Genomic DNA, 121,896 nt, shown 5'->3' with positions numbered 1-121,896 from the left:
CCATCAGTCATTGCTAAATGTTGCTGTGCTTTGGCGCCACTAATCAGTTACGCCTGAGTTCAACGAGGTGCCGGTTGGAATAGGCTTTCATTTTAACTCTGCTGTGCATCTGTTTTGCCATCCTGTGTTTCAGTGTTCTATGTGGTGATGCAGCATGTTGATGATCGTTTGAGATGAAGCAATGCTCTAGAATGGGTACCATTTTTGTTTGATGATAAGGGAGGGGTGATGTGTGGTGGATCACAAGTTGGATCTACCTGTGAAGCAACACTTTAAACAAAAGTTCCCAGAGCTACTCACCTGGACAAATTCCCGCCGCACGAGAGAGAGGGCTTCAGTTTCCCAGATCAGAAGGACTGTGTACAAGGTGCCTCCTCTCCCCTGTGGAAGAATGGTTGGAAGGACCTTCATCAGGCTTCTCTGCTTCCAGAGGTTCACTGTGATCCTGCTGTCCTGCTCTTTGATGCCAGTGTCTGTCTCCCACAGAGTGATGCCTGGATGTGAACTGCAGAGATCTGAAGCTAGTGGATTCTCAAGAGATGGAGATATCCTGATCGGTGGAATCTTTCCGGTGCACGATGACACAGTTCAACAAGACATCACTTTCAGAGAGCAACCTCTGCCAGTAGAATGTCAGACGTAAGCGCAACTTACTATATAATAACTATGGGGCATATTATCAAGTACGGCGATAAAGTTATCGCCGCTTTAGCGGCAGGAAACTGCCACTAAAGCGGCGATAATTGGCTTGATAATATGCCCTTGAGAATTCCAATAGAAGCCCAGGTTCTGGTGTGAACATGGGCTTCTAAGGGAACTCACAAGGGCATATTATGAAGCCCATTCTCGCTGCTTTAGCGGCAATTTCCTGCTGCTAATGCAGGGATGATTTTAACGCCGTTTTTTGATAATATGCCCCCTATGAGTCTTGTACGCTTAACAGGATGACAAGCATATAGGCCTTAAAGCAACATAAATAGGTGAAATAAAGCACTGCACCCTTTTATCAGTATTGTATCATGACAGTGGCATAGCATAAGCCCACGCATCCCCCATGGTGCGGGGGGCTGAACTCCAGGGACCCCCTCAGCATTAGCGGAAAGGTGGTGGGCTGGGAAGGAGGGCCTCCTCAGTGTACCTTGCAGGGTGCCCCCTCAAGTTTTGTTACGCCACTGTATCATGAATGCGAACTGAAGCACTGGACCATCTAAGTAAAGCAGTCGGGTGAGCACTAAGGTCCACATGCATGGATGCATAGGCACTCAGCATGGGGTTGGCGGATCAGAGCTTTAGGTGCACTGCTGGATTCAGGGCTTGTCCTCCAGTAGGCAGGGGAAGAGCTGGGCTACACCGCAGGTCCGGGTGGAGGTAAAAAGACTGACACCTATTGTGACCACTCCACTGGCTAGCAAGAGTTTCTGCATCTCTGCACTTAAATGCACCAATCTGCACCAAATGTGGCTCAAAACAGACAACACAACACAGGTATGCTACTTAGGTGGCCGCAATAGTAAGCAAACACAAGATTACAGTCACTGCCAACACAGCACAGACAGGACACATCGTTGAATACCGCCAGCCACTCACCCCGCCTGCATCAGAACACAGAGCCGGATCTCTGATCACACATCCAGCTCTGCCTGTATATCCAACTAACTACCTACGAGAGCAACTAACATCATATTCCTCTGCTAACTAATATATATCTGCTGTACAATTGGCATAGGTACTTAAAGAGACCTTTATACTTACACTTACACTTTGGCCCTGATAAAGAATCAGGTTTGTGAATGCTTTATTGTGTGATTATTTAAAATGTTCACAATAATAAAAGAGGACTTACAGTATACAACATAATAAGTACCATTAAAAACTGAAACCTGGTTAAAAATGTGCACTCACATTCACAGAGTGCAGAAAGAAAAGAATGTGTAAAATTAGCTCTAAGGCGCCAGTTTTAAAACAGCATGTTGAATTTGACTTCCTGGCCGATTGCACCTAGTGTAGAGCAGAGGAGTGATTTGCCGGATTAAACCTGAAACATGGATATTATGACCACATTCAAATTCAAGCCAAAGTGTAACATGCCTAAGGTGTAAAAGTACAACCAAGTGCTTAAACAACACCTTTTCTGCAGCCACCTTTTCAGTGTCACTTTTATACATGTCTGGGATGTTAAAGAGCAAAGATACTTTTAAAGTGCAGATGTTATGGCTACATGTTGAGTTCCACCCACATTCAGTTTCATATTTTCTATTGTGGCATTGAAAAATGATAAGGTCCAAGATTAGATCTAAAGTGCAAGCTTGGGATACGGTATTTCAAGTTCAGTCCAGACTGGGGGGTGACTTGACATGGCTAATCCCAACCAGAGCGTTCTAGTGGTAGATGCTGTAGTCTCTGGCAGACATCAAGTGTTGCCTGCCATTAGCCGTTCCCCCAATCAGGAGTAATATTTTGCCATTCTTGCCAGTTCCATTGTGACGTCACATGTATAAGCATTGGTGACCGCATCCCTATAGGTTCTTGGGGGCAGATTTACAAGCCCCTTGCGCGTCTTTGACGCTGCCGTTGCGTCACTTTTGTGACGCAGCGGCGGCGCAAAAGATGCGATATGGTGCGGGGTATTTACAATGTGACGCATCTGGGAGATGCGTCACGTTGTAAAGCCCTGTGCCAGAAGGAGGCGTTCCTGCGCAGGGAGGGGCGTTCCGGCGCAGGAACGCCTTCTAAAAGTGGCTGAGTGAAATCTACAAGATTTCACTCAGTCACTTTGGGGCCCATGCTGCGTCAAAACACTGCACCTGCTTGAAGCAGGCGTAAGGATTGACGCAGCATTAACAAGGTAGGGCCCCACAGAGCATTGCTGAAGCTGCGTCGTGCTTGCGATGAAACCCCAGCAATGCGTCACTTTTACGGCACAGATGCGTCATGCATCTGTGCCGTATTTGCCCGGCGCATCCATGGTGGCGGAGGAATAGCGCACAATAAGTGGTGCATCCCTGCTGATATGCAGGGATGCGCCACTTATTGTAAATATGCCCCTTAGTTCATACTTTAGGACTAGTTCATTCAGCAGGATGCGTCTATCAGCTGTGAACGCTGGGCAGCAGCATAATGAATACCGCAGGCACTCATTTCATATAGACACATTTAGTAGTGTTGCTGCCCCCTACATTTGGACTTCCAATGCATCCGAAATTCCCATAATGGTAGGGCCAACAGTCTCATATATAGTATATTATTTTAAGGAAATCACGCCCAAAGGGTAAGTCTGAAGAGCTGCGGTCTCGTGTGATTGAAGCAAGCCTGGAGCCTCTATGGTGTGTGAAACTTCCTGCAGCTCAAGTGATTTGGACAGCAACCTCCCATGGGATTTTAGGATGCTTTTGAACTGCTGGTAGGTTACTGCCATTTGATTGGAGAGTCCATAGTACAGGGGGCTTAGGCCCACATGCATCAACAATGCCATTTGCGATTCCTTATTAGCGAAAAATAAGGATTCACTAATAAGGAATAGCAAAAGGCTATGCATGAAGAAATCTCTAAAAAAATTGCGATTTCTTAATATTCCTTAATTGCGACTCGCAAATTGCGAGCCGCAATTAAAGAATACCTCCCCATTCATTCCTATGGGCCTGGAGGCCCATAGAAATGAATAGGAAGACATTCTCAATTTGCGAATCGCAATTAGCGAATCGCAAATTGAGAATGCAATTTCAAGCGTGCAGGGGTGTCCAAAGGACACCCTGTTGCACCCCTGAAATTGATCTGTGCACATATGTTGCGCACACACATGCCCTTAGGGCATGTGTGTGCGCAACATAAAACTTTGAAAAATGCACAAAGGTGCATTTTTCAAAGTTTTTGCAAATTACCATGAAGTTGAACTTCATGGTAATTTGCTACTCCTATTAGCGAAATCGCTAATTTTTTTACTTTGATGCATTGCATTTAAGGAATCTCAATTTGGGATTCCTTTAATGCAATCACAATTTTAAGGAATCTCAATTTAGAGATTCCTTAAATTGCGAGCAGATTCTGAGAATCTGCCCGTTTGCGACCGGTTTTTAGCTTGATGCATGTGGCTGCTAACACCTTGGCTAAATAACTTGACCAGGGACTTCACTCTGCTTTGAAAATGTTCTGAGGTATGCTTTTCATTGACCCTTCTAAATAAGAGGAGACCTGATAGCAATAATTTAGACTAACCATTTTGCACTCAATTTCTCGGTGTACCAGGCTGAACTCCAGTCGCAGCAAAGTACATACAGCTAGATTCATCAAAGTCCCGTTTTGCGAGTCTGTAATAGCGATTCATAAGGAATCGCTATTAAGGACTTGCAAAACGGGATTCATGTAGGAATTGCAAAAAATATTGCGATTCCTACATCTTCCTTATTTACGATTAGCAGGCCCACAGGAATGAATGGGGAGTTATTTCTTATTTGCGATTAGCAATTTGCTAATCGCAAATAAGGATGCGATTTCACGGGTGCAGGGGTGTCCAAAGGACACCCTGTAGCACCCCTGAAATGAAAATGTACACATGTGTTGCGCACACACATGTCCAAAGGACATGTGTGTGTGTAACATACAACTTAGAAAAATGCACTGAAGTGCATTTTTCTAAGTTTTCGCTATTTACCACGATGTTACAATTCGTGGTAAATAGCGGGCAGTAATTGCGAATTCGCAAAAAAAAAATGGTTAATGAATTGCATTTAAGGAATCTCAAATAGAGATTCCTTAAATGCAAATCCTCGCAAATATGCGATTTCGCTATTAGCGATTTTTGCATTTGGGATGATGAATCCCAATTGCAAAAATTGCGCTCCCAAAGGGCCAGATTCTCAGAATCTGGCCCTTTGCAAGCGCAATTTCCCCTGATGAATCTACCTGATAGTGCATGCTTTGGCTGAGCAAACGCATTTTCTATAGGCTGCAGATTGGCAGTGTTCAAGGAGGGTTGCAATCATCCCAGGAAAGACAAAATGCCCTTAATTTATGGCTGGGAGCAATTTGGCCCAAATAGCTGTACGGATTTCGTCTGTGGTAGGACTGTGTAGGTTTCGATGACGTTTTACTAATACAAATGTTGTTTTGGCAGCCTTTTCCTTTATTGCCATGGAATGTAAGAATGGTTTATTTGTGTCAGATAGACAAACACCAAGATATTATAATGTCTTGATGTTGTTTTGTTGAATTCTTTTCACGCTAGCCAAAGATCAGAACCTTGGTTTTCGTGGCATTTACTGTTAGTCAATTCGTGATGTTGTAACAGGAAAGTTTACATCCCAACATGAGTGTGTTCGAGAATAACAATATTGTCCGTGTATTGTATGATTGGACGTTTTAGTGATCTCATTTTTTAGGAGCACAATCTCTGTTTGGCTAATGCCAGCCCTAGATCGGCAGTGTAAAGATTTACCACCACATGCATCATCCCGGCCGTTTGCGAATTCCAAATTGCGAAAAATAGCGAATCGCAATTTGGAATTCGCAAAACGGGATGCATGAATATTTTCTCATAATATTAGCGATTCGGTAGAAATCGCATTTTTTTACCGAATCGCAAATATTATTCGAATTCTAATTTGCTAATTCGCATTTCCCATTGATTCCTATGGGCCAAAAGGCCCATAGGAATCAATGGGAATTGCGAATTTGCAAATTAGAATTCGCATAATGTTCATGCATTCCATGGGTGCAGGGGGGGGTCTAAAGGACCCCCCCTGCACCTCTGAAATGTATTTGTAAGTGGATGTTTCACACACACATGTCCTAAGGACATGTGTGTCTGTAACATGACAGTTTTAAAAATGCATTTTTTAACGTTTTTGAAGATTTTCGCAAATTAACACGAGGGTCAACCTCGTGTTAATTTGCACTTCCTATTTCATGATTCACATTTTTTTTAAATTTGATGCATTGCATTAAAGGAATCGCACAAATGCGATTCCTTAAATGCATTCGCATTTTTTAGAAATGCAGAAAAATGCGAATTATGAAAAAAAGTTTGATGCATCCCAAAAATGGTTTTTGCATTCGCAAACGGCCGATTTTTCAGATTCGCACCGTTTGCGAATGCAAAAACCAATGATGCATGTGCCCGTAAGTCACAGGCACTATGACGCAACCCTGTTTCAAGCCTTTTTTATTACTTTTGGTGAGGCACGGGTTTGTGTCAGTCCAATTTGCACCCAGGTGTCCATGTATAGGGTGATTATTGTGTTAAGAAGGTTGTTTGCTAGCCGCCACTCAGCTAGCTTTGCCCATAAGATGTTGCGGTTAATGCAGTCAAATGCCGCTCTGTAATCTACAAAGCATGCATATAATGGACATGACTCTTTTTGTTGCAGCTTTAGTTGCCAGCAATGACGCTGTCCATAGTGGATGCTTTGGGTCGGAATCCTGCCTGATAGTATGGAAGGATCGTATTTTCCATTACCCAGTCCTCCAGCTCACAGAGTAGGCCCTTTGCGAAGGCTTTTCCCTCAATACCGCCCCCAGCCTCACACTGCAAATACATTTCCCAGTAAGTCTCCCAACAGACACACATTCCTAAACTCTACTGGCAATACACCTCCACAAAGATACTCAGGCTATATCTAGGAAAGACATATCACAATCGCTGGGAAATTCATGGCAGAGCTCCCAACAGTGTTCCCATACCACACACATGTCCTAATATTCTCTGTATACATGCCACCCACATAGGAAACATGTCTGCAGTGACTTTAAAGTTCAGTGACAAACGCATATGTTACTGTGCCACTGGCCTAGTGTGCAGCTATGTAGGGCGGTACTAATATGCATTTTTTGAACGTCGCCAGACTGGGGAATTAAAGGCAGCTGGCAACAAAGCTTAAACCAGCCCTTCATTTTCTTACAAACTCTCGCACTATATTTCTCTCCCTCCCTCTCTCTCCATATTGTATTTGTCTCATTCTTGCTCCTCTCCCTTCTCCACTGATCTCCAATCCTCTCTCCCTTTCTTTCTCTCTCTTACCTCAAGCCCCATGCGCCTCTGCAAATAATCTAGTGGAGCTGATGAAAGTGACAGAGGCACCAGCAGAGGCCCTGGGCTTTCAAAACCAGCTTCCTTGGAGTCCAACCCACCGGAATAAAGCCCGATCATGGCACATAAAGCCACTGAAGCTCTGTTGCTCTCCACCTCTGAAAGAATAGAGCTGTATGATGATGGGCTGGACATCTGTGTTTTTGTTGGCATGTAAGGTGTCTAAAATCCAAAAATATAACTCTGAATCCTTTTGAGTTAAAGCACAACAAGAGAAACTGAGGTCTCATAAGCTGTCAAGAATTGCACACTGATTCGCAGTACAAACTGCATGCCTTTTTTCACTTCAAGACGAGGGTCTGTATTTCAAAAATATAATACCAAGTCAATCAATCTTGCTGCTAGGAGAGAAAAACGGAGAGCCAATGTCCTCTGAGTTGTAGCAAACAGCACACAGACACGTGCACCCTCCCACACATTTGCACACATACTCGTGCATACATGCACTCTCACAGTCTCTCTTTTCTGCTTTCACTGGTGACTGCGAGAAGCATAAGACCGTGGCAGATTCCTCACAATCCCACCCCACACTCATGCAGACTCTTTGTAGTGCACTCTTTCACCTTTACCTGCCATGAAAGGTGCGAAGGTGATTGGTCAGTGCTGCCCCCCCCCCCCCATTGAAGAGCTCTGAAAGTTCTACTGAATAACCCCCATGGTTAGAGATCTTCCCTGCCCCCCAGAGCCAACATTCTCTCCACAACTGGTTACACCATCAAAAAGGTGGTTAACAATGGTAGTGCACCCCACTTGGCCTCCTAAATCAACACTTCAGAAGAGGGCACCTTAATATCCACAGCAACATCATCAACAGTTCTAGAGACCATGAAAATCAAGAACAATAAAAACAAATGCCATGCTTTTTCATGCTAATCTTTGTGGAACTTCATGCCTGCTGAAGTCTTCTAAGTGACATTCACTATCTGTTTCATGAAACACTTGAGACTCTCCTTTGAAGCAACAGCATATTGATGCTTGGATCGCTGCATTTTTTACATGAACTACCATATGCTCCCTTCCTCTTGTACACTCACACGCTAACACCAGCCCCTGGTTAATTACTAATTTGCTCCACCACCTCTACCTTCCCACCCATATTAGCCGAGCGCCATTTCCCCAATGTATTGTATTGTTGCTTCTGTGAAGCAACCTAGTGTTAGTAGCTAGGCTCATACTATGAAAACCACACACACATCTATCCCAGTCAAAAGCCACAGGAGCAATGTGTTTAGTAATAATCCAGGTGCTTATTAAACTTGGGTTGTAAAAGACTGTAGACAGGTTTTTCCAAAAGCTAAAGTAACTAGTCAATATACAGGTGAGGAGGTAAACCCCTCAATGTTGAAGACATCTATAATTTTAAAATACATGTAATGTTGCAAGGCCAAACTATAGATTTTGCTTAATGATTCCCAGAAGCTCCCTGTATTTCCTTTTACATATTGGCATTAACAACCAGTGCTGCATTTCTACAGCTGAGGAATTTTGATCTGATCATTTTCTGATTATGATACACATCATGCCAATTCCTACCTGTTGAGTGACAACTACACAGCACACATTTCCTACTATCAGGGGCACTTGAATCTAACATCTGAGGTCTCTCTCTACATTCCAGATTTGGGATCCAGAATTATCAATGGGTCCAGGCTATGGTCTTTGCCATTGAAGAGATTAACGACAACTCTGAACTTTTACCCAACATTACTCTGGGGTTCCAAATTTATGACTCCTGTACAGTCCTTCAACGGGCGCTCAAGGGAGCCTTGTGGATTCTTTCAGGACTAGGGGAGCCAGCTCCAAACTACTGGTGCCGGACAGGTCTGCCACCAGCTGCTGTCATAGGAGATGCCGGTTCAACACGTTCAATTGCTCTTGCAAGGATTCTTGGTCTGTACAGATATCCTCAGGTAAGACAGTCTTAAGACACTCTTTAATATAATCACTGATGAGTATGATTTGTTTAGGCATGATGACATACTGGATCTTAGGGCTATGGCAACAAGTCATGGTCCTTGGAGCCCTAGTCTGTTAAAACAGTCACTCAGTGGTCAGCTTTTTATTAAGGCCTTTGCCTCTACCTATCAAGTGATGGCGTGCAGCAGGAGACCCAGATAGAGATTGAGAGAGAGGACGATAGCACTACTACTGCAAAGAGAGGAAAAACATTACCTGCTTGGGAGAAAACGCAGTTCTGCAAGTCTGATAGCCGCGCTGTGTGAAATATTAGCTAATTTGCCCCCTGAAGAAAGGAGACAGAGCCATAAGATTACAATGCAGAGTTAGGTGGTAGACTAGTGGTCGAGTTCACCAATTCAGATATTTTTTGTTTGGAGAATGAACAACAAATATAAACGCAATGATGAAGATGTTTATTCAAAAGAAATGAAGTGAAATTTCTATTTCTATTTCGATTCATTCATATTTCTACCTACCAAACCCACACATTTCTGAAAAGTAGACAGGCCAGGGAGGTCCAGGTATGGCTTGCGTGGATCCCCCAACGTTTCCCTAGCACATTGCTAAAAAAAAGGTCCGTGCCTAGTAGGCTTTCTGCCACCCTGGGGGAGAATCTGGAGGAGGGGGGTTGCTCCGATATGCTCCGATAGTGCACACTGCGTGACAATTCATCCACCTAAGAGTGTAAAAGACAGGAAAAACTGCCCTGTCTGGAGAAAAATCAGTGCGTCCAATCAGGTAGATTAGTTGTCCAGAGCTGATGTTTTGCAGCCCCAGATCATGTGGAAGGTCCACTAGAAAGGGAATGTTAAATCGTCTGTTTTCAGGAGTTTCCTGAAAAGTATGTTGCTGGGTTGAGATTTGTGTATTACACTGCCACTTGGTAACATGTTTGTGCTTTTTCTGTTGCAAAAGATCAGCTATTTTTCAACAAGTTCCCTCTTGAGTGATCGAAACCAGTTCCCATCCTTTTTCCGCACGATCCCCAGTGATGACTTCCAATCCAGAGGACTGGCCGAGTTAGTGATGCACTTTGGATGGACATGGGTGGGCATTCTGGCTGCGGATGATGACTACGGACAACGGGGAATCCAACTGGTACAGCAAGAGATAGTCAAGGCGGGGGCTTGTGTGGCCTTCTCCGAGACTGTCCTCCCGAGCCGTGCTGCCAAAAATGCCTTTCATATCACTCAAGTTATCAAAAACTCAACAGCCAGGGCTATTGTTGTTTTCTCTTCTAGTGCCTATCTTGCTCCTCTTCTGGATGAGATGGTGAGGCAGAATGTGACTGGGAACATCTGGATTGCAAGTGAAGCCTGGTCAACATCATCTCTGCTTTCCATCGAGAAATACTCAGAAATCCTTGTCGGTACAATTGGTTTTGCAATCCACAATGGAGAAATGGTAGCCTTCCAAAGATATTTTACACGACTTCACCCTTCAAGAGCCCCAGAGGATATTTTTATCAGAAGATTCTGGGAAGAAATGTTTGGCTGCCAATGGCTCAGCCATGAAATATCCCTAAAGACCAAAGGTAATGAAACCAACGCATGCACTGGAGATGAAAAACTCAACAGTCCCCCCTTTGGTCTCCTGATGGACTTTAGAATCACCTATAATGTCTACAGTGCAGTTTATGCCACTGCATTAGCTTTACAAGATCTGAGGCCATGCATACACAGTGAAGGGTCTTTGCTTCAAGAGACATGCACAAATATGTCAGACTTCCACCCATGGCAGGTTTGTATTAGGTTAATTAATATAAAATAGATTTTAGTTTGTAAGACAAATGACCTTGTCTTGGCTTATATGGTACGAATATAGTTTAATTGTTTGCTGTTTTTCTACGACACAAAACATTGCCCCATCACCATAAATGTTTTATATTTGGATGTACTGATGCAATTTAGGTAAAAAAGTAATGCCTTAAGGTATGTTTTTGAAATGCATGAATAGTATGTGCACGGCAAATGGAACTGTATACCAACTGGAATAAAAATAAAAATATTGTGCGGCTCGAAGATTGCTGCCATGTAGCTGCCATTTTTAAAGCATATAAAGTAACTTCCCACGATGGCCGTACAGCATGTTAGCTGCTCCCCAAGTTTACAAACTCAGCAAAGTCAGTTCTAGCAGCGAATACGTTTTGCCAAATGATAGTGCTAGTGCTACCCTTTGCTTGTTCCTAGTTCTCATTAGGACAGGCCTTTGGATTTCCTAAGAGGCTTATCGTTCATGAAGGTGTTGACTATAAACATGACATCCTGCTCCTCAGTGATTCCCTGATCCCCCATTTCCTTTGTTGGCTGGGAAGTGACTGAAACAGTCTGGATTGCACATTTTAGCACTATTGGAGAAGATCACAACACTTTTACTCCTATCAATGATTTAGAAATCAAAGATGATCATACAGTCACTGTTGATATTTCCAACATTTACTCTGCCCTGAAGAAGAGTCGTGCGGGCAAGCCTGCAGACCCTGATGGGTTACCTGTCAACATTTACAAAGAAAACAGTAATCTCTGGTCCCCTCTGTTAACAAATGTTTGAAAGTCAATTGGGCATGGGGAATACCTTCGGCATGGCTTGAAACCATATTAATCTCCATATTTAAGAAGGATACTCAATCGGACCCAAAATACTATTCTCCGATTGCACCGCTTAACTGTTCTGTCAAATATCTTGGCAGAGTCTCATTAGAATAATTCAATAAAAGCATCCTAGATACAGAGAGTTGATACTTTCTCCTATTTAAGGATCTTATTTGATCAAATGGTTAAAGAACAACAATTGAACGAAAATGCTGGGGTAGTCTTTAGATTCGCCTTGAAATTAGGACATAGATTGATCAGAGAATGGTCGCAGACCATGACCCCCCCCCCCCAACTATACTGTCAAATCTCTATTGAAATGTCAACTAAGTTTGATGATGACACAGAAAAATGTTAGGGCCTGATTTTGACCTTGATAGTCGTATCGCCAGGCCGCAGCATCGGCGGTTGGGAGAATGCTGCCAAGCCGGCTGCATCCAGATCACTGGATTTTGACTTTATGGTCTGGTTGGTGGTGGGCCAGCAGAGGTACAACATTTTCCTGGCAGTTTGCCTGCCATGAATAGGTTGGCGGAAAGGAAAGTCATGATCAGCAGTGTGGTGCCGGCGTTGGACCTTCCCCCACTGCCGCACTAGTGGGATCTAGATCCTGGCGGTGGTGGTGGTCCTAATTGTGCAGTTCGACTGCAAAGGACATGGCGGTCTGACTGCCATGAATATGGAGGTCTTGGGACCGCTGTACTCATAATCTGACCCTTGGTATTGACATGATTAAACCAACAATCATTGCCCCAACTTACTTTTAATAACTTATGGTCTACAGCTCCATCTGCTTTCTATTTTAAATTCCTAACATTGTTTTCTGTTGACACGATTCTACCTTACCATAATTCATTTTGTGGTAGCTTACCCAGAATTGTGTAAATGGTTTAAGATTTTCTAAATTTTTAATTAGGTCCGTGTGAAGGCATTACACTATAAAACACAATGCACTTCATCTTTTTTTGTAATTTTTTTTTTTTAAACAAGGGCGTATCTTTAAACACTTTTGACGTAACTTTAAATAATTTTAGACCTGCTTTTATGTAGATCCAGAAACTAGAGTCTCCGAGCATCTGACTTTCATTGGTTGAATCTCTAAATAAGGCACTTAAAATCAGATAATCGGTATTTAATTAAGTTTTAGAAATATTTTCTTGAACTGCTGAACTGTTGTTGTTATTGTTATGCGCATATTGTATTTAATTAATATAACGTATGATTTATGGTTTTTCTATAAACCAAATAAAGAAAGATTTGGCTTGACTACAAACAGTTTTGTTTAATACTTTATGATTTTTTTTAATTTTCGCCAAAGTATATCCAGGGCTGTAGTTATCATATTAAATCATCCTGCATTACTTTGGAGAAAGTTGCACTTTACCCTTATATACCACGACTGAAGTTAGAATAGTAGATTTCCCTTTCAGGCTTCAAACCTACTGCCTCAAATGCGTGGCTGAAGGCAAGAAACACAAACACACTTAATCACGCAACATTGAGGCAGAGTGAATTTAATTCTTACGTTATATGAATTGTTCAGCATTGGTGTCTCAGGAACCTGCATGAGGCATTCTGGAACAAAATAGCACATTATACAGTATACACGTCATGTGTAGTAGAATACGCTAAAGTAATAAAAAAAGAGAAAAACAATAGAAATGTGCAAGCACTGTAATAACTATGTATAAGGAAAAACTGCTACTAGTGATCCTAGAAAAGACAGGTTTTCAAATAACTGGGGCGATATAACTAACACAAAAAAGGTCGTTATGGAAAATCTGCCCAATTGATCCGAGTTAACAGTCCTACTACCACTGTGCTGACAGCCACGCCCACAAAAAAATATATGCCAAACTGATTATGCCTATGATAATGATATTCACCTGAAGATTGTGATACATCCAAAACAATCAAAAGTCCCTCCCTTCCCTGTGATGTTTTTGACCATTAATTGAGGCTGTGTCTGTGTTGTGAAGCTCATTGTACTATCATTGTAAACTGATGTCTTGTTCAGTCAGCGCTATCATTCAGGAAGTAATTTCAGGGTTTTTTCTATTGCTATGGATGCTGAGTCATCATATTTCACATCACTTCCGGGTCATGGGCTTTGCAGGCCTAATAGGAAGCTGAAAGTCTCAAGTGGCTTTGCCTACCTCAAGGCAGTCGAACATTTCATTGGACCAAGACTCCCATGGAATAATAATAAACATGTCCCACCTCTATGTCACACGTTGTTTTTTAAATCGAATCCCACAGCAAGCAAAATATTAGTGTTTCACCTACACTCCATGTTTCGTATGTTTCAATAATCTGTACATATTTGAATACTCTTCCCAAGGAGGGCCACCATTTGGTAATGTTGTAACAAATATATGGCAAGCATATGTGGAGAATCATAGAGTTCTGGTTACCTGAAGTTATTTCTTCCTCTCCATTCCCGCAGCTCCTCCAGTACATCAAGAAGGTGCACTTACGAAAAGACGACCCGGAGACCTTCTTTGATAAATATGGCAACCCCCCAGCACAATATGACATTGTAAACTGGCAGGGGGGTCCTGATGGAACCATCAGGCTTGTGAAGGTGGGCAGCTACGAATCCAGTGTCTTTCCTGGCAAAACATTGGCCATCGATCCCAGTGGTGTCCAGTGGGCTACAGGCACCAGAGAGGTAGGAAAAGGCAAGCTTTTAAAGTGCAGGGACTGGGGGGATGTGAGACAAGTCTTTTTTCCATTTTAAAAGGTGATGCCCATAATTTGTTATGGTGTGTATGTCACATAATAATTGAGAGCACTTTATGAATAAACTGGATCTAAAAAGTGATAGGTTTTATTCAGTATCATGGATCCTGTGTCAAAGGACACTAGTGCAGTCTATCAGATGGCAATGGGGAAACGGGCAAATATTAGCAGAGGCTTCATGCACAGAACTCTTGTTTGCCCAACCACATTGAGATGTGGGGAATCACTGTTTCCAAAGGCAGGAGCACAGGTGACTCCACCGTCAGAAACACCATGATCACCAGAATCCCACCAATATTAGTGGTATTGGAAGCTCTGTCCTACTGAAGGCAGTCCTACCAACTTAATCTTTACCACTCTTGGTATGGACATTCAAATGTTCTTTTTATGTTTCTAGCGCCTAACATGGATGGCAATCCAGTGGTATACCTTTCCACTGAAACTGGTCCCACCTTATCGGTAAAAGTATTTTCAGGAAAATAACTACTGCTAAACAGACTGAAAAACTTTGAGTATGGCAGACCAGCCATTACTGGGCTGGCAGAGGTGACCCAGCTATCTGACAGCTGTCCAACCCAAATTGTTTTAGAGGCCTAACTGTAACACTTAAAAAGCCCAAACTACTTCTGCCTACAAATAGCTATAAATAGTCTGCTGAACTTCAAAAACAGACTTCCATTCAGTGGATCATTCGTTTTTCTACAAAGCAACATACTAGAACCAGTTATTGACTTAAGGATTCTAGCATCCTCTGTAGGACATGTAGACACTCCAAGTAGTCCATCATTAATTGTACTGAGTGTGGATACCCTAACAGCTTCTACCTACCCATCAAGTCCTGCATCCTTCCTCCTGCAGGCAGACATAAACATGCAGATGCAATAATAACAATACTTCAAAGTCTTGACACCTTTCAGTGTTCACTGCTCTACTGATGCCCGCCACTACACACTATACACCCTAAGTGGCACCTAACCCTGAAATCACGGGCAATTGCTGATGATGACCATAAAGGTGGAACGACAAGGTGCTGTGGAGCGTTAGGAATTAACTTCTTTGGGTTTAAATGAGAGCTAAAGTGCAATAGAGCAGTACTCTTACTCTCTCTCCAGCTTAAGGAACTTGGGGCTAGATGTAGGTAAATGTTATTTACTGATTCCTAAATACCGAATTTTACCGATTCGGTATTTATGAATCGGTAAATAAGATGTAGGTAAAAATTCGGTAATTTTTACCGAATCGGTAGGATTCGTTATTTACCGATTCGGTAATTACCGAATCGGTATTTGCCATTGATTCCTATGGGCCTTTAAGCCCATAGGAATCAATAGCAAATACCGATTCGGTAATTACCGAATCGGTAAAAATACCGAATTGCCAAGGGGGACAGGGTGTCACTTTGACACCCTGTTACACCTCTGTTTCTGGCTTGTGTGCCATGTGGCACACATACATGCCCTAAGGGCATATATGTGTGTCACATGGCACAGGTGTACATGCACATATGTGCATGTACACAGGAATTCGTTATTTACCACCCAATGGTATTAGGTGGTAAATAACGAATTCTAAAGGCCCTGTAGAACTGTTTAGAGTGCTACCTACATAAGAAATTACAGATTCGGTAATTTTACCGATCGGTAATTTTACAGAATCTGTAAAATTACCGATTCGGTAAATTTACCAAATCTGTATGTTTTTGCTACCGCTGAATACCAATGTCCAAATACCGGTCGGGAACGGCCGAAAATCTGTATTTTCGGCCGTTTCTGACCGGTATTTGGACACCTACATCTGGCCCTAAAACAAAATGTAGAAGGCATGAAAAACTGTAGAGGAAATACTACAGGAGTGAAGAAAAAGTTAATTATAATGAATTCTTCAAAGAATATAAAAAAATTATTATTATTGTGAAAACGATCTATTTCTCAGAAACAATTGATTCAGCAAATAATTCCACAAGAGAACTCTTTAAAGCAGTTGAGATTCTTTTTAGTCTATTCTCAAACCCAACTATGGCCCCTTGCCAACTGTTCTGTGATCATCTTGCGTATTTCTTCAAAAATAAGGTGAGGGAAATCCATGGTAAATTAAATATCAATGGCAGATCTTTAGTCTCGTTCGTTGAGGAAAAAGAAGCTGTACTCATTGGCCAAAGTAAATCTAGGGATCCCTCTGACCTCGGCCCTCTTATACTGACTCATGAGATCGCTGGGATGATTCGGCCTCCCCTCACTTTGCTATTCAACTCTATTTTGGAGTATGGACTCTTTCCTATGGAGAGGAAAAAGGCTTCCATTCTCCCACTGTTGAAGAAACCGGCACTGGATCCAAAAGAGGTAAAGAAATATTGCCCTGTTTCTCGGCTACCTTTCCCAGCTAAGATCTTTGAAAAACACATGAATATTTGTGAAGGAGAAGAAAATCCTAGTTTCTGTGGAATTTGATTTCAGGCCAAACCATATCACTGAGCCTGCTTTGACTGTGGCTACTGAGGAGCTGAGGAGCTGAGAAATGTCCTGGATAACTGATGGATGGCTGTGTTTATCCTGTTGGATCTATCGGCAGCCTTTGACATAATTAATCATGAGGTCTTGTTAGATTGCGTGGCAGAAATTGGAATTGGAGGATCAGCCCTGAAGCCGTTTGACTCCTTTCTTTGACACAGGGAACAAACGGTTGCCTCTGGGAACTTGGTTTGTCAGCCCTTCACTCTGCCATGTGGAGCCCCTCAGGGCTCATCACTGAGAACCATGGGCCTTATTTATGAAGGTCTTGCGCCGCCGGTGCGTCACTTTTAAAATGGGAAAAAGTGGCGCACCGGTGGCGCAAGGCCTTCATAAATAAGACCCCATGATGTTTAATATTTATGTGACCCCCCTGACAAAACGAATTCCATCTTTTGGCTTCACTCCAGTAGCATATGCTGAAGACACACTAATTCTTGTGTCTTTCACAAACGATGTTGATGAGATGTCACACCACTTCAGTGGATGGATGGTAGCTAATGCTCAATAGATGGATGATAAGAGCCTTATGCTCAATTCACATAAAACTGAAGATCTCCTTTTTGGCAAGAATTTGGTCTCTTGGGATCGATTCTCTTGGCCCAGAAGCTTGGCTCACCTTCTACTCCAACATCCTATGTCAAGAATCTGGGAGTAATTTTCGATTCCAGTCTGTCTTTTAATGCACAGATAAATAAACTCACCCCTTCTTGTTTTTTTCCTGTTGGGTAAGATTAGGAAGATTTTTCCTTTCATCCCTTTTGAACTCCAAAAATAAGTGGCTGCAGCCTTAGTGTTATAGAGGCTGGATTATTGTAATGTCTTATGCAAAGCCATTGACTAGTGCTAGTTGAAAAACTTCAAGTCCTACAGAATGCAGCGGCAAGACGTTTAAAAAGAATTCCTAAGTTCAGGCCAGTGTCTAGAACATTGCATGAACCTCACTTGCTTCCTCTATAGAAAAGAATTAGGTTCAAGGCCTTATGTCTGGCTCATGAAACCATGTTTGGGGATGCCCCAGCGTACTTGGAAAAAATAATCTTTCCTGGGATAGTCCTAATAGGAAGTTATGTTCAATTAATTCCAGGACAATCAATGACTGTAAAATCAGAACAAACAATTGTAGAGGTAGGAGTTTTTTCCACTCCACAGAACAACTGTGGAATAACCTGCCTGAACATCTGAGAGGCCAGTCTAAGTATTTTTACCTTGAGGATATAGCTTAAAACCTGATTAATCTCTTACCCAATGTGATAAGATGTAAGCAGAAGGTTCCAGGTTTCAGGATCGTTCACTTGTTAGAGTAGTTGACATCAACGCCAAGACACTATTGGCATTTGAGCGCTTTTTAAAACAAATCAATACTCGTATTTTATTGTTTACATATTGGGTCTTCTTACAAGGTGCAAACTCTCTGTAAACTGAAAGAACAAAAGGGCATATTGTCAAGGACGGCGTTAAAATTATTGCTGGTTTAGTGGCAGAAAACTGCAGCTAAAGCGGCGATAATGGGTTTGATAATATGCCCTTGAGAATTCCAATAGAAGTTCATGTTCTGGTGTGAACATGGGCTTCTATTGGAATTCTCAAGGGCATATTATCAAGCCCATTATCCCGGCTTTAGCGGCAGTTTTCTGCCACTAAACCAGCGATAATTTTAACGCGGTCCTTGATAATATGCCCCTAAAAACTTGGCCCATTCCTTTCTTACACTAATTTTACTTACACTACTAATGGATACATTAAAAACAAGCAGTGTTGATGGGACAATATTCAGAGTCGAGGTGGTGCCATCAATGTAACATCCCTGAAGTGATAGAGACAGTGAGAAACCCATGTGTCACACAAAGAACAAGTGCACCAAATGAGCCACATCCATTGAGCATGAGCGTAGTAAAGGTGTAGTATGTATTTGATTATTAGATGGTGCATTTTGGAGCATATTGTTGGAAATATATTACTAAAACATGGTGTAGAACCACATAGTTTTATCCCCCAGAGTTCTATACAGTGCAAACTTTACCCGAAGGTATCGGGTAGCAGAACGCTTTACATGAGCACCAGTTGTGTTACACAAGGAGACATTCCTTTTTGCTAGGCACTGGGCAATTAAGTGATTTACCCAGAATCACAGGATGTTGTGCGTCGTTGCCTAGACTCGAACCCGGTTCCCCACCCTAGCCATTAGGCCACATCCTCTCTCCACTACCATTTACAGAAAGCTAGTTTTACATTGAAATGGCCTCAAAATTCACAGTTCCATGCATTTTTACTGATAAAATTATATAGTGTGCATGTAATGTGTGGAATCAGGGTTTTAGAAAATATATATTCATTTGCACATCATGAAGTTAAGTGTCTTAATTTTGATCCTATTAAAATATTTGTTTTCCACAACACTTCAGAATTTCAAGAAATTACCTTAATTTGATGTTTCCTAACTGCTGGCATATAAATACGGTTGTGTATTAGAAAAAAACTCACATTCTATCTCCTTTCTTCACACTCCCTGCACCTCCAGCAAGATTGCCAGATAGCTTACTTTACAAAATCCTGTAATTTTGCAGTTAGCGAAAGAAAAGTAAACTTCAATATCCATGTTAAAAGAGCAAAAAAGCAATTTCTTGGAAGCCATATCCTGATGGCCATCACCTTTTATTTGACTCACATCAACTGTGACAAGAAAAAAATAAATATTTAAAGTCATATTTATTGTTTATTCACCTTTTAAACTCAGGCATGGTTGTTTTGGTGAGTGCTGCAGCACACCACACAGCCTAACTTCCAGTGCCTATGTGTTATTCACTGCTTTGTATTGTGAAAGCAAGAGTTCCATTACCTCCTACTGGACACTGTTCTCCACAATTAGGCCCCTCTATTTGAATGATATGATTGCGATAACACTATGCCTCATCTTTAGCATTGCCACTAGTTCAACAGCCCTGAGCCCTGAGTTTAAGTTTCTTTACCTCTTCAAATGGTTAGGAGGTCTACCATAGAGGAATTTCTGCAACCCTATCAATACCCTGAATTCTCATCTCTCCTTTATATTTGGCAAGCAAAGGGATTTCCAGATCGGTTGCATATGTTCCATTTCTTGGAATGGCCAGTTATCAATCAATCAATCAATAAATCAATCAATCAATCAGTCAGTCAGTCAGTTTGTGTAGAGAGCAGCTTATCAAATGTGTGGATATCCAGGAGCTGTGATACTGGGATTAGTCAAAGCACAGGGTCTTGAGTTTTTCCCTGAAGCCCAACTGCAAGGGTGATGTTTGGAGATGGAAGGGGAGGGCATTTCAGGACTTGACAGAGAGGTGGGAGAAAGAGCATCCTCTGATGTTGCTATGGTGAATACCAAGGGCCTTTGCCAGGGTGAGAAAGGCAGAGCAAACTTTCTGGATGTTTGTGGAAGTTCAGGCTGTGGATCATGTATGCTGGTCCTCGGTCATGGAGGGCTTTGAAGGCATGTGTCAGTAGTTTGAATTGGCTTCTTTTTCTGGATGGGGAGCCAGTGGATGTTTCTCATGTGCTAGTTTATGTGGGTCCTTTTGGGCAGGTTAAGTATCAGATTGGCCCCTGTTTTCCATATCTTCTGGAGCCTTCTCATGAGTTTGACGGTGGTAACTAAATACAGTGTTTTGCTGTAGTCCAGACGGCTGATGATTTGGGCTTGTGTTGTTGTGGTCCTGGTGGGGAGCATTTTAAGATTCTTCACAGCATGCTGTTAGTGTGGAAGGAGGCCAAAGAGATGGTGTTGTTCTGTCATTTCATGTTGAGTTTGCTGTCCGGGAAGATGCAAAGGTTGCTGGTGTGGTCTTTTGATATGGGAGTGGGTCCGAATTTGGAAGGCCACCAGGTGTCGTTCCAATGGAAGGTATGGTTGCCAAAAATCAGCACTATGATCTTGTTCATGTTGAGCTTCAGGCATCCAGGATGCACCGTTCTTCATGCAGTTGAGGAAGTTGACCTTTGTTGAGGTGGAGTCTGCTGAGAGTGAGAGGACAACCTGAGTGTTCTCAGCATCCGATATGATGTTGATGCTGTGGGTTCTGATGATGTCGGCTAGCGGCATCATGTAGATGCTGAAGAGGATGGGGCTGAGGGATGAACCTTGAGGGATGCCGCAGGTGGTGCTCTTGGGTTGCGAGGTGAAGGGTGGGAGATGGATCTGCCATCCATCTGAGCGCATCCTCTTTGATTTCAATCTATTGCAGTCTCATGATGAGTGTGTGGTGGAAAACGGTGTTGAAGGCTGTGGAGATGTTGAAAAGGATCAGGGTGGCTGGTTCTCTTCTTTCATGTGGGGTGCAGATGTTGTTTGTGGTGGCAACCCGGGTGGTTTTGGGGCTGTTAATGGCTCTGAAACCTGACTCGGAGGGGCCTAGCAGGTTGTTACTCCAGGTGTTCGGTGAACAAAAGGTTGATGGCCTTCTACAGAACTTAGGCAGGAAATGAGAGCACCAAGATGGGGTGGTAGGTCTGTAGATCGCTGGGGTCTGCGGAGGGGTTCTTGAGGAGGGGTTTTGACCTTAGTGTATTTCCAAGAGTTGGGAACGGTGACTGTGGTGATAGATGTGTTGAGAATGGTGGTGAGTTGGGAGCTGAATTTGTTGCTTCCAAGGTTGAAGATGAGGTGGAGGCAGGGGCCAGTAGATGCTCCTGAGTAAAATGAGTTCCTTAGGGCTGTGGAGTCAGGTGAGTCAAGCTCTTCCCATGCGGTGAAGTGGTGGTTGAGCAGTTTCTGCAGAGGCTGAGGAGGTTGATGGGATGGGAGCTTAAATTCATGTTACTGTATTTCATTGGCCACGCAAATGTGAAAAGAGCTTCAAAAAAATGGAGCAAGTCATTGAGAGTGCCACAAAAATTGCCTACTTTGATCCCAAACTACATATATAGGTTGTAGTTGATGCTAGCCCTTTTGGGTTAGTGTTGTGTAGTTCCTATATATCCTATACAGTGTCTGTGCATTTGGATAACATAAACTGTGGGTGTGGGTGCAGACTGGTTCCGAGCACCCCCACCGGATAGGTTAGCCTGTTTGCATTAGCTATCTCAAAGTGCCACTAGAATCTCCTCTTATCGGGGAGAGAATAGTTTCTGGCAACCTCAAAACATGACAACCCTGATCCCTCAGGATTGTGGAAACAATATACTACTTTTCCCTCAATCACTTGTGCTCACTTAGTTTGTCTCAGAGATACACAAAATAAACAGTCGGGCGTTGTTATTCTAGTGTAAAATAGATGTGCTGTAACAACCATTAGACAGTAGCAGAGATATATAATTAGCAGTACTTCAAAAGTAAAGGGATGGTATAGTTCTACCATTTTGCAGTAATCATGAATATATATACAAGTACATAAAACACATGATAGGAAAGTGCTTACTCCTACGATGTCTCCCTAACTAGATGTACCTAAATGTGCCTAGCATCTGTGTAGGTGATATGCCAAAATTCCCTCTAGGGTCTAGTCAACCCCATTACAAGAGAAGGCAGAGACTATGGGACCCTGTCCTGGTCTCGAGTTGGACACCCATGAGGGATGTTAGACCACTGCGAGCTGGAGTGTCTGCATGCAAGAACCTCAGCGTCTCTGGTCAGTGTGTCATCCGGGAAGTCACGGTCTCCTCTGTCTTACTAAACAAGACATGATGTATATATACCCACATGGCTCCCCAGGGGTCTTACCATGCTGTGTTACTGTGTCGGTCTAAAGGATGACGTTGGGCTTGAACTTTATACATAGATATTATACAGGAGATGATTGTCCTGCTATCAGTCCTGCTGTGCTTCCAAGAAGCCTCATGCATAATGTATGAGTTTCAAGCTAAGGAAAAACCCGCGTTCTGAATGCAGTGTTGTATCTATGTAATAGGTCAGTCCGTATGAACGATTATGTATGTAATGTAGGGAAGGATATAGGTGAAAGGTTGCAGTGTTACCTGCCCCTATATAGGGTACCTATATGGAATATAACATTAGGTGCAACCTTGCATAGCACAACGGACAGCCAAATGCCTGGAAACATATCATTTGTCACCCCGAGTGGGACGAGTATGCTCAGACGTGAGTCCCGTGCTCTCCACACCACTGGAGTCAAGCTATCCTGGCTGAAGACAGCTGATAGCGAGAAACCGGTCCTAGGATGCTTGAATCCGGTCCAAGGAAGACATGGCTTGGCAGTTCGGGTTGCACTGTTCCATGAGGCACAAGGTCAAGGCTGATTTGCATATGGCTATGTCTGAATTGGGGTGGTGTGGTGAGCAAAAGAACAATGGATTTAGGCCCAGATCTCTATACTGGGGTGAACGTATGACATTGTTCTACATTCTGTCCTCAACTGTTGTTTTTGCATTTGTCACCCCGAGTGGGACGGGTATGCTCAGACGTGAGTCCCGTGCTCTCCACACCACTGGAGTCAAGCTATTCTGGCTGAACACGTCTGATAGCCAGAAACCGGTCCTAGGATGCTTGATTCCGGTCCAAGGAAGACATGGCTTGGCATTTCGGGCTGGACTGTTCCCATGAGGCACAGGGTGGTGTGGTGAGCAAAAAAACGATGGATTTAGGCCCAGATCTCTGTACTGGGGTGAATGTATGACATTGTTCTGCATTCTGTCCATCAACTGTTGTTTTTGCACTGGAAACATATCATGGCATATACCCGTAAAAGTCTGTTACAAATCCAACATGCTTACTAGCAAACTGAGAAAGAAAGTTGGCAGTGGTTTGGGCTGGCAAATATTTTGATGTTACTTTGTATGGAAAGCCCTTCATAGTAGTGACTGATCATCAAGCCCTGTTTATGATATTTAGCAAACCTAAAGCCAAAATGCCTCCTAGAATTGAAAGTTGGGGTTTGAGAATACAAGAATACATCTATACAATTCTTCATCAACCAGGGAAAGATTAGAATCCTGCTGTTTATGTTTTTTTTAAGATTGCCATTGCAATTCCCTGGTACCCTATCTAAGACATAGGAGGCTTACATCAATTTTATTGTGAAATCAAGCACACCAGCTCCCATGTCTTTAGAACACTTTGTCACTGCTATCAATCATCAAACCAGCACTCTAGACCTCTCACTATTGACAGCGAGTGATCGAAGTTCAAAAATGTAAGAGATGAAGTATCATTAACTCAAGTAGGCCTTATCCTGCAAGGTGCACACATTGTAATCATTGTTGCCCATGAGGCACATTGAGGCATAGGTGCCACTAAGCGAGTGATCGAACCTGGTACCAGTATCTCTATGAAAGGGTAAAAAAGAATTAAAGACTTCCCAGATATGCAACTGACTTTTATCTCAAGTTATTCAGCACAATTTAAAAATGTCCAAATTGTCATATCATGCTTGGGAGAAAATGACCACTGATTTCTTTGGTCCTGTAGAGAATGGACATCATCTTATTGTTATTGTTGATTGCTACTGCTGTTTACCATTGGTAGAAGACCTTTCATCCACTTCACATGAAAAGGCTACTCAAAAATTTGATGGCATCTTTGCAACATGGGCTGTACTTGCAATCTTAAAATCTGAAAATGGGCCAGCTTTTAACAGCCTAGAATTCAAAGACTTTCTGAATCACCTCAAGATAAAGCATCAAAAATCCACTCCTGTCTTCTACAACGGTTCATGAGCACTCTAAAGAAAGCTGTTCAGGATGCTGCATTGGAGAAGCTCAAAGTTGTTTTGATCACTACTCAAAAAAATAACCAAATTAAGCCTTATTCAAATTGTATGATACATTTATAAAACCCATAACACATAAACATATAAAAACATAAAAAAGGTAAAACCATTCTACTTTTATCTTATACTAGCAGCCTGTCCCGACATTGTCCGGGTATGAAATCGAATGTGTGTAATGTGTGTATTTGGCTAGGGCAATTTATTTTAAAATCTCGCGGTAGACAACATTTTTTGTTTCGGTAGAATAGGGACGGAGAAGGCGCAGCTGCAGCCCTGGTTGATGTTAGCAGGCGCGTGTAATTGGTGTAGTGATCTGCCGCCTGAGCCCGGCTACAGCCCTGGTTGATGTTAGCAGGCGCATGTAATGTCGTTGAATGTGAGATTTATCAGCCGCGGGTAAATCCGTTTAATGAGAGAGTTGAATGACAGCGAGTAGGAGAGGCTTCAGTAATTGTCCCCGCAGACATGCTCATTTGCGTGTTCCCTCGCTTGAGGCCCAGATGCAGGCCTGTTTGATGTTAGCAGGTGCGTGTTCCCCCGCTTGAAGCATAGCTGCAGCCTTGGTTGATGTTATCAGGCGCGTGTAATTAGTATACTGATCCGCCGCTTGAGCCCGGCTAGAGCCCTGGTTGATGGTAGCAGGCGCATGTAATTTCGTTGAATGAGAGAGTTCAGTAACATCACGCAGGAGAGGCTGCAGTTACGTTACTTACCAGGCCTCCAGGTGAACGCGTTTGTCACGCCCCCAACACACGGCCACAGCAGACGATCTTCTGAATAATGTACGACCCACATGGCATGAAGGGCAGAACGTAGCACACGCCCCCAGCGTTTCTCACGCCCCCAGCGTGCCCCTTGATGCGGCGCAATTGCGTTCACATGGCATGAAAGCCGGACACACGCCCCCAGCGTGTCATGCCCCCAGCGTGCCTCTTGATGCTGCGCAGCAACGTAATTGCCGCTTGTATGTATGACTCACATGACATGAAGGGCGGACACACACCCTCAGCGTTTGTCACGCCCCCAGCGTTTGTCACACCCCAGCACACGCCCACAGCCCACGATGTGATGACCGTACCACACCCCCCCCGCGTTAGTCCCGCCCCCAGACCACGGCCACAGCACAACACAGACACGCCCACAAGGGACTACTTTGCTGTCATGGTTCTTTTACCTTTTAAATGTATATAGGAGTTGGCCTAACGGCTAAGGCACTCGACCTCAGACCTGGGGATCTGGGTTCGAGTCTTGGTAACGACACCAAACATCCTGTGATTCTGGGCAAATCACTTAATCTCCCCATGCCTAACACAAATGAATGTGTGTCCTCATGTAACGTAACTGGTGCTATGTAAAGTGCTCTGATACCTGATTCAGTTCGGGTCAAGTTCGCGCTATATAAAACTCTGCAAAAAAAATATATATATATGGTGGCCGTCTGCATAGCCTATGTCCTTCTGCTGCAACTGCCCTTCCCAATGCTGTACTGGGTGTTGTGATTGGTGCTGTGGTTACTGAGATTACCCGCCTCAAAGGGTTTGGGCTCTCTCTTTATAATATTAGTATGGAAAATACCTTATATAAACTACATAATATAACTAAGCAGATACCTAAGTGCATTAGAGCTTACCATTCAACCCCTCACTCAACAACAGGAGAAAGTCCTGCAACTCTCATAGTTGGAAGAGCCATGGTGAACAAGCTGCCTCAAAGTGCCAACCTCAGATCCAAGAATGAGGAAGGCATTTGTGTCAAGGATTTTGGTTGTAAACAGAAGATAAATATATATACTGATGCACAACATCATTAAATAGATGTCATCTTTACAACAGAAATCGAGCTCTTTCAGACAACATAGAAAAAGAAAGTCCGATGCCCCTTTTGAGGTTGAATCCTTTACCACCACTAACACCGAAGAATACATAGAGACTGTCCAGCATCCTGGAAAGTCCCTTATGAGAGATTATTTTAATGTTCAACATGTGGTCCCTCACTCACCAAACATTGAAGTCAATGTAGAGTTTGGGTCCTGACAGACCAATAAAGAATCTGTGTCTGCTGATAATCCCACCTTTGCAGACACTTTGACGGCCAGTTCGTGTTTTCCAGTGACCTGATCAAGATGTGTGATTCAGTCGCAACAACGCTTAAATTAAGTATTATATAGTTAGCTGTATATCAATGATTATCTATGTATTGGTGTATGTCTTTATTTAATTTTGAAAAAGAGGTAACTTGTTATTTAACAAAGCGAGCAATGCAGTGTTTTGTAAATAAAAGAATGTTGTAACTCCTTTGGTTCCAATTGTACATCCTAGGTCTGTGACATAAGCATTAGAGAGATGGGTTCAAGACAGGCCTAGAATGTTGAATTCTGACTTACAAAAAACAGAATAAAGACGTGTACAACTACTCTCCGTGTGTTGCATGGTTATTGGTGAGGACCTGGGATGGCAGAATGCTACAGTTGGGACTTGAAGCCTGCCACTTGCTACAGAACACAATCAATCAATCATGTGTTTGATGAGTGTGACTACTCACCCGTAAGAGTCTCAAGGCACTGGGGAGGAGGGGAGGTGCAGGTTCCAGTCCATTAAGGAAGGGGTCTGTCAAGAAGCCAGGTTTTGAGGTTTCTCGTGAAGATGGGGAGTGATGTTGTCTGTTTGGAGTGGAGCAGTAGGGAGTTCCAGGCTCTGGCCATGAAGAAGGAGAAGGAGCGGCCTTCCGATCTGGTCTTTCTGACACAGGGGACCATGGCGTAGGAGAGCTGGTCTGATCATAGGGTCCTTTGGGGTGGGTGGAATTTGAGTCGCCTGTTCAGGTATGCTGGTCCAGTGTTGTGTAGGGCTTTGTGGGAGTGGGTGAGAATCTTGAAGGTGATTCTAGCCTCGATGGGAGCCAGTGGAGTGTGCACAGGTGCTGGGTGATATGGCAGTGTCTTGGCAGGTTGAGGACCAATCTAGTAGGGGTGTTCTGGATGTTTTGTAGCTTGCGAGTGAGGTTTCCATTTATTCTGGTATAGAGTGCATTGCCGTAGTCTAGTCTGCTGGTGACGAGGGCGTGAGTGATGGGCTTTCTGTGGTCAAGGGGGATTAATTTGAAGGTCTTAAGTTGGAGGCGGAAGGTGTGAAAGCAGGTGGATGCATCGGAGTTGATCTGGTGGTCTATTTTGAGCTCGGAGTCCAGGATGATTCCAAGATTGTGTGCGTGGTCTGTGGGGGTGGATGGGCTTCCGAGGGGGGGCACTAGTTGTCGTTCCAGGCATCGGGGTGTGGGCCCATGATGTTTTGTCATTGTTGAGTTTTAGCCAGCTGCTTTTCATCCATTTGGCGACAGCTTTCATGCCTTCTTGAAAGTTGTGCCTGGCTGCGTTGGGTTTGTTGGATAGGGAGAGGATGAGTTGGGTGTCGTCTGCGTATAAAAAAATGTTGAGTGCATGGGTTCAGACGATGGGGGGAGTGGAGCCATGTAGCCGGTGAAGAGTGTGGAGCTGAGGGATGACACCTGGGGGACTCTGCATGTGGTTGGTGTTGGGACGGAGAGGAAAGGAGGGAGTCTGACCTGCTGCGTTCTGCCGAAGAGAAAAGAGTGGATCCAATCGAGGGCCTTGTCCCGGATCCCTGCATTGTGGAGTCTGCGTGTTAGGGTGCTGTGGGAGACTGTGTTGAAGGCCTCTGAGAGGTTGAGGAGGATGAGGGCTCCTGTTTCTCCTCTGTTCAGGAGGGAGCGGATGTCATTTGTTGCGGCGAGGAGGGCAGTTTCTGTGCTGTTGTTTTTCTGATGCCGGATTGGGAGGAGCCGAGGATAATTTCTACTTCGATGAAGGTGGCTAGTTGGCTGTTGATGGCTTTCTTGATGGCTTTCACTGGGAATGGGAGCAGGAAGATGGGTCTGCAGTTTTTGAGGTCAGTGGGGTCCACCGTTGGCTTCTTCAGGAGCGGTTTGATCTTGGTGTGTTTCCAGTCATCGGGGAAGGAGGCATTCGCTAGGGAGCGGTTGATGGTGTGGCGAAGTATGGGTGCGATGGTGTCATCGGCTCTGTTGAAGATGTGGTGGGGGCAGGGGTCTGTGAGGGCCCCAGAGAGGATTGTCTTCAGTGGGTGTTCTGTGGTGAGGGCTGTCCAGCTGTCAATTGTTGGCTTCAGGGTGTCAGGGAGGCTGTTGAGGGTTCAGTGTGTTGGTTGTCTTCGTCGAAGTTGTCGTAAATGTTCTTGATTTCATGGTGGAAGAAGGTGCTGAGTTTGTTGCGGAGGCCTTCTTAGGGAGGAATGTCAGTAGCCTTGTTGGTGAGTCGGGCAAACTCATTGATGATGCTGATGAGTTCCTTGCTGTTGTGCGTGTGTGTGGAGATTCTGTCTTAGATCGCTGTTTTTCTTGTATTTCTGATGAGTTGGTGGTGGGTATTGGTGGCTGCTCATAACTTGTTATGGCCTTCTGTGGATTTGGCATGCTCAAGGTGGCCTCTGGGGGTTTAGGGGTGATGGGGGATGCACTTGGGGCACATGGCTTTCTTGGCATGTGTGTTGTTCTTCTTGAGGGGGGCTATGGTGTTGGCACTGTTGGAGATCCATCTGTGCAGAGTTTGGGCTGCGGTGTTGGTGTCGTCGTCTTCCCCAGTGGTTGGGGTGGAGTTCCCGAGTGAGGAGGTGAGCTGGTTGTTGGTGATTTTGGTCCAGTTTCTTTGTGGGAGCAGGTGCTGGTCTGTGGGATTTCAGTGGTGTGGCTGAAAGTGATGGAGTTTCCTGCTGTGAAGAGGGGGTCGAAGGTGAGTTCTGATGAGTATGTGGGTTCGTTCACGATCTGGTAGAGTCCAATGTTGTGGAGGTTGTCCAGAAGGGATGTGGTGTTAGGGTCTAGTTGGTTTTCGAGGTGGAAGTTGAGGTCTCCCAGCAGGGTGTAGTTGGTGGACATGATGGCTTGCGGAGATATGATGTCTGTGATAGAGATAGTGAAAGGTCCACAGGTGTCCGGGGGGTTGGTAGATGAGAGTTCCTCAGAGGGTGGTGGTAGGGCTAGCCTGTTTCTTGAAGTGTAGGTGTTTCATCAGGTCTGTGGGCTCATCGGGGAGTGTGCTCAGCTGGAGGAAGGATTTGTGGATGATGGTTAATCCTCCTCCCGGGTGGGTGGGGCGGTCCTTCCAGGAGATCTTTAATCCTTGTGGAATGGCGATTGCGAAGTCCGGTCCCGAGGTGCTGTTGGTCCAGGTTTCGGTGAGGAATGCTACGTACGGGGTGGTGCTGTCGAGGAGGTCCCAGATTTCTGTGGCGTGTTTGTGGAGTGATAGAACATTGAGGAGGATGCATTGTAGGGTCTTCGGTTGTGTTGTGTGATTGCGGGCGGGTTGTGCTGCATCTGTGCCCCTGGACGTGCTGCAGGTGTGCCCGAAGCAGTGACAGCTGAAGGGTCCATGGGTGTCGGCTGGTGATGCTAGTGTGGAGTTGTTGTTGCGGCTTGAGTTGAGTGCGTGGAGTGCTGCTGGGTTGTAGGGTTGGCGGTGCATAGGTCCAGGGTTTCTGGTACTGGTCACGTCTTCGCAGCTTCCGCCATGAAGTAGGGGTCGGGGAGGGCTGGACAGATGGGAGGCGGGAGCGGGGAGGGAAAACTGGCTTGGGTAGGTCGCACTGGGGGGAGGGGAGCAGCAGCGGCGGGAAGAAAAACGGGTGCAAAAGTGGGAAAAAGGAAAAGTGAGGGTAAGTGGAAGAAAGAGTGAAAGGGTGAAAATAAAAGAGAGTGAAAGGGTGAAAATAAAAATGAAGAATGAAAAACGAGGAAAAACAGAGCAGAAAGGAGAGGATAGAGCGGAGCGAGAGAAGGAGTTAGAGGTCCACTGTACCTCCAGGGATGAGGCGTGGCTATAACCTGCGGGTGAAGGAGGGCCTCGAACACCAGCACAGAGTGCAGGGGCTCAGGAGGGTCTCATATAATGGTGAAGCTGCGAGGAAGGGAAAGCAATTTCACTGACAATGAGTCAGTGGTCTCGACCTCCAAGTAATTGCTCGGAGATTTAAAATAAAAGTGAGAAAGTGAGAATCTGTGACTTTGGATATGCTTATTTTAGGTATGATGATGAAGACTTTAGGTATTATTATAGACAGAAAGGTACTCAGGCCACCTAGCGTGCAGTACCAGTATTGAAATAATTGAACTTATTTAAAGTTCAATGGCAAAACCAGTCCTAAATTAGAAAGACTGTTTGTAGACTTTTCTGTTATACCTATGTTTATAATACGATTCAGCCGTTCCTACATTGGCCAACAAGTATGTAATGTCCTACATGGGTTACTTAGACACAGTGCAGCCAGCAAACAAAATTGTAGACTGCTACTAGTAGGAGCCTCTGTGCTTCAATTGCTCCTTGGTGCTGCATGCTATCCTAATATCAGTTGTGATGAGAGCAGCGACAAGCACAGAAAAAATATAGGGCTCTTAAATTCAAGTTTACTATATTTATTTTCTATGCTTTTTAGTGCCCCTGGTCATCAAGAGTGCACAGTAGACTGTTGAGCTTTGAAAGGTTGAACAGGGGATTAGAGATGTGGAGTAGATAGTGTCCAAGAATGCATAATTGCACTTCTGCTACTGGTGATATTTTTATGAATGGAAGTCGATGCCCCACACCCTCAGTTGCACACATCAGATGTGTCTCCTGGGCATCAGAATTTGTAACTGTATTCACTAAACTTGTTGCACTTGGACCAGAAACAATGTTCATTGTAATAGCAAGAGTTTCAACAGAACAAAGTCAGATTGGGAGAAAATATTTAGAGGCAGATAGTGATCTCAATGAAGAAGTGGCAACAAAGTGGAGGGCCTTTATTTTGGGTGTAGTAGATAACCATCTTTTGGCGTAGAGTAGTTAGATAGTATGAGACTCCGGTGAGGGCAAAAAGATGGAAACGAGAATATTATTTGAGATGTTTTCACAAAGAGTTAAATGAATAGGTCAAATGGGATATTATATTCCCTGTGGATGTAATGTAAGGGGAGCAGATATAACCCAGTATGAACCTAACCTGATGGCAAACAACAGGTAATTAGTGTGAGACACACAGGAGACTGATACACTTCAAATATACAGGCAGGACACGAGTCAAGTGCTGCATCAGTTTGGTAAAAGTGTTGCAAGTATGATGGGCTGGTCCTGGGTGCCGAATGTCACTGTGGAAAGAAGCAGAATAGAGCTAGAGAACACATAGTATTGGTGAACCTAGAAAATACCTTTCCACATATAAGTGGGGATCAATTTCTCTGCAAGCGGTGCGTAGGACATCTAACAAACGTGAGCTAAGTATATTGTATTTAGGGATAGAGTGAGGTCTGACCATAAACATGGGATGCTCAAGTTGTGAAAAAGTGGTTTATTGTATGGAGTGGTTGCACAACCTCACAATGTAACAAAAAACACAATTCCTTATCTGGTCCAGTCAGTGTTGTTTGAAAAACCTTAGGTCAGTCCTGGGTAGCTGTAGCTCAGAGCAGTTAGGCTTTAACAAAGGAAAACATATGAAGCATTAAGGAGTGTCAAAGCAGTGGTATAGACAGAAAACAAAACACAATTAAAATTAAACACCAATTTAGAAAAATAGCTAGTCTTTTCTCTCTAAATAGGCAACTCTATGACAAAAATCCATTGGAGTATTCTGGGGATATGAGTCTTTAAAGAATTAAATAAATCACAGCTTTTCATTGAGCACAATAAGTCATTGTAATCTACTGCAGCTCGCGGTTGAGGGCTAGCCATGACAAGTGACTTGCAGATGAAATAGCTATAAGGTTACTGTTGTGGAGAGAAACTGTGACAGGGAGCCAGTCACAGGGAACAATAAGGTTCAGTTGAACAGTGGCTTCACAGTTAAAGGAGTCTCCAGTCCAGTTCCAGGAGCAAGGAGTGCACTGCATAGGACTCAATGGAGTGGTCTGGATGCAAGGGATGCAGATATTGAAGATGCTCAAGGATGCTGTGGATACTAAGCCTGTGTCAGAGGGAGGATCTTCCTGTGGCCACCTCTTGGTCCACAAACATGGAGGGGTGACTTTAGCCATAGCGATCAGTGTCCCACAAAGTCGGGGTGAAGTCCAGCCCAAAAAACAGTTGCCACTGGTGTACTGATCTCCAGTTACCGTGAAACCAGCAGTGTCCTTTAACTGGCAGCAACTTCCTTGATGGCAGCAAAACTAGACTCCAATGACTCTTCCAGGTCCAGCAGACTCGGGTACAGCTTTTGAGGGTAGGGACATGGCCTCTCATGAAGGAACTTGGCATGCAGTGACAAGCAGGTTTCCTAGCACTGGGCTCTCTGAGGAGCAGGTAACTCTGCTTTTATGGACTTGTGACTGTAAGAGGGAATCAGCCATTTGACTCTTGGAGTCACCTTTTCTGTCTGGGACTCAAGGAAGACTTTTTCTTGAGTGGGACACCATAGGCACAGTCTTTCTGTTGCCAGCAAAGGTGCAGCAAGTGCAGTCCAGTGTTTCATGCAGCCTCTCTCTTGCTGGGTCAATGGGACATCAGGGCAGTCCTTCTTTGGTCCTCTCCAATACAGATATGATCTGTAGTCTGGGTGCCAGGGGTGACACTTTTATGCCAGTTTCATGCCCTCAGAGGGCAACTACTAGCCAATAGACAACTAGGTCTCCTTCCACCTAGTGATGACTTATGTCAAAGTGTTACAAAAGGGGGTGGTGATGGACAGAGCATCTGAACCAATCAAACACTCACACCCAGTCAAAAGATCTGGGTTCAATCCATCACCGTTCTTTAGCCCACTCTGCCACCCCAGTTCAGACATGTCCATATGCAAATCAGTCTGACCCTGTCAAAGTGTGGCATCTGACAAGCCCAGAGTGCACTATGTGGCCCACTCGCAACATGGCAGAACACTTCTCTTGGTGCGTAGAGCTCCCTGGACAATCCCAGGTGTCCAGCTACACATCCACAGAACAAAATGCTTTGACAATGACATCTCCCTCTCTGTCTGAGATGCCAGCCTGTCTGCTAAAACAAATGAGCAGCCCCTCTTGTGTGCGACTACACTGTGCTCTTCAAAGGAGCCTCCCCCTTTGAAGCTCAGCTTTTGGGATGACACTGGTTATGGCCATTCTGCCATGACAAGTTCACAACTCTTGCCTCAACAGGCACTTTGTGTTACTTCATGTTTGACTTAGCATCTTTTGGTGTGTTTCCCCTGTCTTTTTGCTTTCTGATCTCCCGGTTTTGACTCTGTTTTGGTGGGTTTATTGTCTCTGTTCTCTTTCTCACTGCTGTTCAGTGTTAAAGTGCAAGGGCTCCTGTTGTAAATTGTGTTATGGATGGTGCACAGACATAATATCGACTCCAAAATATCGTCTGGACAGAATATCGAGTTTTAAATATCGTTTGGAGAAAATATCGACTAGACAGAATATCGACAGCCAAAATATCGTTTTTAAGGTAAGTGAAGTAATATCGACTGTAAATAATATAGACAGTGAAAATATCCAAGTATATAATCTAGATAGTAAAAAATATAGTTTTTTAAATAATATTTAATTATTTATAGTGTGTTTATGTTATAATATGTGTGAAAAGTGTCAATTTATTTTATTATTTTTTTTAATTAATTATTTTTTTAATTATTGTGTAATTTAATTCTGTAGCGGGTTGTGGGTTTATAGGGGAATAGGGTGGGAAGTAACTTAATTATAATTAATTAAATATGTAAATTTATTAATTGGTAGTAATAATTAATTAATTGGTAATTAAATAATATATGTTAATTATTTAAATTTAATTGGTAATTAATTTTATTTAATTGATTCATTGCTAATTATGTCAATTAAAATAATTTATTTTCTCTAGCGGGTTGTGGGTTTATAGGGGAATAGGGTGGGAAGTAATTTAATTATAATTAATTAAATATGTAAATTTATTAATTGGTAGTAATAATTAATTAATTGGTAATTAAATAATATATGTTAATTATTTAAAATTTAATTGGTAATTAATTTTATTTAATTGATTAATTGCTAATTATGTCAATTAAAATAATTTATTTTCTCTAGCGGGTTGTGGGTTTATAGGGGAATAGGGTGGGAAGTAATTTAATTATAATTAATTAAATATGTAAATTTATTAATTGGTAGTAATAATTAATTAATTGGTAATTAAATAATATATGTTAATTATTTAAAATTTAATTGGTAATTAATTTTATTTAATTGATTAATTGCTAATTATGTCAATTAAAATAATGTATTTTCTCTAGCGGGTTGTGGGTTTATAGGGGAATAGGGTGGGAAGTAATTTAATTATAATTAATTAAATATGTTAATTTAATAATTGGTAGTAATATTTAATTAATTGTTAATTAAAAAATGTTTGTTAATTAATTAAAATGTAATTGGTAATTAATTTTATTTAATTGATTAATTGCTAATTATGTTAAATGAAAGGGGTATTTTTAGGGTTCAGGGTCAGTTTTTAGTTTTTGGGTAAAGGGGTATTTTTAGGGTTCAGGGTCAGTTTTCAGTTTTTGGGTAAAGGGGTATTTTTAGGGTTCAGGGTCAGTTTTCAGTTTTTGGGTAAAGGGGTATTTTTAGGGTTCAGGGTCAGTTTTTAGTTTTTGGGTAAAGGGTTATTTTTAGGGTTCAGGGTCAGTTTTCAGTTTTTGGGTAAAGGGGTATTTTTAGGGTTCAGGGTCAGTTTTTAGTTTTTGGGTAAAGGGGTATTTTTAGGGTTCAGGGTCAGTTTTTAGTTTTTGGGTAAAGGGGTATTTTTAGGGTTCAGGGTCAGTTTTCAGTTTTTGGGTAATACATTAGGGTTCAGGGTCAGTTTTCAGTTTTTGGGTAAAGGGGTATTTTTAGGGTTCAGGGTCAGTTTTCAGTTTTTGGGTAAAGGGGTATTTTTAGGGTTCAGGGTCAGTTTTCAGTTTTTGGGTCAAGGGGTATTTTTTGGGTAAAGGGGTATTTTTAGGGTTCAGGGTCAGTTTTTAGTTTTTGGGTAAAGGGGTATTTTTAGGGTTCAGGGTCAGTTTTCAGTTTTTGGGTAAAGGGGTATTTTTAGGGTTCAGGGTCAGTTTTCAGTTTTTGGGTCAAGGGGTATTTTTAGGGTTCAGGGTCAGTTTTGGGTTTTTGGGGTACATATACAATATTGCCTATTATTTAATTAAATGTTGTTACTATATATATATGTTTTAAGAAATATGATTAAAAAAATATATTTTTTTTTACTTTCATTAAATATTTAATTATTAAAAGTTATTTTAAGTATTGTTAATTATATTTTAGTAATTAATTTTTTATATTAATGTAATTAAACATTGTTTTTAGTAAAGTCGATATTTTTTACAACGATATTTTTGTAAACGATATTTTGTAGTCGATATTTTTGTACTTACCTGTTTGTACATACAAACTCGATATTTTTGTAGTAGATATTTTCACCTCGATATTTTGGGTACTCGATATTGTGGTAGTCGATATTCTTTCAGTGATCCGTTATGGATTGGTGTTTTTATGATTGGCATATTTGATTTACTATTAATTTCCTAGTACAGTTCTCTGAGAGTTTCAGGGCCTCTAAATCAAATGCTACTATTGGGCCTGCAGTATTGATTGTGCTACCCACAGAAATAGCCCTGAAAAGGTAACTAAGACCGGCCACTGCAGTGGAAAATGCTGTCTTGGTCTGCTGTGGATAATGCTGTCTCCACCTCCTGCCGGGAAGCTGGGCCAGAGAGGACCAGACTGGTTTGGACTAAGCACAGACACTCTCTGCATGGCATGAGAGAACAAAGGAATTTTGAGTATAACTATTGGGGCCAGACCCCGAATTTTAGAACTAGCTGGAATTAAGGAACCTGCCAAGAAGAAGAGCTGGGAGAGCTGCTAGGATGAGTCCTGCCCCTTTGCTGTGTCGTTGTGTTGTTGGGTTGGCCTGCAGTTGCTGTTTCTGCCTTGGGCAGTGAAAGGACTGGTCTGAACATTCTCTGCTTGTACTGAGTATTTCCAAGGGCTTGAAGTACAGCTTGCCTCCTGTTTTGAAGTCTCAAGGACTGCACAACTTCACCAACCTCTGGGTACCTCTTCTGGAACTGCTTTTTCAGTTGCCACAGAGAAGGGAAATGCAACTGACTCCATCATGGACTCTGCCGCCGGCTCTGTGTCCTGCCAGCACTGCAGAGAGCACCGTCCGCATCTCTCACCAGAACCCTGGTCTCACTGATGACAATGACTGACACTGTCACCACTGAGACGCTGCTTGCCCCGTGACCTGTGGGCACCGCAATCCACAGCGCCTTGCTTCACTTGGCCATCCTGGTCTCATCGACGCCGTAGCTGCTGCTTACTTCGACACCCGTGATCGCATCTTGGCTAGTGGCACTGCTCGAAAGTTTCACAACGCACGGCCTCATCCCACACAGCAGTCTGGGCCGACCAACAGCAGCTCTCACCACTGGCTCTGTTGTCTGCACCGCAACCTGCCAGCGCCGCATCGAGCACCGCATTGCCTTGCACTGTAAGCCTTGGTCTCACCAACGCCGTCTGGATGCTCATCACCGAGCCGCTGTCTGCACCGCATCGTGACCGCACGGCACCCTGCACCACTTCTATTTTGTCAATGCAACCACAACGGTTGCCACATCCGGCTCATACCAACGTGCCAGCCTCAATGAGTAAGGTACTGTTCACGTCCATGTCCATGATTTCACTGACCAGTACAGACGTGGTCGGCTGGAACTGTTAGACTCTGTTGACTCAGAGGAACTGTGTTTTTGAGATATTTCTGCAATTTGAAGGCTATCTTGCAAAGTATATATTTCTAAGTACTGTATTTTGGATTCTTATTATTTTGGTCTTGTTTTGGATACATAAAAATATTGGATATTGTTTTTTAACTGGTGTGGTGTCCTTTGTAGTGGTTTCACTGTATTGATGTTAGTTATGTGCAAATGCTTTACACACTGCCTCTGAGATAAGCCTGACTGCTCGTGCCAAGCTACCAAAGGGGTGAGCAGGGGTTATCGTAAGAGTGTAACTCCCTTATGCTGACTAAGAAGAAGTGTCCCTACTTGGACAAAGGCACCTGCCTCTGCCAACTAGAGACCCCCTTTTCTTTTTTTTTTTTTTTTGAAAACCTTTATTAACATCAAAAAAGGAGAGACAAGTCAAGGCCTACAACCAAGCCGGCCGGCCGCAATGTACAAAACAATCAGGAGTCACCAGGCAAATATCACATAATCAATCAATACAAAGCAGAGGCCGTACAATCATAAAAGGGGGGAGAAGCGATACAGGAACCGAAGGGCTTAAACACAGGAGTAAATAAGGCTCAATTTTATAATATGGGGAGAAGACGTATGACAGGCTCACTTTCAATACGGAGGCATCCGATATCCCGTAATCAACTTCAACATTAATAAGGGGGCATGGGGCCAGAAGATCAGGGGGGACAATACAATGCATTCAAGAAATCAGGATATGTGAGACACAATCAACCCCTGAGCATTCGCCTCGTAACATGCCCGCCACCCAAGACACTACCAAGCCAGAACAGAGGGATCAGAAAGACAATGCACCAAAACCAGCTCGTCATAGTAACTTCTAAGACACCAAAAGGAAAAAAAGGGGGGGGACGAGGTAGGGAGGGGGAAGGGGAAGGGGAAGGGAAAGGAAAACGGAGGGAAAACAAAATAAGACAATAAAAAGGAAAATAAAGAAATAAGAAAAACGAAAGGTAGAAGACACGCCGACCCAGGACCCCGCGGCAGGAAGACAGGAGACAAAAGGAGTAGCGGCCCAAGTGGGGTTATGGCGATCGGGGAGAAAGACAGCCGAAACATGTCAGGAGGATTAACGATGCCACACCCCCCACCCGAAACACACCAGAGGAGGTCAGGACAGACGCGGCCCCACGAAAAAGAGATAGAAAAGGGCCATAGAACCAGAAGACAAACAAAAAATAGTACCCAACCCACCCGTCCCACCCTGCACCCCTGTAGAAGGCTATGGCCTACCCTTCACACAGCGTGCCTGTCGCCCTAAACCAGAACCCGAAATATAGCGAGAAGTAAGAAAGAAGAACGAGACAAAAAGCAACAAAAGCGGAGAAAGAAGACAGGAGGGAGGAGCAGAATAACTATAATCCGAACGGGCGGCCGCAGCCCTCCGCCCAACCAGAAAAGCACAGTCAAAAACAGACCAGGACGATACCCCATCACGCGCCATAAAACATTAGGAGAAGGGGACCGCCCACCTTTCTACGATTAAAAACAATGATGCTACTAAATCGTATATCGGGAATCAAACAGAAGTCGTACATTTCACCCCCAACCCTTTCGAGCGACAAATCCCACCCACCACATGGCAATGTAAAACCACATACTAAATACGAAATCAGCATATAGTCGAGTGGAATGGTGACTAACATAGCTACGTGGGGGGTAGATAGATCCACAAGGGAGCAGTAGTCCGAACCGAAAGTGTAGATGCATCAACAATCGCAGCACGATCAGTGAAAAACAGGAGTTCAGTTGCGCCACTGGATCGGGCGAGGTGGCCCCAATTACAGACACAGGCAAAGTCGTCGAAGCAGGCACAGGAGGCAGTCCACCAATAGTTTCAGGCAACAATGTCGAACAGGGTCGCAGTACAGCATCCAAGTCCCCGGGGTCCGAATCATGAAAAGCAGGGCGCCCCAAAGTCACCGGCACACTACACGATCTTCGATCAGCGGCGGAGACACTCAAGTCAATCGAGGGGGGCGAGGCAATGAAGTCATCGAAACAAGAGGGCGACAAGAAGAAATTCTAAAAAAAATTCTAAATTTCACACATTCTAAAGGAGCGACGTTAGACTGGATAATCTCAAGAAACAAAGCTGCAACAATCCACTCCATAACACCATGTGACTGGTCTGATCATCACGCCATAATATTCATGATACCCACAACGAGAAAAGGTAGGACCAGGCAACCGTTCAAGACCAAAAAATGGACTCGAGACACAAAAGAAACAAATATGGAACTACTGGTCGAAAGATGTGAAAGAGAATTAAAGCCACCCAACAACCTGGAAAATGTTAACGAGCTGACGGAACACTACATAGCAACTGTTGAAAATATCATTGATACCACCATGCCATTAAAATTGAAACGAATCTCTGAAAAGACCAAAAACCCGTGGTTCGACGAAGCTCTAAACGAAGATAGACGCAAATTGAGAATGGCCGAAAGAAAATGGAGGCAACACCCATCATCTCCTGAACTGGAAGCCCTCAGAAAAACAAGGAAACAATATAATAAAAAGATCATCAACTCAAAAAAGGAATTTATAAGAGCAGAACTCGATAATGCCAGAAACAGACCACGAAAACTATTTGAAATACTAAAGGAGCAATCAAACAAACTAGCCAAAACAGTGCAAGAAAATTCAAAAACACCGCTAAGCTGTGATGAGTTCTCCTCATTTTTCACGGAAAAGGCCAAAGCCCTCGAAATAGAGCTTAAAAACTCGGCGGTGAATCTTCCCAACGAACCTCGGTCTACTAACGATGCCAACTCTACAACGGATTGCACCATGACAAAAAACAAGGCGAGCTGGGAAACATTCGAAATGTACGACCAACAAATGATCGCCAAGACGCTCTCTGGAATCAAACCTAACAACCACTACCAAGACCCTCTGCCTGCAAAATGCGTAAAAGAAATCAATCACATCCTGATTCCAATATGGACCGAAATAATAAATGCGTCACTGTCACAAGGGATCCTTCCCGACTGCCTAAAAACAGGTCAAGTCGTTCCCATAATCAAAAAACCCACAGCAGATACATCAGATCCTAATAACTTTCGCCCAGTGACCAACATCCCGTTACTGGCCAAGCTGACCGAGAAATGTGTGCAGAACCAACTGACCCGACACATCACGAAATTCTCCTTGCTAGATGAATGCCAATCAGGATTCAGAGCAGGGCACAGCACTGAAACAGCGATTCTCCACATTACTGATGACGCATTACAGGCCCTTGACCAAAACCAAGCATGCTTACTTATTCTCCTAGACCTGTCATCGGCATTTGATACGGTAAATCATGAAGCATTACTGACCAGACTACGGGACAGGATGGGAATATCGGGAATAGTGCTGAAATGGTTTGAGTCCTTTTTACAGAACAGAACACAGCGCTTCCTGGTTAACCAATCAATCTCACTTCCTAGCCCTAACGCAATTGGAGTCCCTCAAGGATCGACACTATCCCCAGATCTGTTCAACCTATACGTTGAACCACTCACAAAAATTCTCCAAAAATCCCGAATATCCTATCACATGTATGCTGATGACACGCAAATTTACGTAAAGATCGGATCCATAAAAGAATTGGAATTAATGAATGAGACAATAAAAATGGCACTTCAATGGTTAACGGCAAATCACCTGAAGCTGAATGCACATAAAACAGAGTTCCTACTTATCTCTCCACCAAGGAGCAACATAGAAATAAAGGAATGGATGAAAGTCATGACTGCGCTAAACTGCACCCCAACCCTTGTCAACTCAGCCAAATCTCTAGGAATCATCTTAGATGAGAATCTAGACATGAAAGCCCACATTAACTCAATGGCGAAAAGTGCCAGCTTTCACTTGAACTACCTAAGAAAATTGAAACCCTTCATCACAGAGTCAGACCTCAAATTGGCAATCCAATCCTTGGTTATCTCGAGAATTGAATATGGGTGCACCACCTTGGCTGGTCTACCAAAAACGTCCACAGCACCATTGAAAGCCTGTCTTAACGCTGCTGCAAGACTTATCACCGGAACTAGGAAATATGACCATATATCCCCGCACCTGAAAGCATTAAACTGGCTACCATATGAAGCAAGAATCCAAATGAAGATAGCATGTATCACACATACAGCACTACACGACAACACCCCAAGATATCTAGCAAAGAAAATTCAGTTGTCCGGTGGCAAGCGACCATCGAGGAGTGCTGAGGAGCTGCTACTACGACCAGCCTTCTTCCGAAAGAAAAAAACATATGAAAGAGCGTTCTCAGGAGCAGCCCCCAGAATATGGAACTCACTCCCTCCAAACATCAGGAAAATCCAGAATCTGGTAACATTCAAACGGGAAGTGAAGAGCCTGCTGATGAATAGATACATTACTTAGTGGAGATCACTGATCATGGATCTGCTGTACTACTGCCTTAGTTTAGATCAGGTACGACATTAAAATGGGAAGCACAGACTATAATATAACGGAATACGTATAAGAACAACCCAAAGGCCGACAGGAATGAATACTTGATTGAACAGGATAACAGCATCTTTCTCGAACTTATACCGTGCTACCTCATATCTGTTATATATACATGTTTTGTTATTATTTAATCATAGAATATTTACTTACGTTAACGTCACATGTGGTACGAATATATATGCCATCCACCTCACTGCAGTTGCTTATTTCATGTTAAGCGCTCTGATAGCCACGGGTCTTGTTCGCGCTATACAAAACTTTATAATAAATAAATAAATAAATAAATAAGAAATGGCCGTCCAAAATGGCGGCAGATCGTGGCGGACCCACCGAGACGCCCAGGGCCAGGGAAGCGTGCAGGGATCTCAGGGCTTCCAGGATATCTCTGACCGTCGGCTCACGTCCACCAGATCCGTTCCCCACACAATTAGGCAACACGGGCCCGCCGCCACAGGGTGATTCTCGTTCCAGAGGGTCGGCCGCCATTTCGTGAATCAGCCCAATCGCCGCCCACCAAGACCCCCGGAAATAACAGTTCGCAAATGTAGGACTTTACAAGCTCCGGGGGTCCCAGCAAGGGCGGCCTCGATGCCGAAAGGATATCCGCCCAAAACGGGTCTCTGCCAGCACCAGCACCGGTGCCCCAAACAAGCGGAGTCCGGGCCCAGAGGACCAGGGCCGCCGGACTAAGCAGCGGCGGGGGGAGACCCCTTCACAGAATCAGGTCCCGGGGCCTCTCACCCACGTCGGCCGCGCGGCCACCAGGGCAGGCCCGGGTCAGGATCGCCGGGATCTTCGCACATCGGCTCCCAACACTGGTTCTCGCTCTCGGCCGGGGCCGAGAGCCGTCGGATCCCGCCGGCCAGGTCCCGGTCCAAGTCTCGCAGAGGCCCCGATCCCTCGGGGGCCACAACTCCGGAGCCACTGCACACCGAGACCCCGGGGTCGGATGGTAAGTACAAACAAGCCGTTATGTTTCAATGCCCCAAAAATGTGTCGTCCTCGGACAGGATAGAAGACAGGATAGTCAATCAGGACGGAGGGCTGCGGGAGCCGAGCTAAAGGGCGACCATCACGGCCGCGAGCTAGGCTCCTCCCCTGAGACCCCCTTTTCTAACACTTCCTGAGAGTTACTTACACATCTCCCTATGAATGCAGAAGGCTGTCACAATGACAGCAGCTTTTGTGCAACTCCAAACTCTCATAGAAAATCTTGAACAATGTAGCAACTATCTAAACATGCTAACTGTGCAAAGGTTATATTAAATTCGGCTTCAACAACACGCCAGGTATAATGCAACAATTCTTTTCATACATTGAAGTACCATATTTAGTAGTTCCATCCAGAAGTTAGCCCTGCTGAGTTGTCAACATGTAGCTCTGGCCCTGCCAATGGTGCAAAAATCTTCCCACAGTAAAAATTTACAATGCAGGAATTTTACTGTTAGAACATGTAAGCTATTAAAACACATGCCCATCTTTTCATTATAATGGCTCTGTTCGCCTGCCTAGGGGTGGCTTGCAAATATTGAAAAATAAGTTTAGGGCTTTTCTGTTATTACAAATAGCAAGGTCGAGTTATCAGTTTAGTAATTGCCTTCTTAGCTAGCAGTGGTGGTTTGAGATTCATGCTTTGCTTTGTCACAATAAGTGCAGCAGTCTGTGAGGGGCACTTTTAACATCCAGGCCCTGGGTTCCTGTAGTAGCGTATGCTGATAGGGACTTAGAAGTAAGCTAACTCATGTCATATGAGACAATTAGAGCTATACCTTTCTAAGGATCAGATCAAGAGCATTGGGGCCTTTTTGGCAGTACCCAGTGCACTTACAGCGTAGAGAAACCAGCAGTATCAGTCCAAAACCGGGGGGGGTGATCATGAAAGAAGAGCATTTCCTTCCACATGTGCTGATGAAATGGGATTGAGAGACAGGAAGAGCAGTGTGCTCAAAATCAGTAAAAGGAAAAGGGAAATATGGGCTTAAGCAAGAGATTAGTCAGGAAAAAAACTCCAGTAGAAAAATGCAGGACCTGTATAGTTTGGTAGATTAAAGGAGAGAGAAGGGGTGGATGGCATGTTGGCAGCCATGAATATGGGAATGAATTCAATTGATTTTTGGAAAAAAGGCAGTAGTGTTGGCAGTAAAAGAGCAGCAAGAGGTGAGGGATGCTATGAAGGTAGTGCGGGTAGTAGGAAAAAAGAAGAACATAGAGGTGGAAAAGGCCAATTGAATTGTAGATATGTGGGGCTGATGTCATAATATGCAAACCATAACTCAGAAAATGCAATCCTCATGACCTCACCCTTGATATGAAAGACTTAACTAGAAATTTAAATATTCTTTCAGAATAGAATAAATATATTAGCCTTATCACAGAGAAAGAGTTAACTATGAATGTAGTATTATTTATTGGTTTGTGTATGTAAGGCTACATATTTATGTTGTGCTTTCAGATGTTCATGGCTATATATTATACAGTCATAAGCATTGCATTTAGCGAGGAGTTATTGATTGCATGTTTGTTGTGGGAAGTAGCATAACTTGCAAATGTCATTGAATTTTTTGGGTATAAGTTAGCTTTTTCTAGTGATTTTCTCAGATGTTCATCCTACATAATTGTGAGACCAGTTGGGTAACTATCAGAAAGCGCAAATAGTGCTGAAAAGTTTTCCTCTTCACCTTTAAGAAGCTTACATATTCATTTTCTTAAGTTTATATAAATGTTAAAACTAAAGCCAACCATAGCTACACTTCAATCTTTAGTTTTGTGTGTATTGATTATATATCACATTTAACAGTTTTCTGCTGCCAACTCTGCTGTGCACAGTCTACAGTCAGGCCATCCACAGTGTTTGTTTATCTCAGGAGCTGCACTAGGCTCACTAACCTAGCTCCAAGTTACAGGATCCCCATGGCCAAATCAACCTTTTTTTTAAACTTTATTTTCCAGTATTGGCAACTCCGAGCTGTTGCATCTTAACTCCTCATTGGGGTCTCAATAGACTATGGAAAGCCCATTGAGGAGTTAAGAAGCAACCGTGTTTGAGCTGCTGATATCGCTAATGGGGCAACTAAAGAATCAAATATGGAAAGTCTTTATTTAAGAAACCACACACATGGGAGACATATAAACTGTACAAATTGAAAGGGTAGAGAAAGGTGGTATCCCTGAAACACATGTTGGGTGTGTACTTAAAATGTAAATAAATGGTTTTTTAATTGAAATAAGACTATTGGGACATTATGTCTGTATAAACTAAGAGTGTTAAGAGAGAAAAATGAATTTCAATGGTCCAATGAAGCTGATCTAATGGGGAACCTCCTTTGTAGAAGATTAACCTTTGCCTTACCACTGGGGACTGGTTTTGGAGTGGCAGGAGCTGGGCTGTGTATAACTGTACCCCATTTTTTCAGCTAAGACAAAATAATTCGATTGCTGAGGTAATGGTCTGAGTAGGTAGAAGAGGCAAGGTGGGAAGGAGGAAACTACGGAGTGATTTACAGGCAAGGGTGGGACAGCAAACATTCACAGGAGTGAGAAAGGGAAGACTGCAAAGTGAGGCAAGGAACACAAAAACACAAGCAATGGCAGGAGATTTGAAAGGGAAGCTGGGTTATGTGAGGAGAATGAAGAGCTTATTACAGGAGACCAAAAAGAAGAGAGGATCAAAAAGCCCCACTTGAAACCACAGAGTGACCATGAGGAAAAAAGGGCAGATTTGTAAATATTAAAAAGCTGATGCCAGCAGTAATGGGTAACTGTGTTGATGTGGGTGAAAAAACAAGAGGCATAATAAATGACCACAAAAAATGTTGTGAATAAAGATAGAGAAAGAAAAAGGAGGATGATAAGATGAAGTCGATAAACCAAAACCAGGCACAGTGTTAGCAGAAGAAGAACAAATAAAAATCTCAGTCAATTCAATTCAATTGAATTCAGCAGCTAAGAGCCATAAAAGCAAACAGTTTTTGAAAAACTACATTTCAACAGGGTATATTCTATAAATAAAACATTAGGTCACATAAATTGATAAAACATTGTTTTACAGTGTGGTAAAAAATGACCAACGTTGTTATTTCAGGGATCGCATATTAAACCACAAAAAAGTACACCACGTAAAGTGCCACAGTAATGAGCATGGAAACCAGGCGCTGTGGATATTATATCATAACATGTACATAGTATCAGATAAAAAAGGCCCTTATCTCAGTCATAACAGGTGAAGCGAGTGTAGGAGCACATAGTGAATAATGGCCAAAAGACAAGAAGAGACAGAGTTATGCAGCTGAGAAGTAAACATAGAGAAAGAAAGATCAGTGAGTCTTTGAATTTTAAATCACATGTAAGTTTGATGAAGAAATTTAGTTCAGTCAAGGGGTCTCATATAATTTGAAAAGCAGAGGCAAAGGACAGACCCTTCAGGCTGATCCTGGTGAAGAGGTAAACATGTAGAAGAATAGGCAGTCCGTGTGACTAAAGAAGTGCGAGAAGAGAGATTCAAGTATTACTAATTTGAAGTGACGCAAAAGTCTGATAGTAGATAGATGAGATCAAAGGATAGAGCATTGTCGGTTTTAACAGGCTTTTGTTTCAATTTAACTTCCCATGCATTACATATAAATGTTCTCAAATCTCAACAGCTTCTAATCTGTATTTACTCACCTTCATTCTTGGCCTGCATTTGCTACCTCTAGATCACAATTCTCTAAATTACTAAGAAATACATCATGACACTGTATTCCATTTGCTGCATGTTTGTCATATACATATCATACAGCATAAATAACGTCATGTCTCTTACATTCTCCTTACCTTGAAATCATTGGTATGCATTGCAATTGCTTGCAATGCTGGAGAAAAACACATTTAAGGAAACCTGATCTTGAGAAACCTTGTTCAGGAACCAGTTTCCTTTATTTTTCCTAAATGTGTGGTGAGGATGTTCAATCCATCCTGGAGAAAGAACTACATGTCAAAATATTTCCTGCTGGTCTCTTTATTCTTGATCATGTAGAACCATTCTTTCCCCTTTGTTTTTCTGTTTATCCCCCTTCTTCACCTCTATTTTTTTTCTCTTATGTATTTATTTATTTATTTATGTGTCTTATAAAGCGCACTGTCACCTAGCAGGCATCCTGGCGCTGATGGCTCAAAAAGGGCGAAAGTGTCAGACAGAACAGGACAGAGCGGGCAGTTACACATCCTAAGGAAACAGCCAGGTTTTGACAATTTTTCGAACGGGAGAAGCTCATTGATTTGCCTGATTTCGCATGGGAGCAGGTTCCACAGCTTTGCTGCGGCCACCTCAAAAGATCTGCCCCCAGATCTGATCTTCCTAAACCTAGGCACTCTCACCAACCTAGCCGCTGAGGAACGAAGCAGCCTGGTTGGGGAGTACCACGCAAATTTAGATTGCAGGGTTAGAGGGCCTATTCCGTGTAAGGCCTTAAACACGAGGCAGAGGGCCTTGAATTGAACCCTCTGTCTCAGGGGGAGCCAGTGTAGCTTCGCCAAGGCCGCCGGCGCATGTGCTCTCCTAGGAAGCCCCAGGACCAACCTAGCAGCCGCTGATTGCAGTCTTTGGAGCCTATCCAAAAGGAAACCAGGGGACTCCAAAAACAAGGCGTTACAGTAGTCCAACCTACTGAGGATTGTACACCTTGCCACCTGGGCGCGCGCCTGGGATGGAAGTAATTGCAAAAAACATAGTTGATGGACAGAATGTAGAACAATGTCATACATTCACCCCAGTACAAGGATCCGGGCCTAAATCCATCGTTTTTTTGCACTCCACACCACCCTGGGTTAGACACTGGTTATATGCAAATCAGCTCTGACCCAGTGCCTCATGGGAACAGTCCAGTCCGAACTACCAAGCCATGTCTTTCCCAGACCGGAATCAAGCATCCAAGGACCGGCTTCTGGCTATCAGCCTTCATCAGCCTGGATAGCTTGACTCCAGTGGTGTGGTGAGCCTGGGACTCACGTCTGAGCATCCCCAGCCCACTCGGGGTGAAATTTCAAAAAAACACAGTTGATGGACAGAATGTAGAACAATGTCATACATTCACCCCAGTACAAGGATCTGGGCCTAAATCCATCGTTTTTTTGCACTCCACACCACCCTGGGTTAGACACTGGCTATATGCAAATCAGCTCTGACCCTGTGCCTCATGGGAACAGTGCAGTCCGAACTACCAAGCCATGTCTTTCCCAGACCGGAATCATGCATCCAAGGACCGGTTTCTGGCTATCAGCCTTCATCGGCCTGGATAGCTTGACTCCAGTGGTGTGGAGAGCCTGGGACTCACGTCTGAGCATGGATGGAAGTAATGGCATGATCTTTCGCAAAGACCGCAGAATAGCAAAACAGCAGGAGGTCGTCTTTTTGACGTGTGTCTCCATGCTGAGCTTCTGATCAAGCATGACCCCTAGGTTGCGAACTGATTTCACTGGCCGCACTTTCGTCTCTGTCTCCGGAGGCCAAAAATGTTCTGAAAATGGCCGGGAGATCTTATTCCCAGTGCTAAAAAGCACCTCCGTCTTCCCAGCATTAAACTGGAGGGAATTATTCTTTAGCCAGCATGACGTATCACGCAGACAGTTGTGGAATACTTCCACGGGTGTTGATTCCTCTGCCTCAAAGGAGAGGATCATCTGAGTGTCGTCAGCGTAGTTTATTATTTTAATTTTATAGGCTTTAATAAGTGAGATCAGAGGTCTTAAATATAGGTTAAAAAGAATGGGACTAATTGCTGATCCCTGTGGCACCCCGTGTAAGACACTGGAAAAAGCCGATTGGAAGGGAGGCAGGGATACCGCCTGCTGTCTGTCCTGCAAAAATGACTGAAACCATCTCAGAGCGCTGCCTCCCAACCCAGCATCACTTAGGCGGCCCAGCAAGATCTCATGGTTAACCGTATCAAAGGCGGCAGACATGTCAAGCAGGATCAAAGCCGCTGCCTGTCCCCTGTCTGCACGCCTCTGAAGCTTGTCCACTGCCATGACCAACGCTGTTTTGGTCCCATGAGACGTCCGGAAACCAAATTGATCTTCCTCTAATAAGAGATGCTGTTCCAGGTGTTTGGAGAGAGTTAGACTAACCCAGCCCCCCACAATTTTAGCGGGGAAAGGTAGCAGGGAAATGGTTCTATAGTTCTTAGAGGAGCCCGGGTCTAAAGAAGGCTTCTTCAGCAGGGGAGATATCACCGCCTGCTTCCACTGGGCTGGAACAATACCCGTGTTGAAAGATTGATTACAAATCAGGCGGAGAGTAGGAAATAATTCCTCCTCCATCTCCTTCCAGATCTTATGTGGCACCGGGTCCAAAGGAGAACCAGACGAGATCCCCCTTGCCAGCCCGCTGAATGCTTCTTCCGTGAGTAGCGGGAACTCTAATAGAGGCTCACCCAACGACCTGCTCATTGATCTTGTCTACCAGCGTTCCATGACCCGTGGCCACTGGACAGTCAGTCACAGTAGAGTCCTCCAAGTCCTCAATCATTAGCTCGATTTTCTCCTTAAAGAATTTGGCACGGTTCTCGCAGAGTTCCTGAGACGGAGCAATGGAGTTCTTAGAACACTCAGGGCTAGTAAGACTATTTAATATATTGAAAATGCTCCTAGAACTATTGGTAGCATTACAAATCACGGATGAATAGTAGTCGGCCTTAGATTTACTAATATGAGTCTTGTATTCCAAGATTTTAAGCTTCCACTGCATCCTATAGGATTCCTCATATTTGCGCCTCCAGCATCTCTCCGCTTGTTTACAGCCACGCTTCAAATTCCTCAGCATGTCATTAAATCAAGGGGCAGAGTTTTTTCCCTTGCAGCTGCGAACATTAAGGGGGCATGAGAATTCAGCACCTCCGTGATCTTGGTGCAGAGTGAGGCATAGTTCTACTCAGTTTGCTTATCCAAAGCAAAGCACTCTTCCACTTCAAACACCCGGCCGGAGGACAAGAGTCTTCCAATCTCTACTCAGAAACTCCTTAGTCACCCGTGGAGTCCTTGTTTGAGAACCCTTGCTTTTAACATAAAATTTGACAAGGGAGTGGTCTGTCCAATCCATAGGCAAAATTTCCCCCATAACGACCAAATCCGGGACACTAAACACCAAATCCAGGAGGTGCCCCGTCTTGTGGGTAGCTTCAGTGACTTGTTGATAAAGTCTGAAGCTTTCGCATGAGTGAAGCAAATTTGCTAACCCTACATCCAGGGAACCATTTAGCCAAAGGTTAAAATCCCCTAAAATTATCAGATTATGATGGGAAGCTGCCATATTAGTTAGGGTCGCTAATAGCAATTGTTGCTGCTGAACGCTAAAGGCCCCTGGAGCCCTGTAACACAAGACTCTGGAATAAATAGTCCCAGAACAGCTCTGAATAGATAGGCCCAGCAGCTCCGTTCCCTCAGCCGGGTCCATATCCATAAAACCAATCTTTCAAGCTGTGTAATATATAACCCCTACCCCCCCCACCCCATCACTTCTGTTACATTAAGCGGTTCTCCTCATACCCCTCACTTTCTTATATTCTTTGTAAATATTTTTTACTCCTGCCTATCACCTATAGCCTCGAGCCCATCAATACACTAGTACCTTTACATTGAATCATGCCCTCGTTTTTCTACCCAAGGTTTATACCCTTATAACGCTATCTCTACCTAACTCTGTATCCTATATCCGGTACCCTATCCCTGTCTCTTGTTTAATTGTTTTTGTCAAAATGTTATGACAAAGTTGTATTCTGAAAACAAAAGTAACCATATCATTTGTCTCACTCTAGGAGTTCTGGCTGATTTTAGGAAAAACAAATTTTGGTGGTCAGTAAAAACAGTAACAGGCAATTTAATTCTAAATATATGCTGTTGCCGTACTGAAAATGCTATTTTGATGGCCAATACCTCCATCTCAGCAAATGTATGATTATATTTTGAGGTGTTAAGTGTTTAGAGAGACATGCCACTAGATAAAAGTGTCCAGTGTCAGGATGTTGTTGGGATAATAACGCACCAAGATCAAAATCTGAAGCATCCGTTGCCACAAAGAATGGTAAACCTGTTTCTGGATGTCTTAAAACGGGGAACGTCGTTTACGACGCAACTTTTAGCACGCAGTGCTATTACAACGCGGTTTTTAAATCGCATTCTATTACAACGCATGACTCTGGGGGGCGCTCAAGGATAGGGAATACTTTTAATTTACTATCCAACACCTTCCCTAGTGTCAACGGGGACTGGTGTTGGAATAGTAAATTAAAATATTCACTATCCAACACCCCTTTCTGTTATGCGTTGAAAAGAATGCGCTATAAAAACCGCGTTGTTACAGCATGCGTGCTAAAAGCATGCGTTGTAACAACGTACATCCCTTAAAACTGGATCTGAGGTGAATTGTTTCTTCAGTTCTATGAAGACCTTGTCAACATAAGGACCTCAAAGAAAGGTGGCTCCTTTTTCAGCAACCTTTGATTGTAGAGACAATTTGAGAAAAATATTTGATGAATCACCAATAAACATTACAAAACCAAAGAACTCTTCTCTGGTTTAGGAGTTGGCTAATCCAGGATTGCTCTGATTTTCCTGTCATCCATATTCAAACCCACCTAGGACTCAACAAATTCCAAAAATTCCCCTTTGTAGACATGGAAAAATAATTTCTCTGCTTTGTTCGTATAAATTATTTTCCCTTAGTTTTCCTAGTACTAAATGTGTATGATAGACATGATCTTCAAGATCCCTTGAAACAATTAGGATGTTGTAAAGCAAATATGCCTATATAATATTCAAGGATGCCAATGATGAAAAATTGAAAATCTGAATGGCATTACTTGATATCGAAATAGATCACATTTTTTACTTAACACCCTCATCACCCTCTTGTTCACATACTCAATAATAAGTTCCTCTTAAATCTATTTTGGTAAATATTTGTGCATCATCTAACAGGACTAAGGATACAGGAAACAGGGAGTGTATGATACATTCATTTGCCACATTTGTATCCAAAAAATATTTAAGTAATCAGTCTCTTGTTCAGTGAGAACATAGATTTGAATAAAAGAGATTTGGGCTTCTGGCTCCAAATCAATACACCAGTCATTTGGTGCATGTGGTGGTAATGTCTCAGTGTATTGTTTATTGAATACTTCAATATAGTCATGATATTCTCTAAGGATTATCTTCTCAGGTTCTTCAAGTAATATTTGCCTTATTCAAACCTTCAATCTTGAATAATTCTTGACAAACTAGAGGGGAAAAAACCTGTACCTTCTACCCAAACTATTGAAAGCTTATGCTTGGTTAGTCAAGGAATTCCCAAACTCATCAGTTGTAGTGTTATCAATAACATCAAAGAGAGGGTTTCCCTCTGTTTTTGTAAGCTAATAATTTGCATGGGTACAGTGGAATCTGTTATCTGTCCTCAAGTAAGGAATATACCATCTACAGTTCCATCTTGTTCTGGTCTTTTGTTTGTTTGGAGCTTTAAACCTAAATGGCAAACTAACACCCCAAGCTGTAAGGTATTCAATAATACTTATTTAATAAGGTTATCCATGGATGCTACTCAACAAACCATCCCTTACGGTCGCTGAGCAATTTTTCTTTTCCAACCAACTTTGGTTTATTGGAAAATCGTTCAGCAAAATCTTTCATGAGCCACAATATGAACATAAGTTGTTTGGTCTATGTGAATCTTTTTCTTTTTTTACAAAGACGTAGATGTTCAGTACCAATCTGTGACTGTTTAGAGGTTGGACAGTGAACTTGCTCTCTTGAGAGAGTTCTATTAGGTCACCTCATTCTGTTTTCCATTTTTCTTTTCTCAACTCTTCTTTTGTAAATCCTCTGATCTGGATTTATGTTTAAGTCAATCAATTCTTCGAAATCCTTAGGTCTATCTGGAATTTGAAAAAGTACATCTTTCAATTCCTCTTATAAGCCTCTTGTGAAAATAATGGCTCCTTTTCTTTATGCCAGTTAGACTCCAATACCAATTTTTGAAATTGTGTAATGTATTGAAATCATTTTATTTTCCCAACTTACTATCAACACCTGTGCTAAAGAGTGTTGATCGAAAAATTCTTTACATGTTTTTCTTGAATGCTTCTACATTGTATTAATAGTGGACTACATTTTTCCACCAGAGCTTTAGATCAAAAAGTGGCTTCATCTTTCAAGCAAGATAACCTTTTACCCAGTGGTAGGAAAAGCACGGGGTTGATATACAAATGCAGCCAATATTGATTAATGTATGTTATTTTTGTTAATATGCATTTATTTATGTATACAACTGTCATCAGCATCTGCATTACAATATATAAAAAAAATCAAAACCAAAATATCATGTGTAAAACCATGCTACACCCCTATGGCTCAGCCTTATAAAGAGCAGTCGTCACAGCCTTTTGCTAGCAAAGCTGCACAATCACACTCAGATACTGGCCACCCACCTTTTGTTTCAAAGAAAGGATTGCCTAGAAGTTTGTATAGAACATGTCATAGCCTTGTCTATCTGTACATCCATGTTAAATGTTTTTCAAAGTGGATCTCCAAGTAATCATAACTGACAACCACTCTAATGGAATACCAGATACCCTAAGTTTATTTCCAAGAGGAGAAGTTGGCTTGATGAGCCTGAACGGTGTCTTCAAAGTGTCTATAATTAGGTCCTTCTTGGTACAATAGTCCAAGAATGTTTTTTTTGTTTGTGTGAGGAGGTTTCTGTGGCCGCATCATCTGCAAAGAATCAAATAGGCATCTTACTCCCTGTGTTGGTAAGTACCTCTAAATTAGCTTTTTGCAAACTCTCCATTATGTCATTCAGAAACATACTGAAAAGAACTGGTGCCATGACACAACTATACATGGTGCCTTGATCAATTGGGAAGATGGCACTACACTCTCCTAGGCACCCCTCACGGACCCTGGCCGCGTTGTTAGTATGTAGGACAAAATAATAGCACTAAGCAGGGCAGCATCATGTCCATCTTGCAGATAGATGACCATAGCTTTGCAAGATTGATGAAGTCGAAGGCCGAATTTGAGTTCACAACGATTAGGTACAGGTCGCTATTCCTAACTATTCTAATCGATATAAGCATAGAGCTTGATCCACTGTGCAGATATTGGGCTGGAAGCTGGCCTGCGTCTCTGTTAGTATTCTATTGTTTCTATTGTATCCTGTAGTCTGTTTAGTAGTAGCTTACCCAGGTTCTTCCCTGCTATGTCCAGAAGAGAAATTGGGCAATAGTTAGCAGGGTTGTTTCTACTTCCTATTTATGCTGGGGTACCAAGATTGCTGATTGCCATGAGTCCAGAAACATATACTCTGCAATATCCGCAATGAACACCAGGATGAGAATTCGGGGAACATATTTCCGACTTTACACAGTATCAATAGAGAGGCATTAGATCCGGGCCCTGTGCTATTTCATACTGAACAGTGCTAGAATCAATAGATCCCGTTTTCACCTACGTACACTTTGCTGCTCACTGTGGTACCAAGTTGTGTGTTGTTATATTATTGCTTGAAATGACTCACCCATTAGTTTAAACCAACATCTTAATCAAAGGAAGGCGTACCACTATTTCCAAAAGTAGAGATAATTTTCCAAAATGTTTTTGTATCTTTTCTGTCAGCTGCCTCCATTAGCTACAGCCACAGCTTTAGTTTAACATTAGTTTTTTTTTCATTTGATCAGATCATTATACTTACTTCTGAACTGCTGAAATGTCACTTCATGTAGCGTGGAAAGGTGCTGATTGATTAATGCACTATGCACTCTAGGTCAAACCAGACAGTGTTTTGCTGTTTAATCAATCGTGTTTACAGATTCCTGACTGGGTGTGACCACAGCAATTTTGTATGTTCCATCATGATTATGAATGAATCAATAATTCTAATATTCATATTGCAGATATCTCCAGCTAGTAGGACACTATTAAAACTGAATTCCATGCTGTAGAGAAGTGTGGCTCAATGGTTAGAGTGGCAGACCCTGATGCAGTAGTCTGGCCGGGACCAGGGTTCAATTCCTGCCTCGGTGAGTCTCAGACTCAATTTCCTTGGACCTGATAAATCTCGCCTCGGTGCCTATTCTAATCATGAGTCCCACTCTGCACATCTGGGAAATAGCTTGCTTAATCTCTACAACGGCCCCAACAACGCTGAGGATGCCTGACTTCACACTGGGGGTGCCCAGGAGTGGGCTCCTCACAGGGAAAGGCCAGGAAGGGTTCCTCGGCGGTATTCGTACAAGAGCCGAGATGCCTACGGGTAGTCGTGCGCTATACAAGTGCGTAATCATTAAGAAGCTTTGTTTTTTCCAATATCTATCAGTACTCCAATGAACTACCTTTCTGTCATTTGATCACATCAATTCAGAAATCCCCCCACTTTTACTGCCACCCTCCCCCACTGTGTTTGCACGAAGCAGACTATATTGGGATTATAGTTGCTCTACCCTCACTAAAGCTTCAATGTCAATAACCTTACCCCAGCTTTTGGTGTTTATGATACCAAAGTCAATCAAAAATGATTTTGAACCCTACCTGAAAGTATTATTAGCTGGAGAATCTGATGGAGTATAACCATTTAGGAACTGTAGACCTTCTTTTTGCATAAATAAAGATAACACTCTCCCCTATTATGTAGATATTGCATATATGATACTGGGATGCTATACCAGCTTTCTTCATTAAGGACCTCACTGTTGGCTACTTCACAGGTGGGGAAGGTATCAAAGTCACTGCAGGGAAATAATAGATAACTGTTGTTGAATTTTCCTTGTGGTGATACATTTCTCAATATAATCATCCACCTCATCCTAAATGGCCTGAATTCCAGATCCCAACAAGAAGGTATATAGCCATTAGGAATATCGATACTACCAAGATCAACACCAATATGTGATATTCTTAAACACAGGATATTTCAGTGACAGTGCCCTACAACAATTTGCAGAGATTTATAACTCAACTTGCAAGAAACATAACGTGAGAGCCCCCAAATCGACCTGCCTATCCTAAAGCATACTGTGGGTTTCAAAATTCCATAAGGTAATTTATTGGGTTCACCCTATGAAACCATGTTTCTTGTAGACAGCAAATATCATGTTGTTTCATAAAACACTCCCATTCCCAATGACGGATTTTACAATTTGGGTCTTTAATATTGCATGAAAAAATACAGAGTGAATCGTCAAATATCCTATTGAGGAAAATAACTATATCCTTAGTAGTTGCAAGCTCAACATGGGGTGTGTTATGGCCAACATTGATTAATAATTATTCCCAATTTCTGTGGGTTTCCTTCACTCCTTTCTGGGGCTTGTCTGTATACGTATCACTACCTGTGATATTTCTCTATAAACTGTAACCTGAACCTGGTCTTCCCCATAATCAGTAGTTGGGAGAGGAACAGTGAAGGCATTTACTATATTTTCTCTGCCCGAGATTTCCATTATTTGTTAACAGGACCATTGATTTTCATTCCTGGTTTCCTCAAATATCTTTATGTAAGGTTCCCATAACCTTTCCCATATCATCCAGAGAAAAAGTGGCTGGATGTATGTTACTTGGGCAGAATTTTTTATTTGTGGGCTTCCTAATTTATCACAAACTCTTGGGACTTACCAGTAGTCCTTGTTTGGTGGAAGGATTATGAATAAGCTCAGGGTTGCACCTAGTCATCAGAAGGGCCCTCCACAACCATACACATTCAACGTGACTCATGGATACCCAAGGGGGGGCAGAATGGGGATAAGAACAAAAAAATAACCTGGTGCAAGGCTTAGTCACAGACAGATTTCAGTAAGCCCAACATATTTATTCTGTTCTCCAAAGAAAATGTTCTACTATGATATGCTAGATTCTAAATTCACTCTGTTTTAAAGCAAACGAATACCTGGTTAACAAATACACCATTCTCAGCTACTATCCTTACATGTTGTATAAGATTTAAGCCATATATAAACAAAAAAATAGTGATGACTTTTTACGCTGTCATTCTCTATAGGGATGATAATCAAAATGTGTGTTAAATAAGTCACCCTACACTATACTTTCTAGAAAAAAACAATTAAAGTGTCACAGTATCATAGGGAGTGAGTTAACAGCACTCACAACTCAATAATGTTCACAAAATATGCTGAAAGCTCTGTCTTCGATTTCTTATCAAATGATTCCTAGTTCCTAGTTCAGCAATGTTCTTTTCCATATCGTGATTTGCATTTTCAGTCACAAGCAAATCCTTATTAAAGTTCAGGAAATAGCATTAATGGATGAAAGTACACCCTGGTATCAAACTCTCAAGGCCAGTAGTAGTGGCGAGAGAAGTAAGCATCCAATGCAACATGAAGAACAAATCATGGCTCCAAAATTCCATGGTTTTTCAAGAGTCCAGTGGCAAGTTTGGGAAGTGATTTGATTTACTTTGCTTTCTGCTTTCATACTAAAGATTCAAGATGAAATTTTCAAATCTCACAATATTTTATTTAGTTTCACTTTCACTTTGGGGCATCCTTGTTCACAATGACCACCATCTAGGATGAGGCATCACTGCAACCATATTCCTGCAATGGAAGTGTGTTAAGCAATCTCATTGTGAGAATAAATGGCCTTTTATTACAGTCTGTGAGCCCACCTCTGCGTTCATTTTTAGCCTTACAGGCAATCATGACATTAGCCTACTGGAGGTTCAGGCAAAGTCTAAAGTTTTTAAAAGTTATTTTTCTCAACTATTTATAGCAAATCCCAAAACAAAGATATCAGAATTATTAGTTCATCTGAACGTTAGTGTGCATGTAACAATTATAATTACCAGTCACACTACCTTGTTTGCTACAAGGCCTACTTATGGATGATTACTTAATATTTAAAAGTCAGATTCATTCCAGTAAAAAATGATTATTTTGACAGGTGTGCATGCAGTTTTAAAAGCTGCAGCAGTCAGGCTCCATAACTAGAAATGAAGGCATGTCATCTTTGTCAGCCTAGAGGATGACACAACAAGCTCAGGAGCCCATAGGTGGCTTTTAACTTACCATGTAATTGGTCTGCTTTTCCTGCACCATATATTATGGCCTTATAGAAAACTTAAATATGTCAGTTCGGGATTAGCCAATGTTACCATGTTTTAGGTGTCAGAGCAGATACATAGGAGACTGTACAGTGGTGGCCCCAGTGTGCAGTTGACCAAAACAGCAATACCAGTCATCATACAAAATGGAGGTGATCACTCAAAAAATGTGTTTTGCACACTCCACCACTCCCTAGAATCTAGTATCTCTGCCCTGGCTTATCCTTGTAACCCACCGGTTCTACAGTACCTCATTCCATACTTCTACCTACATCTACTAAAGTGCTGATACCTTACCCTAACAGTGTTTCCCCAGCAGCTCAATATATCTAGTACCCCACACGTATATAGAACCAACACACCTGCCTTTACTCTAGCACCTCTAACATGCATATGCCACAATACCTCAGACGTTGCATACACACAAATACAATAATACTTACATTTACCATTTACCACTACCCCATTATTTATACCCTGCATCCTCAACTAATTGTCCACACCCTGCACATTTGATCCCAACTATACTCCAGTCTATTTACTCCTTGCTACACGATGTACTACTATCCCTACCTGTACCCTTCTACTACTGCTCTGCCCATACCCCATGCTTATGAAAGTGCACATACGCTAATACCTCTACCTTACCTCCACATGTATACCCCCACCCCTACCTATGCAGTATAACCTCCACCCATATATAAACAATGTGTATCTACCCCAAATAGGAGCGCACTGCTACCCTTACCTGGACCCTACTGCCTCTACCCTATTTCTCTACATCATAGTATTGCCTCCCCTACCCAAACTCATGTACCTCTTCCCATATCTATGCCATAATATTACCTCTAACTATGTCCTTTTGCAATTACCCCTACCTATACCGTGGTATCTCTGCCCCTAGACTTAATCCTGAGTCTCTGCCTATACCTTAGTATAACTACAATTCCAAATCTGCTAGTACCTAAACACTCTTTCTGTGCTGTGTCTTGTCCATTTGGTGTTTGCTGTTTTTTGCGCTTTTTTTGTGCTTTTCCTCCTTCAGGAAATTCACCCACCTGGAGTTTCACTAGTTTAAATAATGTTAATATAAAGCACTTTCATGAAAATGGCTACAAATGTAAGGGGTCTTGGGTTGATCCCTTTCATTATTCAGCAATACATTAATTCTTATGAAGATAAACAAGACTTCAGTTTGCCAATGAAATTGTCCAATTTCCCCACACAGTTCTGGTCCATTGAACTTAATTCAATACACTTGTTACCTTAGTTTTGTTGCTCATGAATGAGCTCTGTAAACTCAGATTTTCTATTCTTTTCTGATGTTTTATTATTCTTTCTCTCAGGTCCCACTCTCCTTGTGCAGCCCCAGCTGCTCCACTGGGTTCAGAAAAGCTTCTAGACCTGGAAAACCCTTGTGTTGCTTCCAGTGCATCCCTTGTTTACTGGCGGAGATATCTAACCAAACAGGTAGAAAGTCCTTCACAGAATTGAAATTCTGAGTTGTGATCAAGACAACATCTTTTATGTACTTTTCATTATGTTCATTTCTCAGATTCCATTGAATGTTTCAAATGCCCTTGGGATCATTGGCCCAATGAAAGAAGAGATGGGTGTGTGCCAAAGATCACAGAGTTTCTTGCCTACAATGAAACCTTTGGAGTCACATTAGCAGCAACCAGCATTTTCTCATCCTTGGTCCCTGTTGTCATTTTTGGACTCTTCATTTATTACAGAAGAACTCCCATAATCAAAGCAAATAATTCTAACCTAAGTTACCTCCTGCTCCTATCCCTTACCTTGTGCTTCCTCTGCTCCTTGGCTTTTGTTGGTTATCCCACTTCAGTGAAATGTCTCATTCGCCAAGTGGCCTTTGGCATAGCTTTCGCTCTCTGCGTCTCTTGCATTTTGGCCAAAACCATCACAGTGGTCATTGCCTTCAGTGCCACCAAACCCAACAGCGAATTAAGGAAGTGGATGGGGCCTCATTTGTCATATACAATTATCAGCATAAGCACACTCTTCCAGGTCCTGATCTGTGTTTTTTGGCTGGTTCTTGCTCCCCCCTTTTCTGAATTTAACACTCACACCCAGCCTGGTATTATCATAGTAGAATGCAATGAGGGGTCGTCAATAGCTTTCTGGTGCATGCTGGGCTACCTTGGACTTTTGGCCACTATTAGTTTCATAGTTGCCTTTCTGGCTAGAAAGCTGCCTGACAACTTCAACGAAGCTAAATTCATCACCTTCAGCATGCTTGCTTTTCTCAGTGTTTGGCTCTCATTTGTTCCGGCATATCTCAGTACTAAGGGCAAGTACATGGTGACCATGGAGATATTTGCAATTTTGTCCTCAAGTTTAGCTCTGGTTTGCTGTTTGTTTTTCCCTAAATGTTATATCATCCTGATAAGACCTAAGAGGAACACTAAAGAGTATCTAATGGGACGAGGGAAAGGTCACACCAAGAGGGTTTAATTTAAAAATAGCTCAGATCCACTTGGTGCATATTTTTCTCATCTGCAGTGACCTGCAAACTTCTTAGTCCCACAAATACGTTTTATAGGCTATTGTTCAAGTCACTATTTGTTCAACTACTCATGTCACTAAGGAATAAGTAAGGTCATCAGGAAGTTCATTTTGAAAACAACCAACATGCGAATATTCAATTTCTTTCCTAATGACCAGTGGGCACATATTAAGACATTGGATTCTACATTATAAGTCTCATGTCTTTTTGGAATCTATATGTGTAGTCATATTATGCAATCATCGGCTGTGCTCAATAATCAGTTCTGAACAGGTTATCTAATGAGGAATTATGAGAACTTGCAATGAAATATTGTTCCTCAAGTAAGCGTTTGCATGGGTTCAGGAAAGAAGGTGGAGGTGTCATGCAGTGTTTCTAAAGTGGGTGTTGCTAACATAAGTTAAGGTTTGCTGGCTCAATGATAGATTTTCAGAATAACCACTGATTTTGTGAATAACTTATCTTTATCTATATTGTATGTAACATTATTGTGAATGGAATCTGGCACTGTATGACTTATGTTGGAAACCCCTATTGTAAAGTGTCTCAAACACTGGTCTAAAGTGTTTCACAGCTAGTGCTGATTACACACTCTTGTTTCTGAATTAATAGTTAAGCCAGCAACCACAGATTTTGGGTCTAGTCCAGGGACATTATAAATATGTCCCTGAGGAGAGTGCTCTATCTTGGCTCTTATTGTAAATACTTAAGACAATTTCATGATAACCTACATCCCCCTGCCAGATTCATCTCAGGGACAAACATATTTAACCACATTACACCAAATCAGAAGATTATTCATTGGCTCCAAATTAACAGCTTACATTTATATTGCTATTGATTGCCCAAGGGTATTCACCTTCAGAAACCACTCTAACTGACCAGTTTTTAATCTTTTCAGATGTGTTTCTAGTAGGTCTCTGAAGACCTCATTCATTTCAGAACCAGTTAAAAACTCCACATGCAAAACAGGAGCCCTTCACATAGCCAGCAGCCACCTATTGGAACCATATAACCAAGAAATTTAGAGCTCAAAGCACCCATCCATTCTTTAGACACCATTTAAAAAACATCTATTCTGTCTCGTTTCTAAGCTCCATATATACCAGGTCTCCTGCAACATTCTCACTCTCACTGTTAATTATTCACTAAATGCTTGCTGATTGTAAAATTTTTCTTAATTCACAATTGTTAAATGAAAAAGATTATGTTCTTATTTTGTGTTCAAATAAGCACTGTTTTACAAGAGAGGTGACATGGTTATGAAGATTAGCAAATGTCAACATGAGACATTATCTAAAAGTGTAAATAAAGTGAAGATACTCAAGAGGCAACTACTAGATAAAGCCTGTAGAAAATGACAGGGCTCGCATGAGAATTCCTGCTTAGAAATCATCATCAACAATTTAATGATACACTTTACTGATGTGTGTGACTGCTGTTCTCACACCTAAAGGAAATGGTTTCAAAGGTCTATGCGCACAGAAAATTATGGGGCCTATTAAGATGGCGGGCGGAATGTCGTCCGCCTGTCACCCTATCGGTGCTGGGACCGGCCGCCAGTGGCGCAGAGGTCCCACACCGGCAATTAGGATGCCACCACCACGGTGGCATCCTCTATTGCCAGCATTGTGGTGGGCAGTGCTCACAGCACTGCCCGCCACAATGCTGGGAATGCACGTCATGCATTGGCATGCACAAGGTGACAGGCACTGCGTGGTGACTGCCACTTTGTCCGTGCCAATGCAGGGCGGTACCATAGGTACCCCCATGTGCCCCTCCCACCCCCCCCCAACATCCAGAGGTACCGCAATGGGCCCCCATTTGCGAAATCCGCATGCCTTTCCATGGCGGCTTCGCCGCCACTGAAATGCTGTTCCCCGCATGCATTATAATATGGATGGCGGTGTCTAACAGACACTGCCACCATATTCAAACCTTTAAAACCCGGTCGACTCATCGACAGGGCGGAAAAGTGGCGGACGGTCTTCCCATCCGCTGCATTAGCCCGCCACCACAATCAGGCGTGGGGTTAATTGCATGCGGGCAGAGTATAATGGCTCGCCTCTGAGGTTCTGTAAATTACGAATTCGTTCGTGCTCAGCCTCCATTTTGTAATCACCGCCATTTGTGTTGCCCTCACTCGGGCAGCGCGGCGAACGCGATGTTTTTGTCATTTCTGCATTCACGTGTCAGGTGGCTTATTCTCTTATGTTTACTAACGAGTGTCAGGGTCTGGCCGAGTACACTAATTCCTGTCTGAGCTGATTAATCCCCGTCCGGACTATTTGTTGGCTCACACCATTCTTTCCTCCAGGTTATCTTATCTGCTGTCCTTCGCTACATGTCTCATGTATTCTCCTGTTTCACGACTATTCTTCTAACACATACAGCTGTGTTTTCTCTGCTTGTAAACCGAATTGTGTGGATTCACTCGATAATTTACTCAAGGGGTCGGGTAACAAATATAACCGGGAAACTACTTTGGGCTTAAAGCATTGTCCATAACATTTGTTTATGTCTCCTGCTCTCGTATGATTGCATTTTGCATTGTATTGTACCATATATAAACCTGTGCGCCACGGAGTTAAGTGTCAGTCTCTTTTGAACCTCGTTATACTGACGACTTCTAAGACCACTGTACTAGCTGCAGCTAATAAATATCATCTTCTACGCCAGACGAAGAATCCGTGTCTCTGTATTTGACAAGTCAGGTGAATCCCGGGGATCTAAGGCGTACCCTGCGCCACCGTGCCTTAAGGCTGCGGTTCTCCAACTGGCGCCCAATGTGGGGAGACTTCAGAGGTAGCGGTTAAGCCCGAGGGTCGTGAGGAGCCCCACAAGAAAATTCTGGAGGACGCGCACCACGTGATCGACCCCTGTATGTCGTAAGTGGACCGAAGGTCTTTGACAGCGCGGCTACTCCTTTCCGACGGCTACTGAAGACTGCTGCCCTGACTGTCGCCCTGCCTTGGACCCTTCTGATGATGTTTGGTAAAGCGAGACGATAGACGGACCTTCGCTGGTGTAGGGCGATCCTTAGTTAAGTATTTGGTGGGTCGCTCCCACAATCCTTTGTTTTGTTTTGTTTTTGGGTTTTGATTCAGTCATTGCAATAACTGAAGACAAGGGGTAAGTATGTTTGTACTGTTTTATTGATCTATACCCCTTGTTGTTTGTGACAATCCTAGAGAAGTAACGATGCCTGGGTTAAGTAATTTTAAAAGAATGTGTTGTTTAGGTTGTACGAGGGATTCCCAGTTGGAGGATTCATGTCCGATTCCTCCAGTTGGAACTCCCACTTCTGAGCTCTATTCTAAACATGGTATTGGTCCCATTACCTTTAATGAGACATGTGTCCGATACACGAAAAATAGTGGAGTTTTGAAATGGCCCCAAAATGGTAGTTTTGATACCGCCATACTAGATAATTAGGAAACGATTCTGTTTAGACGAAAAGCCCGGCCGGCAATGTTTGACTCTTTTCGCCTTTGGTGTAAGGAAGCCAAACAGAAAGAAATTAAGCAAGCGAAAAAGGATAAGAAAGCACAAAATATGTCAATTATAGAGGCTGCTCAGCAGTTTAAAAATAATGAAACAGATGGTGCGAATGAAATATCAGAAAGACAACATCGCATGGCAATAGATAGATGCTATCCAGTGTTGCCTACTTCCTCTTCAGATAAAAGTAAGGAATTAGAAGAAGATTCCCTAATGTCTTGTTTATTGAATTCACCCCCACCCTATGCCCAAAATCCCACTGCACCTTTGTTGCCCCCTCCTATTGCTCAACCAGTGGTTGCTCAATTGCCGATTATTCAGCAGCCGGCTCAGCCCATTAATGCTTCCCTGCCTGTTTTTGCTCCGTCTTTACAACCTACAAATCAGCCCCCACCTCTACCAATCCTCACTTCTGTTCCTCAGCCGGTTACGTTTCAGTCTCCGGTGCCTTCTGCATCTGTATTGCCTCCCATTCTCTCGAGGGATTCCCCTACGTCGCACAGGAGATTAGCTGAGGCTGTCTCCAATTACTTTTCTCCTCTTCTCGGTTCTTTGAATCTGTCTCCGGCTTTCTATAGACGACAATCCCGTTGTCAACTTTCTCTGACGGACAAGAAAGTAGTTTTGGGTTCCCTCGCTCTTAAATGGATCGAGAGAGGACTAGACTATAGTACAGAAGATATTATGAGTTCTTTTCACCAATGGGTAGAGCCCACACAGAGATATGTTTTAACGTCATGTGTCAGACTCTTATTAAAGGTTGGGAGGATATGGAGTTAGATGCAGTTCCTTCTGAGCTATTGAAGTTACAAGCCGATTTTGATAAAGGTTTTATTGTAGGGCCACGAGTCTAAGATGCGGTGAATAAACTCATTGCGTTTCGAACAATGTTTTTGTCTTTATCCCTTCCCGAGACTGGTCCTGCCAAAACCAAAGGCATTAAGAATTATCCGATGCGTGAAGTTCCTCCCGTATGGAGGGACGCAATAGTTGGTCCGCCTGCTATCCCTGCTCATTTTCAGCGTATATGGGTCCACGAACCCTGGAAAAGATCTGAAGTGTTGGTGCTTAAACAAACTCTTCCGGATCCGCGTAAAAATCCAGCTGGATATTATAAGGAATTTTCCCAAACAGTTGACGCTTGTATTTTGAATTTGGCTGATATTGATATGTTGTTTGGGAATGTTGTTCCACAAGCATTGTGGGCACGGATTCGTAAGGAAAATCATAATGCTGAATTAGGTGGTGATTGGGCTGCTATTAGAGCCGCTGATGCAGGTCAAGTGGGTGGTGCGAAGCCCGATGATCTGATTACGGCCCTACCAGGCAGAATAATTGAGTTGAAGAAAACTATGATGCCCGCGGTGCGAGTTAATTGGGATAAGCTGGCCGCATGCAAGCAAAAGAAAGACAAAAGCGTTTCGGATTTCTTCACCCGTTTTGAAGAGACGTTTATTGATCACAGTGGTCAGGATTTGAGTGTTGAGGGTGGCCAGCGGTTGTTTGTGGACAAGTTTGTCTACAACTTGCTTCCTGAATTGTCGAATAAACTAAAGAGTTCTGAGAGTGCATGGGCTGTCTCTTCCCCATCTAAAATACTGGCTACGGCACAGTATTATGAGAATAGAGATAAAGAGGAGAAAGAGAAACAAGAGAAGAGAAATAAAGATTTGAAAACGAAGGTTCTTTTACAGCAAGCTTATCCTCCACGTTCTGCACAGCCTCAGTTTTCTCAACCCCCACAGTTTCAGAAAGTGTTTCAGAAACCTGAGTACTTCACGCCACGTCTCCCGTAATAATGGGATGTCTGCTCCACGAGGGCGTGGAAATTCTCAGCCAGGATCTAGAGGTAGAGGACGAGGTGTGTCCTCTCAGGAACCGCGTTCTACTGCTCCATCTACTACGAATTATTTTGATCAACAGAGAGTTCGGTCCACGCAGTATTATAATGACGATTATTGTGAAGAAAGGGCTGATGATTTTCAGATCAAATAGGACAGCCATGGACGAAGTGAGGGAGTTGTGTCGATTCAAGTAGATCAAAATGGGCCATATGTCACGATCAATACTATGGGTGTTTCAGAACCGTTTCTTTTGGATACTGGTGCGATGAGAAGTTCTATTATGCATACTAAACTCCCTGGGGCACCTTTGTCTGGCTTAATAAATACTTCTGTAGGATTTTCTGGCGCCCCAGTTCGTAATCCGGCTTCTTGTCCCTTGCCTGTTTCGATTGGTCCCTATGATTTGAATGCTCTGCTTATTCTGACAACTGGTTGCGGTGAGAACTTGCTGGGTTTGGATTTGTTAAAAAGATTACATGCAACATTGTACTGTTCCCCTTCGGGTGTGCATCTTACATTGGGAAAGAAAATGACATCTTTCGTGTATCTGTCTCGGGACGAATTCCCATCTGAGTTGCTTTCTCTTCCTGAAAGTCTTTGGGCTACAGGTCCGAATGACGTGGGTTGTCTTGCAATCCAACGTATGTTGTTACAGTCAAAGAGAATGTGAGGATGCCACGCATTCCCCAATACCGTATCTCCAGTGATGGAGAGAGAGCACTTTTGGCTATTGTCGATGATTTCATTCAGAAAGGTGTGGTTGAAGAGACGAGAGGCAATGTTTGTAACAGTCCTGTTCTTCCGATCCTTAAAAGAACTGATCATTCACAGCCTCCTGTCTATCGATTTGTTATTGACCTTAGGGAGGTCAATAAAATTGTTGTGCCACAGTTTCCTGTTGTTCCGGACATTACAGCTTTGTTGACGATGATTCCTGCTTCGGCAGCTTGGTTTTCGGTTATTGATCTAAAAAATGCTTTCTTTAGTATTCCTATTGCTGAAGAAAGTAGGGATATCTTTGGTTTCTCTCTCGGTGGCTGAAGTTTTAGATTTAAGAGAGCTCCCCAAGGCAATTGTGAAAGTCCTTCTATCTGTAGCAAGGCTCTTAACCCTTTCGACACTCATGACGAGCTGGGCTTGTCATGGCGTAGCCTCCTCGCACGCTCATGACGAGCCCAGCTCGTCACGTAAAGTGCGATTTTAAAAAAACCAGCGTACGGACGGAATTCCGCCCGCACGCATGCGATTAAGTCACAACTTGAAGCTTTTTCCTTGCCTCCTGGTGCTACACTTATTCAGTATGTGGATGATTTGTTGGTGGCTGCTGATACGGAAGATGTGTGTATGGAGGTGACTGTTGCGTTCTTGCATCATTTGTCTGCTCTACATCATAAGGTGTCTCCCTCTAAGTTGCAATATGCCCGCCAAGAGGTTACCTATCTAGGTCATCTCTTGTCGGAGGGAAGGCGATTGACCCCAGAACGTATTCACGCTATTTCACAGATGTCTGTACCCACCACGCAGAGAGAAGTACGTGCCTTTTTAGGTATCACTTCCTATTGTAGACAATGGATTCCTAATTTTTCACTTTTGGCTAAACCATTGTTGGCATTAACGTTGAAAGATACGCCACATCCGCTCCCTTGGACGGATGAATGTCAGAAAAGCTTTGTCGACCTACGTGCTGCTCTATGTTCTGCTCCAGTGTTGGGTACCCCAGATTATAGCAAGTCCTTTACACTGTACGTTCACAAGAGAGAGGGTTGCGCATTGTCAATTTTGACACAGTTATTTGGAGATAAGCAGAGGCCAAGTGCCTATTTCTCCGCTACACTAGACCCAGTAGCTAAAGCTTTGCCCAGTTGTCTCAGAGCCACAACAGCTGCAGCGATTTCTATCAGACAATCTGCCGGATTAGTGTTGGATAATACACTCATTGTTATGGTTCCACATGCAGTGGATACCTTGTTGAACAGAACCAGAACACAGCATCTTACGAGTGCTCGTCTGTCTGGATACGAGCTGACACTTCTAGCGAGTCATGTGCACATCAAAAGATGTAACACGTTAAATCCAGCTACACTGTTACCACTGCCAGATGAGAAAGACGTTCAGGAAAAAACATGATTGTTTTCTCCGAACGGAAGAAGAAACGAAGGGTAGGATTGATTTGAAGGACACTCCGCTCAAGGACCCGGATGGGATGTTTCAAGCTTCCAAATGGGGAGACTACTTCTGCCTATGCTGTTACTACCTTATGCACAATTGTTGAGATGGCACGTATCGGACATAATTCAGCCCAAGCAGCTGAATTGATAGCCTTGACTAGAGCGTGTGTGTTGGCAAAGGGAAAGAGAGTGAATGTGTACACAGATAGTCAGTATGCTTTTGGCGTTGCACATAGTTTTGGTAGATTATGGAGGGAGAGAGGATTCTTTACCTCTTATGGGACAAAGATCCAGCAATGGTCAATTAGTGACTGATCTTCTTGAGTCACTTACCTTACCTGCACAGATAGCAATCATAAAGTGCAGCGCACATAAGAAGGTTACAGATGATGTGGGTCGTGGAAATGCATTTGCAGATGAAGTAGCAAGAACTACAGCTAGAGATACAGCTAGTCGAATGTACGTGACAGGTTCTGGAAACTGGGTTAGGGAAGTTGGAATGTGTGAAGACACGATCGAGAGTGTGAAAACGATTCAGGGAGAAGCAACTGAGAAAGAATTAAGAACGTGGAAAGAAAGTATGGGAATGTTAGACTCGACGGGTTGTTGGACCAAATTGTCGGAACATCAGCGATGGTTATTACCGGACGCTTATGTATTGCCGGTTGTAACTATGGCTCATGGTCCAGCCCACATTAGTGCGAAAGGCATTTGTAAGCTCTTGGCTCCTGTGTGGCAGAATGAGGGAATTCCAAAATGTGCAGAGAACGTGGTTAAGCATTGTATTGTTTGTCTAATGCATAACCCAGGAAAGGGTACCCCAACTCCGGCAGGTCATTTTTCTCCCCCGTCATATCCTTTTGAAGTGTTGCAGATCGATTACATTCATATGGATCGATGCAACAACCTTGAGTATGTTCTGGTGGTGGTGTGTGCCTTTTCCCGATGGATAGAGGCCTACCCCTTGAAAGATAACACTGCCAACTGCTAAGGTGTTACTTAAAGAGTTCTTCCCCAGATTTGGTTTGCCGCGAATTGTCTGGAGTGACAATGGAAGTGAATTCGTGGGTCAAATTATGCAAAAAGTATGTTCTGGTCTTGGGATCAAACTTAAACTAGCTAAGATTCAAGCCAGTACGGGTCTTGCTTGGCCAGATGCCTTGCCCCTAGCTCTTTTGTCAACCAGATCTACTGTACACTCTCGCATGGGACTTAGCCCATATGAAGTGGTATTTGGACGCCCAGCAAATGTTTGGGGTGTCCCTCGCCCCAAGAGATATTCTGATTTACCATATCCTTTGTTATTGACTATTTGCATGATTTGACTACTAAATTGAGTGTTATTCGTCAACAGGTACAAAGTGCTTTACCAGAGGCCTCCACGGACCCAGGTCACACCATTCTGCCCGGTGACTGGGTCTGCATTAAGAACTTTCAACGGACTAAGAATCTGGAGCCTCGTTGTTCTACACCTACGCAAGTTTTGCTCGTCACCCGCACGGCTGTGAAAGTGGTCGGCAAGCGAAATTGGGTACATGGCGTGCACTGTAAAAAAGTGCCATTGCCATTACCCTTTGACCAGTGGATTCGCAGTGGTATAAGAGAATCGGATACTGCAGCAGTCCCTTGTTTTGTGCCCTTCAAGCCGCTGTGCCTGCGCACCTTCGAATAGACACTACGGCTGCTGCACCCGCTGCAATGGTATAAATACAGGTTTTGCATTTCCCTGCACTATATGGCAGGCACCATGAGGTGCCTGCCACATGGTGCAGGGAAATGCTATGGTGTCCCTAAGTGTCCCTAAGTGCAGAAGGAAAGTGTCCCTGCTGAAGGGAGGCCTGCAACGGGCCCCCGAAGTCAATCTCCGCCACAATGAATTGCTATCGTAATGAGCCCCATAGTTCAGTAGTTAGCAAAAAAAGATTGATGTTTCCAATGAGGTGCAATTCATGTCATATTGACAGTCATTTGTATGAGTTGGAACATTCTAAAATAATTTTCAGGCATCAATCATTTTAGTAATGAAATGCATGGTATTTGAGAACTGGTCAAGTTAATGGTCAAACATTTTAACAACTTTAACTTTGAGTCCGGGTAAGTCAACCATTTAGCTCTTTCTTCTGAAAGCACACAAAGAAGGTAGATAAAAAGCCAACAAACAAGAATTTTGAAGTTATTTTACATAGTTATTTTAACTTCTGCTAACTCTGAATGCTGTATGAAATACATTATAGTTAAAAACATGTGGCATGTTTTTCCTGGATGTCCAACTAAACATGTTTTTATGTTCCTGGTGAAAATAAGCATCTAATTTACAAGAATTGGCTAGAGAAATGTACCTTATGACCTAGCCCTTGAAGCAGATCCTTTTATTGCTATTATTGACATGCCAGATCAGTTAAAATTAAAATGTTGTTGTATAAATGACAAATCTTGCATTTGTTCATTTTGTAGATACACTCTGAAGGGTGAGTACCGAATTGAGGCCCAACATACATGGTGTAACTAGCTGCTTTCATATTGTAGTTAATACGCCTAGACCATGAGTGGAAATCAAGCCCCATCTATACATCATAAAACCTTCAAAAAACAATATGTAAGGTATGGATAGTTACAGAGGAGACATGGAGACCAACATCTCAAACAGATTCTGTACTGTGTATGTGATTAGCTTATTAATATACAGAAAAAGAACATCTTCAGATATATTTACCACATCATATTCCTATTGTTTAAACTGCTATCATTTTAATGTAGAAGGGATAGCCAGTTGCATGCAGGATGTGGAGTGTGTCGTATCATGTTCCTAATGCATACATTTGTGGTGTTTTGTGTTGCAAATTGTGCAATGCAAATAAATGTGTCTGTATAGAGGATAGGGACACTTTCGGAGGCAGAGACTCTCTTGAAAAAATTCCAAAACATTTAAGTCCATATGTCTATGTGATGAATCAGGGCTGTAACCATAGTTTATTCTGATTACAATCTTCAGATAGTAATGTGGAGAATAATAACCAGTACAGGAAAGATGTAAGCATTGTCCTTAATATTCAATTCTGTGTAATGTGGTATTTAGTAATTCTTAGCATATTATGAATTTCCAACATGCAGATTAACATATGGATGTGGAGGTCAGGGACGGTTAGAGGTAGTTGTGGAAACCAACTTCGAAAAGCAGCATGCAGTTAATTTTTGTCGTGTTTAGATAGGTAGGATAATCAGGTTGGTTTCCAGGGGTCATACAACATATTCCTAAGTGTAGAGGGATAGAAAATGATAAAATGTATGATTTGTTAAAATTGTTTTATTTATAGCAGAATTAGGAAAAATTCCATACTTTTTCTTTGAGGAGCCATAAAGAAGCAGCATCAAAAGCTTTCACCTCTCTCACCAAAGACCTGCATGGAACCAGCAGTCAGAAGAAATGTGCTGCTCTTGCAGCCTGCTCTGCTGTCGATATACTTTTTAAAATTCTGTTGAATTCTTTTCGTCATCTTTTGCAATTGTCATGTACTGCTCTCATAATAGTAGGGTTTTGAGTTGGTGCAAAGTGAGGTCAGAGCAATAAATGTACAGTCATTAAAAATAAAGAAATAAATTAATGATACATGAACACCTAGATGTATATTTCTCTTGTTTGAAATTCTTTTTATTGGATAATCCTGGATCAAATTAATATTCATTGGAAATCAAGTGGCACATAATAATGTACAGAATAGGGTCTATAAAGAGTGAACAGTGGGGCATACATCATTCTACAAATCTTTCAAAGCATTTTAACATGGTGATTTTTGGGTTAATGCGATGTTTTTCTCAAGGTGATTGTCTTTTTTTAAATACAGCTTAGTTCTCCATTGTTTTGGTGTTTCTAAATGTTGTATGTAACAGGTCTTCACTAATTTAACTATTCAGCCTTGGTAACTATGACAGATTTTTATTGACGTGTTTACGTTTAGGCAACTCTCATAATCTGGTCACTTTTCTCCAGTTAAATGATTGGTCGCTTTCGCTCTGTCCTTGTCCTTGCAATGATATAGCAGTACAGTCAACAATCCACATTATATTTTTTTTGCAAGCTTTGCATTTTACTTCGGAACAGGTGGATATTGTCCTATCTGAAATTGCAAGGCTGAAACTTTGTCGACCTGCCTTTATTAAGTTGCAATTCCTGGATGACTAAATTGTTTATTGACCACATTGTAAAATATCTGAAGGGGTAGTCAGAACAAGGAAAACAATGCAAGGTCCGACCCCTGTTCAAATGATAACGACTTTTACTTATGTCAGGCCTGTGTAATGATGTGAGTCTATGGTTTTGATTGCAATTTTTAACATATGCTACTTTTAAGATTTGTCTGTAATTTTAAATAGTTGTTACTGAATTGTAATTCTTAAGTTTATTCTTATGTTTGTACGTATGTTGTTTTTGATATATATTGTGCTTTTATGATTTGATATTTTAAATCGAATAAAGCGTATCTTGACTTGACTAATTTAGTGGCATGATAAAGAGCATAGAGATGGTTTTATGGAAACCTTATATTTCATAATTCTATACAATATAACTCTCTAATATATTATACATTGGAATGTGAATGATAGGGAGGTTACATTTCTTGTATGGAAGCCATATTTGAAACACTTCAGTAGAATTCTGTAATAGACAAAAAATGAAGACATGGAGTAAAGGAGATGATTGGTAAGGTATATATCTTGGGCTGCCTGTCAAACTATTAAGGTTGCATCTTTAGGCTAAACTATAAAGACTATATTTTTTGTACTGCTGTCATTCCATGGTCATTTGCAGTTATTTATATGTACTGAACAATAGGAAATCTGTATTGAATGAACATGTTACAAAACAAATCAAACAACAGACATTTAGTGTTAGAGTGGCATGAACCTGGGCACACCTGCAATGGAATGCACTTCACCCTAAACTAAGCTCAATGAAAAAACATTAACATTTCAGAAAAATGTTGAATGTCCTCTGTTTTAAATCTGGTGTGACCAATATCGGGCTGGGAGGGCTAGATCCATGGCAGATATTCCGGATGTTTCCATAAATTATATACATTGAATCCGAAGAAGAATTAATATATTCAAGGACCACTTTAAATGCTTTCTCCTGTCTCCCCCAGTCTGTCCCCATCATTTCCACCCCTCTCCTTTCTTTCCCCCAAACATTCTTACTATCTCTCTCCTCATGACCACCAATTGCTGAGACTGCTCTTTGCATAATCTTGCTTCATGCCCCTCATATTTCTGATTTCTCTGTACTTCTACAGTTTTTGCTTCTTTAATGAGCACTGTCAAGACTGACTCACCATATGATGCCTGGCTTAAAATATGTTTCATCATCATGCAGTTGTTCCAGAAAGAATAATGACTGAGTCAAATTTCTGGACTTAACAAAGGGCATTAAAAACATTTTAGCATATTTCTGCTAAAAACATTTAAATGAAGCATTGACTGTATAAGGCAAATTATTACATGGGCAAACAAGCAGTTCGAAATTGTACTGAAAACCAGAAGGAAAACAAAGTAAGTATTTTATTGTGTCTGCCCAAAAGTGGAACAATGAAGAGCATTCCCACCTTCCTCTCCCAATACACAAATACATACTGAGGGTATTGTCAAGATAGCATTGGGCTGAACACTCAACACCCTGGAGGGGACGGTAGGCGAAGAAGTGAATAAATCGTCCTAGAAAACATAGTTATCCGCTCAGTTATATTATATATCCACAAGTCATTAGAGCTGAAAACCACCCCAGATAAAAATAAATTATTAACGCTAACTAGGCGGTTTGTTCCAACCAAAGTACTTGATAACCGTTCACTTCTAGGCCCACAAGCCAGAGGAAGAGATTTAAAGAAATTAGTCAACCAAAATACTTGAGAACCATTCACTTCTAGGCCCACAAGCCATAAGAAAAGATTTAAATACATTAGTCAATAGATCAAGGGAGCCCATATATTCCACAAATGATTTGACCAATATTCTCAGGGCTCTTGAGCTGCGTGCCAGTAAGCCTGCATCATCTATACACAACAACATGGGGCATGGGACGTAATGGACTATAGGAACATCAGGGTGTGCATGATGTTGGGTGAGTGTAGGTTTGTTAAAATACAAGATAAACAAAGGAGCAAGCACATACCCCTGTTGTACCCAGCACCTGATATAGTTCTCTCTTGTAAGCTCTTTACTTTGACCAAACCTCACTCAGGCCTTTGTGTTCATGTGCAAAGATGCCAAAGGGTGTACAAGTGGGTCCCCCATCCCCATTTCTAATATTATTTTGCAGATCCTTGACCGATTTACATAGTTAAATGCCACAGTTTGGTTCATAAACGCTAAATACATATTGGTGTGCTTAGCTACAGTGTATTTACCAAATATTAAACAAAAGTTCAGGCACAGCTTCTTTGTTCCAATATGTCTACAAAAACTATATTGGCAAAGGTTCAAAATCTTATTATTGTCCGCCTACTCAATGATATTTTTATATACACCCCTTCAAAGGTTTAGCTGGAATTTCTATGCAAGAGTTTGGGCGATAACAACAGGATAACACAGGCCCCCTGTGCTTTTTTCAAATATTGGTACAATTGTGGATGACCTCCAATAGTCAGGTAAAGATACACGATATTCATTGTTGTTGATATTGCTGAGCAGAGGGACCGATAGGCCAACATTGCATTTTATCAGGTTGATAGGTATGTCTTCCGGGCCAAGTGTCTTTCCCCCTGCACTTTGCCGTATTGCAATAGATACTTAGGCCCCCATTAGGATGGTGGGCCACACCCTAGTGGTGCTGGGACCGGCCACCAGTGGTGCAGTGGTCCCTCACCGCCAATTAGGATGTGACCACCACCCCGGCGGTCGCATCCTGCATCTTCGACATTGCGGCGGGTGGTGCTGTAAGCAGCACCCTCCGCAATGCCAAAGAGGCATGTTTTGCATTGCCATGCACAACGTGACAGGCCCCATGCGGAGCCTGTCACCTTGTGCATGGCAATGAAGGGGGTAGCATGGCCCCCAAACCCCAAAGTCATTCTCCTGATGCCTTTCCATGGCAGAATCTCCGCCATAGAAAGCCATGCCCACCGCAGTCATCATTATATGGATGGCGGTATGGACCTTTTCTGCCTGGCAGGCAATCGTGACGTTTGGCTGCCGGCGGAAAAGAGGTGGACGGTCTTTCCGTCCGCCGTGGTACCCCCCCGTGGTACCTCCGTAATATGGCCGGGGTAAATGGCGGTTAGGCAGGGAGTTATGGCGAGCGGATCACCACCGCCGGTTGGGCGGTGGTGATCCGCACGCCAACATAATGACCCCCTTAGTGTAGGGACAGAGCTACATTAGAGTTTGACTCGACCTGCTTGCTTACACACAAGACCAAATTCCCCACGGAATAAATTGTAGAAATATGTTCCTCCCATGCCTCACTACTGATGTGGCTGCCAATTTGTAGCCCTGTCTGTAAGCTGACCTCAAGGCTCAGACAGATTCCCAAAATGACTGTTCTCAGTCATTGCTGAGTGCCCTAGGTTGTCCCACTGCTGAGGGATAACCTTCACTTTTCTGTTTTTAGTTGCTGCATTATATATTTTGATCAAACTGGTTACCTCCGAGGGGTTCCTGGGGAAAGCAGCTAGGGCCTTCCGGAGGGCTCGATTGGCAGCCGAGCACTCTTGATCAAGCCATCTATGGGTATCATGATTGATAATGGGTGTTTTTACCAGCTTTGAAAGATGGATTTCAATATTTGAGCAAAGGGCCACAAATATCCCAATGCAATCATCATTTAATATACAGCCCAAGATTAAAGCTAAATTCCACTGATAAGTTCAGCCAGCGTTTGTGCTGGATTCAGAAGTTTTCAGCATACTTTTAAGTTGTCTGTTGATACTTACAGGTTAGAAAGTTCTGGCTGACTTTTAGGGCCTCTCTCAATACCAGACCAAGTCAATTACAAATGGGTTGTAATCCCCAAATTCTGTTTGGACAATTGCCCACAACACCAACCAATTAGAAAAAGTATTGGAAACAAAGAAGTAAGCAATAACGGAGAGACAATCCGTGCCCTTCAAAGTTGGCAAGCCAGCTTCTCCCATTCCTGCCACCTCAAGTGCATTATGTAAGTCCAGAGATGCTAGGAAGGTCTCCAATTCTTTACCCCGCTGATCGGGCCCCCCAGAAAACAGCATATAATTACCTCTCAGAGGGCATTTTAATTTAGCATTAATGTCCCCCGCTTCAAAGTTTTTACTGGCTCCAGATGATCAAACTCATTACCTTCAAAACACAGTACATCCGACTCCGTGACATACATGGCCTAAAATATCTTAAAAATGAATCACCTGATATTTACACTCTTACAATCTGCCCTCTTCTTCCATGTTCCTCCCGACCATACCCAAAATTCACCAACTCTCTTCAGGTGGTCAGGATTTCTCTTATCTCTGGGTCATTATGGAATACTCTTCCCCTTACTCTTGCACCCACTTTAACTTTCTCTTTCTAAGCAAATCCATCAAAACACTACTGGTACAGCCAATCATTCCTATACCTGCATTATGTATTATCGCCCTCACACCTTTTGAAGTTATTGTGCTCTAGAAATATACTATTCATTAATTCATTTATCTGTGTGCTTCAATTTATCCATCAGACTGATTTATCACACATTAGACTGGCCAACTGTGCTCCAAATTCCAAAAGTATGGGAGACAATGAATGACTTTTGACAACTCATAAATTGACTTCGACCAAACAAATATATGAGCCCCAAGTCCCCCATTGTCACTTTCATCCAACTTTCAGACAAATCTCAATTACTGATTACATCTTCCTGTTGGAGACCTTAGCAAATCACCTCACTAGTTTTGAGATTCCTTATAGGACTGAAAGTCACCACAACTCTTTGTCTCTCACCCTAGATTTCGCAGCTCCTATAGTACAAAAATGTATCTGAGTGGGCTCTTCTACAAGGGCTGAAACAGGAACAATGGTAGGGAGAATTAAATGAGGGAGACAGGTACCTCAAGGTTGCATATGCGGCTAGAAAAGCTGACCTCGGAGGCCAATAGCGAAGTCCAATTGCATGTATCCCTCAATTGGGACAGACCCTTAAGTGAGCTAAGGGATCCCCTCCTAGTTGCCACAGATCGGGAGAGGATGTGCTAGACCTTAAATCCGGGGAAATGGGTTAAAGTCTCAGCAACCACGCTCAACATCATGTGATTCTGAGCAAATCACTTAATCTCCCTGTGCCTAACAAAAATTAATGTGTCCTTGTGTGATGCCACAGGTGCTCATGAATAGCGCTCTGATACCTGATACCTTCGGGTCAGGTTCGCGCTATATAAAACTCTGAAAACAAAACAGTATGCAAGGGCCAATGGAAAGGTGGACCTTCAACCAAAACACAATAAGGACATCTTCTTAACACAAAGAGTGCTATAAAGGGTCCTGCTTGCCCATAAGCTCAACCCTACCATAAAATCTGAATAGGCCATGACCAAGCAGTTTAACAAGCATAAAAAAACAACATAGGAAGTTAGGAAGGCCATAGAACTGAAGGAATGGCTATAAAGCTACAAATAACTGATGGAAATAAATCAAAATGAACAATGATGGACAGAATGCAGAACAATGTCATACATTCACCCCAGTAGAGATCTGGGCATAAATCCATCGTTTTTTGGCTCACCATGCCATTCCTGTTTGTACAAAGCCATATGCAAATCAGTCTTGACCATGCGCCCAATGGGAACAGTCCAGCCCGAACTGCCAGGCCAGTCCTCCCTGGACTGTAAACAAGCATCCTAGGACCGGTTTTGGGGTTTCACCCCTCTTCAGCCAGGATTGTTTAAGTTCAGTGGCATGGAGAGCACGGGACCCACGTCTGGGCATACCCGTCCCACTCGGGATGACAAATGCAAAAAGAACAACTATGGACAGAATGCAGAACAATGTCATACATTCACCCCAGTACAGAGATCTGGGCCTAAATCCATTGTTTTGTTGTTCACCATGCCATTTCAGTTTGGACGCAGCCATATGGAAATCAGTCTTGACTCTGCGCCCAATGGGAACAGTCCAGCCCGAACTGCCAGGCCACGTCCTCCCTGGACTGGAAACAAGCATCCTAGGACCGGTTTCGGAGTTTTACCCCTCATCAGCCAGGATAGCTTGAGTCCAGTGGCATGTAGAGCACAGGACCTACATCTGGGCATACCCGTCCCACATCTGGGCATACCCGTCCCACATAAATCAGGCATGTTTTTGGCAGTACATCAATATACTAAAATCTAATCATAACAAGGGAAAATCGAGTCTCTGAAGAATCCTGGATGAGGTATGTATAAGCACTATATGAAGATCAGTCTCCTGCACCTGATAATGCAGGCAAGTCGTGGGCCACAGAACTGACCATAGGCAACATCCAGGAACTGACCTGCCAACTCCAGATCAGCAAACGAATTAAAACAATGAAAAATAATGTTGCGCCTTGCCGTAATGGTCTGTAGTGCAAAAAAACGATGGATTTAGGCCCAGATCTCTGTACTGGTGTGAATGTATGACATTGTTCTGCATTCTATCCATCAACTGTTGGTTTTGCATTTGTCACACCGAGTGGGATGGGTATGCTCAGACGTGAGTCCCATGCTCTCCACACCACTGGAGTCAAGCTATCCTGGCTGAAGACAGCTGATAGCCAGAAACCAGTCCTAGGATGCTTGATTCCGGTCCAGGAAAGACATGGCTTGGCAGTTCGGGCTGGTCTGTTCCCATGGGGCACAGGGTCAAGGCTGATTTGCATATGGCCATGTCTGAACTGGGGTGGTGTGGAGTGCAAAAAAACGATGGATTTAGGCCCAGATCTCTGTACTGGCGTGAATGTATGACATTGTTCTGCATTTTGTCCATCAACTGTATAATGGTCTGTTTGGCAAGTATATTCAAAGGTGCCTCAGAGGAATGGACAAAGGTGATAACCCCCTCTTCAATCACGCCTATCTGACTGCCCAAGTACTGGACGCTTGGAAGGGGTCTATTCTGTGGCTAATACTCAAGAAAGGGGACTCAAGAATTCCATCAAATTACCACCTGGTATCACTCTTGGATCTAGAGGTTACAGCTTTTGCAACAATACTACTTAAACAGCTGGTAACCTGGGTTGTGGTAAACAATGCTTTGCCTTTTTTAAAGATTAGCATCAACAATGGATACATTGTAGCACTTGAAGCCCTGAGTTGCCTAGCAGTACAGAAAAATCAGCCAACACTCTTCTGAGGCTTCATTGACAATAGAGCTGCTTTTGATTAGGTGGATTGCCCTAAGCTATGGAGAAAATTGAACATACTGGATGCCACCTCTAAACTACTAGGGGCAATTATTGCCCTCTACTCTGTCATGTGGGTATGAGCAAGAACAATACCTCACACTACCACCTCCAAAATTACCACCCGCTGTGGACTGATGCAGGGGTGTATTCTTGTGACCCTTCTTTTCAATTTATATACCACGGATCTGGGGAAAGCTCTAGAGGGAGGCTGCCTGATTATCCCAAAATTAGGCATCTACAAATTAAATATCCTGCAATATGCGTATTATATAGTGATAATGGATCACTCTAAAGTCTGTCTGCAGAAAGCCTAAACCACTTTCCTGTTTTCCTACCCAAGGACATACCAGCTCTAAGTCAGCTGGCTCACAGTCAAAAATACGTGACTTGCTGTCAAAGTGGTCTGGCTTCACTCTAACCTCAATAAACACACATACTTGCAACCTGCAACATACAAACCTCAAACGTCTTACTACACCTTAGCCACCATGAGCCACCTCCAGGTTCAGATCTTTCCACCATGTAAGCCATCTACAATGGAATGCCCTTACAATTAGACAGCACAGAAAAGGTACTTTTTGTAATTTAAGGCAGTAACTCCTCACCTTGCCAAAGATAGGAATACTTTCCACTAGTGTTTAAGGGCACCTTCACTGCCTCCACCCTAGTTTGATGTAAATGATTACTTCAGGCCTGTAGATTCTTCACGTGGTTATTTTAGTTAGCTTGAGTTAAATGTTTTGTCATTGCCTGGCATAACCGAAGAACTGGTTCAATCAAGCCATACAACAGCTGGTATTTTGTCTTAGCTCTGTAAACCATTCCATTCTTGCTGATCTGTGTACCGTCATCAATGTTCTATTAAATGTTTCTGGTAGTAATGTTGCTACTGTCCCTTGAATATAATTTAAAAAATTGGTGATGTTCTCCCTGACTGCGTGAATGGCCGTCTTTAGCACTTGTGGCCCCCTGTGTGACAGTGTCTCCCAAAAACTACCTTTGCCACTGATTCCCTCACTACCACATTTTAACAGTGCCCCTCAAGTCTCCATAACCACTGTCTCTCAGATGCATTTAGTTTTGGAGCGCCACTCACACTAGTGTAGTTGTCAGATCACTTTACATCACACACACATTGCACAGAGACAATCAGGCATGTGTAAATCAGTGTATAGGAATACGACAGAGGACTACAAGTTGTAGGAGTCACATGACATCCATACTGGATAGTTTAAGAATCCTTGGCCTGGAAACCGACAAATTCTGAATTTAAAACATAACACCATTTTTAGGGGTTCTCAGTAATAATAATTGATTTCTACCCAATGAAAGACTGGGCAACAAAACATATCGCTCTAATAAATGTCGAGCAGTTTGCATGCATCTCTTTGATGACAGTTAATAGCTCATTTCAACTTATAAACTGCACGTAACAAAAGGATCTCTCGGACAAAAGCAGTAACCCACAGACCAATTCACATTATATACACTTTCTGATGTGCATGGTACATGTTCTTTGCGGCAGCCACCTTAACCCTCTGCACTACTTTACCATGAGTCAAAACGTCCACTAGACAAAACTCCGGTCTCTCTCCAGGAGAATGTTAATCCCCGGAGATATCCTGACATTTTTATTGATATCTGCAAATTGCTGTAGGCAAATAAAGTGGCAGCAGCTGCGTTTAAACAATAATATTCTTGCAAAGTATCGCCCCCTTCGCCCCCCCCCCCAAGTCAGCACCCAGTGCAGCGACACTGATCGTATCACCCTAGAGCTGACTCTGACTGCATGCTAAGGAATTGCCTGGAGGGAATGCATATTTCAACACCCAGAGGAAGAAAGCAGGAGTCAAGAGATGTATGTTCAATGACTTAAGAGGTGATGGTGGTAGAACATTACCAGGTGGACAAATTAGAGTTGCTGCAGTGCCCAATGAACAGGTGAGCCAGCAGTATGTAGTGCCTTGACGGCTTCCTTCCTAGGTAGTGATGAAAGAGAGTTATGTCTGTGCTTTTGTCATAGCATGCCCTTTTTAATTCTGCATATTGAGAATTGGCAATCATCTAGAAGATAACAAAGTCTAAAGAGGCTTAATGAGCATTCTGCATTAAGAGAAAACATGATTTGGTAATTGTGCTTTACATTTATTGGCAGATTATCAAAGATTTTACTGAAACAGCACCCACCATTATTAAAATGTTTTAGCCTGTACTGAAATAAGATACCCATTTTTTCAAGGTTCATAATTTGTTTAAATTTCCGGACACATTCTTCATATGTTGGTAATTTTGAAACCCTTCATTTTCTGGGCATTTGTGGAGAACGTAACTAACTATACAAAAAAAGATAATATTTGTATAACCCAATTCTAAAGGAAAATTCCAAATTTTCTCAAATAAGCCAGTTAAGGCAATGCACAGATTTTCTCGCAGTACCAATTCTGACAAACTTCCAGATTTCCATTTACTTAAGACCAGTGTTCCAACACCAACTAGTCATTTAAATATTTTCCAAATTTTCCTCATTTATTACTCTGTATAATTCTTGTTGGCACAAGCCATGGACTTTCCCGGAAATCCCCATTAATCCCTCCCTCCCCCACACTTTATGTGGGGTGTTTTCAATTTAATTCCTGGTAGTATCTGGAGGTGTTTGGAGATTAACATGGAGTTGCTGGCTTCCCAAGACTTTAAATCCTCCTTTTCCTTTTGGCCACTTCCAGATCCTTTGATTTTAGAATATTGCCAGCAGTCGGTAAAGGAGTCCTTAGCCTGTTGTGACCTATCTGTCAAAAGAAAGGTAAAGGTATGGTGCAGCGGCAAAAGCGGCTGACTCTGGAGCACGGGGCTCACCTTTTGATCACCCGCAGCAGCTCATCATCCTTTGACTGTGGACAATAGCTCACTTAATCTCCCTGATGGTCCCCAGCACCTTGATACCTGTAGGGGTGATTAGTTCACGCTTTACAAATACTGAATATGGATATATCAATAACATAATTTTTGACTGCAACCAGTTGTCACTGAGACATCAGGATTTGAGGTATCCCAGGTATGTCCCACAGACCTACTGGGAGGCTCTAGGCTACCAAAGAACTGTTGGAGAACCATTTCCAAAAGACCCTAAGAATTATCCCAAATCTCATCAAACTCAGGGACTTTCATTCCTGGGTGACCCACATGGCATATGTTTAAGTGTTCTGTAGATGTTGTGCCAGCTTATGGTGACACATTTTTGCTACATTAAGCAGCTGATAGACTGGTTTTAGGGCACCATAAATAGTGGCCAGAGTCTTCTTTACTGGAATTTTGGACAATCCTATACTTGGTAGGATTTCCATTGATTGGTACCAATTTAACTAAGAAAGCATTGTCCTGTTAATGAATCAGTTACTTCCTTTAATTTTCTGGGCACTGACACCTATTTAGTAATATATCTTGACTCCCATTAGTACTTGACCCTCTTTTCTTTGTACTTATTTTAAACTGCTGCTTAATTTGCTAACTTTGTGCTGAAGTTGTATGCCTGTCTTCAGTTTGGCCACTTATTATCGTCTGTTGTTAATATGTACTGTGGAGTGTCTCAAGGCTTGGTCCTTTCCCCAGTCTGATTATATTTTAAGCTGTCTTTGCTCTTTGAGCTCTGGTCTGGATTTAATGTGGTTTATTGGCACTCCTGTCATTGACATGCATATGTGCATTAATGTTCCATTTGATCCATCAGTTTTCTCAACATAGCTTAAATATTTGAGAGAGGAATTGGAGGCAGAAATATCTTGTAGCAGTTGAATGGGGCAAAGACGTGAAATGCTACATTTTATTCCAGAATCAGCACCTGCCTTTGCTTCTTGTAGGGCCACTGGAACACTTAGTGCTAAGGTCAATGCTTAGGAGTACTGTTTAACTTTGATATGACAGTGGTCTGTCAGGTAGGGGCAGTTTCCAAAATTGCTCTTTTCAAACACAAAACCTATATTCACTCGTTTGTAAGCTTGTTCACATAGATTAGACTAGCTTCATACATGAAAGATGTGGCCACAATATTAGGCAAATAATTACCATTACACATTTATGCAAATGCAGTTTGCTCAGATGGGGCAACACTCAGTTTAAGTGCACAAAAGGCATTTGTCAATATTATTTGGGAGTATTTGTTTGTTTGTGGTGCATTCCAAACCCTTTATCACAGCTCAAACTAACTCAATGATATCCACCACTCATAACATGTCTGTTCCAATTGTATCAATAGAAAAGGGCTAGAAAAGACAGTTCATTATCCGATCCATCATATTCATTCTGGCACTCTTGAGCCTCTGGAATCATGATGTAAGATTGACAAAGAACTGTATGGCTTTTAAGAAAAAACGATAAACGTATGCTTACTGCAGTTGATATGTCCCTATCTAATATCTCTCATAGAACCTCTATTCTAAAACCATTTACATTTGTTTGGCCCTTTTCTGGCTGCAACCTCATCTGGACTTACTTCAAAACATTGTCTGTTTAGGAATCTCTTTCGGTATCGACATTTTAATTTCATTCATCATTACCTTGTGCTCACAAAAACAAAAGAAGAAGTAACTAGGTGGCCATAGGGACAAAGCACAGCCCCATTAAAGTACATCGATTTCCCGCATTCTTATAAATTTTAATGCAACTCCAGATCAAATGTACACATTGTATATACTCTAGAATTGAGAGACTAAATATTTCAAAAGTGGTCATGGTAAAAAAAAAATCAGAATCACAACAAAAGTTTAAAAGTCTCAGCCTGGAAAAGGAGCCTTTGGTTTCCTGACATTGAAGTTTGCAAAAATAGTATTCTAATGCACCAGCCTAAGCACTTCTAACTGTTGATGATGATGAGTCTACAAAATGGCTATGTATAGAACAAACATTGTGACAGATATAAATTAAAGAAGCATCCTTTTAAAACATTGTATTAAACATGTCAAAGAAGTTCTGATCATGAATAATTTTGCAAGACCGACACTACAAAGTCTAGAGAAACAAAGACGTCTAAAGTCTTAAAATTTGGCAGATTGGGACATCTGCAAAAAAAGAGATAGATGTCTCCTCCACTGTATTTAGAATGCCACTAAGGTTAATGCACATTTGGCAGATGGAGCACCCGCCACTTTATGGCAGATGTACTATATCTGCCAACATCTAAATAGCCTTATAAATCTTTATCTGCATGCAAAAACTTTAAATTGATATAATTCTTCATATAGAATCAGCTATAAATATTTGAATTGGAATCGTTGGAATACTCTAAATTTCCAGGTATGGATGAAAGGTAGGATGCCCTCTTCCAAGAGTTGCAAGAATTCTATAACCCTACTAGGGATGATATTTGAAAACAACTTTAATTGGAAGGTGTAATTTCATCAATGTTAATACACATAGGTAAGACCTGGCATCCATGGCGTGGGATTTCCTCTACCTTTTGCCTTCCAACATCCAGTTGTTGCTGACTTCGTTTTTGCTGGCCTTAGAACTCCGTGCACATTAGCACTGCTTACAAGTGCCAAAATGCTCATGCCTTTTCCCTAAAGCATGGCAAGATCTGCTTATACCCAATTGGCATGTTTAATTTACTTGTAAGCAATGTTCCCTCAAATTTTGTTCCTTTGTGTGTGGCAATTAATAATCTCTGTGCACCACAGCCAGAGCGTTGTGCACCAAAGCCACGCGTCATATCACTTTGCAAGCAAGTGCAACGCATAAGCTGTGAAATGCTAAAATGAGTTTTTTGATTCAGATGGCCATGCCAGAGTCCATAAACAGGCAACATCTTTACATTCACTTGACAGCTGCTCTGTCACCTCTAGTGGTATCTATACGCAAACAGTGTTCTATTTAGGGTACAGAAGTATAAATACCATGGTAGAAAGGTATGAATCACTTTACTTTGCCTAATTTCATTACATCCGGCATTAGTGTAAACTTTCCCCATCCAGAAATCAAGGCTTGGGTATACCACCTTGACACAAATAAAGTTATTCTCTGTAGTTCTTGAGTTTGCTGAGCCATGGAGCCATGGAGCCAAGCTTATGGTTGATGTGTCCACCTACAGCAATAAGATCAGGAGGAATTTTGTATTGAAAGTGTCATGTTGGGACTTCTTACAATATCAACTAGTCTCCATCATAACAAAGATAATAATTCACCATCTAGAACCACAAGCATAATAAAACCTGGCTACTACCTAACATGTGATGTGTCAGGTGCAGGTAATAGGATGTACAGGGACATATATGCAAATTGAGAACCTATATTTCTTTCACATGCATAAGTCCACAGTGGAGTGACATCATCACCAGGTTGAGCAGGAGCAGCAGACGCCCATGGTGTACCATGAAAATTGACGTCATCAGCAGGGTGAGTAGGAGCAGAAGGAGCCCTGAGGTACCATGCAACTCCTCCTTCACTGAGTGTATACCATGGTGACATCTCTGGACTTCCCTTTGGGTGGCTCCTAGTTCGGGATGGGTGGTGTATGGCTTGGCCCCTTGCTCTCAAAGGGGAAGAACCCCTAGTCTCTGCTCTCAGTGAACTGGTTTAGCTCCTCCCTCTCTAGTCACTGCTCTGCCAGCACTTTGTCCTGAACCTCCCTCAGTGAGGTTATGGTGGCCATTTGCTTGTGTTCTTCCTGCTTGAAAGTTGACCATTTGTTGAGTAGCACAGCGTATTGTTCGCTTTCCTCAAAGAACAAAGAAGTGGGGCCCGAGTCTTTAGCTGAATCGTGTGCTGAATCCTCAATGGAGATAAGCTCGGGGCCACGCTCTACAGCTTTGCAGCTTCTTCAGCAGGTGGTCTAGGGATGCCACGTCTCATCTGGGGTTCATTAGTTTATTTTTCCTAGGCTAAACCCTCATAGGAAGAGAAGTCCTGAGAGTAAGCACAGAAGCCTGCCAGTGGTTTGTGCATATCTGGAGAGGCCAGGTTCATTGGGAACAGTCCCCAGATCCAAGCATGCATGCCCTCCGTGCAGCAAGCAACATTCAAATCTCATGCACAACTCTAAAGATACTACACATAGCCTACTCTATGAAGTAACAAGTGCTTTAGGGGCCTCATGAGGGTTATGAAGCATTTTCCATATACTATAGTCCAACTCTATCTAATACAGTACTCATGCCTTACTCTGCTAAAGTCAATTCCTATACTGAAGGCATTGGTGCGGCCATTGAATCCTCCCAATCAAGTGAGATCACTTGAAATTAAGATGTATTTCTAGTCTAAAGTGGGGGTTGGGGAGTCAACATTCATGACTGTGTAGCATAAGGAGACAGAGGTTCAGACAGTAAATGTGTGAAATCCATAACCGGGAGACAGTGGATGGCTCCACATGCTGTTGATACATGGCCCTGCTTCGTCATCCATGAGGTGAAGTTCCTTTTGCATTGTGTCCTAAATGAAGACATGAGAGTACAATATAGGTGGGCGACTCAATACATTTACAGAGAGAGTGCAGCCAGAGCTGAGCCAATGGTTTGGCTTGGATCTCAGAGCCTGTGCACAAGCCGAGCTCTGAAAATGTTTGCTCTGTAAATCACACAATTAAAGATCTGGCAAAATATGGTAAAATTGCTTCAATATTCAAAAAAGTATATTTCTATCACATGTGAAGCTTTCACATTAATACATCATATTATTGCATTGCACTGAGAAGTACATTTTAAAAGTAATGACAAAAAAAGGGTTTTGGTGAACTTGCCTAAGATCACACAATTTAAGTGGGGAAGCCACGATTTATCCAGGTTAACTGGTTTTACTTCATACACATCAGCCAGGAAATTGGTATCTTTTTTTCTTTCCTTACGTCAAGGATTTGTTTTGACCTCTTTGTACCTTTCGTATATACTGTGAACTAGACCCAAAGGTCAATTTGGAGCACTTTAAATGAGCACCAGTTATTCTACAAAAGGTCTCATTCATTGTTTGCCCAGCATCACAGACTTTTCAGCTGACATCGAGACTCAAACCTGGTTCCCCAGTTCCAAAGTCTGCAGTATTGGCCGTAATGCCACATCCTGAGTGGAGGGAGGGAGTCAGGCAGAAGCCACAGGCAAACTCGGCTCATTAAGGGCTTGAGGATCCAACAGGACCTCGAGCTGAGCCAGAGCCAGGCTTCAGGCTCAAGTCTGGCTAGAGCTTTCAGTGACTCACCCATTTCTAGTGTACGAAAAGTATACTTATTTAGTTATAATGAAATATTGCCTTAGGCCGCCAAACACCAATAGTAAACAAAACCACAGATTCGGCCAGTAACCAATGACTTGGCCTAACCTCTTGGGTATTCTACCTTAATAACATTTCAGATATATTGTGCTACCATAATATTGTGGAACGATATTGAGCCCCAAAATATCAAAACAGTAAGACTATACATGTAGTATAAGTTTACTTAACTCCACATGTGTGTACCTTGACAAATTATATATATGTTTCCAATGTATGAAGATTTGAAGCGAAGAATAGTAAGCCTATAGTTACCAATATGCACTTATCTTCTTGATATTTAAGTTCTCGATATTTTACCCATGATATTATGTTTGGATAATATTTTTGAAGTTATATTTTGACATACAACTAAACCATATCATTTAAAGCCATTCCATCAGATCCACCCAACACTCTAATTGTGGTCTTGTGTGCAAATGTGATTGAGTATAGCCATGTCTGAACTGGGGTGGCAGAGTGGGCTAAAGAACGGTGATGGATTAAACCCTGATCTTTTGACTGGGTGTGAGTGTTTGATTGGTTCAGATGCTCCGTCCATCACCACCCCCTTTTGTACCGCAAATGTGATTGAGTGGCATTGCTTTTAACATTGAGCTCTCTATTTTCTAAATGCTGTGCTCTTGATCAATTATTATTTATACTTATTTTTCTGCTCCCCTTTTCATCTGAGCTAGGAGTACTTGGAATTCGACTAAAGGCTTCTAGTAAATATATAATGACTACTGAACCATAACATGCATGGAACTTTACACTGGGGAGCAAACAGTACTCTGTTGCAGCTTGTATTGTCTTACTTGTCTCTTACTTTATCCAATTGTTAGACCTTCTCTGTGTGCAAAGAACAGTCACTGCTGATTTTTATTTGCAATGTTGCCTGAACAGAAATCAATAGTAATGGGTGTCTGCATCTTCAATGGGCACTCCCAAGGATTACTCTCTAAACACATATTAAAATAACTGGTGAAAAATGGACTCCAGCTTCCCTTGAGTTTCTGCATCATGCTTATTGACTCAAAACACAATAACTTACATTTTCCAGATAACTCATTTTTGAACAAGGGATATCCACAAGACTTTTTTAAAACCATAGCAATGGTGTTGTTTGCTGAACAATAATATTGATTTATCATGTGGAGCTATTGTACTGTGCTGGAAAGCCTGAAGTGGCATTGTTACCACTAAACAGAAACACTGTAATAAATAAACAGAATCCATGCCAAACCTTTGCACACTGGTGTTCCTTTACGTTAAACACATCATGCTCTTAATATTTGACAGTATGTGGTTTTTCCTTACAGTTTGCCCTGTATCAAAGCGGCTTACAGCTGCAGCACAACTCCATGTGCTGCTATACAAATTGAGTCAAGAAAAATATGCAAATTCTGCATATCTGCCTCCCTAAACTGATGAAACCAACATCTTGCTCAATAACATTCCCAATCTTTGATCAAGAACTAAAAAATCTGGATTGTGATATTTGCTATACAGGTGAGAAACATTTTCAATATACTGACAAAAGGCAGGTAAGGATATTTTTTGACAGAATGGCAAATCTGATAGACCAGTAGACAGCTGCATACAAGACTATGCCCTAGAATGTGTCGGGTCTGTGATTGATGTATCCCAACCATAAGTCCTGTCCTTCTGAAAGGTACTACCCTATCACAAGGTACAACGGAGCACCCTGCAGCAAAAGTACAGACATAGACATCTCTCTGAGCGTTCCCCCCCTTACTGAAGAAACCCTTCAGTGTGCCACCGGAACCGGCGTCTGCAGTCAAAAGTTTAGGCCTGTACGTGGATGACAAACTCTCCATGAAAAAACAAGTCACCACGGTAGTGGGCACCTGCATAGGCCTGATGCGACAATTGAGGAAGATCGCTGCACTACTCTCATTTTCCACCTTGAGACACGTGGTCTCAGCCACAATCTTGGCTAGGCTGGACTATGGAAACTCCCTGTATATTGGTTTACCCCAGCGGCTGCTGGATATGCTACAGGGGGTTATGAATGATGCAGCCCGGCTGATTTATAAGAAACCTAGGACTGCCCACTCTTCCCCTCTGATGCAGGAGCTACATTGGCTCCCGATTCGGCAGAGGATCGTATTTAAAGGATTGTGTATCGTTCATAAGACGCTGTACGGTAATGCACCAAGATACTTGAAATCTCGCCTGTCCCCATATACACCGAGCAGGACTTTGCGCTCGTCGGACGCTACCCTCTTGTCCCAATCCCGTTTTAAACTGGCCACGGTGGGGGGACGTGCTTTCTCCAACACACTCCCAGCTTTATGGAACAAACTGGCCCCAGAACTACGGAAGGAATGCAATTTGTTATCCTTCAGGAAAAAGTTAAAAACCGCACTGTTCAAGCAAGCATGGAGTAGCCTCTAGGCGCTGTGTTAAGATCAAGTAAATACTGAACCCCACTATGCAACCTGGACAAACAGCGCTTAGAGACCCCGGTGGTTATAACGCGCTATACAAATTAAATAAATAAATAAATAAAATAAACCCTTCCCTGTGGGCTTCTGAATTCTCTGGCCCCCGGCTAAACCACAGCCTCACTCCACTCAGTGAACCGTGGTAGGTAGATGTAAAATAGGCGCAAGAAAGAGACACCCATCTCATGGGTGGACTGCACAATGTGGATCCAGGCTCAATCCCACCTGTCCTGTTTTACCAAATAGTGTGATCTATCAGTGCTGGAAATTAGAGGGATTGCGCGGGATCACAGTTCCAGCAGCTATTTTCTGGGCTGGATCTGGTCGACAAACGGAAACATGCTTTATTTGTCCTGATGTCATTTTTCCGACACCATATTACATTCAGCAGTTTCTGCATGTTGTTAGGCGGTGAGAGGGTTCTTCTATTTGGGGCCAGCTGACATCTAAAATCAGAGGCCTGATTTTAAGGGCCCTCAGCCCTCCTTTTGTTCATGTACCTCTTTTTTCTGCATTATCACATATGAAACCACCTTCAAATATACGAGTTCAGTATTTAAGCTGCACAAAATACTCTTTTGTATTGATTTAATATACTAAAATGTTGCTAGATCTATAATATAAATCTAGGCAACATACTGATTGCACACGATAACGGACTTGCCTCTTGATTTGTTGTCAGAGTGAGCCGCCTGACTATGTGCAATATAATTTTACAGTTCATTTAAAAGAATTCACTTTAAATAAATACCTTTCAGTGATGTAACCTCAAGTAGTAAGGTAAAACTTAACAAAATACACTTTCTTTAATTTTGAAAAGCCTTTATCATATTTCTACATGTTTTGTACCTCTAATTGTGAAACAAAGAGCAGAGCAGCCTTTCAATTCTCTCAGAAGATCTTCCCTTCCCTGCCGCCTGCATGTTCGGCAATCATACAGCTTGCTTCAATGCCGAACATGTCTGCCCCCCTTCCCAGCTGTGTTCCATTATCTTCTGTGGTGTGCCATTCAGCAACCTGCATACTGCTTTTTACATGTGCACCTTTTTAAAAGGGATGCCTGTTTTAGATACAAAATGCTCCTTCATATTCCTGGCTCGGCCTGCTTGCTTTATGAAAGACTCTAGGCACTTCGAGAAAGCAGCATGCACGGACATACATGCACGCACCCTGGTGGGAACACAGCTTGTAAGTCCCTAGAAAAGTGCCACTACATGTGCCCAGGGCCTGTATAATAAATTCTATTAGTGGGCCTGCAGCTCTGGTTGTGCCACCCACTTAAGTAGCACTTTAAACATGTCTCAGAAGGGACATGGCCGCGACCGCTGTCAAGATGGTAGCTATTTCGTGAGGCTCCGGCGGTGCGACCTTTAATCTTGCCAACTCACCACCATCATCACATCCTGTACAGAGTGTCTGTCACAAAACTAACCCTGAAGATCTTGACTAGTATGGGACCGCATTTAGATAAGGTAATCACTCACTGACTGCTGTTCCTGTTGTGTGCAGCCTGTGTGGCCCAGCAAAGCCTCGGAGGCCCCATGGCAACAGGGGGCCACAACTTAGCCTGAGGCCGAGATCACCCAATCCCGCCGGGGTTGCATGCAGCACTCAGCCCTCCGTACGGCTGGGGCAGGTGCTGGGTAGAGGTGTGGCGCCACCGCCAGGGCGACTGACGCTGGACGCTGGCGATCACGGTTTGATCCCTGGCTCCAGCGTCAGGAGTCTGCCCAGCACCATGCAACTCTGAGCAATAGCTTGCTTAATCTTCCCAATGGCCCCAGCGTCAAGATACCCTTTCGGGGGAGATTTGTGTGCTATACAAGTACTGGATATACATTTGTACTTTTACATTTTCAGCAGCATGGGTCCACTACTGCATGTGTTGCGTCCTCTGCCTCTTGGAGTGCTGCTTGGCCCATTTTAACTCGGCTGGAGCTGCATTGACTGCTGCCCCCCTGAAGTGGTAATCGGCCAGGGCCTTGGTCGTCTCTTGATTTTGTGGTTGCCAGTGTGGTGCCATGTACTCAGCCATCTGCTGCTGCTTGAGGTTTCAGCCTGGCCTAACTGCGTGGGTCAGGGTGCTCCAGGGCCCCACTGCAGATGCCGCTGGATGCGGTAGGTGACCACTTGCCCCTGAGAGGCCCTTTATTCTACTACCTCATCTCTACCTACTATTCCACCATATTCAGTGCTCTCCCTGAACCTAACATCTCTTCTGCCCTCCTCCACATTGCTAACTGGGGTCTCCTGCTGTCTGGGGGCTGTTCCATTGGGCCCTGGTTTGCTTCTGTCCCACTATGTGGCCTTTTGACTCTATCTGTAAAATGTCACTCTAGTGCTTGGTGTGGAGATGAGTATAAACAAGCAAGACTTGGGTCTATAACTGCCTAGACTGGACCACTATGCTATTTTTAAACAAAACGAAATGTCAAGGAAGATTATTACCATAGGTTTAATGGGTAGCCTAAACCATCAATTAGAGGGCGCCTCAGCTTTATTCAGCTCAATTTTCAATATTTTATATAGAAAAACAGTTACACTCAATTGTGCACGTCGTGAAATGGAAAACACTTAGTTGAGAAGGCAACATACAAAACTCATTTAAACATATAATCAATTTTAATATGTACAACACAAAAAGGTTTGTGCAACAGTGACAAATAAACATACAAATGAGAAAGTTCATACAACAACAAATAACATATATAAGCGCAATACTATTTGACCACTCCTAATTTTGCAAATAAGCACAAGGCGGACAGAATTACTGTTACTCATCCTGCCTGTGAATGAGAGATGGGATTGCACACATTTATATGGGTGTTGCCTGGAGGGGGAAGGAATTAAGCTAATTCCCTTGTGGCACATCTCTGATGGAAATGCCCCATGCTCAAAATAGTCAACACGTTTCGAACCCATCGTGGTTGTAGAGTTCTCCTCAGGACTTGGACCTGGCCATAAACTCTTGATTTTGCAAAGGAATGCCAGCTACTGGGGGCGGGCAGTGTTCCACATGCTGAAGAGCATCTTTCACACTTCAAGGCAGACTCTGTGTGGTGTTTGAATGCGGACCCTCGTGAGCTCAACTTCTTATTTGCACCTTTCAAATGCACGTCCTTGTAACTACTGGAAGGGGAGAGACAGGGCGTGGGAATTCATCGCGCTGGAAGGTGTTCCTAGATAACCCTAGGGGGCCCATGGAACGAGCCACTGAGACGCACAGACGGCTACTAAGAAGTCGAGCTCTCGAGGGTCCCCATTCAAACACCACACAGGAAAATAACTGTACTGATACCCTTTGTAGATTATGTAATTTGGCAATCATGTCATCCAGAATCCATTGGCCTACACATGGTTGTCATTTTCTAGACTTTTCAGGAAGCTGATACAATTTAATGTCTTGCCTTGAACTTAAGAGTCAGGCCAAACCAAGGCTATGAAAACAAAGTTTCAGAAAATATCTCTGGCAGACATATATAAATGGAGAAAAGGCGATCATACTAATATTCAAAATAAAAATAAAACATATGTATGCTAGTGCAATTCTGGTGTAACATATAATGACTCATCCTTAAAGGAAGATATTTGCAAATTCTCAGCTTATTCTCTGTCAAGTTTCTTGCTGCCTAGGCCAGTGGGACAGAGATAGGAGCCATTGCTTTAGTGATAAAGACCGGTTTATTTCCTTTATTTAAGGGATTCAGCCATTCTCCAGGGTGGATACTACCCCCAAAAAAAGCTGGGCACATATGAATGCCATACCCACTTACAAATTATAAAGAAGCACAATTTACGCATGAACATCCTAGGAGGGAGATCCCTTATTGTAACAACTGAGGCTGGAGAGCAGCAGATTAGACAGAGTCATGTTCATAGAGGTACACATAACTTCACAACCTAATGTTTCTATTGTTACTCCTCACAGGAATTCACAACAGGGTTCCTGGCAGGCTTAAACTCTTGTCAGGTAGTCTAATTGTGGACTGCTGAAAGCCCCTCCCACACTTAAATACCTGTGCTGATGGACAGAATGGAAAGTGTCACCAAACACAGGCATTTGGGGAGTAACAGGGAAAAGAAGTGAGAGAAATCCTAGACTGAAGCCCAGTCTCCTTCTTGACACCACTCTGTCTGGATATTTACACAGGTTTATAGATCTGAATCAACTAAAATATAAATGGGCAGTAAGTAATGTCAGTTGCTTAACCTATAAAATATATGGATGAAACAGGGTTAAAGCAAACACAAGGAGAATATGGATAGAACGCTGAAACTTTTCCGAAAATTCACCCTCAATCACAGATCTGGGTTGAATCCTTCATCATTCTTAAGCTCACTTCTCCACCCCAGTTCTGACACAGCTATATGCAAATCACTCTTGACCCTGTGCCTCATGGGAACAGTCTAGCCCGAACTGCCAAGCCATTTCTTCCCTGGACTGGAAACAAGCATCCTGGGACCGGTTTCGGGCTAACCTCCCTCAACAGCCAGGCTAGTTGGAATCCAGTGGCAAAGTGAGCAAGGGACCCACATCTGGGCATACCATGCCAACTTAGGGCAGACACAAGGAGATGATGGACGGAGCGCTGAAACTTTTCAGACACTCACCTCTAGTCATAGATCTGGGTTGAATCCATCATTGTTATTTAGCTAGTGACAGTGATTACCCATTCCATTAGCATATGGTGCTGTGATGAGACGTGAGACGGCCAGGAATCCAGCTGAAGATGCCAGGACACTGCTGCAAATACACTGTTCAGACTGTGCAGATAACTAAATCAAGAGAAAGCATAGTAAAGGACAGGTCCTGGTAGGACTAAGAAACAGAGGGAACTAGGAGGGAGGAAAATAACAACAGGGAAGCCAAAGCTGGTGTATTTCTTTTTAGAACTGGAAAGAGAATGCAAAAACACGATTCATTGTCAGGCAAAGACTAAAGGCCAGGAGTCTTAAATAGGGCTCTACTACTCTCGACCCAGAAATTACCCCAAACCCAGAAAATAAGTGGGTAAATGCAAGGCTAAACTGAGGTTAGTGAGCTAGTGTTCCAACCCTTCTAAGTATCTACTGGCCTATTTTCCAGAGCTTCTAGCCCTGTGTCACTGAGGTTTTGCCTGAATACTGACAACCCATTATTGTGTGTTGAAGTCTCTTATTAGAGCATGGAGTTCTACTAACCCATAAATCTCACAAAAGGGGTGCAAAATGGGCTTTCTAAAGCATGGTTAGCCTTGTACGATTAAGAATGCCCTCAAATATGAACATTTGTTGGCATTCACAAAGTCTTATAATTCCTCTTCCCCCATGGAAATCATAGGAATTTACACCAGCCACAGGGTGGCATACCTCCCTTTCCAGGATGGGAGGGCAAAAGACCCCCCTTCAGATTTGATGGGATTTAGTGGAATGGGTTCCTTCAATGTGAAAAGTGTTTTCCCCACAGAAAAGTGTGTGAATGCACATGAGCTTCTATTATGTCTATGTCAAGTTTCTACAATGGAGAACTCTCTACAGCAGTTATAGGATTCTTATGGAAATGTTGTTCGTAGAGGAACTCCTAGAAACTTGCAGCTGGAACATCGTTTCCTGGTTTACCTATGTGAGCATTTGTAAATTCCAGAAAGTTTGAAAATTACACCTAGGCAAAAGCATCATACATTTCTGCTCCTAAATGTTTCTGACTTCTTTTCCATCATTCAGGACCTATATTTTCCTTGTGGTAAACCAAACTCTAAATAAAATGAAAGATTAGTATTCAATTTTAGCTTCTAATTGTTTTAAGGTGACATTATTATGTAGTATGGCAGGGGTGAATTACCATGTAACAGTAGAACAATACACAAAGATGGACACCGGATACTTGCTTGTATACCTTCTCTTAGTCCTGGTACAGTGGCAAGGAGCAGATAGGCTACTTAGAGGAACATGTGTTAAGAATTTCACATCACCAACATGGGCGATAATTGTTTGACATGACTCAAGAGCAATCCAACACCAATTGATAAACATAGCTCTGATTTTGATATATTTTTAGACAGCAAAACAAAATTGATACATACAGGATAACCAGAGTTATCAATTGTAAAGCATGAAATAAAAGAAATCAGTACTTTGCAATGAAAAACATTCAATGCTGCGGTCAATGGGAACACATACATATGCGAACAATAACTTAGAGGGTGAGTTCGACTGAACCCAATTGGTCTTGTGAGTCACTAGACCAGTTCATAGGAGCTAGCACAATGTTACTCGGCTCAGGGAAGCGGGTGCAGATGTGCACTTTAGCTGGCTAAAGGAGCTACCTTAGAAAAAAGGTACTTGCAGGTCATGTTGAACAAAATCCTTTGGGCCTTAAGCGAGAAGCTGGCCCTCGACCAGGATGTCTCCAGGCAGATTGATTCTTCCTAGCTCGGGGTAGCCTGACTAACCTCTAGCAAGCCATGGTACCTGCAAACACTGCTGTTAAGGAGATCTTCTTCCAGAGAACCAAGGGATCATTGCAGAAAATTGAGCCTCACTGATGGTCGGGACTACAACTCAAAGAAACCACCTGCCCAGTGACTTTGAGCAGCCACATCGGACGGCTCAGGTAACAAGACTTTAAGGACGTGAACATAGTAGTTTGTGCCTACCGACTGCTGAAAACTAGTTCCTCTAGCACCAGGGAGTACTTGTGGAGTCTGGAGTTTGTGGAGGGGTTCCCCTCCTTGTGGAACTTGTTTCTTGCCTTGGTCGATTTGCAATCTAGCAGGTGAAGGGTGTCCACCACAGCTGTGGAGCTTGGCACCTCTCTTTGTGGAGCCCTGCCTTGTTGTGGAAATGGGTCCTTTCCAGTATTACATTCAATCTGAGGTTCTGGTGTATGGGGTGCCCCTACATCACAGATTTAGGGGGTGTTAGTGGGTGTGAGGACCAGTAGCCAATGGGCATCTCGTCTTGTGGCTAATCCACCCCTGTAGTGACCATATTCTATGGGGGTATGTCACTTAAACTGGTCAGAACCTGCTTTTTAGTCCAAATTCAAGATGGCCAGAACCATCCTCGGCTGTGCATTTCAGCTGCAAAACCCTAGAGGTGTGGTCAGCCTTGTGAATAGCTCATTTTCCTGTCTGCCCAAGAAAAATAATACTTGGGGCAGGGAAAGGCTTTGCCCTCAGGTGGAGTGCAAGTTGCTTTGTCCAGTGGCACCAGTGAAGCCTTTGATGATCACCGCCTGTAGGGAAGTGGGTTTCTGTTGCAGTAACCCCCCCACTTTTTGCCAGATTACTGATGCACTTTAACTTGATGTGCCCTGGGTCCCTGCCGATCAAGTTCCCAGAACCAGTGTTGTTCCCCAGAACTGGTCCAATTGGCATCTCTTTTTTGATGGAACTGCTCATGATTACACTCTATCAGAGTTATTTCAAATGGAAAGACACTTGGTACCTACAGTTAAGCGGGACATCCATGGGCAACTGCGCAGCTCCCGTATATGCGAACCTCTTCATGCACTACTTTGAGCAACAACACATCCTCAATCAACAACTATGGCTGCAACATGGTAAGACCTTTCTTCGTTATATAGACGACATTTTTCTATTGTGGTCAGGAACAGTGGACAGTCTCCTCCAATTTTTACAACAACTCAATGAAACAGACGACCGCATACAATTCACATGGGCATACAATCAACATACAATCAACTTTTTAGATGTAAAAGTGTTGTTGGAACAAGGAATATTCTCTACAACCCTCCATCGTAAAGAAAGAGATCGGAACAGCATTTTGCACTACACAAGCTTTCATAGACCAAGCCTCAAAAAAAATTCACCACTCTCCCAACTATTAAGAGTTAAACGCATTGTTTCGGAGCCTTCAGAATGCACCAAACAAATCAGTGAGATGTGTACCAGATTTAAAAATCGTGGATACCCTTCTGAAATCCTGTAAACAGCCAAGAATAAGTGTGAAACCATGAACAGACAAGATCTCTTGTCCATCAAACCTAAACAGGACATGAAACGTATGGTAATAGTTTCCAAACATTCCACCATCAGTAACAAATATCGGAGCATCATCCTGAAACATTGGCCATTACTCAGCAGAGAACCAGATTTCAGAGGACTTTTTGAACAGAACCCCATCTTTACATACACCAGAGGACCCAACCTCAAAGATTTTTTAACACGACCAACTGCAGTCTCCAACATAACTCAATATAAGGGCTTGGTACCAATGTACAACTGCAGTAACTGTAATAACTCAATACAAGGCAACAGTATTCACCATCCCATGAAAGGCACCACCATAAAATTGAAAGTTAATGCCACGTGCAATACATCCAACGTCATATACTTACTTAAGTGCCTATGTGGTCTCTGTTATGTTGGCCACACAGAACAGAAAATACGAACCCGCATACTTGAACACAAGAGTAACATCAAAACCCACAAAATCAAGTCCACCGTAGCTGCTCACTTTTTGGAGAAAAGGCACAATATTTCACAATTGCAATTTTTAGTGCTTGAAAATCTACCACAGACAGAAGGCACAAATAATAAAAACAGGCTGCTTCAAAGAGAGAACTTCTGGATACGATATTTGTGCACAATGCAACCTAAAGGACTTAATGACAGAATGGAATTTCTTTGCTACTTATGAAACAACGTTCAATGATATTCTTATTTATCTGATTCTTACATTTCTCTGTTCATTGTATCATTTATTCACATTTTCATACCCTTTTCTTATGCTTTCTTTGCACCTTTACTCTCTCACACCACTTCAATATGGCGGTTCATCTTTATTCACTTAGTCCTCTTTTCATGTCCACTACGCCGGCGTTGAACGTCGGCTTTAACTTTATCAACCAAGCGTTTACACTCGCTCCTTCACCTTCATAGAATGACGGTACACACCGAGTAAAGACTCGCTTACTTATACCATCTTTGCCCTAAGTACCTCCTGCACGGGGACACTTCTACTTAGATGCATGTTTTTTGTACCTTTGACTTTGACCTAATACCTTTAATTTACAGATACTCTTGTTGCCCGCAACGGTCGAGGAACCGGCTACAAACTTCACCCGTATGTCCCAAGAACAGCATGCTTTACTTTATTTTACCCACACGCCTTAGTAATTCACGGGCAGTCACATTCTCCGTCAATACTGGTTTTGATTCACAGCCACTACAAAGGCTTTGTGCATGTTTTTCTACCGGCAGCACCCGTTTTTCACCCGTAGTTATTACACGATACTCATCTCATTTAACCGAACATCTGACTTCCTACTTCTTCTTTTTCCACCCGGTATATGGTACTTTCCTTTACATACTGTGTTTCACTTTAACCTTTCCAACATTAGGGTGCCCTATGCCAGTGGTGAGGCTATAGATGCATGAGCCATGTCCCCCTACAGTGCCCAAGTCCATTCCTGGGCCCTGTAAGTGCAGTGTTACCATTAAGAATATATGGTGCTGAGAGGTTGTCATTACTAACTCCACAGCACCATGATGGCTACACTGAAGACTGAGAAGTTTGGTATCAAACTTCTCAGCACATTAAACCTGCACTGATGCTAGTGTGGGATTTAATGTAAAATGCACAAGAGAGGGCATCTTAGAGATGCCCCCTGAAACTAGACCAACTTCCAGTGACCTGACTGAGTGGCTGTACAGGCTGCCATCACCAGACATGTTTTAGGACCCCTGGGTCCAGAGCTTACCGCTCTCGGGGGCCTGAAACAATGCACATCCTGGGACAAGGTGCCCAGCCTCCTCCCCCAGGATGGGCAGGGTTCAAGAAGGAGAAGCTTCAAAGGCATACCGACTTTGTGAGCCTCTCCAGCTAATTTGCTGCTATCAGCAACGGGTCCCCACTAGTTCTACCCTCTACTTTGGGTGGGAGAACCAGTTAGAAAAACAAGTGAGGGCGAGAGGTGTGCCCACCTCTGCCAACTCCACACCTAAGGTGGGGCAGGCGAGGTGAAGCACAACCTTGAGTCCCCGCCATCTTGAGGATGGGGGACCCAGCCAACCAGGGACAGGTTCCTGCCCCCCTACCACTGGAGAGTGGCAGAATATGGGGTGTGCCCACCCCAGGGAAGGGACCCATTGGTCCATGCCCTTTACCTACCTGTAACACCCCTAAATTTAGTATTTAGGGGCACTCTGTACCTTCCTTCCTCAGATCCAGCAACCACAAGAAAAGAAGAGAAGAAGGACAAGAAGCCGTGCAGAGCTATCAAGAGGACAACGCCCACTGACTTGGCCCGAGCCCTACAGGCCTGTCTCCCCTCGAACCTGCTCCTGCAAAACCCTGATATGGCCAGCGACCAGCAACCTCAAAAACCCCGGAGGACCTGCCTGCATTCACTTTCCAAGCTGTTTCTCCCGTGAACACCAGACGTGTTTGAACTGTAGCTTCTGGTGCCAGCCAGAAACCGCAAATCAGGTCCACTCTGAACCCACTGAGCCCGGCCCGATTTTGAGTGGAAAAACACCACGAGGAGCACCCCCGGCAATCCTTGTCCGAGATCCAGTGACCCCTTGTGGTGTCGGGTTCAAATCAGGCCTACATACTCTGCTAAACTCTCGAACGCCTTAGTATAGAAGTTGGCACGGACACTGGAAAAGGTAAAAGACAAGTTTATTAAGACCCCATGGGGTGGTGGTACATTCCTACAGCACCCTTCGGCAATGTAAGAAGTAGCACCCCGAACATCGGTGCGCGACCTCTTTTATATAGTTTAATAGCAATAAAAAGATAGGCGGTTACAAGTTACACATTTTAGGTACATATAAGGTCATTTTTGGAACACAGCCAGCACGTGGGAGGAGTTTAACGGCACTGGTCAGTTAGTGTGAACATTCCTAAAGAGTGACCAGTTGATGCATAGTGCGCATGTGCGCTTGACCAGTACTAAAAATAGCCTGTTGCCGAGCAGAATAGTGACCATGGGTATCGAGAAAGGACGAAAGGGCACACTGACCACGAGGCAGCGTGTTCATAGGAAACGGAAGTCAGAGGGATTCAAAATGGCCCCCGTTCGTTTTGGTCAAGTTAACAGAAAAGACCGTGTAGCTGTGCTAAACGCTAACTCAGGAGCTGCCAAAACACGACAGACGGCCCTTTTAGCGTTTAGCAAAAGCTACCTCATAGTGGACGTAGTCAGAATGTTCATCCTCAATGTTAATAGCCATTATTTTCAATACTTCATCATTGATCAGTTTCTCTTGCTTATCAATAGCTCGTTTGGACGGAATACAGGCTGTGATACATACAGAACATAATGTAGGGCCACATTGAATACATAGACAAAGGAAAAATAGTACTCCAATAAAAACACAGAGAATCGTTAATAATTTCCAACCCCAAGTACTAAGCAGGGTCCAGAACCAACCAGAAAAGGTCCATGTTCCATTTTCTGGGTGGATCTCAGCAGCTATCTTATGTAATTTTGTAATCGAATCATATACAGAAGGTGAGTTATCTGGTACGTACACGCAACAACTACTTCCGATGACGCGGCATGCTCCACCTCTATCAGCTAGTATCACATCTAGAACCATTCGATTCTGGAGCGCCACAATTCTGGTAATTTGTAATTCCTCAGTAATATTCCCTAAAGCGGAGGCAGTTTCGTTAGCGACTGCTTCCACCACACGCGTAAGCCGCCTTATCTTCCTGCTATTCAGTGCAGCTCCTACGAATGAGAATAACCCCAAGTTGAAATCTACATATTGTTGTAAAGTGGTATCAGTCTGGTCTATTTCATCAATATCTACTGTTCGTTTGACCCTGTTTAGTATGAAATCATGGTACAGAACGTAATCATTGTGGTACATGGGAGGAGCAATAAATACAGGTGGTAATACAAAAGCTATATAACACGTTCCCAACCATCCCAATGGTAGACGATGGTATCCCTTATTTCCACAAATGAAATACGTGTTATGTGAAGCTACAAATGCAATTCCAATTGGTGTATCAAAGGTAAGTGTAATATTACATTCACTGCGGCCTACAGGGATTGTACCTTTATTTCTAATACACAAATCTGCTTTTGTATCAATGACTGTTATCATATGCGAGCTCGTCACATTTATACGTCTTTGATTCGTATATACACGAGGTGTAGAAACATTGTCCGGACGGTACTCTTCCCATTCAAACTTAGTTCCTTTAGCGTGTGGATAGCCGTCTTTGTCGTTATAACATATTTTATTCAACCGAAAAAGTAGTCCACCTTTCGTTGGCCATCGCAGAGTAAAAAGAAGAGTGTACCAAGCATGACAAGAACCATTATGAGAAAACGGGAGAGGAATGAGTGGTGTTCCTCCCTTCTTCTGATGTCCGGGCAACATTCCACATACCCAACAATTGGACGTGTTGGTCATGTTATGAGTATGATGCAAAATCTTAATAAAGCTGTTATTCAAATAAGTCTGCCTATGTCTTTCTTCGTGAAAAGGCAGAGTGAAATGAAAATGTTCAGATGGACTTGGAGTGGTGGACAGCAAATGTTCTCGTGCAGGAAACAACAGTTCTATAGTCCAAGCTAATACTGCGATCACCACTACGGTCAAGACAAACAAAACAACACCAAGAATTCTCCCTCTTCGTGTCGAAGGAGATGCCATAGTTCACAAAACAATACTCTTCAAGAAAACAACACTAAGCGGGAAAAAATAAAAACGATGGTTCTGAACCGAGGCTGCCGTTGATTTGTTCTCCGGGATTCAAGACGGGTGTCGCTACTCTGGGCAGAACTGATCCCCCCCCCTTGATATTCCCGGCTTCCGTTTCACAAACCTCAGAGCGGTTACCAACCAGTTTCAAAAACACAAAAGGAATCTTATTTCCTGGGGCGTAGATTGTACTTCACTTTATCAGAAACAACGTGGTCCGGGAAGGCTCCCTCCAATTCATCAGGCGTGACAGCTGGGCTCTTTTCTGTATCCAAAATCTTTCTGTAGTCGGATAGCACCACAGGGCTCACCAGATCCGGAGAGACACGTCGGCAGTGCGTTGAATGTATCCACCGCTTCTTGTTAGTGACTCTCACAGCAGTTCGCGTAGCCAGCAGCACTTGCTCAGGGCCATGCCATCTCGGTTCCAAACTGCTGGATCGTTCAAATACTTTGACCATCACGTGGTCCCCAGGGCGGAGATCGTGAGCCTCACCAGTGGAGTTATCAGGGAGCGCCTCTCGAACCTGTTGATGGATAGAAAGCAAATCATTTGTTAATCGTGCCAGATAATCGTTCATCATTATACAAGGCATATCATGTATCAAACGAGGTTTTGGAACTCCCCAAATATTCATAGGCCTTCCAAACACCACTTCGTAGGGTGTGAGGCCAGATCGAGAATGTGGCACTGACCAAATGGACAGTAATGCCAGAGGCAAAGCGTCCGGCCATTTCAGAGATGTAGATGCCACTATCTTTGCTAGCTTCAGCTTCAGAGTTGCATTGTATCGTTCTACTAACCCTGCTGATTGCGGATGAAAGACAGCATGGAATCGTTGCTTGATTCCCAATCCTTTCAGGACGTATTCCACTACTTTTCCAATGAAATGAGGGCCATTATCACTCCACATAAGTTTACAAACACCGTAGCGCGGGAAGTACTCCTTGAGTAACACCTTAGCTGTTGTCAATGCTGTATTGTCTTTCGTAGGGTAAGCCTCAATCCATTTGCTGAAGGCACACACCACTACTAGGACATACTTGAGATTATTACAGCGTTCCAGCTGGATGTAATCCATTTGTAGTACTTCGAATGGTGCAGTAGGTGGAACAAACCCTCCTTTAGGAGTATGAGTCCCTTGTCCAGGATTGTGCTGCAAACATATCAGACAGGTCTGCACTACTCTCTTAGCCGTGCTAGCAATGTCAGCATTTTCCCAAACTCGTGTAAGCAATTTAGTAATTGCGAGAGCTCCAATGTGTGCCAGCCCGTGTGTCATTTGCACCATTGTTTGTAAATAGGCCATGGGTAGTTTCCATCTCTCCATATCTTTACTACGCCAGCAACCCTCATCATCCAATACTCCTTCAGTGGCCCATTTCATACGTTCTGCCTCAGATGCTGACTTCTGTATATCTAGTATTTCTTCTCTAGCATCATGCCACCGCTCAGCTTGTGACTTCACCACATACATGGGGAAATTATTTTGCAGCATAGCGGTCTCTCTCGCAATGCGGTCTGCGAAAGCATTGCCTTGCCCTATTTTGTCCGTCACCTTTTTGTGTGCACTACACTTGACTATTGCAACTTTCTTTGGGCATAACAGTGCATTCAGGAGATCGCGTACCAACTCTCCATGCATGATGTGTACTCCGTGTGAAGTCAGGAATCCTCGTTCCTTCCAAAGTAGGCCAAAATCATGCACTACTCCAAAAGCGTAACGACTATCCGTGTAAATGTTCACACATAGCTCAGCACTTAACTCACATGCTTTCGTTAAGGCTATCAATTCAGCTGCTTGAGCCGATTTCTGGGGTATTCGTGCTGCTTCTACCACGGTCTTAAGTGTCGTGATCGCATAAGCTGCGGAAGTCGTACCATCTGGTAACCTCACACACGATCCATCAACCCACAGTTCCCCATCTACATCTGGAAATGGCGTATCCTGTAAATCGATACGACCCTTTGTCTGTTCCTCAGTCAGAAAAACACAATCATGTTGTTCTTCCTTCTGGGTCTCAGCAACAGGATCCGGCAGTAAAGTAGCAGGATTTAGTGTCGCACATCGCTTTAGTGTGATGTGCGGCGCCAACAATGTTAGCTCATATCCTGTCAAACGGGCACTGGTTAGATGCTGCGTTTTTGTTTGATTCAGTAACGCATCTACCGCATGGGGAACTAGCACCAACAATTTGTGTGACAAAACTATTCCCTCACTTTGTCGTATCGCAACTGCTGTTGCTGCAACTGCTCGAAAACATCCAGGCAATCCTCGAGCCACAGGGTCGAGTACCGCCGAGAAGTATGCACAAGGCCTCTGTTTGTCTCCGTGTGTCTGCACTAACATTGACAATGCGCACCCATCCTTCTCGTGTACATATAATGTAAAGATCTTCGTGTAATCAGGTGTACCCAACACTGGTGCAGAACAAAGAGCTTGTCTCAATTGCTCAAAAGCATTCTGACATTCATCCGTCCATTCAATGGGAATCGGTGTATCTTTAGACAACAATGCCAACAATGGTTTAACGATATGTGAAAAACCCAATATCCATTGCCTACAAAAAGACGTCAAACCTATAAAGGCGCGAACATCCTTCTGAGTGCGAGGGACTGGAGTATCTAGGATTGCTTGAATTCGATCTGGTGTCAATGCACGTCCCTCCTTAGACAAAAGATGACCGAGGTAGGTCACCTTTGGTCTACAATATTGTAGCTTTTTCTTCGAAACTTTATGATTATGTTTGGCCAGGAAGGAAAGCAAAGAAAAGGTACTCTTCTCACATTGTTCTGGCGTGTCTGCAGCAAGTAAGATATCGTCTACATATTGAATGAGAACCACTCCCTCTTGTAAGTCAAAGGAATCAAGCTGTCTTTTTAATGCCTGACTATAAATGCTAGGACTTTCAGTATAGCCTTGAGGAATTCGACAGAATCTGTACGATTTATTATTTAATGTAAAGCCGAATAGATATCGACTGTCAGGATGTACAGGGATCGAAAAGAAGGCATTCTTCAAATCGATAACTGTAAAAGTAGTTGCCGTCGATGGAACCAACGTAAGCAACGTGGTGATGTCAGACACCACCGGGTACTGAGGCACTACTATCTTGTTTATTTCCCTCAAATCAATAATGAAACGGTAAACCTTAGCATCTGTATCTCTTTTAAGAATCGGTAAAATTGGGCTATTGCAAACATTGTAGGGGACTTCCTCAACTACTCCTGCCAAAATCAAATCGTTCACAATGTGCATCAAAGCAAGTTCTCCTTCTCTGGAAATCTTATATTGTGGGACACGTGGTAGAGATACTCCCTCCTTTACAGTAATACGTACTGGAGGGATTAACATCTGCCCCACATCCGTGTCAGAAGTGGCCCACAACGTGCTTGGTAAGGAGGCCAATACTTCAGATTCATGGAGAAAACACACTCGCTCAAAGTCTGGGTAATTCTCATTCAACACAACTCGCACTCCTTCTGGGGCACAGCGAATAGTAGCTCGAAAGTGTTTTAACATATCGAGTCCAATAATATTATCTGGTGTATTTGGAGACAACAAAAAGGGACATGGGGCAGCAAATTTATCAACATGAAATGCAACTGGTTGAGACAATGGGCTAGAAGTAGGTGTTCCATCGAACCCTATTGCTGTAATTACCTCGCCAGACAGGGGAGCCCTTGGAACCAAGTATTTGGACAAAGCGCTACGAGTAGCTCCTGTATCGACCAGAAATTGATCAGTGGAACCCAGAACATGTGCTTCTATGTATGGACCCCTTTGATCAACTGGTACCTCAACCGATTCCACACCCCATCCTACGCAATCCTATGCATAATGCTCATCCCGTGGTTCAGCAGGACCACCCTCATTTATCTGATATTGATTGCGGTTATCAAACGTATTATAATCAGACTGACCACGACCCCTTGCTCCATATCCTCCACGATCACTCGTACCATAGCCTCCTCGATCATTCGTGCCATAACCTCCTCTTGACCCTCCATAATAATTCCTAGACCTTCCACTTCCTCGTCCCCTCAAATTACGCTGCTCTTGAAACACCGGACAGTCTGCAATCCAATGCCCAAACTGTTTGCAGTATGCACATTGATTCACAGAAATGTCAGAACGAGGGGGAGGAGCATTACTGTATGATCCTCGCCCTCCTCTGTTATTTCCTCTCGTAGCCTGAACCTGGGCTAACATTACCTTCGTCTTCAAATCCTTTGCTTTCTTTTCACTACTTTCTTTTGCCTCTAATTCCTGTCTTTCATAATATTGAGCCATAGTCAATAAAGAAGCAGGGGTTGCTGTGGTCCATGAACTTTCACTCGCTTTCAATCGTTTCGCAATCTCCGGTAGGAGATTAGCCACATACTTATCAACGAATAAATGCCTGCCAGTATCTTCTGTCAATAATTGACCACTGTAATCATGGAACGCTTCCTCGAAGCGGGAGAAAAAATCGGAAACTGATTCATCCGCTTTCTGCTTACAAGAGGCTAATATAGTCCAATCAATCTTTTTAGCGGGAGCAAGAGTCTTTAGTTTTGTTAGTATGGCCCCTGGAAGGTCTAATATTAATTGACACGGCTTACATGCTGGTTCTCTATCTAAATCAGCCTGAACAAGATCTTTCCAAGTGGCCCCGAGAGTCGTGAGGTCATCAAACCTACGAATCGCTCTCCACATATCAGGGGGCAATATCAACCCGAAAAATAGATCAATATCAACTACCGTCATGATACATGAAGAAATTGCACTTTCAACATTTTCATAAAAAGCCGCAGGGTTTTTACGGGGATCAGGTAAAGCATTCTTAAGCGCCATGACATCTGCTCTATTCCAAGGCGTATAAACCCAATTATATACAAAATACCCTTTCGCGTCTTTGGATCTTTTATCATCATCTGTGCCATCCCCTTTATGAGGGACATATAAAGGCGCAGCTTCTCGCATAGGTCTAACATTAATCGCAGCGATCTTATCTGTTTCAAAGATAGGGCATTCTTTGGATATCCCCGTCGCTCCGGACGTAGACGAATTCTTCGACTTTTCCAACTCCCGTAGTCGTGTCGCCTCATTACGCAGTTCAATCAAACGCTTGAAGAAGTCGTCCGCATCTGAAAGAACAAAAAGACCTTTACGAAAATTCTCACGATCCTTGGATATCTCCTTTGGTTCTAACTCGAGAGAATATTTTCTATACCGCTCAACAACTTCATCTCCAAAATGATCTAAAAAATACAGTCGTTCCTTATCAGGCCACTGTTCCATTTGTTCAGTAACGTCAGAAACAGTAACAGTATTAATATTTAGTTTTCGTGCAAATGAACGTAATTCCGCAGCTCGTTCCGCATGTAACCTGGTACGCTGTGTTCGATCACTATCCTCGTCCGAGTCCTCGTTCGGAGCCGTAGGTACGACGTACGGAGGCGGACAACGATCTAGTAATGAAAAATCATCTGTTTCATTAGTAAGGACTGGATAAAAAGGACGCCTGATAGGGAATTGACCATTAACCTGTAAATTGCGTTCTCGTCTCTCCCTCACTTTCTTTTCCTGTAATTCCTTCTCCTGTAGCTGTAAAGCTTTGTCATGTGCAGCCTTCCGCTGCACTTTCTCCGCCAAGGCTTCCTCACGCTTCGCTCGTTCACGCACCTCTTTCTCCCACATACGCACACAATCAAACATATCTTGTCTAGACCTTCGCTGAAACAAACACTGCTCTACATATTGTACCTTTCGAAGGTCAAACGACCCATATAGCGGCCACTGTAATTCACGATCAGTCTTAGTATACTTATGCCATAATGTACTATACATTATAGGTGGAATACCGAATTTGACATACATTTCACGATTTGGAGTCCCCTCTGGGGGAGCCGGCTGCTTTTCACTTAATCGATAATTGGTACCATTTTCAGAACAGCACATCCTACGGAGTGTGCTAAAAACAGGCATGTTCCAAAAAGTACCACGAAAATGTGATACTACAAAAATGTCACCTAACGCGGTGTACCGTTCAAATCAAATAAATCAGAGAAATATCCCTACATGCCTGCCTATTTGAGGTGCACTTCACATATTCAAATTCAAATTCAAAGATTCAAAACGTTAGCTAACAAATTCAAATTCAAATTCAAAGTTTCAAAAAGCCACAGTAAGTGTCAGTAGACTACCTCACCGCTCAAAAGCTTACCAAATATTTTCAACCGTCCAAAGTCCAACTGCCAAGTTCTGTGGTCAAATCAGCCAAAACGGCACATCACGACAATCCAAGATCAGAATCTCAGTCGAGGACCGGCGCCACCTGGGAGGTCAGATCGGAAGGAAGGGAAAACACACCGTGGGTGCCAAGACTCGGGTCACTCAGTGGCAGCGTACGCGTCCATGGCGAGTTTCCTGACCTTCGTCACGACCTCTCCTTCGGGCATCCGAGTCACCGATGAGTCCCTTCGTGGTCGCCAATTGTGGTGTCGGGTTCAAATCAGGCCTACATACTCTGCTAAACTCTCGAACGCCTTAGTATAGAAGTTGGCACGGACACTGGAAAAGGTAAAAGACAAGTTTATTAAGACCCCATGGGGTGGTGGTACATTCCTACAGCACCCTTCGGCAATGTAAGAAGTAGCACCCCGAACATCGGTGCGCGACCTCTTTTATATAGTTTAATAGCAATAAAAAGATAGGCGGTTACAAGTTACACATTTTAGGTACATATAAGGTCATTTTTGGAACACAGCCAGCACGTGGGAGGAGTTTAACGGCACTGGTCAGTTAGTGTGAACATTCCTAAAGAGTGACCAGTTGATGCATAGTGCGCATGTGCGCTTGACCAGTACTAAAAATAGCCTGTTGCCGAGCAGAATAGTGACCATGGGTATCGAGAAAGGACAAAAGGGCACACTGACCACGAGGCAGCGTGTTCATAGGAAACGGAAGTCAGAGGGATTCAAAATGGCCCCCGTTCGTTTTGGTCAAGTTAACAGAAAAGACCGTGTAGCTGTGCTAAACGCTAACTCAGGAGCTGCCAAAACACGACACCCTGACCTGCCTTGAGCCTCCAGACGACGCCTGAAGCCTTAATCCAGAGGACCCCCCTACTGCGACCAGAGCAGGTAAGAAAATACGACGTCCCAAGGCACCCCTGCACTTGATGCCCCACGGCCTTGTGTGCCCAACCCAACGGTGCCTAACCAACCCTCAGCATCCCCACTTACCCCACAAAGTGGTGGTCACTCCTGGAAGATCCTCGTACCCGAGCCTGCAGTGTTTCTTTGTCCTGGACAATCTCCATTGAAATCAACAGGGCACCCGACTTCAAACCAGCACCCTGCACCCCGCCGCCCTAATGCCGCTGAGGGTGCCCTTTTTGTGCTAACTAGGTCCCCAACTTGCCCTGAAATTAACCCTAGGAGGTTTACTCCCAAAACCCTGTGGCCTGCTTGCCAGCAGCCACAACCAGAGTCCCCCTATCCTCCATAGGATAACATTGGGCCTCAACAATCTGCACCCGGCCGCCCGAGTGCCGCTGCGGGTGCAACAACAGTGCATCACTGACCCTGGGAGACTCCTGTGTCTAACCCCAGGACCCTAACTCCAAAGACCGATTACCTACCTGGGAACCGATAACCTCTTTTACCTCATAGAATAACATTGACACTTTTTCTCCCAAAAAGTTTCTGTGTCGCCTTTTGAAAACTAGAAATATTCCTTAAAAATCAGCCGAATAACCAAAATGCATTTTCTCAACTGTTTTCAGGAAATGTCCCAGTGCCGAATCTAGGTATCCAGCACTGATAAGAAAAAGTATAGTTGACATAACTTACCTGTTAAGTGAATTTCCTCCGATAGGATAACATTGGTGATTCCATGGGAAAAAGTTTCAACTTTTGAAATGCAATAATATTCTTTAAAAATCGTACCTCTTACTAAAACGCATTTACTCGCCTGTTTTCAGGAAATGTGCCAGTGCTGAATCTAGGATCCAGCCCTGTGTTAGCAAAAGTAATCTGAAAAGTAATTAACTGCATTTTAATTGAAAAGCCCATTCTTTCGAAGGCATTATACCTTCAATGTGTTGCAAACTGCTTACTTAAAACTGTAACCAAAACCAGAATAAGTTATACTACAATTTTGAATTGTGTTCACACAAGTAACCTACTACTGCTAAGTATTTTTATGCTTACCTGTGCCAGGCTTGCTTGGTTCTAGAAATAAACAACAGAATATTTTTTTATACAAAACAATTGGCCTAGAGTTCAGTTCTTGAGTGTGTGAATTAATTTGCTGACTGAGTGTGTACATCGTTTGCTTAACACTGTCCTCTGATACTGCCTTACTGCTCGACTAAGCTACCACTTTAGAGAGTAAGGTTCTATCCAACTTTAACCTCTGCCATCCTCTAGAGACCCTTGGACTCTATACACACTGTACCTCACTTTGGTGCAGTATATATAGAGCCAGTTTCTTACACCGCCACATTGGTCAAATAACTTGCCAAACTATGGCAGAGGAGGTGTCACCTTCTGCGCACACAGACCTTTGTTTCTGACCTCTGGGGATGACACACACTCCCTAGCACAAGGTCAGACTTCTGGCATGGTGCCAAACCCTAAACAAAATACTGCCAAGGCATGAAAACACTGGGTTAACTTGTTCAGCACTAAAGTGCCACCTAGGTACATGCTGTTTAAACCTCGACACCACCATCATGTCAGGGATTAAAAACCATGGTGTTTGACACCAAACTTGAAGGAAATCGACTGTTCCATAATTGAGCTGGATATATAGTGATAGACCAATATCCAGCCCATGTTATTCTATAGAGGGGCATTCACTTTTTTCTTTTTGCAGAGTTTTATATAGCACGAACTTGACCCAAAATCGGGTATCAGCACGCTTTTCATAGCACCAGTTACGTTACATGAGGACACACATTCGTTTTTGTTAGGCACGTGGAGATTAAGTGATTTGCCCAGAATCACAGGAGGTTTAACGTCATTACCGAGACTCGAACCCAGTTCTCCAGGTCCGAGGTCGAGCGCCCTAGCCGTTAGGCCCACATATATTTCCACACATATTATATAATGCACCCTGGCTCCTGGGCTATTGGAGGCCTGCTTTAGGGGTGGCCGACATATATTCGATAAAGGGAGTGGTAGTGAGAGGACCACAGACTTGTTTTGATGCTGCAACAGCTGTCTCCTGACCACCTGATTAAGACTTGGTGGTGGGATCGCCATGGGACCACTGCTGTCACCAGGGGACCACCATTCCCTTCAAATAGTGCGTGGATCCAGAAGCCGCAATATGCTTGGCAGGACGTCTGTGGTCCAGCCGAGCATATTACGATTTCCTCTCCACCAGGGTTTTCATGGCAGTTCCTGCTCTATGAAAGCCCTGGCAGAGAGGAAACAAAGGGGGCGCTAAAGGGCCCCCTTGTGCCTCATGCTTTGTGAATGCACACAGAGGGGCAGAACATGTGCCTTACCCTGTGTACATGCACAATAGTTCCGTGCAGCAACTGTTTTTGGTCTTCCCATTACAGTGCCTATTTTTAAAGGCACAGCCATTGGAACGCCAAAAAAAGCCCGCCAGATTCGAGTTTCACAAAGTTTGGCAGACCCACCACTGCACCGTTAAACTTGCAATTGAGCCCATAGTGTGCGCAGGGTCGAACTAAAGCAGGCAAGCTGCTCATACACGGCTGACATGGCAGACCTGCAGACTTTGGTTTTACTCAGGTCTCTCAGGGTGGCACAATCAGTGCTGCAGCCCTGGTGCCTCTTTTTTCACCCTGCCCTGGGTACCACTGTCTCATAATTTAGGGCCTTACACTGGTGTGAAAGTACTTGCCAATTGGGTTTACCAGTTCACATTAACAGTTTAAGGGAAAGAGCACTGGTGCTTGGCCTGGTTGGCAGGAGCCAGCACACTTTTAGATCAATTACCACAGAACCTAGCAGAAGAAAGTCAGGGGTGACCATCCACTAAGGGCACTTTACAACACTAAAGTTTTCACATCTTTTCCTGACAACCAGAGCTTTCCAAGTTCTAGGGTTCTTAGTTCTAAAATGTGACAGATGTACTTTCTCTGCGTAACAAGAAATATTGATGAAATAATAATATTTGTCACAGTGACAGTGCCCGTTGATTGTTTGGTTTGGATTACAATCTTTTGCTAGGATGATAAACTGCCAATGAAAGAAGCAAGCCATGTAGCCATGCTGTCACCAAATGAGGTGTTAGTAGGTTGTAGTAGATAAGCAATATTCATTATTTATACTCAACATAACAGCTATATATCAAACAGGAAACTATTCAGGTGAATATGCATACCCTCACAGTAAACCAAGACTTTTGTTATGGAGAGTTGGTGACCTTGAAAAAGACTGATTAGACACCAAGAAACGATTAAATAAATTTGTCAGTTTCTGATTTCAGGATGATGCTGAGGATATCTGGCACAGAGGGGCTGAATGATAAGGTAATGATGGTAGACGCCACCAATGCTCAGGAGGAAAAACTCCATACCAAACATAGTCTTTGCGGATAGGATCCACTTTCAAAATGCTAGTCTACAGTGCCCGAACATGCTCGTGACCTTCCTAACAAAAGGAAATGTCCAATGCTGAGCATTTGGGTTTGAAATATGAACTGTTTCTCAGCTTTCCTTAGAATGTACATGCCAAGCACAACTACTTTCCATAATTATCTACTAAAATAGATGAGGTGTTCAAAAGGTGCAAAGCCTTAAACTGACTTTGGTAATGTACAACAAATGTGGAGGATGTATCTGTATATTATAAACAACTATAAACATCCAATATAACATGCAAGCAATGGTATGGACATATGTGAACTTGATACCATGGTTGATTGCCCACTTGTGGCTTTTAAAAGGTTTGAAATAATTCAAAAGTCACATAATCATTATGTTTACTAGTGTTTGTCAAGTGGGACATTTTAAACCTTTTACAGCAGGCATCCAGGCATCCGTCCCAAATAGCTATTCATTGAAGAGAGTGTTAGGTTTCAATTGGATGGTCCAACATTCGAAGAAAAAAATGTGCATGTATCTAGAGTCTAGAAGTAGAAATTCATAACTTTTCTGACTTCTGTGGACCCCCTCATAATAAGTATCTGAATCGATGGACAAGCACTGAATCATCACTGAATCTGCTGAACCCCAATGAATCATTACTGGAATCCAGGGACCCCGGCTTAAGCAATTTTGATGATTTGAACCTCAAAATAATACACAAAAAATGGAAACAAGCATTCATCGAACAACATTGTCATTTTAATGTGAAGGTGAGGCTTTTCGAAATTCAACTGAGGCCGCCCATCATCCATACTATACTCTGTGTGATGGACTTGCACTGTTCCTATGAATCAATCTGAGGAAACAATATTCAATTTTAGCCTCCAACTTCAAATTCCTTCACATTTACAGAATGTTCTAAATTGTTCAAATTTACATTTTGTTCCTTTATTTACACATTCTTTATTACTCCGTTAATATAATTTAATTTTTTAAGTAGTCGTGGATGCCCTGAGTAGGCATTGCAGATCACCGGACAACAGGTTAAGAATGCTGGTCTAGAGCGTAAGACAAGAAGACAAATATTTCTATATCCAAATTGTATCTTCTTCCTGGTGTGAAAATAGGGTGGGCTAAATGAGTCAAACACTCATTAAAGTGATTTTAGGGAAGCTGATAAATGTACCTTGTTGAAGCATTTAGTCTTATATTTGGATAAGTCAGGGTTAAGTTCAATGTGTTGGCACTAATAACATTGCATTTTGTATGGGAAATTATATCACATTTTTAGCATGGCTTTGCATCGCTCTTGTGCCTCACAATTAGGTGCAAAGGCAAAGCTAAATCTTGAATGATATCTACCAAACTATGCAAGGCCACCTTACATGGCCCTTCATGGCTTGCTAAATGTGGAATAACGCAAGGCAGTGTAAATCGCCACCTTGCGTTACTGTGCTCCAGGGAGGCGTTACATGGGTGGAGTGTGGGTGTACCTATACATCCACTCATGAATTTTGCAGCATTCCCAGATTTGCCTTTAGTGATAGACCTGGGAATGCACCAAAATCCTATACTTTCCCAGGGGAAGCATAACAAGGAGAAATATGTTTATTTCTCCTCCTGCATTCTGCAGTGCACATAGAAAGAGTAAGATGCCTCAGAGGATTGTTTTTGTGAAGGAAGGTGTCTCTTCCTGCACAAAAACAATCCTGCCTACAACGCAGGCACTTTGCACCATGGGGCAAGTGTGCCTGCGTTGGAGCTAAGCAGTTAAAAGTGCATCAGCACAAGGAATAGACAGTAATGCGATGTACAATGTTAAATATAGTACATTCTTGTCCTTTCACGCAGCGCTACACAGTGCAGCAAGTGGCTTGCTGCAATGTGTGCATGAATGTGTGGCCCTATGTATATAGGATGGTGGCTTATGGAGGAAGATAATCTTCTCAATGTTCCTACAACCCATCTGCTGAATTCAAGTGAGAGCCTAAAATGACATCCTTTGTGCCAGCTCATTTTGGTTGCATGAAGAATTAAACGAGCCCTCCTGAAGTGCGAGACAATGATAGTCATCAAAAACAGAATTGCGCCCTACGTCCTTTTTACCTTTTTCCTTTTTGCCATTCCCCGTCCCATCATATAATCCTTTGTATTCTTCTCAGATCTAAACAGGATTATGTAGCATTTTGGTAAAAATATGCAAAAAACCAAGGAGGAGCTGGAAGACAAGATGGCAAAAATCTCCATGGCCACCATGTACTTACCTCTGGTGCTGAGATAGGCAGGAATAAAAGATAGCCATACGCTGAGAAAGGCGAGCATGCTGAAGGTGATGAACGTAGCCTCATTGAAGCTGTTGGGAAGTTTTCTTGACAAGAAAGCGACTATGAAACTGATAGTTGCTAGGAATCCAAGATATCCCAGCATGCACCAGAAAGCAAAAGTAGAACCCTCATTGCATTCAATGATAATCTTTCCAGGAAGAGTTTCAGTGTTATTTTCAGAGAAAGGTGGAGAAAGAATCAACCAACATACACAAAGAACAACCTGTATGAGCGTGCCAACACCAATCACTGCATAGGACAGCATGGGCCCAGCATATCTTTGTAATCTACTGTTGGGTTTGGTGGCTTTGAAGGCAATGACAACCATGATGGTTTTGGCCAAGATGCAAGACACAGAAAAAGCAAAAGTGACTCCAAAGGCAGCCTGGCGCAGAAGGCATTTTTCTGTGGTAGGATATCCAATGAAAGTCAAAGAAGAGAGAAAGCACAAGATAAGAGAAATAAGCAGGAAGCAGCTAAGTTTAGAATTACTTGCTTTGACCACAGGAGTGTTCTTGCAGTACAGAAAGAGTCCCAAGATTATAGCAGGGATCACCGATAATAAAATGCTGGCTGCTGCCAAGATGGCTCCAAATGTTTCCATATAGGAGAGGAACTCGATGATCTTTGGGATGCATTGGACTTGCTTCTCACTGGGCCACTGATTCCATGGGCATTTAAAGCATTCGATGGAATCTTAAAAAGGAAAATAATCACATCAGAGCTCTTATACTGAGCAAGTGAATTTCATATTTCAAATTGCCTCGGTTGCTGGTTCTCTTACCACTTTGGTTAGAGATCTCCCCTAGTACACACGGGACACACTGGAAGCAGCAAATAGGCTTTCCCGGTATGGTAACTTTTCTGAATCTAGGTGGACAGCTTGGATTGCACACAGAGGGAGGGACCTGGAGAGGGAAACAAGGTCACTGATTAGAAGTGACTGTAAAATGTGACATGAATAATATTGAATTGTAGCTTGTGCATTGGACCATGTTGAGTTCCTTTATTATAGAACAGAAAGTAAAGATAACTTTTGAACCATCAGTAGAGTAGGCATTTTCTGAGAGGAGAGAAGCATTGCGGACTCAAGAAATGTTATGCTGGCTGACATTTGGTAGCTAAATTGCTGTTTGACAGCTGATTAAGGGCCTGATTTAGATCTTGGTGGATGGGATGCTCTATCACAAATGTGCTGTATGTCCCGTCCGCCATATTACATGTGCATTATATCCTATGGCACTTGTAATACAGCAGATGGGATATAAGTCAAGTTTATGATGGTGTATCCCATCCGCCAAAATCTAAATCATGAAAGGATGGACCAAGGAAGTGTCACAGTCTAGATGGGTAAATGCTTATCTACATGAGTATATTATTGAAAGATATTGTGGATCAAAAGCTGGCTGGCTGCATGGATGGATAAATGAGTGGATGAGTGGGCAGATGGAAAAATGAAAGAATTGATAAATGTGTGAATTTATATATATAAGGGTGAAAGTATGGCTGGAAGGAGCATAAAAGGAAGCTTAGGTCTTCTCTCTTCACATGCTCTGTGAAATTAGAAGTGTAGTTCAAGTGGGAGGGTATTTTTGTTTTCAGTAGATACAAATAAACATTTAATAGTGAAATATTTAGAACTTTGGAGCCTAATTTAATATTGGATGGTAATGGAAAATCTTGGGTTATCAGGGGTAAACGCTTAATCCAGAGGAGAATTCAAAATTGCAATTGGCATTTAGAGTTAACATGATAAGATGTGTTTACATTTAACATCAAGTTCAAAATAAGCTAGCTTTATAACGGGTTTTAAATAATTTTCTTAAACCATTTAAATTTATGAACCAAAATATGCTCTTAGAAAACAATCACATTCATGAAAAATAGTCCAGTGAATGCTGAATTCATACATTTAATTAAAATGATTCACTCTAGTGCGGTGTAAGACAAAGCAAAAAAGTACATCATACAAAATAGTTAAAAAAAACAATTGGATGTTATTATCATATGTGAACTAACTTACTCCGATACCTTAGAACAAATGTCTGGGGAAATATAGACTAACACTATTTATATAAAGAGCAGTCATTAGGTCGAACCTAGACAGCACTTGCGCTGCCTGCAAGACATGTTGTAATCTCTTCTGTGGGTTCTTGGCATGCCCATCATTGCCATTCATTCATTGTTGGGCCATTTAGAAATGCTACCTTTTTATTGCTACATGCGTTGTATGTGCCCCTGCATTCGGTGCCTGGTTGACGCCCAGGCCATTTCACTCAGTGTTTTTTCATCCACCACAATGCATTTGTGGTTCATTCTGGTCACCCATCGTTTAGCAGATGCACTTTTCACTTTTATTTCAACAGCGCTTCATCTCTGTGCGTCCTTCTGTGGTCCTTTGTTTCTTTTTTCATCAGAGTCATGTTCGTTTACAGATAAATAACGTTACACCAATGCACTTCTCTGCATATGTCTGCCCCCCCTTGTTGTTTTCTTGCAGCGTGGGAATCTCATTAATGCCAGCACTCCATGATGCTGTGTCGGTCTGCACGCATGGCTCGGGTTCAGGATGCAGGTAAGGAATTTGACACAGAGCTGACCATATATATATTACCAATGACGTGCAGCACTATACAAGAGTCTGAAGAACTCTGTCTTGCCCCTGTCCATCAATAACTAGAGGCCTGGGCAAGAAGTAAGTAATTCAACTCTAGGAAACGCCTCCATAGTGATAAACTATTCCTTTGTTAAGGGGAAACTATTGCTGCCACATGTAGTCACTAATCAATCTCCAGTGGGGGCAATTGTACCCTGTGACCATTTTGCCTTGTAAGGGGACTTGAGCCCTTTAATAAAGATAGCCAGGAGGTCATTAGGAGGTGTACTTGCTTTCATTTTGTTAGAACACTACCCCTCACGAGTCTCCCATCGTAAAAAGGAAGAGCGTGGCAGCCTTATGTAAATTAGTTTCAGTATACTCCTTCAAAGCGCTAAATTATTTTTAACCGCATGCGTGCGGGCGGAATTCCGCCCGTACGCTGGGTTTTTCAAAATCGCACTTTACGTGACGAGCTGGGCTCGTCATGAGCGCGCGAGGAGGCTACCTCATGACGAGCCCAGCTCGTCATCAGCGTCAAAGGGGTTAAGGAAAACTATGGTGCTGCCTTTATGTACTAAGTTCCTGTGAGGGTGGCCACCCTGTGTCCATTAAGACTTTTAAGGGGACCCTATCCACCTATATGAAGGTAGAAGTGAGGAAATAAGGAGTTGTCATTTGGATACTAGCGTTAGAATGCCAGCTTTTTGCCACTTTAAGGAAGCTGTTGTCATCTTTATTACAATTGTAGCATCTGGTTATTTAATTATGTTTTCAGAACGCAGATGCTTATGAAAAGAAGAAGTTGTATTACCCTCTCTGAATTGACTCTATGGAACACAGCTAGGATTCCTAGAGGTTCCTCTGGTATAGGTATTTTTTTGTGTGGCTTTTTTAAGGATTTTTATCCCAGAGGTGCACTAGTGATTATATGTTTAGAGCATACATACAGCTCTGAGATGTGTGATCTTCACATCATTATGTCCCATGTGAGTATTTTCCTGATTACCCACCCATATAAAGGTGGGCTTCAATGAATTTTGGAAAGAGTTTTTTATGCATGTTCCTTCTAATTAGGTTTCTACTACTTGGGATATTTTCTGTACATTGGCTCAGAGTAGGCTTACATGTATAAACAATTTATATCCTTCTCGTTGTCTTTACTTAGATGTTAAGGCCACATATTTTTGAAAAAGCATGGCTTTCAGTTTGCTCCGCGAACAAAGCATATGTTGGAAACATTTATCGAAGGCCACAGCGTGGCCGCCCTAACTTTGCGGGCAGGTGGAACAAGCACTTGTATACAACATGTGACTATGGAATTAAGCGTTACCAGATAAGCAATGCCTGGTTCCATTCCGAAGCAACCTTCATCACTCAGTATCAAATGGCTCCCATTCGAGAGCAGCTTGGAAACCAGATGACTCACGGCAGACAGTGAACCCTTCAGATAACAAAACAAATTCAGGACTGAAGCATTGCATGCCCCATGAAATGAAAATATCCTTGCATACTAAGGATCTGCTCAAAGCATTCTCACAGCCGGAAACACTAAGAAAAACTTCTGTGTCCCCATTCCTGCATCTAAACATGAATGGTAATTCCCAGTATGCACATAACCTTCACCTAGTGTTTCCTATCTGCCTATGTGGTGGTATTGTGGATAAGATTGGAATTGGAAAGTCGTGACCAGTAGGGTGAAGTAACCAGGGACTCAGTCATGGTGAAAGGGAATTGGTCTAACTTTTCAATGTGCAACATAGTATATTTTGCATCTCTTCATGCCTTTAATATCTGTCTTTCAGTCAGTTCATATGCCGAAAACAAACTTGTGCTGTTTATATAATGCCACAGCACATGGCCAGAATGTAAAGTTTGCAATGTCCAGCTTAATAACACAATGGGCCTGTTGTAAAATCGAGATATCTTATTGTATTAGGTCAATTACAAAAGATATTATGTTGCCCAGTGAATAACTTCTGGATGTTAATGTTGGCATACCTTTGTTAACCACAGCCAAAGTCTAACCTATCAATCTTGCACAGACACTCAGCAGCATTCTCTTGGGAAACTTTCCACAGCTCGTTGTGCATTGTATACAAGAAGCGCTTTTGATGTGGGTTCCGGGAGCCAAGCAAGACATCCCTGAGATCCATGTCATCAGAAAGAAGGTGTTTCTTCACCTGAGAACGTTTTTAGGTTTTTAGCCAATCAAGGCACAGCTTCCCAACACTAAATGACGTCACCACCCGAGTGTTCTGATTGCAGATATCGCTGATCAGGCCTATTGATCCTCAACGCTTCGGTATTGCCCAGGAATTACACTGACACCCATTAATGTACACAGACCAAACAAATCATCTCTTCCAATTAGGGTCTGATGAATTGTGATAACCATTCTATATCATGGTACCCAGTGTATCCTCACTGTATTGTGTGAAATGCTGCCAGTTCTCAAAGCGTGAGAATGCGGGAATACGAGGCATGTTGTAATCCTGCATCTTGGTTATTCCAAGAAAGGACGTTTGTTGTACTGCTTTGGTCAGGAAAATAATTTGGTGTGGTATGAGGCATGCTCTGAACATGGCCTCAACTCCTTGAACCTGTCAATCTTTTGTACCCCAGACAGATTTTGTGTCTGTGGTGTCTTTCCAACTGTACGGACAGTTAGGAAATAAAGGAAGCACAGTATATCAGCTTGATGTTCGTAAGCATATTTTTCTTCGCAGGTGTAGGTGGAAGCCTATAGTAGTAAGAGGCTGGGTCTGATGTGTCAAAACCAGAAAAATAAGCAAATGTTTGTGCAAATGTTCTTGAACTACCTTTCGGTGGTATTGGGCAGTCTACCCATTGGGTGTCATTATAATTATATAAATAGCAAGTGGAATACTGAGTGGTGACCATAATATTGATAGCAAAACATGTCAAAGAAATTAGATGTACCATCATAGAATGCATGAATTAGAAGAAAATGCAGCTGATTACTCTAGATATGCAAGCACATTGTGTACAGTTTCACTGTCCCAATCATCAGAGAAAGTACTAGAGGTGATGATGTGATTTAAGGAAATTTCAAACAAATATAGTATTTGTAAAAGTTCAATAGGACCATATACATCATACGATAACCTGTCCCACACTATTCCTTCTGAAACTGGAACTCCTGTAATGTTCAGCAGGGACAGGTCCCTTAGTTCATGGTGAGATGATGCATGTGGTTTCAGAACCAAGTTCACAAGTTGTGCTGCAGAGAGTTTTGGGAGATAGTGTCCATTTAGAAGCATGAAAAAGACACCCAAAAGAAAATCCAAATAACCAGGAATAGTAATCAAATTGTAATCCAGAGAAATAACCAAGGAGAAGGAGAGTATGTCTTTTTCAGCCAAAGATAAGAGTAAGCATTTGTAGCTTCAAAGGAAGAGGCTGTGGTATCTGAGGTTCACTTGAATCCAACGAGAAGTCGTCATAATGCATGAAGTATCTAGATGCCATCTGGTCTATTTTTGGCAGCTCAGCAGGTATTGTAGAACTGGTAGATGACTCAGTCTGTAGCATATTCACACAGACATCATACATTTTCTGAATGGAGATTTGTGTTTCTGTACTCATTAACTATAGAGTTGTATTTATTTCAACAGGAAGAAGTAAACTTCCTTTTTGTTTACTTTTTCTCTTTGGAGGGGGCAATCTTCTGTAGTTGTTATTAAAGCTTCCTTCTGAACTTCCTGAACAGTAGGCTACCCACAAGCCC

At 42.8% G+C, this 121,896-nt stretch overlaps 1 protein-coding gene and 1 pseudogene across 1 annotated transcript; one reads left to right on the top strand and one right to left on the bottom strand.

Annotated features, from left to right (window-relative positions):
* Positions 1–391: 391 nt before the first annotated feature.
* Positions 392–60,376, top strand: LOC144797885 (extracellular calcium-sensing receptor-like). The gene is made up of 6 exons (XM_078668687.1): positions 392–639; positions 8,700–8,991; positions 9,956–10,780; positions 14,078–14,302; positions 59,248–59,371; positions 59,457–60,376. The coding sequence occupies exons 1-6, from the start codon at positions 392–394 to the stop codon at positions 60,374–60,376; spliced, it is 2,634 nt and encodes an 877-aa protein (XP_078524813.1).
* Positions 60,377–85,730: 25,354 nt separating this feature from the next.
* On the bottom strand, positions 85,731–86,307 carry LOC144799144 (large ribosomal subunit protein mL40 pseudogene; annotated as a pseudogene).
* Between the last annotated feature and the right edge of the window lie 35,589 nt (positions 86,308–121,896).

This window comes from Lissotriton helveticus, chromosome 12 (genome assembly GCF_964261635.1).
Source record: "Lissotriton helveticus chromosome 12, aLisHel1.1, whole genome shotgun sequence".
Taxonomy (NCBI): Eukaryota; Metazoa; Chordata; class Amphibia; order Caudata; family Salamandridae; genus Lissotriton; species Lissotriton helveticus.
Note: the sequence above shows the minus strand (reverse complement) of the source record. Positions and strands in the feature narration are given on the sequence as shown.

Coding starts and splice junctions, on each gene's coding strand:
- LOC144797885 (XM_078668687.1), top strand. CDS start 392: ATGGTTGGAAGGACCTTCATCAGGCTTCTCTGCTTCCAGAGGTTCACT. Junction 8,992..9,955: donor GTCTGTACAGATATCCTCAG/GTAAGACAGTCT, acceptor CTGTTGCAAAAG/ATCAGCTATTTTTCAACAAG. Junction 59,372..59,456: donor GGAGATATCTAACCAAACAG/GTAGAAAGTCCT, acceptor TTCATTTCTCAG/ATTCCATTGAATGTTTCAAA.